Source organism: Anguilla rostrata, chromosome 16 (assembly GCF_018555375.3).
Source record: "Anguilla rostrata isolate EN2019 chromosome 16, ASM1855537v3, whole genome shotgun sequence".
NCBI classification, from domain to species: domain Eukaryota; kingdom Metazoa; phylum Chordata; class Actinopteri; order Anguilliformes; family Anguillidae; genus Anguilla; species Anguilla rostrata.
In genome coordinates, this window is record NC_057948.1 from 25,571,215 (window position 1) to 25,681,493 (window position 110,279).

General features: G+C 41.4%; 2 protein-coding genes across 7 annotated transcripts; one reads left to right on the top strand and one right to left on the bottom strand.

Moving 5' to 3' along the window:
• Positions 1-21,225: 21,225 nt before the first annotated feature.
• Positions 21,226-27,102, bottom strand: ubl7a (ubiquitin-like 7a (bone marrow stromal cell-derived)). Of its 6 annotated transcripts, none has more exons than XM_064314029.1 (12): positions 26,606-27,102; positions 25,774-25,865; positions 25,295-25,482; positions 24,954-25,073; positions 24,683-24,765; positions 24,182-24,266; positions 23,739-23,796; positions 23,439-23,572; positions 23,296-23,345; positions 22,937-23,113; positions 22,403-22,593; positions 21,226-21,656 (listed from the first exon to the last, which is right to left on the bottom strand). In XM_064314029.1, exons 3-12 carry the CDS (start codon positions 25,476-25,478, stop codon positions 21,596-21,598), a joined length of 1,143 nt encoding a protein of 380 aa, XP_064170099.1. In that variant the 5' UTR covers positions 25,479-25,482; positions 25,774-25,865; positions 26,606-27,102; the 3' UTR covers positions 21,226-21,595. The 6 variants fall into 6 exon arrangements, with proteins under 6 accessions (XP_064170099.1, XP_064170098.1, XP_064170097.1 ...); XM_064314028.1 differs by having other exon boundaries at positions 25,758-25,865; XM_064314027.1 differs by having other exon boundaries at positions 26,408-27,102.
• Positions 27,103-29,202: 2,100 nt separating this feature from the next.
• cd276 (CD276 molecule) lies at positions 29,203-81,634 on the top strand. The gene is made up of 8 exons (XM_064314031.1): positions 29,203-29,476; positions 34,725-34,802; positions 41,330-41,680; positions 43,070-43,366; positions 60,560-60,691; positions 66,061-66,099; positions 72,916-72,947; positions 80,779-81,634. Exons 2-7 carry the CDS (start codon positions 34,751-34,753, stop codon positions 72,936-72,938), a joined length of 894 nt encoding a protein of 297 aa, XP_064170101.1. The 5' UTR covers positions 29,203-29,476; positions 34,725-34,750; the 3' UTR covers positions 72,939-72,947; positions 80,779-81,634.
• The last annotated feature ends 28,645 nt before the right edge of the window (positions 81,635-110,279 follow it).

A 110,279-nucleotide genomic window follows, 5' to 3' on the forward strand; every position in this document is an offset into this window, starting at 1 on the left:
TGCACCCACGGCCATTTTCCCCAGAATTATCCTTTCAGAAACCTGAGACTGACTGCTGGGGATGTGTCAGATCAAGACTGCTGTCACACTTCAGTGTGCCAGTGTACTGGGTTACAATAGGGCACTGGCAATCTTGAGGCTACTATACAAGTGTGCATGCAAATATGCATGCCTATGTACAAAATTACACTAAATACGTCTCTTTAGACTGGGAGCCAATGTTTTTGAGAAACCTGTGATTGTGAGCATGCAGTAGCCCGTGCAGTCTAATGTATCTCTCTGCGTCAATATAAATTAAGCCTCTGCTTCCCACTGCTCGGAATTGCATTCTAACCATTGGTACCTATGCAAGAATTTTGTAACCTGGATACCCATAAGGCTATGCTCTCGATGACATCAGCGTTTCTGGTTATTGATGGTTTGTGCACGCTGGCCCTGGGGCATCTGTTGTCTGACCCCGGCAGTACTGACAGGGAGAGGGCAGAGGAGTCCAGCATTCCCGAATCCTCTTTGGAAAGGCTTTGGGAAAAACGTCTGACATTACAGGTTTGACATAAGACATCAGACCACACACCAAGGATGGGTAAAACCTGTATCTACAGAACTACCATTTCATTTGTCCCTATGTACCCTATATGGACGCAGCTCTTAATAGAGGAAGATTTATTCATGCGTTACCCTTCAGGTGTAATCAAAGACAGAAAATTTCAAACTGAAATGAAGGGTAATCTTATTGCCTCTTTCATGCTTGGCTTCACATGTCAAAATCGACCCGGTATGAAAATGGCAACATTGCACAAAGTGTAAACACCCTCTTTATCGCATTGTGAATATGCACAATGGATGCACAAGCTCATCATTTGTACTTGCATTTACTGTCCTTAAAAATAGCTATTTATTTTCCAAGATTCCATCTGGCAGATGTTCCTGCTATGTCCCTACAGAAGAAGAGAGTGGGAGGAAAAATCTGCTCTTCTCGTCAAAAGCTGCCATTGCTGCTCATGGTATAATGCTGCATTCACTCCCTGCACTAAAAACTTGGTGTCCTCAAATGGCTTAGCTGTGCATGTGTGCATCTGTGAACAAGCTTAAGGAGAAGATTAGGGGGTTCCCAAGACAATGAGAGGGAGGGAGAGACAGGGGCAGAGAGAAAGAGAGAGGGCGAGAGGGGATTCAGATGACAGCAAGCTCCATGTGTGCTCTGAATGGCTGTTGTTGCTGCCGTAGAGGATGCTGTCCTCGATGACACCATTTGGGCAAGCCAGAGCACTCACCTGCAGCTCCGTGGGGGATGGGGTGTTCTAAGGACAGAGGGGAGGAGTGTCGAGCGCTTTGTCCCCGACAGGTGGTGTGCTGCTTTCTCAAGGGAAATCCTGTTGTCACTACCTGCCTGCGAAGGGGCTGGAATGGGAGGTGTTTGTACAGTTACCTAGGGGTATAGGGTTCTCACATCACGTTGCCAGGGCAACAGATTGCCCTGCCTCCAACACACGCACAAACGCATTTCTTTCCTACCACCTCCCTGCCAGCCTGATTGATGGGCTGACAGAATACCAGCTCAACAAAAAGTCAATTTAATTACCGTCTGTGTGTGTGCATTTAATCAGTTAGTCAGTTATCCCATTACGCTCACCCCAACTTAACCCCTTTCAGGTAAACTGACATGCTTGCACACACGGACTAGCAGACACACATCAACACACAGAGAAACATATACAACCTTCACAATGACCTTGGCTACAGCCTACAGTCAAAATGTATGAACAGCTTCTATTTCGACTGACTCTTCAATCCTCTTTTGCTCTGGGCATTATAAATGGCTCCATGATCTATTACTGACAAAGATGAGACAATCTTCCGAGCCAAGCAAGCAGTTACTCACTGTCAGAGAACGTGGGCTCTTCCACTGTGCTGCTGAAGGGGGCACCCTGCTGCCCATGGGACTGCACCCCCATAGCGGGTTAAGGGCTTTAGCGTCCCCAACAGGATTTCCTGAGCAGAGCTGCAAAGCCTATTCAGAAGTGGAAACAGCTAGTTACACACTGAAAATGAATACATGCCCTTATGTCCATATCTTTCCCATAACTGATCTCATTGTTTGCACACACATACTCACAGTGATTGTATTTTGATGTGACGCAGCCTCTGCAGCATTGGAGAGGGACACCTGCAGTAGGAGCTGATGAGGGAGCACCACAGGGCAGTGCGGCACGCAGGGCAGTCGGCCACGCACCCAGCAGAAGAGAAGTCCAGTCGCTCCCTGTGCAGCCAGAGGGAAGTGAAGCTGCTGGCTGAGGCAGAGCCATGACTCAGGGCCGGAGGGGGCCAGACACCATGGGGAACTGGGGGTGGCACAGCCGTACTAAAAATCAATACCCCTAGCCTGCCGTACACACCATTCAAAGTGATTTCAGCGGTGACCTCTGACCTCACCCAGTGACGGGGCTCTATCAGTTATTTTCCGTGTAGTCATCACTCTAATTTTAGCTCCTCCCCTTCATCTCGTACAGACAGTCACGGGCTGACAGCCACGCATACGACAGATGCACAGGAAAGAGAGACGCTGGGTTGGCACGCACAAGCAGAAGCATGTGAAGTAGAGCACGGTTCCAGCAACATCATACATTAAGAGCTCCAACACTGCAGCTACACAGCCAGTAAAGCACTGCTGTACATCACTAACGTGGATATTGGAAGTCACGTAAAGCACACTCTTGGAATTCTCTACTGTATATTAATTCCAGCTCAATTCATCAACACAATCACACAAACAATCTATGAGGATAAAAAAGAAAACTTAGCCTAAAAGCCTGTGAAACTTTAAATACAATAAAAACTAAATTTCCCTCAAGAGGCTAATGGACACACAGGCAGGTGGAACAGAGATTATTAAAACACCCGTTTATCTATCTTTCTCTAAGCAGGATAACTGAAAATGGTATAGGCTGATTTAGATGAAATAACAAGGTGAAATTACAATCTTGGGGAAAATTTAGTTTAGGAGTGCTATGACAGCTGTTATGAAAGGAGGCAAAGTATGCAATTTATCTAGTGCCACTCAAGTGGAATGACTGACCGGATTTCTTTGTCCTACTCATTTAAACCTAGACTGCAGAAGAAGCTACTTACCAAGATCATTGATTTTGTAATGTTGAATTCTCTTCCGCAGCTTGATAGGATGGATCTACAAGCCCCCCTCTTTCTAACTGTCATCATCGGTTAGTTCCTAAAGATCCACTTCCTGACAGCACAGCTCGTACCCAGAGACCCGTAAGACGTTGGCCAATGGCTGCCATGCAATATAGGTCATATGGCAGCCATAGGTTGACTCTCTACTCTCAGTTCAGTGGGAGTAAAGACAACTGAGGAAGGCAAAGAGGAAAAAAAAAGTCCTGGGATACATATAATAAAAGAGAATATACATTATTGATCCAGAGGGGATAACCTGCATCTGAACCCTGCCCCCCATGCGCAGCATAATCACCAATTTGAGACTCCTGGCCACAGCTGACATTGATATGATCCCGATTCGATACGGACAGTAAAGCACATCACCGCCTGGATGAGATGGGCCACTTGAGACGTTAATGAAAAGCATTTTATTATTACTACTGCTGCTGATACTGGTCCGAGGACCAAGCCCCCGCCTGCCTGCTAGTAGTGCACAGGAAGAAGCCAACGGCCTGGTGCTCTGGGGGAGGTGAGGCAGGCAAGACGCTGCTGGAGGCATAGGCCAAGACAGAGAGCAGGCAAGCTGGGCTGGGAAGCCCCTCCCTCACGAGGACGCGCAGGTTGGCGGAGGCACAGGCCAGGTAATAACCAGTATCATTTCAGCCATTCCGGTGAGCAGGACCTCTGAGCAGTGGGTTTTGACTGGGCCATTGGAAAGCACTGGCTGCCATTTTTGAGCCTGAGCAGTGCTTGGCATGTCTCCCCGGGGCTGCTGCATAAAACGTATGTGGCGCACCCCCAAGACAAGAGATCCACCTCTGGGGGATGGAGGTTCACTGGTTGGACTGTAGGGGGTAAGGGGGTTTTGGTGGTGGTGGTGGTGGTGGGGGGGGGTTTGAGTGAAGCAGGAGGGATCTTATTAAAATCAGTGCGCCACAAGGTTCGTCATTTCATTCAGTCCCAACCAATCCCAGCCAGACTGATGGAGAGGAACAGATGCAGGAGTGACAAGGTAAACTCTGAGGAAAATTGCCTTCCTTCTCTATCTGTCCACTCACTACTGGTCCAGTCCACCAGTCCAGAAAATTCCTCCTGTCATGCCAGTTACCAAAAATAATCATCTTATATCAAGGCGGATTAGGATGTTTATATCACGAATGGCTCTAATGAAACAGATGGTGAAGGTGACCTGATGGAACTTTTATGAACTACATTTCATGCAGCCAAAAAGACATTCAGAATGCATGTGCACAAGAGCAAACACCACATACAGACTCATGCACATATGCGCATGTACACACATATACACAGCTACACATATGCAAATTATATTAGCTTACATTACAGTGCTGTCAATCGGAATGACTTACAATGCAAACACGTGCAAAAACCAGGGATGAACACGAAGCAGTTCCCTACACACACACACACTCGGGTTTATTGGCATGGGCGATATAGACGCTGGCATGATGGGGACGCGTGTCCTGGATCGGCAGGTTCGTATCCATGACAACCACGTCTGGGCCGATGAGCTTTCCATCTGCGATGCGGAAGCGGGGCGCGGCACAGAAGCACAGAACACATTAGGTTCAGACGCTGGCCCACGGGGCACATGCCAAATTCATACGCCACGCTTTCGGAACACTATAAACCATTCCCGAATGCACTCCCCGGATGGATGAGTCTCAATTTGGGGGAGGGGCCCTGTCTGAGCTTCCTGTTTTGCTCAGAACATTACTTGGGTGTGGAGTGGGGGGGGATGCAAAGCAGACAGGGAGAGGGCCTCTTTCAGCCTCACTAACCAAAGGTACTCCACTGCATGATCTCTTTCCCTTAATTTCTGCTGATGTCCCTTCATCACCACGTGCTAGGAAAAGAAAAGCCATCAGGCAGCATGTGCTACATCGTTGCTCTGCAGAGGTGAGGTGGGGGGGGGGGAGTTGGGGGGTCACAGAGGTTAGACCACAACCAAACACAACCAGATGCTTGCCACTTTTAGAGACGGACACTCCGTTTTATTTATCTCCTTTTCCCAGTGTGTCTCCTCAGCTTTCTGCAGCCAGCTTTGGCATCTGACCCTCAAAACCTTATAAAATGGTGATTGGTGGAGCTGAGAGGGGAAGGGTCCATAAACAGGCCAGAGACAGAGTGTAAAAGAGTGGGCTGTGCCTCTGGGCCTCCAGCAGTGAGCCCGGGCCTCTGGAAATAACCTGGGGCTTCTGGAAATGACTCCTTCATATTTTCATCATCCAAGGTAATGCTGACAAAGACATCAAGAAAGCTATGGTGGGCCAGGGGGGCATCCAGGCCAAGAATAGCTAAATAAATAAAATAATATCTCTGACATGACATTGCAGCTGTGAACAGCCTTTCTGACACAAGATTTCACAGACCTAGTACTTGGGGGCTTTATTAACTGTACTGCACAACCAATTATCAACACAGTTCAGCAAAAAAAAAAAAAATGTCTTTGAATATTGACAAAGTATAATGAAGTGCATGCAGGAACAAGGCGCATTGACACCCTATATATTGTGTAGACACATCACCCAGTTATTAAAATGGACTAGGAGTCCACTTCCTAATGTGCAAAGTCAGTGGGAAAAAAATTCTGCTGAACAAGGCAAAATATGGGTTAAAAAATGTGTATCAAGCACAACACCCAATATTTTGTGCGCAAATCCAGGACACACTGTCTGCCAGTCTGGGTACCCTGGAGACCCAGTCTGTTCCTGCATGACTCACATGGTAAATGTGACTTCACAGTGCCATCTAGTGTACTGTAGCTAAGAGGGCAAGAGGGGCAATATGAAAGGGAACGGCTTTAGAAGAACAGAACCATACTATCTGGCTGTGATTACACAGAGTTCACATTAAAAGGGTATTTAACAGAGGAAATTCACTTTGCATAACCAGTTTACAGACATAAAAGTAAATAGTGGAGTCATATCTGACATTCCCTAGAGCTTCGATACGGAGATCAGTCTGAGCCATCTGTATAAATATGAAGGGATAATACCGGATGAAGTGAGTGACAGCTGGCCATTAAGGCGATATGCAGAGACATGCAAGACTGGTTATCACTATGGAGACAGCACATTCTCCATTCCTTCCTGGTCAGACTAAAGACGTTGGCTGTTTTTCAAATCAATAAACTAAGGAGCCCAAGGGACAGAAATGTTCGTTTGGTTCAATAATGCAGACGCAGTAATGCTAAAGTACCGAGAAAGCAAGCTTGGCTGGTACTTGCTTCAGTACCTCTGGTTAGGCCTGCATGCCATCTGGAAGGAAAGACTGTGTAAAACACAGAAATAGTGGATAAAGACTGCAGTCCACAGTTGGAGATGAAATATAAAACCTGTAACTGCGACAGTTGGAGGGAAGACGAGGGGACTCACCCTGCTGGCTTCAGGATACAAGCCGTTGGGGCTCCCCCTATGCCACGCACTGCATAACAGTGGGACATCCCAATACCACGGTAGTGTTCTTAAGGGGGGACCACAATCATCAACAGCTAGTTGTTTGCATGGGATGGCCCGGCAAAAACAAATAGACCTCATATAGTTCACCTTCCCACATAACATCAGAACCACAAAGAGGTGAGAAAATACTGGTGAATGATCTCAGACACCATTCTCGAACAGTAGGGTTCTGAGCCCAGCTTAAAGATGTCATGTCTCTCTCATGCAGTGAATCAATCAGCAAGAATCAATCAGCAGTTAATATATGCAAGTTTCACTTAGATTTATGGTAAAGTGTATCAAAAGCCATTGAGCATTGTTGGGCAAATGATTCAATTAACTAAAAATGACTATCTACTTTTGTTGAGGGAAGGTGAACAGTGCAATAACATACAAGGTGAATCCCTGTCCTGTTTCCCCCAGTGTCTCCTGAGGCCAGATGGATTTATTCCCTGCAGAGGTATCTCCATAACTTACATTATGGTAATGAGCTATATGAAAGCATGCTTTCTGGGATACAGTAAGCATCTTATAAATTAATAATTGAGATCACATTAGCTGGTGCTTGAATATGCGGGAGGGCCGTATTTGGGTCAGTCAGCCTTCTCTCTGAAGTCTGGGTATGCTTGCCAAGAGTGCACACGTACATGCGTGCACACATGTGTCTGTACAAATAATACACTTGCACAAATACGCTTGGGATGCAACTAATCATGGACAAAACAGGGATTTAAGTATTAGGCACCGATAATTGTGCTCCGTTTCAAAACTCGCAAAAAAAATGTTGCCTGTTGGCATAGTTACAGGGAGTCGAGGGACCGTGAGTCCTCCTCACAAGCCCACCTCACACTGCCATCCTGTAACTGTCCGGCACAGGCGTGAGGGAGGTCAGTGTCCGGGTCATTCATCACTCTGGAATACTGGAACAGGGAGGCAGTGACTGGGACACTGGGCCTCAGCTGCGAGCCATCACAGAACCCATCTCCCATGTGATGAGCTACAGCCAACAGATGAGCTCACCTACAGACCCATGTATCCGATTGGACAGTACTTACACTGCACACTACTTGCATTTGCACATATTTCATCACTATGGAATGATGAAAGTCCATGTACAGTACCAGGCACACTCAACAGCTAGATCAGCAACAATTGCAACAATTACTGATCACAATGTGATTCTGGCATTTCAAAAGGACAAATAAGTCCTGCATGCTGATATCCCCAATTCAAAGTACAGAGAAAACTGAGAAGTAAATAGTCTGCCTGTCTGAATAAGGTGTAGAGTTGTACAAGAGTGAGAGATAAAATGAAAGATTGCATCATACAAAGGATACAGGGTTAAGGGATGCCAAGAGAGTAATATTTTCGATTGATTTTCTGCGAGAGAACACTGCCTGTGCACCCTGGAGCCGCCCCCTGTAGCAGAGATTCTGACTGACTGACCAGAGCCATTCAGCGTTTCCAAAGCCTTTAAAAAGCCCTGCCACCCATTGGTCTTTCATAACTGAACAGGACAATATAAATAATCCACAAGGAAGAACCCTTTAACACACATACACACAAAACACTGAGAGAAAAGATCAGGTCAGGATAAATCCTCGCTATTATTCCTGGATACAGGCTGGGAAGAAAAATGGACAGAGCCTTTAACTGTGCTCTCTACCCAAGAGACTGAAATCAGGCAGAGGCACGGTCAGGCCATTATGAGGCTGTAATGTATACAGGGGTGGATGGGGATTCTGTCCTCCATTACTCAGTCCACACTGGGGCAGAGGTGCTCGTTAAGCCTCCCCGTCTCCACACACTAACGAGGGGAGTCACAGCAGGGATCAGAGGGGGAACAAGCAGAGAGCAGACTGTTGATTGGACAGGCAGTCGCCTCTCTGCGGGCAGCGATAACCACACAACATCGCTGCTCTGAGAGCCACGGCTTGTGTCAGTCATAAAGAGGAAAGTTCAGTTTTGACACGGTGCCGTTTCATGTGTAGTGGGCCATCTATAAGAACTGCCCCTTCCCATTTAATGATGAGATGAGCAAGTCACTGTCCCCAAGTGCCCTCTGTTCCCCCTATGTCTGGTGTGGCAGAGGCAATTATGGGCACTAAGTTATGGGCATTTCTCAAAAAACTCTGTGGCAGAGATGTGTTCTGTGGACAGGTTAAGGGTTTTAGTGGGAGGAAATCTACGCAGACATGGGGAGAACATGCAGACTCCACATAGAAAGGCGCTGGAAGAAAGTCAAACCCAGAACCTCCTTGCGGTGAGGTCAACAGATAGAGAAGGGATCACAGCTCAGAAGGTGACATGGCTGGGAATGAAACCTCACCCATGGGGGGCACGGGCAGATATATATATATATATATGTATATATACACACACTTTTTTAATGTATAATCATCTATACAGCTGAAAACTGACATTTAAAGCAATTCAGATATTGACAATGGCAGCACCAGAACAGGATCAGACCCACAACCTCAGAGTTACAAGCCTGGATTCCAGGCATAAAACTCCACTGCCGTCCACGATAGAGAAAAAGGTATGCACTTTGTTTAGGGAGCACGGTGAGCCTGGTTTCAGCGCATGATCACAATTTCCTTGTGAAATAAGGCTGACTAAGCACTGCCAGTTTTTTTAGCCAAGCATCCATCATAATTGTCAAAACATTTAATCTTGAGCTAATAAAATGTGTTTTTGCCAGTGGAGAGCTCCTGGAGAGGAGTACATTGTTTTATTAGATCTACGCTGCATAAAAAATGGCTCCTGTCAACCAATTTGTGAAGGTGAGAAGCACACATTTTTCTTACTTGTAGGGGCTTTTTTATATCTAGCATATTTACAACAAACCTTCCTGGCAAGGGTTACATACATAGGCTACTGCTTGAACACATTCTAGGTCTTAAACATGGATACATTTTCTTTTTTCTTGCCTCCAGTCATGGTCCTGTGACTCTAATGCCCAGAGTACTCCATAATGAATCATATAGTGTACAGGAAGGAAAGACATTTAAGAGATTGTCTACACTGATACTACAGTACCTAACCCAAGTCTTGAAAGAGAAGGAAGACCTGCATGGTGGTATTATGGAATAACCTACTTAACATTTACAATGCAAGAATAGCTTGTGCAATATTTGACCGTGACTATAAAGGTGACAGCATTTTTGTCAAACTACTCCACTGTTTACACTTGAAAATAAATAATTATGCATGCAACAATATCATCATTGCTTTAGAATATTATGATAATATGATGTACAATAATCCTGTGAGAGATGGGCTGTTTGATGGTAGGCCGTTTGTTCATTCATTCGTTCATACCCACACAAAGTCAAAACACCCGCAATGCACACACTTTCTGCGCAAAACATCAGTGGAAATTCACACTTTACAGAACAGCACCTTACAAAGAAAATGTGAATTGAGTTACGGGTAAGGTGTTGCAGATGCATGATCAGCATAAAATGTTGTTATTCTAAATCAAAATGTACGCAAAATTCTTTAGTCAGCATCCATAGCAACCACCATGTAAAAACAAGTGAATGTTTTTCTATATTCTCTCTATTGCCAATCTGCATTTGACAAACAAATCACATATTGTTGGCTTCTTACATCGCATTTGCTTCTATAAAATTGATGTTTGCTTTAGAAGCTCATCCCATCAAGACATACCAACAAGCATCCCACAGAGTGGTGCCTGTGGGTATTAGTTTTTGGCCAATTAAGCAAAATGGGATTTTGACTCATCCAAAAGAAATCATTCCATGTAATGCAAGGAGCTTAAGAAACCAGTCAGATCTTCCAGAGTACTAATAGGCCTCTCATCACCAAAGGAGCCCACAAAGGGAAGATTTTACAATGCCTTAGGGGTGATGCGATGGGTGTATATCAGTATAAACTATAAAATTAAATATCACAATCAACCACAAGAAATCCCATCACACCGCACTTGTGAGGTGTCATGTGACTTAGTTCATTTTGGAGCTCATTAAAAGACCATCTTGCTGATTCAGAGGGATGGTTACAATTCAGAAATGCATCTGAACCACACAGTGGCTAATTGGCAGCACAGTTAGTGGCAATAAACGTCTGTCATCTCTACAATTTAAAATACACACAATTTCCATAGTTTTTGGGAGGGATCCAGACAACCTCCAAAGTGAAGCCAGAGGACACATCTCAGTTCTCACTAACACAACCAACACAAAAGGCCCAAACAGCTCACAATACAAACTGCTTTTAAATGCTTCCTTATGAATAAACTATTACCACTTTACTGTTAGATCATCTTTACATTTTAAATGTGGTAACTGAATGTCTTTTGTAATCTGATTTATTCAATCAAAAGTAAATTTACTTTGCTTCATTAACAAGTATGAAATATCAGCATGTCAGCAATGATAGTCATCATAGCTCCTACCCTATGGCCTCATAATTATCTACTGCACCCTGTGACCAGAAATTCAAAGAGCTTTCTCTTCACACCATCAAGAGAGACCATCTGCTGATGTGTGAAGATGTCACAGAGTCACAGACATCTCATATACTATCTTTGGCTGTGGTGCGGAAATTGATCAAACTGACAAGATGTTTCTCTTGAGGCTATAAAAAAATACAGATCTAGATTCCACATCAGAGGTTTTCTGTAGAGACACTAACATCATGGCAATCACAGAATCTCCACAACTAAAAAATACATGAAGTAAATTTAGCCATCAAAGACTTTCCAACTTCTGTAATTAAATATTCCCACAGCATCACTTATGAGGGACACACGCACACACACACATCCACACGCACACAAAGTAGCACTAGACATTCTTCAGCCCAACTTGTCTAGAAGGACATCCTTAACCAAGAAAATGTATAATCTGGGCATATCTCTGTGAAAAACTCTTTACTCAAAAGAAGCTCTCACAATCGCGGGGAAGTGCGCGTTCATGCACTGTGGTGAAAAAAAGTCCAACGGTACATCAAGACCAGTCCCTCACACAAAAAAACACAGCCAGTAAAAACAATCCCCCCCAACCACATGGGAATACAGCTGAGGAGGGTATTTAACACAATAATGACAGAGCGACAAAGAAACGGTGTTCTTGCCACACAGAGTTCAGATAACACTAATGAGATTTTAGCCAAGAGCATGTTTTTGTAATACAATTAACATAATTGCAGCATTTACACAACAACTCCTTGAAGAGAAAAGCAATTAACTTTATGAATAATCCATTAAGTAGGACGTGTTCAGGAGTATCCACCACAGAGAAGGCTGCACAGTCAATGACACTAGCATCAGTAAGGACTCAGCAAAGGGAACACCCAACTTACACATACCACACAAGTACAATTGTCTTGATCATGGATGACACAAAATTTCTTCTAAAAATCCAGCATGATGGTCAGGTAGATTTAGAACTCAGTGGTAGGAAATATTTGTGGATTGTGCCTTGGGGTACACTAAGGGTTCATTCCAATTGCTTATTTTCTCTCCTTGCATCTCTTTGTCACACCCTTTCCTTGGTCCTTAGCTCCACTCAATGGAGGACGCGAGGAAGAGATGCAAGGATGAGATAGGAGGATGGAGGAATCGAGCCAACATGTATTAGGCGAATGTACGTCCTTGCTCAGTCAAGCATCCGTTTTAAATGACATCAATTACAAAAGATGTGGAGAGGTGAATCCGCAGGTGGAACATTTATATATCATATTTATATACATTTACATGTCAAGATTTCCACAAAGGTTGTACTTGTGTATCCTCGCTGAAGCATCCTTCAGGAGCCTCCTCGCTGCTTCAAGGCGCATTAATGAATTGGATTGTCCTTAAAGGTGGTGGACTTCTATTGATTTCCTGGTCACGCAAGGACAAAGGAGACAAGGACAGATAAAATAAGCAATTAGAATGAACGAGGTTTGCATCCCCTCTCCTTCTTGGCAGCCACCCACAAGCACAATGAAAACATTCACCACTGAAGGCAAGGGGCTGGGACTAAGACAGACAGATCCCATAACCATCCTGGATACGGCTTCCTGGAGATGCTGCAGAACAGGACAGGCTAGCTACTGGAACCACATTGGGTATATTGTACAGTAGCCAGTGCAGTATCCTTTCCCTCTAGTTTCACCTTTTTTCTCCTTTTAAAAGTAACAAGGCACATGCTGACTTGGAAAGTAAAACATACAATTTTTCCTGACCAGGGCTTCTTGATCCATACTGTTGGAGGTTGAGTATATTTAAATATACTCATAAACAATCAATAAACATGTTTCAAGTAATTTTCCTATAGCAGTCAGTCATGCAAACAGAGTAAAAGTAGGCAGGAACCCCCCAGGTAAAGTATTTTTGCATCCCAGTACCACACTCAATAGAGTGTAGTGGGCTGCACATATAGCCCATAATTCGCTGCAAGCAAACTAATTATTTTCGGATGCCATTAAGAAATGATCCTCCCGATTCTGTGATTTACTATTTCACCAGCAACCCTCTTGGCCGTCACTTCCACTACACACTACAGATTAGTATTTGCTATATTGGACAGAGCTGTAACAAATCACTCCGTCTCACCGGCATGTTGTGGTCAAATGTTAAGTGTGTTCAGCGGCGGCACACATATATACTCAATCAAATCCCGATTTAGCTGTCTGTTGGGGTCGCCTGAAACGCTGCCAACAGCCCTCTTTTATCGTCGCCGAGTTCCATACTGGTGCTACCGACAAGAGCAACAAAGCCAACGGGACTTGTTTTCATCTGCATCACGGTGGCACACCACACTGATGAAACAAAGCTCTGCCGGCCGGTTTGTACTGGGAGCAGTTGAACGAATACACGTTGAGATGGAAACATCAAATGGGCAAGCATTCCTGAGTATGAGGTGGGTTTTCATAAATATATTTTAAGATACATTGATTGATGAAAATGCACAAGCTGTCACATGCATTGAATGTTATAATATGTATCACCACCAACTGCAAATTCCACTGAAAGTCCATTAATGTAAAACTGTTCATTCTTTGTAACAAGAATTTTGTGACACTCTTCATGAGTGATCATTTTCACTGACAACTAAACATCGTCTTCAGTGTAATTTTTGGATAGTATTATTTACATGGGACCAGAAACCAATGCCCCCAGAGGAGCGATGGAAACACGGTTTTCTTGTGCAGGAAAAAGAACAACAACAGAAAATATGTCACTGTCCAGATACTTGTGCACTGCATGTAATACAGTTTATAGGGCTCTGTGTTTTGCTTTTGGTTTTGGTGTTTGGAACCAGATCAAAGGAATTCTTGTCACTAAGCTTTCACAATTCTTAACAATAGAACCAAAAAAACAAGAGGGATGAATGGAACAGTGATTGACAGGGCTATTACAAACACCCACTTACACACACACACCCAGCATCACTCAAAGTGACCAATTAGGATGGGAAAGTTGACAGGCATGTCTCTCTCCTCGTAGTGTGCTTGGCAAAGAGCACTGGAAAGTTTGTGGTTTCTGGATGATTAAGTATTAATTTTAGGGTCTATAGTCAGGGTCGGGAAGGGGACCTGTCCTCTTCTCCAGTACAGATGACTAATGGAGACAGATCTAAACCTCGTTTTCATTGGCTGTCTGAGCTGACCTCTTAAACCTGTCAGTAAGATAAGTGGTTCCTTGAGCTTTATTAGCAGTGCTTAGCTGATGTAAAGCAAAAAGTGTCTGTCTGCAACCCCAATTCCCTCTTCACTTCCTTTGACAAGCTCTATGAAGTGCATCTTGTATTGTTTCACCTTGCACGTCACTGGCCAGAGAGCTAGAAAGTATATTTAAGTTGTACAGACTACCAGAGGCAGTGTATCACCATCAAATGTCCATCAAACAAAGTGTGCTTTGGCTGACAGTGCCACATTGCATGTCAGCTGAACAGCACCTAGTGCCTTTGAGATTTCAGGGTTTATAATCATATGAACTGAGTTGTATGAACAGAACAATACTTTTATTATGACAAAGAACATAAGCATAGCTAAGCAAGCTTTCTTGAGTTCTCTCATTTCTTTCTCAACTCTGATGATGACTTTTCCAACAGATTTGGTTTTTCGGAGAAACTACATGGAAAGCCTTTGGAGCAACTGCCATCAACAGCTTTTCCCACACTTTTTTTTTTTGTAACATAAAACGAGCCCTTTCCAACACGTTGTGCTCAGCTCAAACAGATGCTGTTTAAGGAAAAAGCCTGCCGCCCTGATTCAGTTTGTGGCCTGCGTTTGCCCATATTAATTGGGAGTGTTTTGCCCTGCCTATCTGTTCCTCCATTCCCTTCCAGTGGAGCAGTGCCAGACGGATGTTTGGTGCGTAAGAAATGGTCTCCATGGAAACCAAGACTTGGGAGTGACACATCAACAGATGGGGTAGTTGGGCAAGAGGCTGGCTACAGTGGCACAAAACTGCGAATGCACACTAGCATTGTTTCAGGATTTGGGAGAGTGCCAAGAGAAAAAGTGGGTAGCAGGAGGTCATATTTATAAAAGTTTCAATTACACAACCATAGCAAGGAATAAAGAGGATCAAGACAGCCATAGATGGGGGTGCTTGAAAAGGTCACGGCAAGCAGTATGGGCACTGGGGAGAGTGGTGGGGCAGGGGCTAATCTTTTATCTGATTCCTCTATGTTGGATTCCCAGCAGAGCAGCTCCTTGTGTGACACACTGCAATTCTTCTTCAAATAACACTGTAACTGGATGAGGGCTATTTGCATCGAGATTTTTAAGAAGTGTATATTTCCAGCTGTTCAAATACTACAAACATTTTAGTGTAAAAGTACATCAAAAGTACATTCGTAATGTATAGAAACTTTATACGTTTAGAATGTATATGGAAATTAGAAATATACTAGTATTTGTACATCATTAAGGCAAGTATGCAAATCTTATTCTTTATCTATAACTGAGCTACTGGGGGGAGGGGCAAAAGAAAGAGACTCTTATAGTCTCTATAACCATGAAAGAACAACTGCTTATCAATTAGCTTAAAAGTAGATTTTAAATCCTGCTAAAATGTCTCAGTTGTGTGAAGGGAGAGGTTCAGTATGCATTGGTACCATGTTTCCTTGAGTGTCCTGTCAATAGGACCCTTGTAAGGCAGGGAGAGACGTAGCCCCCAGCAACCCCCTCTTGTCTACATTTTGGCTTTCCACTGAAGAGCTGTGTCATTAATGCTGGCATTAACAGGGCTACGGAGTGCCTGACAGCCTGTCTGCACTGAATATTCATGAGGAGCTGTAAGGAGGGTGTGTGTGTTTAAGAGTGAGAGAGATGTGGGGATGATAGGAGGGGAAAAGGAGAGAAAGAGAGAGCGAGCCTGGGCAGCCCAAATGCAAGTATGAACAAAAAAAGAAACATCCATTACTGCACACTGAAATCAAATGAATTTTCTGAAGACACCTTTCACCTCCTGCAAATGAAAAAGATTCTGACTGAACGTGATGTCTGAAATGCTGTACACATCTGTTTTCTTTCTTATTTCTGTACAAAGCCAACAGTTGTGAGGCAGTTGCATCTGACAGCATCAGACACCTCAATCAAGGTACCCTTCCAGTAAGCTTTATTTCTTTAATTCTTAAAAAAAATAAAAATAAAAAATAAATAACTGCTTGATTAATGCATTTTGCTGTGAATATTGAGTAGGCTAAGACAGGCTATCATTCCTCACCCAGTTTGCTAATTAAATGTTCCATGTCGCAGAAGATTTAGTGCAATTCACAGCAGCAATACTCGAGAGGACAGAAAAGAAAATGTTTTTTTTTTTTTCTTCACCAGTGAATGACGGAATGTGATGGGTCTACTCACAAAGAGGAAGGCAGTGGATTGCGCAGCAGGAGCTACAGCATGACTGGCTGATCAGAGAGCCACATGAGTAACGAGTCCTCTTTGCCCGTTGTGTGTGACATGAATCGACAGGCACCCACTTATTAAAGTGTGCCGTGGATTTTGACATACCTATTTATTCCATGCCGAATATTGAATTGCTAAGAAGTGGTTCCATTGCTTGGTGTATTCATATTGCCAATGAAATAGCTATTCAACACCTGACGTGTCATGAATCTTGTAAACATTGCAACAAAAAGAGGATGACTTGTTTGACAGCCTGTGGCTAGACAGCTTTCATTTCAGGACTGACACATGTTTAAATCATGACAAAATATTAAAAAGGATATGCATACAAAATCATTCTTTTATCTTTGCAAAAGGAAATTCTTTCCAGTTTCCAGACACCTAGCTTTGCTCTGGTGTCTGTTGTGGTGTAGACTCCCTTTAAAAAGTTTTGGGGACATGGAGACGATACTCCTTCTTGGTAGTCTGGGTGAGTGGCACCCAATGTCTTAGCTGCTTAAAAATGTGCAATTGTCCTAATGATGTACCCTCTGTCCATCCCTGAGGCTGAAGGATCGTGTCCATATTCTGAAAGACAAGGAGGCACCTGGCTAGATATCAGTACTGGAACAAGGGTGGCTAGAATCACACAAGTTAGAGAAATCTTATGCAGAGAACGCTGTATCCACTGAGAATGTACACTAATGACAGCCTGAAATCAGCTATCTGTGTCCTGTACACACCGGAAGCTCCCATCAGCCATATCTGTGGGCTTTAAGCTGGCAGAATGGCCTGAGCGAGCAGCATCGGCACTCAAAGATGAGCAGTGAATCTGAGCAGCCACACGGTCTTCTGTACAGAGGGATGAGGCTAAAGTGTTTCAGAACAGAAGGGTTAATCTGCAAAGACGATGGCTCCACCGTAAACCTCAGACCAAAGAGAGGAAATCACTGGGGAAAGAGAGTGCAGTGTACGCGGCAAACATTAAAGACTTTTTTTTCTCCATTTAAAGCAAAAGGAACTGAGGTAGGCTTATGATTGAGGAGCCCTGCTGAGGACCGCAAGGGATGGGGGAGGATAATTTTAGGGACATGAAAGACTCGTCTTTCCCCCTCTGACTCCTGTTGGGTCACTGGAGTCTTACAGGTCACATGCTGCCTGTCAGGTCTAACTCTGTAAAGCTGAACAGCAGCCGAAAATCAGGGTCCATCAACTGGAGGAGCCAAGGAGGTATAACAGGAAAAGCTTTCCCAGGCAGCTAGTGGGTCCAGGGGCCCCTAGAGGTGTGTGTGTGTGTGTACATGCGAGGAGAGGGCAAAGGGTGCTTTTTCATTTTTTATTTCCTTGCAAAAATTATTTCTAGATCAGTCCCTACTCTGGGCCTGACAAGATCTATGTAGCCTCCCCCTTAAGGGCTTTACATGGCCTGTAAAACACTTTGGGTTCCCCTCAGATATGGAGTTCATCACGCAGAGGAATGTGCTGCTTAAAACACTGCATCTCAAGCTGCTCGGGGCTGCTTCCCAAAGACTTTGGAAATTTGACTATCATAAGGGCAAGTAGGGCTTTTGAAATATGAGCCGTATAACCCCCATCAGGATTTTTATTCACTAATCCAAACTGACATTTAACATTAAAATGTTTCTGCTGAGATTTTTCTCATTTTTAAAAAGTGATAGATTATTTCATGTTGAATAAAAGCATCAGAATTATTCAGATTTCACTCACAGTGGATTTAACGGTTAAAGTGGGGGAAAAAAATATGTATGATTGTAAATGGATTTAAAAAAAATATTTATGTAAAACATACATACAAACCTACATATGAACATTTACAGCTGTGCTTGAGGCACACCATGGTGATTAATCCAGCTCAGCTTCTTCTGCATGATAATGATACTAAGCCATACAATGCAAACTCAAAAGGTGTTGCGCACCCATGAAAGTACCACTGAATGAATAGTAACCGTTCTGTTTCCTCCACTGTGGTAAGTGGAGACGGAGTGTGGCACAGTGGGTAAGGAACTGCGCTTGTAACCGAAAGGTCGCAGGTTCGATTCCCGGGTAAGGACACTGCCGTTGTACCCTTGAGCAAGGTACTTAACCTGCATTGCTTCAGTATATATCCTGCTGTATAAATGGATACAATGTAAAGTGCTATGTAAAAAGTTGTGTAAGTCGCTCTGGATAAGAGCGTCTGCTAAATGCCTGTAATGTAATGTAATGTAAGTGACAATAGAGTGACAGGGACAGAGTGAATGCTGTGCTCACCTCCAGTAGGGCGCGCTGTGGCAGCATCTCAGGAGCCGCCATTCCCCAGACCAGCGCATTATCCATGGCTGTCACACACACTCCTTGCTCACTGACTGCATCACACCCACTCCTGTGGGAGGGAGAAAAAGAACATGGACAGATTCTGCTCTCAACTATAACCTCAGGCGCAAAGAATCCATTAACCCCGCTCCCCATTCCCCAATGCGTTTTCCTGTAGAGCCTATTTATTTTACCGGTTCAAGATTATAAGTGATTGACAGTGTAGCTTTGTCAATGCAGCTCCGCCCCTTTATGGAGTTCACACAACACTCTTCAATCAGTACCCACTTCCTGTTCAAATTCCACAAGGTAAAAATTCATTAATTAACTGCTAACAAGAATACAATCAATCTGGCACCAACAGATGCTGGTTCTTGATTAATGGCATGTTATTAAGAGTGGGTGTATTGCAATTGTTCCCCAGCCCTACATAAACTCATAATCCAGCTTGTATTGATTTATAACATAAACCACTTGACTTCTGACTTGTAATTATTTCCTATTTAAGAACTGTAACTGCAGAGGAATTGGACCACTCAGTGATTGCGCACTTTCACCTTAATGCCTGAGAAAATCACCACAAAGAGTCAGATCAGATCATAGCACAATATATCAACTGACTGGATAACTGCATTTCACTCATTGCCACACACACACACACACACACACACACACACACACACATGTGCGCACACATACATGCACGCACCACCCCTCACAGATTTGATGTCCTTAAAAAGCCCTGGATAGACACATGGGGGACAAAAAAGTAAAATAAAAATAAGAAAAGGTGAGAATGTGTATCTGTGCATGTGTGAGTTCTTGGACATCTTCACATTTGTTTCGGTTCGTAAAGATTTGCCTCAAAGCTCCAAAATGGACAGCAGATGTAGAGGTCATGGCATTACCATCACAAATTCCAAAGGATATCTTGTCCTTCAGATGGTGGAGGGCAGGGAAGAAAAAGGGGGGTGTCGAGGTGGTGGTGTTGGGGGGTGGTGGTTTATCACTCCTTCTTTTCCTCAATGCCAGTCTACACAGGGCTTGGTAATCTGAAAACCATGCTCCTGACCTTTTCACATCAAATTTGCTCCACACTCTGTAACCACTAAATATGATGGGTGATTTCAAAGCACTCACCTGACAGCCCCTCAACTTAATACTCTCACATACACTTGCAGGCATTGGAAAAGCAGAGCAATGTTTAAAGGTAGAACACAGCACCCTCTAGTGCCACAAAAACAAATCAACAACTCCCCCATGATCCTTAAAGGGATAGTTCACTTTCTGGGGTTTTGTGGTACTATTCAGTGCATGTTTTAGACTGGCCGAACAGTGTTTGTGTACAATGAAGAATATGTTAGATATCAAGCGAAGCCTCCGACCACTTGCCGGCTTTTCAATGGGAGGTACAGGGCATTCTCTGTAGCCATAACACTGCAGTACGAGCTGCTTTGGTGGTCCATTAAGAGAGCATTCTTTCTTTAGTCCATGAAACCCCAAATGCCCTGTATATGTCCTTGTAACCCAGGTAGTTCATTACAGACTTATCAGAATATCTGAAGTACAGTCATTGCACACAAACACTGCTGGACAATAGAAAACACACATCACAGAAAACCCCAGCAAGTGAAGCCCTAGGCAAATCCCCAAAACAGCATCTCACAACCTGAAAAAGTGATCATACAATTTATCAATTGCCAGAATGCCTTCAAGAATCCCATGCAAACCCATATGGTTTCCTTGGGTTACTGTACATTGCGAATTTTATTTTATTTTTTTTAAGTTTACCTGAACAAATATTGAAAAAAGAGATTTTTTGTTCTGCAAGAGTACACTACAGAGCTTTAACTTTAGAGCACAAAATTGCAGGTGCAAATAAAATTACAGTTCAGCAATGTTTCAACTACTGCTTTTCAGCCTGTGGCAGATTCACCTCGGTTGTCCAGAAGAATGTGACCCTAGTCACACAGATCCACTGCACCATTATCCACAATGCAGTGAAGGCATCTAAAAAATGAGTAAATACTGCATCATGATAATTCTATGTTATACATACTGAAGCGCAGGGCTGCAGCATAACATTGCTGGAATGACTGCAACCTGCTGTGCTTTTCTACATTTTTACATTTACCTTTTACTTTTATGGGTTTTTCTGATAATCAGAGTGGCATTTTAAAAATGGATATTGCCAGCATATATCGCAGTCAATGACTAAACTCCTTACTGCTCATGACGGATGTTAAAATAATTATTTATGCTGTACTCAAACATTTACATATATGACTCCTGTCAAAGAAAAGATGTTCCCAAATACTCCTTTAAAATCAAGTGAACTGGGTGCATATTGACATGCTATCATTCATAAAGTAACTTATAGAAAATAACTAAATTTTGTGCAGTTAAAAAAATCTGAAGAAATAAGTAATCATGTCTATTTTCCAAGTTTATTCATTACTGTCTATTTTTTGTACATAGAAACAAAAGTTTAAAAAAAAAGAATTAAAAAAAAAGTGGACACATCACATCACAACATTTTTTTGTTTCTTCAGAGACTGAGCAATTTTCAGAGGGCTCCTAAAGTCCAGTTCTTGTTGGGAGGGGAGCACTGGAACCATTGTTGCTAGGTTTAGGATCAAACAAATCACTGCTGTTTCAAGTGTCCAGTACAACATACAGCATAAGCCTTTGGACCTCCCGCATCCCAGAATACCCTTCTGCCTAAGGCGCACCCCCAGCAAAGATGAGCTCCAGCGCTGCCTGGATGTCTCCACCTGTGGCCTGCAGCGCCCGCAGGATCAGGTCTTCGTCTCGAATGCCCATGTCCCGTAGCTGCTGCAGCTGAGACTGCCACTGGGTCTGCCACAGACAGGACCACAAGCGTTAGGCCTCCCACCTCACTGCTTAGCTCGTATTCACCACTAATGCTACAAGTGTTGCTACAGTGGAGCAGACGGCAGCCAACAGAGTTATTCAATTACATCAAAAGCGTACGGTCACTTCTCCATTGCTTTGTATAGTCTTTCATGAAAATCTATCCATTAACCCAGTCTTAACGACCACTTGTATTTTTATTTATTTTTATTTTTCCATAGATTGCGTTGTTGCCGTTCTCGTTGTTAGTGTTAATCAGTTTAACCACCAGGGTCCAAGTTGAACTATGCGGTTGTTCCCTGTACTTGGACCGGTACTTCTCTCTAGGGGTTTCGTCATACTTGTTCCTGGTTATGGTTATACACTTTGTTGTACGTCGCTCTGGATAAGAGCGTCTGCCAAATGCCTGTAATGTAATGTAATGTAATGTAATTAACCACATATGAATGCAAAGCAAAGCATCCAGAGCAGTGTTCCCCAACAATTTTTGCAATGGTCCACTGTCAATAATCAAAAAATTCCATGGCACACCACTACCCCTTTAACCACTAAAACATCACTAAAAGTCACACATGTTCATTTGGTGGTGGAATTTTACATTTTTCAGTGGCACACCAGGTAAGCTATGGCGGCACACCAGTGGATATACACTGCTCTAGAGGACTCTGTTCTCACAGCATTGCAACCACAGAGCCCTTTTGGCCATGGACCCCTTCCCACCACCCCCTCACCTGTAGAGAGGACATGCTGGACACCTGCAGGGCCTGCTGTAGGGCCTGGTTGAAGATATCGTTGGTGATGGGTGTCCCCGCAGGCACAGGGGACACCCCTGAGGAGGCCCCCTGCCAGACACAGGACACCGGACACCGGACATGAGAACCAGAACATGGGGGGATGTAAACCTGTTCTGCACTTCCAACAACTTTGAAAGAGAAATACATGCAAATACTTCCAAAGAACAAAATACATCTGCAGACTTTAATACAATACTTTAATACAAACCTTCAGAGAATGATAAATGTAATATGCTGCTTGATGAGACAGCACTCCAAATATTCAGACAAAATCACACTTGATAATGTAGGCAAGAACAACCCCACTACAGCGTTATATGAAAAGTACATGAACAATGCCCCTGGAATCGAGTCTTTTAAGGAGACCATAAGAGAACACCCAATACTCATTCAATGACAGCTGGTACGGAAAACAACCGGGACAAAGCCAGAGAAGAAGACCTTACAGGGCCAATCGGAGCTGCAGTTTACCTGGTTTCCTGTCGTTGGAGTGACAGCGCTGCTCTCGGGAGTGCTGGCTAGGGCGAGGGCAGTGGCCAGCTCACTCTGAGTGATTGGGCGTGGTCCCACGGCACCGCTGTAGCCCAGGGTGGCTGGCCGTGTCCCCGCTGTACCCCCAGCACCGGAGGATGGCCCAGCGCGGTTCCCCTGCTCAGAGGAACAGCAGGGCATCACATGACACAAGAGATTTTTTTCCAGAAAACATAAACGTGATGAATACTTATATTACCAAATGAACATGTATAAGCTAAGTACAAAGCTGTCAAGCCTGTCAAGTACAAAGCTGCATGGACAGACTCGAAAACACGGTTCGCATTGGACTGGCTTACCGACTGGAAATCCTCCTCGTCATCAGACATGCCCTCGAAAAGGAAACCACCTGTAGAAGAGACGGGGAGAATGCTGGTTACCAAGGCGATTCCGAGCCCAGCCCAATCAGAGCAGTTAGACTGCACCTGCCACTGCAGCTCACCTGGCATGTCGCTATAGGAGCTGGAGGAAACGTTACGAGAGGAGCTGGCGCTTTGCTGGCTGGGTACGCTGCCAGCGACTGAGTGCAGGACCAGGACGATAGCATTGACCAGAGCTGGGTGAGAGCTTATCAACCTGCAGGTGGTGGGCAAACGGAGGAGTTAGCTTAAAAGCAGTGCATAGGTAGCATCTGTGGATGAAACTCCAGAAACTAAAGAGAGTATCTGTATTATTATTATTAATAATAATAATAATAACAATAATAATAACATACACTGAGAAACATACACCATTAACTTACATATCCAGCATGTTGGGGTCTGTAAAATGAACAAAAAGATCTTTGTCTTGGAGTACACCTGAGAAATAAAACAAAGATTGCTGTGAAACTCATCTTTACAAGCCGCTGCTTATTTTCACTGTCATAGTGTCGGTGGACAACACTTTAAGGAGAGTTTGGAAAGACAGACTGCAGATGTCCAATCAACCAGATTTGCCACCCTTGCACAATGATACGGTATGCCCCCTGCCACGCACCCTCCTAGGGCAACACTATACCTTGTACCTCATCCCATGGAACTCCTGGTCAGTCATCAGTGATATGGTCAAGAGTGTATTCTTTATATTTTTATATTTTTACTGAACCCTCAAAAGACATATATTTCACTCAAAAGAAAATCTTCGCCAGTTGGGTCCGAGATCAAGCACAACTGGTGTCAACAGAAGTGTTCTTGCTGTACTTACCTAATGCTACTGGGTCACTGCTCAGTCCTGGTGTGGCCACTATTATCTGGTCCAAAGACTCCTTATTGTTCAGCATCTTGAATACCTGGGGATTAACAGGATAAAGGGTGATAATTATATCTGCACATTTGTTGTTCACTCTACAAATGGTTTGATAATGTTATGTCAAAGAACTGTAGGGGGCTTCCTTCACTCACAAGCCAATTTCAGCTCTAAAACTGGCCCATGACCTCAATGACCTCAACAGGAACACGTCTATTATATCCATTTACTTGGTAATACTGTTTTGGGTAATAAAAAGGCTTACAACACTGCAATACCATACATGTACCCCATGACCACAGTGACATTATATCCTTATGATAAAGATATGACATTAAACTTTATTTCTAATGGTGAGAGTTTCAAAATTTTCTTCATATAAGCTCAGGCCTCTGGTTTTGTGATGCATGGACCTCTGCGCAGTGAGGACCATATGAAAACCCAGGTCTGTCTGCTTACCGAGTCTCTGTAAGCCGTGCTGGTGTGAAGGGCAGCCTGCAGCACACGGAACTCCCTGGCTGCAGTTGTCCGGTCAACTGACTCTGCAAAGATAGGAGAGTGAGTACGAGAGGCACACACAAGTGAGACCGGCTTCATTTCAGATCACAGTTTTTCAATCAAAGATGGTTTTATTTATTCCCCTCCAGTGAAGATGCTGACCATGCATCCATTCAGGTTGACAGACTAATATGGAAGGACCCATGCACACCAAGAATGCTAGTCCACACACCTGGCTTGACCTCTGGTTCTGGCCAGTACTTCTTTAAGATGTGAACAGTGGAACCTGGCTGGATGCCGTAGGAGTCTAGAGTCAGGTCGTCCTTCAGCTTACGACCACAGTACACCAGTTCTGAAACACACACAACAGTGGCTACAACTCAAAAAGAATGAGACTCACGGGAATATCCAAGGAATTTGTCATTAAGAGGTACTCCAACTATATTTAACTTAAGATGAAATGTGGCAACAAAAAAAAAACAAAACAAAAAAAAAACAAGCGTTCTTGACAGATCTATCTGAAGCAGTAATCGACACCACATAATGCGCATTAACGGTTTAAGGGCTTCTGACCTATAAAGTCTGGGTCTGGCACCGAATCGGGTAACTGGGCCGCAACCAGCTGTTTCAAAGTGGCAACTCGGTAACCCCCAGGGGTTACATCGCCAGGCTCGGTCTCAGGGAAATGCAACACCGTCTTAGGAAGGGACGGGTGATCCATGAGCTTTAAGGATAAGCGCCATTCCGGAATTGCCATCTTCCTGAAACAGCAGCAAGAAAAGGGCAACGTTAGCTTGGGTTTATCGAACACGTATCTTGTGTCTAGCCCCTCCAGACATTACTAGGCTACTTCTATTTTGATTACATTATCTAGCACGCTAGCTACATAGCTGAACTAATCGCGTTTCTAATCAGATGGGTTGCAGTAATTTTAGTTGCAAATTCGAATAATACATGACAAAATATACACACGGGCATTTAAGAACAATTAAAACAAAATGACATAAATATGAACGCCATCAACCACAAAACTCACCGAAACGTCTGTTTACCTTGTTAGCGTTACACTGCTCAGTCACAGGAATACGGAAATAGACTGGTAGTTGTAGTCTTCATAGAGCCTCATAGAACTCCAATACCCATGCTATCGGTAGAGAAGCGGAAGTACAGTTATATTATAATCTGCTTGAAATAGTAATCGATATCGTAACTTAATTCATTGAGAAAGGGGCACGCATCAAAAGATTACCAACAAAAATGTACCGCAGAGGTGGGGGACGAAGTTGTGCTGTATTTGGCTGCACTAATAGCCAAAAGAAACTAAGTATTTGGCGAAGGGAGACATGTGAGTTGCACTCTCCCTTGTTGCACAACGGCTGTCCGTGCTTGGAGCCGTTCTCGTTTTATAACTTTCCCCGGGATAAAGACAAACGGCGTGCATGGTTAGAAGCGGTCGGAAAGAAGTCTGACTACAACGCAAGTAAATCATCCGTGGTGTGCTCCATACACTTTCTTTACGGGTCCCCGACTTCTGAGCACCCTATTCCCTTGCTAAACATGAAGCGACAAGCACGGAAAAGTAGCAAAACAGTAACGAGCGACAATGGAGACGGCAGCAACGGGGATGCTGCGGATACAAGTGCAATAAAAGGACTTTTACCTAATCTCAAAAGAAAAAGGGCTTACAAAATTATGCTGGAAGAGGAGGCGATTTTGGGAGAAACTTTGGAGGGAAGCTCGCAGTCCGAGAAAAGGAAATTAGACATTGAAGGACGGTATCCGCAGGGATCATGGGAGCAAGCAACTGTGGAAGCTATCATGAATCTGAGGACATTTGACACGACCACCACCACGTCGCAAATAGCTCAGACGATAATTGCCAACCTTAAAGACGAGAACGATTTCCTTCGGGCCCAAAACATCAAGCTTCAATGGGAGCTGAAGTCCATGCAAGATAAGCATTCAGCTGATTTACAAGCCACTAAAGAAGAGCTACTGGCCTTGAAACACAGGTGTACATGCACTGATGAACATTCTAAGACCCTTCCAGCTGTGACTATAGTACCGGAGGCAGAAGTTGTAGAAGCTATAGAGATTGTACACACAGGGATATCGGAACTAAAGTCTGAAACGGGGCGGCCATACTCTGTTGGGCTGCTTCCTGCGGAACAGTCGGAGGTTAGGACTCTGCTAATAGTCGACCATGCTGCTCCAAGTGAAATAATGTGCACTGGCGCAAACACAAAGACAAAAGGCAACTCAGAATCTGAAGTTTAATTGTCATCATTTGACATAAGAGACTCCTGTGGTGTCACTAGTGCATATCTTGATGTGTGTTATACAATATTTGCAAAACAATTTAAGTCTACTATTATGAATTAATGAATAATAAGATATTGCATTATTTCTTTAGATTCAACTTCCCTTTATTTTTCAGTATTTGCTAGAACAATTCAAATGAAGTACATTGATCAAGGGTATAGTGCAGCCACCTACAGTTATTTACCAGCTCTGAAATTGCTCTGCACAATGTTGCTTTGTGTTAGATGCTACGCTACTACATGCACTGTCTCACTGTGTGGATCTGTATGTGTGTACGCATACTGTGAGATGGCATGAGCATAGTGCAAATAAAGTGAAACATCCATGTATAGCATGCCAATGTTCAATTTTGTTTGCAACTAAACAATACTTCTGGACAATGATAAAATTAGATGCATCTGTAGATACCTTTGTGACAATGCTTTACTGTGTTTGTAATATGTTGCACTCAATTCACTACAAATGCGGCTAACACCTCTGGGTGTAGTCCTTCAGTTGTCACAGGAAAAAATGCTGGAAATGGAGGTTGGGAAATATGCAATATGTTTATCAGCAGCCACACTTTCTAAACCTAAAATTTGAACAAGCTAGTCCATATTACTCCAGGTTCCTCCATGCTAATTTCCACACAAGACAGATATTCTACAGGAGTAGGTCAGTGTGTACCATACCTGGAAAAATACTGAAAAGTAATTATTCTGAACATGCTACATGTTTTCTTGTTATTATACTGTTACCCCTTGTTTTTTTTCCTCAACCATCTGTCAATAATCACCGTATAATTTTAGATGCATTGACTATGGAGGGAAGGTTTTAGTAAGCCGGTTATTTCCCTCAGGCAACAGTGGTGCCTCTTGTTGACTGAGTGTCTTTGGCCATAGTCTGCCTGCACTAGCTTTGCAAGAGGTACAGTCATCCTATGGACTAGTGTGTAAACTTGTGTTCAGGGAAAATAAGCTGTGGTATGTGCCCTTCTTAGAACATTTAGTATTTGTCTGCTTTGCTGAATTGACAAAAAACATTGTAGTAGCTGGTTAGGTGTAAAATATGGCTGGGGAAAATAAATAAATTGCACAAGTACATAAAGAACAGTTCTAAACACATAGAAGGGATTGCAGTCACAACAATGTGATTGTTAGTGTGTTATTTCTCTGTTGCTGATTCTGAGAGAATGGTGAGTAGATGCAGAACATCGCAAGTGTTTTATTTGTATTATGTTTGTACAACTCTGGATGCCAGGCACATGTTCTACCACAGCAATCTATGGTAGTTTCCCAGTTTGGCCAGGGGAGGACGCCTTGTGCTTTGTGGATGCCTCTGTTGGCCCCTCACTCCCCCTGCTGCTCCGCCACCTCTATTGCTCTCGCCTATTTGCAGAACAAATGGCCCACTGAAATAGCCCAAAAGTCTTCTAATGTTTTTCTGTTCCTTTCATTTTTCATGGGGCAGGCAAATGTCATTGTGAGTGGTGTATATATTTTTAAAAAATCACAGTCCAACCATGGTTGATTGTTTGTATAATACTGTAGATAAACATTATGTTTATATCATTTGGACATTACATAGGCACAATACAAATGTTCTATGTCAGAGGTCTTATATGGAGACTTTTTGGTCAGGTTTCACTGCAATTTGTCCTCTTTATTATTACCCTTTTCTGTAAACTATTCCACATATACAGTAAACTGAATTATATACACCAAGGATAAAACGGAGGTTAACATCACAAAAGACGTCTGATTAAATGAAAACCCATTCTGACAACTGTATTCCAGGAGATATTGCTCTGCTGGATGCAAAGCCTACCTTACACAAGATAACATGGATGCACGTATTACAGACGTTGGCAACAGAGAATAACAGATTATTAGCATCTGTTAACATATATAAAGTTTACATACGGTTGTGGTTTGTAAATCAATTGATTCCCACATCATTTTTGTAAGTAGCCTATTGATGAAGTGATTCCTTATGTATTTACGATAACGAGTTTTATAGATTAACTGCACTACTCACGTAAGTATTGCGCTAGGATGTGTCACACAGAGGGATAACATGGCTGCACTGTAAGCAGTATTTTGAGTTACAGGCGGTGACTAACACGCAGCAAATGGTTAATGCTATTCGTACGGGAAACTCAGACGAGGTCCCTGCCCCAATCCATGACATCATACTGGACAAAGCAGCGAAAGAAGGAGGGGTTCTATCTAGCGCGGGGCTAATCGTCCCCAATGGACGATTTCAGGATCTGTGCATATTAGTACTCAGAACACAAGGAAACACACATTTCCTGCATTCCGGGGACCCTAAAAAGGAATGTAGGCTATATCACAACGTGAAGGCTTCTGTATGACGCTTTGTTCTCCAGATCACTACTCCTGGGTGATCCGTGGTTTGTGGATATTATAGGCTACATTCGGTTTTCTTGGCATGGTAAGTTTTTACACCAAGTTTTTTTTTTCAGATAGTCCGTGGTGATCAGTTTATGCTTATAAGTAAATCAACAAGTTCCGACTCCGTTATGTTAGCTGTATGTCTAAAAGAAAAGTGCTGTCTATTTGTGTTAATAGTAAACCTCTAGATTTATAGCGGGAATATACACACTCGACTGCAGAATAGTCTGGTTACTGTTACACGGTCCAAGTTAGAAGTTTTAACTGAAGTTGTGGTCATTTGGGAGACACCGTTCACCATGAGACAAAAACGTCACGTGACTAGACTGAAGCAAGCCCCCGAATATTGCGTGGACCACAGGGGTTGCATCCTTCCATATTTAAAGGGTTTGGGTCATATTTATTCTCTACTCACATGATCTATGGCATTACTTTTTTGGATTGTGGTATTGTCCATGTTCTTGCCTTTGTCTGTCATCCTTATGGGGACACGCCTAACTTTACCATGTCTGGTGAAGCCAGATGCCCTTACTTCTGTGTTTATGGAAACCAAAATAGCTCTCTTATGAGATTGGGGTGGGGTGAGTCAGTAAAATTACACTAGCAGGCTTGCCTGAAAGATCACTACCTCAAAATCGAGACCTCTTTATGAGTTAATATGCAGATCCTAAGCATCTACGGCACTAGATGTGGATGTTCATGCTACCTTTCTACCTATATAGTTGTGTGTCCTTGTTGCACTAATCTGCAAATAACTGTATACTTGCTGTGCTCCTCATCTGATACCCTTAATACCAATGAGCTGCACATTCCTAGGGCCCAAACCGCATAGTGGGGCAGTAGGCCAATATGGGTTTACCACTAGCCACAAACACCCTACCAAACTATTACAATGACTCGGTTTCGATGAACAGTGAACGTGTAACTACATTTATTGGCTATACTCATAAAACCGAGGACAATACATAATGGGGAATGGAGTTTCATTAATCCTGTAATGGGTGGGTCTTAAATTACCTGTCAATCACTAAATTGTTACACCCATCAGAATGTTAATGTTTATTACCAAGTTATTGCCATTGACCTGGGAATAGAATAGAATAGTCCGTGGTGTCAACCACTGATGTCCAGAGTTATTATGGTCAGCCAATACCCAATTATAGTTCGGACTTCGCACAGTGGGTGCAATGGACTTTGGATACAGTGCACTGGATGAAAACTGTGTTATGCTGAACTGTGTGTCATTCCATAGCACCTGTATTATTTTGCAAACAGGGATTTAATGTAGTTATGTTGGAAAATATGTTGTTATATAGGGCAGAGTTAATGTACTCAGAAATAGAGAAATGTATTAAATTAATTAAGGTGTTCTCTCTCCATTATAAGTGTGTAGTTAACTTGTTGGTCACATATTTTCTTATAAAACGTCTAGACATAACATGCTGTCTGTCTGGACATTTTATGGACAAATATTTTGTAAAGGCACTCATGTTTTTGGCCTTCTTAAAGGGCAGGCTGTAGGCTACCATCATTTTTAAAGTAATTTTTATGCGTATTTTGTTAACCGAGAAAAAAAAAAAAAATTTCACCAGGCTATAGTGAGCATAATAAGTAAAACTATAGCCTACTACTATTGTGGGCCTATGCTGCCTGAAATGTATAAAAGAAGGAAAGGCCAATTTGCTTTGATCTTTGATTGAATGACTTCTCAGGTCAGCAGTTCTGTGGTGAGATGGAAAGGAACATTGCTGATGGAAAAAAAAAATTAAAGGGACTTTCATGACTTACAGTGAGAATGTTATTAAAACTGCACCAAAACACATGAGTCTGTTAATAGGGCTGGTGTGTGTGTGTGTTTGTGTGTGCGGGTGTGTGTCTGTGTGTGTGTGCGTGCCTGTGTATGTGCGTTGTATTGTAGGCTAAATGATGAAAGTGGTAGTTAGAATAGCGCTGGGTAGATATGATAGCTTTGGCTGTGCTTTCAGCTGTATCATAAAAAACCTTGGTGTATTTCTCTCTTTCCTTACCTACCATAGAGGTTGGTTCCACATTATGCTATAAAAACTGGTCTGTAATGTAAAAGGATATAAATGTCTAAGGAAGAAATTGCCTCTAGTCTAAGTTTGCACATTCTGTTCAGATTAGGCCTCACGCTTTATTTTGTTCAAGTGCTGACTCGTTTCAAAGGCCCATGCTCCATTTCAGTTGGAGTGCACCTGTGATAATACAATTTCTATCTTACATTTTGACATTTATTCAGAGCATGTGGAAATGTAATGCAGGGTTGATAGAAATGAAGTACAATGTAGCATAACCAGGCCTGAACAGATTTATTTACAAACTCATCCTTGCACAGTCTCAAAAAGTCCAAATGGAATATCCAAAACCTCAACAAGATTGATTCTGGGTTGTAACAAAGCGATAAGTGATAGAGCTACACCCATCGTTTTAAACAGGTACATTTTCAGATACTGTCCATGTTTCAGAAATCTCTAATCTAATGCTAGCCTAGTTCAAAGTTGTAAGCCTAATACATTTTCAAACAGCAATAAAGGTTTACAGCGATAATGAAACAACAAGGAGGGGGTCTCTTCAGGTCTCTGGTTAAGCCGATTAGTCATCTGGCATCATGAAGTATCAGAAGGTAATGGGAGGCGGTGAATTACTATGTCATCTTGATTAGGGTAGGTATCATTCCTGGGGGGGGGGGGGGGGTCAGGCTAGAAATGACTGGCTCTTTGATGAACAGCCCAAGGTGGAGAGATGCAGTCAGACCACCTGACCTGGGTTCCATATAAAACCCATAGTGTACATGGATAAGGCCCTGTAGGAAGAGAAATGTAGCAACAAACACAATGGATTTTCTCAATAAAAGTTTGTAAATTGAATAACAGTCATCTGAGTACAGACTGAACCCCTAGGAGCTGCTGCTGTCGGAAGCTCTTTACATAAGCCAGGTACATGATGAGACAGTGTACTTTTAGCACAGATGTTTTAACTTGTCAGCAACTGAATCATGGTTGGTAGGTGCTCTTAAGACTCATAGTTTTTAACTTGATAATGGCCAATTTATTTTCAAAATGTGATCATTTCTGTGTAATTTACATCAAAATATTATGTGCCTGCTTCAGCAATTAGACCAAAATGTATGCTTGATACTCAGTCACTGCCGTAGGATCAATTAAAATTTAGTCAACCCTATTCGTAAAGCAGAATGTGGATATTAATATTCATGCCAGATTCTTACTGCTGAGCTCATATTCAGATCTATTATGCAGAGTCATGGAAAGTTATGTATTCAAGCCAACTGACTGTATTTCTTTCACATAGCTTTCCATTTGTAAATGTCTCATTCAGCAAAATGAAGGCTAAGTTTCAATTGCTGGAAGCTGACGGTGATGATTTCATTTCAGCTTTTTAAAATAATTTACATTTCTTCAGCACTCTGCACTGAGAACTTTGTAAGTTGTTATTTTATAATAATTTCAACTGATGGGTGACTGCAGCTACTCACTTTGATTTAACTCTGCAGCAGCAAAGAAACACTGAAGGGCTGTAGAAGTAGAGAGGTGGTAGTTTTGGTTGTGGTAGAGTCTCTGAAATGATGTGTAATTTGGGAATGGCCTCAGTTCAGGTTTGATGAGCCATTGTAGCAGCCATTTTGGAAACTCTTTTTGTTTATGAACAGGGAAATTCCCCTAGGACTCTGCCCTTCTGGCCACCCCACTGTCTGACTCCCAGGACTGGCCATAAAGGGGACCGTAGCTGGAAGGGACAGGGAGGGGAAACAGTTAAGGAAGGCTGGAAGATGACAATTAGGACAGGCAAAAAAAGATTATTTTTTTTAAACCTGCAGACCTGTCTAAGCAATGTCTACTGTGTTGGATATGCTCTATATTGCATACTGTGTCATGTTACAGTTATGAATTTATTGCATTTTATTCAATACTGTGATTGGTACCTGGTGGTCACTGTAATGAAAACTGGTTCACACTTGACCCCAACTGGTTAAATAAAGGCTAAATAATAATAAAAAAATAAAAGAATACAGACGTGGAAAGAAGGACTGGATAATTCGCAAAAGGAGATTGGGGAAAAGGCTCCTATTTGATTGTGCTCTGTTCTGGGGTGACATTTAGCTCTTTGGTTTATGAGCCAGCCCAGTGCGTCAGTAACGGGGAAGAGCAAGTCAGTTGTGTCTCTGTATCCTGCACAGCTTGAGCAGAGCTTAAGGATACCTTATGACTTTCAGTAACCAGTAATATCTGCCCATTCATGAGTCTCTTTTTGGAAGGATTTGCATCAGATTGTTAAATAAATAGCAGAGTGTATGCTGGGAGAACTGTTGGAGAATAGAGCATCATAATCACATCTGATCTTGTCTCAGCATAATCTTTAAATCTGAGAAATCTTTACTAAAATATTTCTGTACAAGACTGAGTGACAGTGGAGTCTGTGGAGATCCTCTACTAATTAAATAGGTGTTTCCCTGCAATTAGAGGTAAGAAAAATACATATCACATATTCTCCGTCAGTGCTTTGGAATGGGTTTTTACTTAACGTGTTGGAGGATTGTGAAATTTGTGAACTCCCTGCATCTTCGTATGTTCATTTTTCTGCTGCCCACCCTCTCTCCTATCAAGATAATTTTTTTTTGATATAGCAGAAAACTGACAGGTTATAAGAGCCATCAGTCTTCTGAAACTGAGCCTGAAACCACACCGCCCTCTGTTGTGTACTTTTTGATGAAAGACAGTGACAGGGAGCTGTGTATTCTTGTTCAGGGACTTTAGAGAGGGGCAGTGTTCTCTGGCAGAGGAAAGATTATGTCCAATGTGTTTCCTGCTGTGGGTATCCTGCGTCTCGCCAGAGAATGACCAGTCTGTTTCAATATCCTGCCACACACAGACAGGCGTGCGTGCACACACACACACACCACTGGTGAAAGTGTATGTTACAATAAATCCAGGTGAACAGAAGTTTATCCAACTTCTACACAGTGTAAAGTTAAACAGGACACCGTTCTGGAAATTGTAATGCATGATTGCGGTTAAAAATGTTTTTTTTTTTTTTACAGATTCAAAATTATAAACCAAATTGAACATGGCACATGCACGTTTTGGATCCATCAAAGTTCAGCGCTGAGCGTGTGTGTGTGTGTGTGTGTGTGTGTGTGTACACATATATGTACTAGTACTAGTTAGTATGTTCTGACACTGTAATTCTGATTATATGCACTTGCTACTTCACTGGTTTCCTAACATCTTTCTGTATTTCTCGTCCTGTAGAGCAGATACTGAGGTGCATCTTCAGCATGGCAATACTGGCTCTCCTGGTTCCGACTCTTCTGGTTGTGAGAGTGCATGGTGAGTTCTCCAGCGTCCTTCTCTTTTCTCCAGCATTCTATTTGAGGAACAAAGCATCAAAGACAAGCACACGCAGGACAAAGCAGTTTCTTACTTTATAATGGTAACAAGACCAGCCTTCAAAGTCACACCCTGGAAAACCCTCATCCCCCAAGCTATTTACTGTGTAATGATGGTGGGGGCGGCTGTCTGATTTTATGTCCTGAGGCTACGAGGAGCTTTGACTCAGGCCAAGTTTTTCCAGTGAGTCAGACAGTGCGGTGTAGTCTCTCTCTCTCATGTTCTCCACGGTCAGAGTTTGGTGGCACAGGGCGGAGGGTGTGGTTTAATAGCTGACTGAGAGTCGTCAAGGCAATCTGCTGCTCTCAGCAGGGGCTTTACACAAAGCTGAACACGGGCAATCAAGTTTACTGCCAAGCGCAGGACAGTGGCCTGTCTTTATTAGGGCCAGGGTGGCCAAGCTTAATGTGCTATTTGGATTGGTCATTATTGCCTCTGTGGTGGCGGCTTGACTTTTCATTGGGTGCAGGCTCCGGGGAAAATGTTCGCTAGGCCAGGGCTTTAGAAATCTTAAAGTTTCACTTAATCGGTGCCTGGATCTTGTAATATACTGATCATTATTGGCAGAAGTTGCTAATAAAAAGTTAATACCCCTATATAACATAGTTGTTTCATTTGTGTGTGTCTGTCTGTTTGTTGTGTATACAATAGTTATGTGTGTATTTTTATTTTATATACATCTGCCTACAAACACACACAGTATATTTATATTTGTGTGTGTACTGCATGTATGTTATGGGGCATAGGCTATTTATTGCCATACTTGGTGATCCGTGTAGGAATTACAGCCCTTTTTTATACATAGTCACACCATTTTAGGGGAGCAAATGTAATTGGGCAATTGGCTGCTCAACTGTTTCTTGGCCACAAGGATGTATGTGGGTAGAGAGGAGACAGAGAGACAGAAAGGGTGGTGGGAGGGATATGTTAAACTTACATGGTTTTGCTGAGCTCTGGACCCTGACAAGGATTACAGGTCTAAATCCCTCGGCACTCAGTGGCCTCACCCCCGTGCCACATGATTAATACTCATATCTTCTGGCGAAACTAGCCGCTTTTGCTCACCATGCAGTTTTCACTTCTCAAATATCTCCATTAATAGCAGGGCCGCGTCCCAGGCGAATGACGTAACCGTACGGCCATACGGAACCAAATGGGTGGTTTTCCTACTTTTGTCACGCCACTGGATATGCTGGTACTTTAAAAAAAAAAAGTATGTTTTAAAAAAAATGTGTAATAACATGAGGAACTCTTCAATAAGGTTATGCATTGTATCAGCTTTCTTGTGACTCTTCTGCCTTCACCACTGCTACAGACTGGCTCTACAGGCCTTGTGCAGCTCTAACATTAGGCCCATGTTCTAATGTCAGACGACTCATTTGTGAAGACCTGAAGAATAAAAATGTCCATGTGTACCCTGTGGGGGTTGTTAACTAGGAATGCCCAGCCGTACTGTCCCCTTTTCTCTCACACCAATTGATTATGTGGAGGACGAATGTTTCTCTCTGTACAGAAATTCAATTTGGGGTTATTACCTCGTATCACTGATGTTCTGGCTAATTTGATTGTGGCCTGTGAAGTATTGTTTTAAAAATAATCGAGGGCGGGCTTGACAAAGATTGCTTTTGCCGTGCTTCCATGTGGAATACGAATTCTTCCATCTTTACCACGGAGTAGGCGCAGACTCTTGCTCCCTGTACCTTTTGAGATGAAGTGCTTTACCGACAGTGCCTCATGATTATTTCAACAGGTCCTAAAAAGCAATCTTGCAGAGTCCTTAAAAATTCATGGTAGTAATGTGCAGAGACAGCGGTTCTGTACCAGAATGTTCTTGGGACATATGTGGGTTTACATTTTGGTCACTGTTGTAAAGTTAATGGGGTATACGGTGTTTGATCCATGCTGGGAGAATCATGTTGTCGTCTGGGTGGTGTCTGTTGGAGATTCCCATTATCTGAATAAGTTGGGCTTTGAATCAGTAGCACAGGAGGAGAGAAAGCTGGCTTGGCCCACCCCACTCTTGCATCTGGCAATTGATTTCATCCCGGTGCTTATACAATAGCCTACATACACCTGCATTTAGTATCTAGCCCTCAGTGAATCTTTGCATATAAAGTGAGTCGAGTTCAAGTTTTTGGTCTTATTGCCAGAAAAGTTCTGTGAAATCTGTATCTGTTTAAATAAACTAAAACAAAGCCTTTACAGAAATGTTTTTTTTTTTTGCGGTTGCAGTTTGTGAATGTTTACTTTCAATTCCAGCCGCAGTTGGTGGTGTTCTAGCAATGTCAGATCCAGTCTCCTTCCTCTATCAGACTTTATTCCTTTTCCTTCTCCCTCACTATTTTCACCCAAAGTTTTTTCCCTGGGTTCAGAACTGCAGCTGTCTTATCGCCAGGCTTTTCCCCACCTTGCTCCTTATCGGTCCGCTGGAGTCCATTAGCAGGCTATTGACAGGATATGAGACAAGCCTCATCCGATAAGGTCTGCTCATGCTGAGGGAGAGTGACGGGGAGAGAGAGGGAGAGAGAGAGTGTGGGTGAGAGAGAGAGAGAGAGAGAGTGAGAGGCTGGCACCAAACATCATCAAGTATTGTAAACCTTGAAACAATTTCAAGCTATTTTTGTCTACTAGCTGTATCTTGTCTGTGCTTTTCCGCGATGAGCAGCTCCTGTGAAGTGAATCACTGTGATACGTGCATCTGGCTGTGGTAGGGTCCATTGAAAATGACCAGAGGTAATAAATGAGTTGTAGATGTCAACTCTTAATGTGTTATGCCAATCGTGTGATTAAAAAAAACAATATGTAAAGATTATATTCCCCAAAATGAGCTGTAGTGATATGGAGCGTCCAGATGGGGGCAGTATTGTCACAGTATTTTTTTGCTGACGAACAGTATGGCACAGCTATGCATTATGCAGTTGTTTACCTTGCCGAGCCAATGCTGCCATCCAGGAATTTACTCTCTAGTGTGTTTCAGCTTTAGTGTAAGTGTGTGTTTGTGTGTGTGTGTGTGTGTGGGTAGTATATGTGCGTGTGAAATACTGTGGCTCTGTGTACATCTCTGTGTGCAGTTATATGTCCGCTCCAGCACTGCGGCATTGCTTTGAAGTGTGAGGCTGCGTGTGGAAGAGCCCGCTTTGTGAGCGGGTGACCCGTGTCACAGAGCTCCGTGTTTCCGTCTGCCGCCAGAGTCCCAGCATCTTCCTGCGAGAGGCCCATGGCGATTCTGAGCTGTCAGGAGACTTCGTGCCGAATGGTAATGGCTGGAGGTTTGGCTGACACCGGTACAGGAGTAAGGCATTATCGCCGGTTTGTCCAAGGGATTGTCAGAGGAGTTTGTTTACCAGCAGCCACGTGTCACCGCAAATCTGATCCCCATCTGCTCCCCCTGTCTTTCTCTCTATCAGAACGCATTAACATCTCTGTATGCATTCTGCATCTCAGATTTACTGAAGGGAGACTTCAATCCTACTGATATGTTGGTTTCTCTTTAACTGTGACTCGCTCATTTGAACCAGCGTAGTGTTTTATGTACTGTCACACTATGTTTTGGATAATTGTAGCGACCTCTGAACTTTGAAGTCATTTTTACCAAAAAAAATAATTTTTTTGGCTAAGTCGTATTGGCCCACCCATCCCTGAAACACCCTCCATTAATTTTGACATCACAATATATGTAATGACAATATGTGTAATGGTGCTTTTAGTGATAATTGGTGGTCCCCCAAGTTAGAAAGTGAGAAAATGTCAGCAGCAGTGTACCTACTTGGTAGTCCTACAAAGAACCTCAAATTTAACTTGTTGGAACTGTAGCATTTTAAGGGCTAATGAAAAATGGCAGCAGCGCAGAGCACTTTAACGGATGTGCCGAGAAGCTGTTCAGTCAGCCATGTGCTGTTTCAGTTCCTCCAGATTTTCTCTTCCATCAGGACTAATTTGCCTTCCTCCACACTACAGTGCTTAGCAGTTCCAAGGGGGCTCTCCTCCACCGTGCCTCGCACAGCGATAACCCGCCTCTCCAAATGTATTCTTAATTCTCTGTGACCTCACACCACTCCTGACGAGCTGCGTGCCCGTGAATGACATCTCTCCACTCCGAGCCCTTCAGCGTGGCCCAGAACCAGGGAGTCAGAAGGAGTCAAAGGGAGTCAGTTTCCGCTGATCCTCAGTGAAGCCTTGCCTTTGTGTGGGAGGCACCACGGGGTTGTGCTCTTATGGCTTATGTTATGATATTATTATTTGTGTAAGTCTCTGCTCAAAACTGCTGTCTTGCGTTTGTATGCAGTGAGTCATAGGCCACGTTCCTCAGGATGATCCAATGTCTCTGTTCTTCAGGCTCCCAGCCACGCTCCTTCACATCACAGACTGTGCCACGCACTGCTGAGGTTGCTCAAATTGCTCATTTGGTCATACAGCACACAAATACAGAAGTACAGAAAAAAAAGGGCAGCTAAGATCATTAATCTCCAGGTCTGATGACCAGTGGGCATAATGACTGGAACTGTCAGCTGTGATGTACTGTAGCTCTGTGTGTGCGTGCTGATATAGCAGTGGAAATCAGATGCAGCTGAGCGTGCTGGTGGAAATGCCGGACCATTATTCCCGTTTCTCGCTCGGCACGTCGATAGCGTGAACGAGCTATTCTATTGCAGGTCTCCATAGCAACGCAGGAGCTGGGGGCAAAAGCCTTCTCCGCAGGCCAAGAAGAGTGAAGTGGTGCTGGCAGATGCCTGTCTCCTCCGAGGGGTCTTGAGCACAGTGGCTGAATGGCTGTTCATGCTTCCCGGAATACACTAGTGGAGTGAAGTGGATGAACTGCACTCTCACTGCAGTGCGTTTTCTCTTCCGTCTTTAATGCCAGAGAACAATTGGGACACTTACCGCAGAACCAGTTGTGGTGGGGGTGAGGGAATGCCCTCCCATTCCATTCACAGTTTCCTGGGGGTCGCCATGTGAGGAGTTTCCTTCAGTGGGAGTTTCTCATTGGCCTGTGATTTTACCCCCTCACCAATAGGTGGCAGTGTGTGGGTGCTCAGAGCACACTGAACTGGCATTAATGGTAAAATGAGCAGTGATGAAGACAGCCAGAAAGTTTATTGGGCTGTGATACATTATTCTGTTAATGTTGAGGAGATAGGATGCAGCCAAAAACATATTTCACATTACAAATTACATTGCTTAATTTGCTTGGGTTTGGAACGTGTTGTTATTTCTGGAAGGGGAGGTCATGAGCACAAGTATGCGATCAGAACACCACAGAATGTTAAAATGTGAAAGTGTTTTTGCTACTGCCGATACGCAGAAATATCTGTCTCAAGTGATAACGATATTAAATGTATAGAGTGACTGACCCTTCTTGACAGGGTGGCAGGGCCAATTGAGAGCTGGATCCGCCCGCAGCGGATATAGCACGATTGTGGGTGGCTGCGTCTGCACACTAACTCAGAGACTGAAAATGAACTTCGCCCATGTTTGGAATGAGAGCTGCAGATGGCAAGTCGCCTGAATTAGCACTTAGAATGCCAGCCTGACGCAGGCCAAGCCGAAGCTTACATTAGGCTTCTTTGCCATGCCACCATCTTCAGCAGTTGCCTCTGCCAACCGCCACCTGTTCAAAAAGTGCTCATTTGCATCTAGAAGTCGCCCTGTCTGCGTTTTGCTCGTTTCACACCGGGACCATTTCAGTGACTCACCACTGCTCCCTTGTGGCAGAGGTCATGTCACATCTCTCCCTTGTCTTGAAGACATATTCTTCACGTTAGCGCTGATCTGTGTTTGCTCTTTCCCTGTGTGATTCACAGTGACAGGTGCCCTGCCAGTCTCTGAGGCTCTAGATCAGACCAACATTACGAGCCGGCATGGGCGTCAGTGTACACAACATGGCATAAGCAGCAGAGTGGGATTGGCGTGTGACACACACTGACGATTTGAATTCTTTGAGGGATTTTGGTTTCTGTTTGCTCCAGCTTGCCATGCCTTAGCAGTTTTGACCTCGTTATGCATTTCCCGTCAACGTCCTGATCTCTCTCTCCTTGCCCTGTCACAATTACCTGACACAGGCATTTGGAAACTAATTTTCATGTGTTCATCAATAATTGTTCATAATCCACATGTTCAGTGATCTAGCTTGGATACATGGGTGTGCAGATCTGATTTATATAGACTAGGAACACTTTCTCTTGTGAACCTCAGATAAGCATCTTTAGCAGTGCTCCCCAGAATAATTTATGCTTTTTTCAGTTGCAAGTTATACCAAGGAAATTAAAAAGGCACCTAATATACAGTTACTCAAATGATCCTTCGCTTCTTATGTTGCACAGATTTAGCAATGGCAATGCAATGTAAATAAGAGTAAACAGTCTTGCTATGTACTATGCTATGTACTTTTTATCATTACATCTGCCTGCAGCAACAGCCTTGCATTCTAATCTCCCTCCCTCCCCGTTTCCTTTTTTACATTTCTTCAGCGGTCTTTGAAGTGCAGGTCCCAGAGCTGCCAGTGGTGGCGCTGTATGGGAAAGACATTGTCCTGAACTGCACCTTCCCCCCGGGCACCCCCTTCAACCTGTCCCGGCTCAGCATCTTCTGGCAGCTGACGGACACCAGGCAAAACGTCCACGCCTTCTGGGGCGAGAGGGACCAGCTGGTGGACCAGGGCGAGAGCTTCGCCAACCGCACCAGCCTCTTCCACTCCAAGCTGGACGCCGGCGATGCCTCCCTCCTGCTGCGCAGGGTGCAGATCGCCGACGAAGGCAGCTTCACCTGCTTCGTGAGTGTGGAGGAGTACAATAGCGCTGCACTGCTGGTACAAGTCGCAGGTGAGTGTTTGTGGACTAAAGACCGGAAAATCTGGGTTTTCATTCAGGCTTCACAGTATACTGTAGAAAATGTCTTCTCTCCTATATAAACTGAGAGCATGCTCACTATTTTGTTGCTGCTGCAGATCTTCTTCAAGACCCCACTTTCACCCTCAGCTGCAGCTGTGCATGTATAAACACACCCTTATGTGAATGGATAGGTGCTGCACAAGCCACTGCCCAGAGCCGTGCAGACATTGTCATGAGCCACTTATTCCCATCAGGATCGGTCGATGATGAAGTCGATCGATCGGCACTGATTGCAGTCTCCACCCGGGGTCAATCGTCTACGGGATTGATTATTATTTGTTCATGTGCTTGATTGACCTTTACAAGGAGGAATAAAAATATGCTCTTGCCATATTCCTGTCATTACAGCTGAGTGCTTTTGGGAAGCTTTTATGCACAATAATTCATGAAATCAATTAGTCCCTTTGTAAGCCGCATGTAGTTAAATTGCAGTCTTCCGCTTTTAAGATATACCAAATTTAGAGATGTTAATATATTAGGACCTTTGAACATCCTGTTTTTTTTTTTCCATTTGCCCAGATGGAGAAAAATGATTACAAATTGGCCTTTTCAATTTGCTAGATTTATTATGTTTTGGCTGTCGTTTACCATTAACATCGTGGGCCATCTCCCTGCATTGCATTCAGAAATTGGAACCTGCCTCGGTGGAAATCTTTCTGTCGGTCAAATTGATAACAGGGAGCTGTTCCCCCAAAGTGGCATCAGTCTTCGTCAAGAGCATCCGCATTTCAAACAGAACTGAAATGAACTTGTTTTATCCCCTGTCACACCCCCCCCCTTCCCCCATCGTTTGCCGCGATGTGATTGGGTAGGGGGGGCGAGAAGGTAGCTTCGGCACTTTCGTCTCTTCGGTTACATTATAACCTCGAGAGACCGGTGAACTGAGATATCATCTGAGATAGAAGATTCACCTCTCACCCCAGTGAAACTTCTGCCAGAACCTGATCAATCCAAACAGTGCAGAGAAGTAGATTTCCCAGAAGACCCGTAGACTCTACGCTCTTCCTGTCTCAGCTGGCCTAGAGCAGTTTATCACTCATGCGCCGCTGCCGAGAAAAGAAAAAAAAAAACGCTAGGACGGTGCGCTACTGTATAAGTCTGTTTCTGCATTCAGCCAGTGTTCTGGGCTCTGTTAGTCCATTGGCAGCCCTCTGGCTGCCCATTTCAGTTTCAACCTTCCTTTCATCCGCTAAATTTATTTTCACATATCGCAGGAACATTTGATCATTCTTCGGCTGTAAAGTGCCCGAGGTGGTCTGTGAAGCCACTCTTGTTAATTGTTTTTTCTTCTTTTCTTTTTTTTTTCGGCCATCTTCCCAGCTCCTTACTCCAAACCCGAGGTCACCGGGGAGGTGGACGCGAACCTGCGCCCGGGCGACGAGGCGTCCCTGGCCTGCGAGGCGTTCGGCGGGTACCCGCAGGCCAGCGTGGTGTGGCGGGACGGGCGCGGGCACAACCTGACGGAAAACGTGACTACCTCCGCGGTTGCCAACAAGGAGGGGCTGTATAGAGTGTACAGTGTCCTGAGGGTGGCAGTGGAGCCCAACAGCACCTACAGCTGCTGGCTGGTGAACCCCCTGCTGGGAGAGGAGGGTCATGCCTCTGTCACCATCACAGGTGAGTCACGCACAGGTACCTCCGTAGATATATGCCACTGCCACAGAGGCTTAAGTTAGACATAGGAGGCTTTGACTGCGCAGAACACTTTTAGCAATAATTCATGGGGTTAGCTTACAGAGTATTTTCCAGAGTTTTGCATGATTCATCTTGAAATTTGGTATGGCCACTTTTAAATTATACATAGGCTTAACATTGCAAAACTTTGACTGTGTCAAATGCCCATTTACCCTTGGGAGCACCTATGTTCAGTGATAAAACTTCTGCCAGACCGGAACATTTCTGTAGCAACTGGAACTGGTTTCTAGTTTCAGTAGCCAAAGACTTCTACCTGCCAATAAAAAATGCTCGTTCAAAAATGTAATATACCAGCAGCCGTTTCCAGAAATCTGTACAAACAGCAACACAGAGGAAGCCAGAATGCCAAAAGACGAAAAAGAGGAGCACAACAGGAGCTGGATGAAAGGGCCAAGGAAAAAACACACGTTGTCTAAAAGCAGGAGATTAGGAGCTTAATGTTCTGTGGCAAGAACAAATGTGTTTATTCGATCCACTGTTTATTTGGGTGGTACCTGATGGCTTGGAAATCTTAGCTGTGTTCTGACTCACACTGATTCCCCCATTTTAGATGGTGAGTAGTATTTCAAATGGAATGCAAATCGGTTGGTGCCCTAAAAGCTGAAATAAGAAGTGCAGTCAATTTATATTTAAAATGTATGCTGCCTTTTGAATTAGCAAAAACATACTCATTAATAGTCTAAAAACAGCATCTGATTGTCAGTTCCCCTTTATATACCTTATTTCCCAGTGGTGAGGGTATATGAGGTTTCCTTTAGCATATAACATGATTTTCACCGTGTTTTCAATGTATTATTATGAAAAATGTATCATTATGAGTGTAGGCGTTCTGAAGGGTGCCATTCCTGACTCAAGGAATTCAGTGAACTTCAGAGACTTCCACTAAAAGAAACTGTTCCCACCAAACATTTTTCAAACACACTGGCTTGCAATAAGCACATTGAAGTTGGGCTAGATGATATGTGGTTCATATCCAAAATGAAAGTTTCATTTTATGTACAATGTGGATATATTTGCTTGGGCCAAACGAATCAAATGCTGGTACTGTAGCTTTAGTGTCAGAATGCACTATTCTGTGCATATTCTATTTAATATGAACTATTTAATCGGTTCTGCTTGTGTGCTGCAGGTGTTATGCAGCACACAAATGAGAATATTATTGCCAAATTATTTAGATTTAATTGGCTAGCTTGATGTAAAAATCAAATAATTAATTGAATAGAAATGTCAATTAAAGTACTTTCTCCCAGGTATTGAAAAGATTAAAGATTCTTAGTCCATATCGTCCTCCCTTAAATGAAGATATTGGAGGCTTAGCAGTCCGTGTTCCTGTCTGTGCCAGGAATGAGTGAGCGTGCTCCACGCTGGTGGTCTGCGTATTAGACCGCCTCTGAGACCCCTCTGAAGGGAGCGGGGACAGCGCACGCGTGTGAATAAAACGGAGATTTACTCCTTGGGCTGTGTTCGAGAGAGCCAGAGCTGTAACTCCAGGGTCCTGCTCCGTCCCTCCCACACCTGCCCCTAATGGGCGCAGCTCCCTGTGAAATGGGCAATAAATAAGCCCAGGCGCTCGCGCCCGCGCCCGCTTTCTCTGATGGAGTGGTACGCGAAGGTCGCAGGGGCGGGGTCCCCTCCCGTGGCTCCGACCCCGCGGTCCTGGCGCTGCTCCGGTGGTCTGGGAAATGACAGCGCTGGCCGCTAACGGGCCCGCTAGGCGGTTTGCGACCGGGCCGGGCCGGAGGGAGGTGGGCGTCGGGTGGAGGGTGGGGCGGTTGGGGGCAGGGGATTTGTCCTCACGTTGCAGCCAAAAACAGGCCTGCAGGTAGAGAAACTGACAGCCGCTGACAGCTTGCAGGGCTTGGGCCCGGTGACAAGGTATTCACGCTTTTGGAATTTATCGCATTACCCGTATGTGCGGCTGTGTAAACTGCTGTAAATGGTGCCCCGGACTGTGAACAATAAAGATGAGACAGGGCCTGTGAAAGCAGAATGATCCTGCGGAGCATCAGGAGCAGGCAGGGAACAAATGCAATAGCATATAAAATCCATTTCAGCTTTGTAGGGCTTCGATCTTCTTCAGCTAATGCGCCTCTGTGTGCTCGTGCACGGCAGGCCTTTGTTCACAATGGAAGAAAGTTATTTTGGGCCAAACGGCGGAACTCTTGCAGCCTTTGAAGGATGATCTTTTTTTGTGTCCGGAAATAAATGCATTGTGGGCTTTGAAGTTATCCTGGAGAAACAAAAAGCCGGCGATTATAACCAGAATGGCCCTGATCTTAACGGTTGGGCTGAGGATCGGCGGGTCTGTCTTCTCCTCTCTGAACAGATGGAGCGTGCGTTGGCCTAGTGTGTCAGCAAGCAAGCATCGGGTTTATGTCTATGTGCTCTGGGATAAAAGAGACTTGTCTGTTATTGAAATTTGCTCGTGTTTGTTTACAGTAGCCGCTGTGTGCTGAATGGTTTGGTGTGAATACTGAGTACTGGTGAGCATGAGCAAAGCACTGCGCCATTCCCCAATCAGAGCAGTCTGTTATATATCAGTTTCTGGTTTTCATGCCAAATGCTGGCCTTAATTACTTAAATAGCCCCGACATTTACCCCATTTGACATTTTAGCCACATTTCTTCATAAGTGCATGAATGACAGCCAGAGACTTCTGTGTTCCTACATAGAACATTTTGCTGTGATCAAATCTACAGGTAGACCAGTGTTATACTCAGCTAATTAGTTCACTTAGCCAGGGTAATTGGTGGAAACAAAAACCTGCATACACACCAGTTCTCCAGGACCAGAATCGCCCACCTCTGACATATACAGTGCATCCCATGGTGGACTGAACCCATGATGAATCTGACTCTAAATTTCACCATTTGCAAATCCATGAGGGGTAGTGAGTAAAAAAAAAAAAAAAATGCATTTGGATTTCATGTGTTTCATAAACCCTTACTGCAATGGTAGTTATCAGATCTATCACACCAGTGCATGAGGCCATGTTAATTTTAACAGGAAGCTATGTTTGCGGCTGTTTTTAACCGTGCTGCTTTTAATGGAACGGATGACATGTCGGTGATATAGTGTTTCATGTCTGTGGGTTGCTCTGACCACTACGCCCTATTGGCACGCCCACGCCAGGATGACCTCAGCCAATCAGATGCACATCACTTCCCCAGACAGGACGCTGGGCTGACGGGAAGGTGGGAGTGCTTTAGTCATCCCTGTATTTCAGTGTGAAGTCATGCTCTAAATAGGCAGCTTGCTATGACTGCTGATAGAGGAGCTGCTGTCTGCTTTGTGTGTGTGTGTGTGGGTGCTGGAGGAATGCAATAGAGAGAGAGCTAATCATCTCAGAGGGGAAGGAGGAAGGAGGGAGGAGGGACGGGGGCAGTGAGGAGGGGTGGGGGGCATAGGCTTCTGCCCTCACATGAACCAGAATGAATTGAGGCTGCCCCAGTGAGTGACCACAGATGTGCTCTTCCACCGAGAGCTGCACCGGGTTAAAGTGATGATTTTGCCTTTTAGCAGACTGACAAAAAAAATCACACCAATAAGGTCTCTTTTACACCAGCCTCTATTCCCTTCTTCTATACCACACTTATTCGCCAGAGCTGTGGCTGCCGAGATTACTTTCGTCAATCATGGTTAAGACCCCTCCCTCACACCTCAGCTCCCCAGTCCTCCGGGTCCCAGAATGCTTTGGGGTGGGGGTGGGGGGGGGTGTGCGGAGCTTGGGGGATGAGGATCAGCGAGGCAGTGAGGCAGAATTGATGACAGAGACACAGATTGAGATGAGAGCTGTGAGTGTTTGTTCAGCTGAGAGACGTGTAGGCCTGAGACTGACAGCAGGGAGATGGAGACTCTGACACAGAGGGTGCAGCGGGCAGATTTGTGAGGCTTTTGTTGAGCTGGGCAGGTCTTTCTTTTACTCTTAGGTGGATTTCCAGGCTGTGTATGCTTTGCTGACAAACACACACACACACAAACACACACACAAATGCGTGCACACACACACACACACACACACACACACACACACACACACACACGCACACTATGGCTCTACCATCCTGTTGCTACAATCCCTCTTTTTCTTTTCCCCTTGTCTCTGTATTTATCTCCGTGGCTTCCTGTGTCTGGAACATGTAGTGACGTAAATTGGTACCTGCCAATGCTCACCATAGCCTAGCAGGGAGGGGGGTAGGCAAGGGAAGATGATAGCAAAGCACTGCATTACTCCTTGTTGTGCGCACAACTTCTTCACAGACCTCATTTAAATGCAATTAATGAACCCTTTGGAGAGGCAGAAAACGGCAGTGTAAATGAATGTGTTGTCAGCAAAGCAGCAACTGGCCTGCTCCCCTGATGAAACTCTGTATTAATTAGTGTCCAAAGCAGAACAGCAGCACAAACAATCCCTCTGCAGTGAATGTGTGCCTCCTTTTAACGCGTCAAGACTCAGGTTCTCGGGCAATAGAATAAGCACCCAAACCGCAGCGTAATTTCTGGCGTATAAACCAATGTATGTAAGCCACACAAGCTTGCTGATTGCAAACATTTTTGAGATCTTTCAAGGCAGATAATGTTTCGCCATAGTGTTGTGGAGGGTATTTTTCATCCCTGGTAGGTTCTTTCCTGAACTGTGGAATATGGTTTCATGTGTAATTTCAACACTGCAGTTAGTATAGAAGAAAATACCTGGCTTATTTAGCACTTAGTACATGTAGCATTGCTCAGGAGCATGCTTACCACACTGGCATGTGAATAAAATGTGGCCTATTTCATGCTTGATCCAGCATCCTTGTGCAGTTATGTAACATTTTTTTTTCTACAGAGAAATTTTTGAATTGGTTCATCCAAGCCAAATGATTGACAGGGCACTGTAGTCCATTCCGTAATTAGGTTCATGAGAGCTCATTCTTCTGTCACTACTTGGGAAATAATCACTGTCGCACACTCTCCGGGGTATGAGACAACCTTTATTTTATGTCCTGGACTGTAGTGTTGTGTTATGTTTACTGTGGCAGTAAAAAGCTGTGGCTCTCTTAAATCATTGATCAGCTTCCTTTTCATTTTTTTCTCTCCCTGTGTGGACTATCAATGGGAACGCGAGCTCAGTGGTGTACGGTTTAAAGAGCGACCGCTAAATCCTGTCAGCGAGACGGGTTCCGGAAGAGCTGCTGTCAACTGCTGTCAGCTCTCGCTTTGCAATACGAAATCATATTAGCTGCAGAAACAGTGGGTATGAAATAGCCGTTGAGAACACTTGGCTGTACCTTCAAAGGATGTTCGGTTTCGTTATCTGCATTCGTTCATGTTATTCTATCCCGGCGCACGATAAGGCCCGTGAATTATTGTTCCGCGAAGGATGTTTGTAACCTTTGTAAATTGCTTTTTGTTTTGGAAAATCGATGACTTCCCATTCATAAACGAGCATTGTCTGGCAACGTAATGTATTTTCAATTAGAATGCCCTTGGAGATTTGGCCTTTTCCTGAGGTAAGGGGTTCTGTCTTCCAGTGACTCAGGAGACCAGTAATTGATTGCAAAGTGTGAAATGAAATTTAATCAGGGGACCACCATCACCGTTTTCCAGCAGAAGCAAGTTTAACAGAGACTCAGGACTTGATTTTTGAAGGCAAGCGTTTGTGTGACTCCACTTGCTGGCGTGCAAGACAAAATGTCCACACATTTTGTTCAGTGTTCCACTCTTGGCCATGTATGGCCATGTATGGATGTGGCTTCATCAGCTTGATGACAGGGGTGTTCACTACATTCCTATATGATCCAATACTAGTGTTTTGGATCAGATTCCAATGTCTCAGCATATTGCCTACATTAGGAAAATGGAATATCTTGTTGGCAGTGTTTATATAACATATAGAAAATTAAAAAAAGAAATATACATATAAGTCATTTAAGCGTGGAGGCTAAAACTGGCATGAAGATTTAGAAAAAGAAAATCTGAATTATGCAGCTTCCTACACGGATCTCTCTACTTTTTCATTATTATGTGAGCCTGAATGATTCAAGGATAATACACTGAGGACAACACATTTTCCGCTTGCTGCTTTCACGAGTGAAATATGTCATTCTGTTGTAATTATTCTGTTCTGTCTAGACTTTCCAAAATTTCACCGCAGGTGTACAGATTAATTAGAGAGGGACTGGCAATCAGTGGCAGTTCAGGAATATTAGTCAGTTCATCATTCGTGATGACAGCAGTTTTTGCTCACAGATGAACATATCTTTGAATTTATTCTAAAATGTTTGGATCTTTTAGCCACATCATTATCTACATATATCCTACTCGGTAGTTTTGACCTATACTCATGCAGGCAGTTATATTTCATGGTTTTTTCCAGTTGAGTTTTTCTTAACCTGTCTCTCTCGAAATGCATTCTCATGTTTTTCCACCAGGTGTCTCTATAGCAACCACATTAGGATTAACAGGTCCTAATTAAACCCTGTACCATGTAATTTGTTAGAAGATTAATAATGAGAATGATATTGATTCTATCTGCTCAAATGGTGCCCCTTAAGCAGAGAATGGTTAGCTGAGGAACAGATGCTCCCTCCTGAGTGATAATGAGTCCATTTAACTTGATATTAACTGTACCCAAAAGGAACACTTTTTAAAAAATAGAATAAATTGTAGTATTTTCAGTATAAATTAACAGTTTACTGCATTACCAAGATAGCTGTAGCCATTGCAAGATATGGAATGCCATTTGTGCATTTAAAACAAAAATGTGGAAGATAAAGGAAACAGTACACAGTGCGTCCACTAATGGTTGTCTGAAACAATTTGCTATAATCTTATCATAATCACATCATAATCTTATGCATTTTTTACATACTAGGCTACTCTCTCCTTGCTTGATGACTGCATCTCACAAGCAGGCTTTATGTGTTGTTATGGACTCAGTAACAGATGTAGAAGAAGTCTATTTTCGTATTGACTAGATTTTAATGACCAATGCATGTACAATTCACTTTCAAAGATAAAATCTAATGGCAGAATATAACAATAATTGAATTATTATTATTATTATTATTATTACTCACACCCACTATATGTGAGTTGTGAAAAACCTGATGTTACTATATTATTAATTATTATTATTGACTTAAAATAAATGAGAATTACTCATTATATTTGATGCATTTTATACAGCTTAATGTGTTCTCAAGTAATTTATATTTATTGCTCAAGGGTGCTGCATCCTTCTTGGGATTCAAACCTAGGGAAATTCTGATTCAGTCCAGTTTACTCGATGCCTAACTGAAGTATCCACACAGTGGTACTCTGTGCTGTTGTAACTCAGGTCAGAATGTTTGTAGTGCGATTTTCTAAACATCTGCAGCTTTTTGCAGCTGTAAAAATGACCGTGTTTCCCACACTGAGGGATAATTTAATGAGACGAGGCCTGCTGGTGTTGTAGAGGGTTGAAGGGAAGTGAATCTGAATCTATTTATGTACGAGAGGGTAATTGAGGTTCCAAGGTGGCAATTTAGACATGGCTGGTAAAATGCAGCTGGAACTTCAAAAGAGGGATTGCCATTATCTTTAATTCAAGGGTCGGGTAATGTATTAAGTGTTGTGCTCTGAATGAAGATGGAATATGTGGCCAGAGAAGCTGACTGCTCGCGTTTGCCGTAGGATCAGGTAAGTGCACCCAGTCACAGTGTCACACATCACGCCCCTTTATAAAAATATTTTGTGTGTGTGTGGATAACAAAGACTGGTGATGCCTTGAAAATTAGCAGCCAATTGGTTGAAAAGAGACATACTACAAAACCTATAGGCTCCATTGTGTGCAAGATAATGCCTCCCAAGTACACTGAGTGTCCCCATCACTCTTAACAGCCAGAGATTGCCAAATAAGAAAATAATACTTTTTTAATATAATGAACGCCTTAGGCGGAGATCCGTATCTATTTAGAAAATACTGTCATGATATAAATGTCCAGGGAGTGTGGGTATAGAGAAGGGTATGGCACATTCAAGGGATAACATCTGCTATTAACGACTTCAGTGTGATGCAAAGAAAGATTTTTTTTTTGAAGATGTGAATCTTTAACCTCACTCTAGATTTAACGGAAACTATGCCAGTGATAGCTTTGGTCTGGAGTTCTACAGGGTGATGCAGTAAAGGACATTTATCAGGGTAGAAAGGTTTCAAAAAGTTTCAGCCAGGATGTTCCAGGATGTTCATCATTTCATCATGTAGTAGTGTCAACTTGATCAGGCATCTTATGTATTGCCCTTTGAGAGTGGTTTAAGCATCGGTAACTAAATCAATCAGGAAGGAGCTAGCGATGACTTGCCAATGAGCAGTTTGCATCTTTCGGTTTATTCTTTAATCTCCTATGTGTTGGCACGTGGTTACGTTGGTATGTTGTCGTACTGTTACTGCAGCAACTACGGCTCTTTCAATTCACAAGTTACAGTGTGTATCTATTTTAAAAACACTTAAGGACACTCTGCTGCAAAATGACACTCAGGTAGAGTGTTTGATTTGATGTAGTGAGCATCTATAAATCAGTAAAGTAAAATTGCTGCGATGCTTAGCATGTTGAAATATACAGTATCCTCATCCCAAGGTTTAATTTTTCAAAACGAACTTCCTTTCATTAGAATATTCACATTTATTTCAAGCGCAAGTGTTGGATGATGGTCAGGTAAACTATTGATAGAGTAATTTACAGTGCGAGTGGGAGTGTCTCAGCAGGGTCAGTCTAATGTAAACATGCTATAATAGGGTCTGTTTTGACACAAGGTTCTGGTCTTGGCTCACATTGTTAATGTCAGTCACAGTGGCTGGACATGTAATCCAAAGGGGGGGGAGTGGTCTTTTACCTTCTTCGCTCGACACAGCAGGGTGCTGCCAAATCTCTGGCAGCCCACCCGATAGCTTTCAGCGGTGATTACCACCTACAGGCCTTCAGCCGCTCACGGGCCGCTCGCCTGCTTTAAAAGGCAATTAAAAATGTAGAGAAGGAGACGTTTCGAGCTGGTTATGGTGGCTGAAATGGCGGTTGGAGGAAAGGAAAACGGCGGAGGAGGAAAAATCGATGGTGTTCTCGGCTTCAGACGGCAGTGCGGCCGCCTCCTGGGGAGGGAGGTACGAGAGAGCGATGGAGTCTCTGTTTTCGGGGAGACTTCTGATGAGCCTCTATCAACAGCACCTGTGAGAGAGACCTGTGCTGGCGGAATGCTTAAGTGGAGCAGGCAGGTATGGGGCGTGGTCGCACTGCACGTCATTCCTTCTCTCCACCACCGCGGCTCCTCATCCCCACCCCCACCCCCCACCTCAGAGATGTTGACTTACATTAAAACCAGGATGGGTGATACTCAGCCAACATCCTCAGTCTGTTCGCCTTGAATAGTGTACACACTTAATTAGACATCCTGCAAGGGTTTTTTTTGTGAAAGAAAAGAAAATCCCATTAACACCAGGAAAAAAAGAAAAATCCACTGGAACGAAAATCAAATAAATGACTGTGACATCCCCCAAGATTGGCTTGTTCTCTCGCCTTCCACTATATCACCTTTTTGTTGCAAAACCTTCTTTGTATTTTAGTGTGCATAACACTACTGCTAAAACTGTAATATTAGTGAATTACCTTCAGGTTTAATTCATATCATACTGTCCCTGTGTACATATCATATCATTGTGATGTTGAAGAGCATAAAACTAATATATTATTTGTATTTTTGACATTACTTATGTATGATCTTGCCTTTCACTGAACAGTCCTCTCCATGATGTCTTACAGAGATTAAATATAGGATGCAGATATACAGGTTGATATTTACTGCTGTAGTTCAGGTACCTTGCTCAAGGTGTCTCCACCAAGAGACACTGTTGTGCACCACCTCCTGCTACACTGTTGGTTAGTAGATTCAGATTGATAGTAGGAGTTGTGTATTTAGAGAAGCAGTGCACTGACCTAGCCTGGGAGTCTTGAGTATGCGTTCTCTTACCATAGCATTTTACCATAGCATTTTCCAGCTAGTTCAACATAGCAATCCAAAATTCTTAAGCCGTTACCATCTCACTAGGGGTACAGCTAAGCTTCTTGGCACCGAGCTGTCTTTGCCCAGTCAGTCCATGGGATGAGTGTAGTGCTGTTGAAAGTGTTCTTTATTCAGAGAGCAGCAGGCAGTGCCAGCTAACTGACTAATTAAACCAGCAGGATGAGAATCAAAGGAGGAAAGGGGAAAAAAGGTTGAGAGACAGCATGGCAGAAGGTCTTGGAGGCAGGATGGGATTAGCCATGTGATCCAAATGCAGGATTCAGTTAAAATCCTCACCCAGCTGAAGCCTCACATCCAGACCTGACACTGTGCTCTTTCCAGAGAAGACCCAAGAGTCTCTTTGCATGAGCAAAAAGATATCTCTGGCTTATGGGTTAGTAACATAGGGCAAATCATAGGATTATTTATTCCAACTGAATGTGCTTTTCTTACTCACAGAGTCAACTGTCTGGCATCCCAGTGAGCAGAAGCTGGAATTTAGACATCTAGATGGGTGGAAATCTAGGTTAACCCCAATTTAGCTCAGGTTTTTATTTATTTTTTATATTGTTTTATTAAATACACAAGCTCAGTGTGTATGAGTGTACGCTGTCTTTTCTGTCTGCCACAGACATTAAAGGAAACTGATGATGGTGTTTTTTTCCCCCTTCTTTAACACAATGATACGAACGGATGTAAGCAGATGCATTCAAAAGACAGGGATGCAGTTCACTATAAAGCAGTGGAAAAAGAAAACCCTGTGCTGACATTACAAAAACCTCACCCACCCATCTCTGTTCACTAAATTTTTCTTGTCCCTGGAAACTCCCTCCTCGGCCATTCTCAGTGATGTGCATGAAAACATAGAAAGCTTGAATTGAAGACAGCAGTTCCTCCGGTGCAACCAGCAAAAAAAAGAGACAAAATTTACATCAACAGCCGCATTATGATCACCTTTCTCGTCCTTGATAAAATGGGGTCACCGTAATCCTGAGATGAATCCAAAGCAATTTGCTCAATGCAAATTCCCACAAAACAAAAATAATTGCTTATCCCTGTCTTGTGTTTTCCCAGGCCCAAAATAATCTCTGCCGTCTCCCAATTCTTGCGAGCAAGTTCTATTATTATTGTTATTACTATTTAAATAGGCTCTGAGCACTCCCAGCTGGTATGTAGATGACAGAAATAATGAGATTTATGTAATGCTGTGGCAAAAGTGCAATGTGGGGATGACATGTAGCAAAGATGGAGGTTGTGGTGCACATTCGTAACAAGTTATTACCAGCTCTTGTGCATGTGCATTGGTTTCTACACAGGTATAAAAGTCAAAGCCCTAATAATATGAATAGCGTGGAGACATGATATCTCATTATATTCAGTTTGCACCATAAAATATAGGTATTGTGTTGTCATACTATTCATATTATTACTTGGGCCACAGCAATCAATCACATATTTACCATTGGGGGTGCCCTGTCTTATCAGGGCAGGTGTGGGTGCAGGCTTTTGTTCTAGCTCAGCACTATGACAGTGATTCAGTTAATGAACTAATCACGGTCTTCAAGCAAGACCTTAATTAGCTGAATCATGCGTTTTAGTGCTGGGCTAGAATAAAAACCTCCAACCATTCTGGCCCTGTTTGGATAACACGGGGGACCTCTGGTTTAGAGACTTGCACCTTTGTGCAAAAAGCACTTCAAATTGTTCTTAATTGTATAATTAGTTGCTTTCCTTTGACTGAATATCACTGTTTACTGCAGTTCGAGTGTCTACAGTGGTGCCCTGAACAATTTAAATACAAGTAAATAGTTTACTCTGGAGGAAAAGGAAAAACTCATTGTCCTGATTATCATCCTGATTATTGTACATCGTCAATGTCATACATTAAATATGCAAAACATGGAATTCTCAAGAACGTTTTTTTTGGGCGGTTTTGACAGTACATAGATACAAGATGCATTGTTGTCACATGATGATAAAAGATAAGTTGCTTTGAGTCTGTATTATTTTTACAGGGAGAATGGGCACTGTACCCCCTGGTTCTCCATCATACTAGTCATTGATTATATGAGGCCTGTTTCAATCTTTATCACTATGATAATTGTTGTTTCAATAAAGACCTGAGGTCAGAGCCAATAGATAAATATCTGACATAATTTAAATCACTGTCCAGGGATTTGTTGGATATTTTAATTGGCTCCTGATTTACCATTTTTGTTCAACAGGTCAGTTGTTCCTCAGGTTGTGTGACAATGTTTTAATATTACATTGTCACACTGTATGTAGGCTTATTGCAAATGTTTTATGCAATGCTGTGCTGTTAATACCTCTTCAAAAATGTCCGGACCGAATAGATTGCACTACCAGTAATGTCCAGAGTGCCTCTTCTGCACGACTTTATCCATTTGAACAGCAGTCTTCACTGCCAAGTTTCTAGGAACCAACTTTATTTGGTGCTAATGAATTTACCTCTCATCCTTGTGTATTGTTTCATTGTAAATAGTGACTCACAGAAGAATGGTGCATTCACTCACACCTTGCGACAGGAAGATGAATAATATCCATTATTTGGATATTATAATAACATCTGTTATTCTATACTGGGATCTTCAGCATGCCTTCCTGAACATTGCTGAGAAAAATTGAGATAAAATAAAAATCCTTTCAACACTTAAGTGTTAATTTACAAGTATGATAACTGACCCAAGTGATCCAGTTTTTCTCAGACATGGTGTTGAAACATGCTTGTTGGCTTTGTCTGTTGTATGACGGAAGCATGTCTTCTGAAGGATAACTATAAAGATGCTGTATTTACTCTTCAGTGGATTTTACCTGAGCAAGTAAAACTCACCGACTATTTAAAAGTGGAGCAGCTATGTTTCACCCGGCTCTGCTCAGCAGCTGAGGTGGCAGTCTGCAGGCTTCTCTTATTGCCCCTAAAGTGCAGAAATGTAAATACATCACTTGGAGCACCTGTACATAATTCACTGTGTACCTGACACCTGCTTTATGTGGAAAAAGCCCAGGTCATCACCAGGTGTTGTGATACAGGCTACGCTCAACAGTGTGAAAGAGGAAAACAGTGCTGGAAAATGATATCCCCTGTGGTTGTGTTAGCCTTTAAGGTCTTGACTTTGAATGTTTGGCTGGACCATTTATTTTTACCTGCCTTGCCTGGTTCTTACCTTTGTGGAACATTGACAATACTTTTGTTAGTTTGATTCCTCTGACATGCTCAGTTCATTTAGAATACTGTTTTAGAGGAGAATGTTACATAGGGTGACTTTTTGGCTTTTATTTTGGATTTTTTTTACAATGAAAAGAAGCATGTTTTACTCCATCAAAACTATATAATTCCTACTAGGTGTGTATAGCAAGATAATTGATGATAAAAAAGGCTATCTGCACACTGCAACAGAGACACAGAAGTCTAAAAAAAAAAACTTTATAAATCAACTAGTCCTCAGGTAACTCCGTGTATAAAAATCTAAAGACACCCTTTTTTAGCAGCTGCCTTTCATCAGTGCCATTGCTACAACAGGTCCTATATAGTCTTAATGAAATTTGTATCAGGTGAGTACATTAATTGGTTAACAGACAATTAGTAAAATGTCAACCAAGTTCATCAAGTTAACCACAAGCAATTAGTGGGTAGATTCTTGTAAAAAACAGACCTAAGCACTCGGAGAGCAGAAGGGACACAGCACACAGAATTACACAACTGACAGATCTAACAGATCCAAGCAGTTAGTTAATAGTCAGTGCATGCCAAAGACAGACCTAGATGGTTTAGAAAGGCTGCCAATTGCAATGTAAAAACAATTATACAATGTGTATGAAAGGAAGTTTCCATAAAGAAAGCACAATAATACATTGTATAATCAAATTAATTCCTATATTTGATAATTATTTAATAAATAACTGACAAAATGTTATACCTAAAAAAAAATAAAGAAAACAACTCAAACAGAAATTCATTCATCCAAACTGGAGAAACCTTTGGAACGTAGACATTAAATGCTATTTATACAGCTGGTTGTGTACTAGCTAGGTCAGGGATTCTCAACACTGATTCTGGGAGACCTGTTTGCTAGGTTTTGTTTTTTTACCATAAAATCCACAGCCAGTTTAGATCCTAGAAACCAGGTGAGGTGTATTAGTAGTATGTTCATCTGCTTTAATTGATACAGCAATTGCGGATTAAGGTCCTAACATACACATAAAACTCAGGATGTCTGCACGGCGTAGTCACTAACCTATACGCTAGTGCCATCGCAAGACACACAGTTGTATCCTTGCTGGCTACACGAGGCATGTCCACATGTACCAAGATAGACTGCAATTCATATAAAGCTGCACTGCTGGCAGAAATAAGCTATAGCCCATTTGCAGTCTCCCTGCAATGTTTTCCATCACCACTCCGATACTTCTGCTATTTGGTGTATCTGAGGGGATTCTACACTGTACAATCCCATTCAATCAATGAATTATTAAAAACAGCTTCTGAAACAGTGAAGATATTTAAAATGTTAGCATAGTTGTTGAGTCTGTTGTGTCTTATAAGGTGTGCTTTGTTATGTTTTTTAGTGGTCAGGAATAGTTTAGTGCTACCTCTGGGAAGTGAGGTACAGTGATGTGAAGAAGTATTTGCCCCCTTCCTGATTTCCTCTATATTTGGCACACTAAATAGTTTCAATTCATGAAAGAACATCCAAAGAACTGCAGGCTTTTCTAGCCTCAGCTAAGGTCAATGTTCATGACTCCACAATAAGAAAGAGACTGGGAAAAAATGGGATTCATGCGGGAGTAGCAAGGAGCAACCACACTAATATTACATTTTGTCTAAAGATTTGAAACATTCAGTGTGGAAAATATGCAATAATAGAGGAAATCAGGAAGGGAGAAAATACTTTTTCACAGCACTGTACCTCTGCCTTGGAGAGGCAGATAGAGAACCTGACAGGTGGACAGGCTGGGAGGTGGAGTTCCAGGTTTGTCCAGTGAGCTGGAGTAATACTCGATGGACAAGTGCATACCGAGTTCAAAGCTTTTTGAAGCAAATGCTGAAAACCCAGTCTTTTCACACCCTCAGCTAACAGAAAGGGGGAGAAGCAGAGAGACATGAAGTGAGAGAAAGAAATTGATGGGTTGTTCGTGTGTGTGTGATGGGGGGGGGGGCAGGGGGGTTGGGTGGGTTTGGTTCTCTAAGAAAAACACAAGGGGAGGGCACTTGTGGAGGGAACCATTAGAGACAAATCTATTTTTGAAAAAAAGAAAGAAAATCACATCTTCAAACAAGAGAAAAAGAAAAATTTGATCTTGTTTTCCTTCAGGGCCCTAGTGACAGCTGGCAGTAGCATTTGTCTTTATCAACCTATTGGGGGGAGGGAGGGAGGGAGAGAGAGAGAGAGAGAGGTGGCAGCACTCAGGAGAGAGAGAGAACCGATTACTAGCATTATTATGATTATTATTATATTAGTGCTGTTGCTGTTTTCATTTTTATTATGTCTATATGTTTAAGAGTACAGTTTTCGAGAGACTTAGAGAGAGAGCTGTTTGCTAAATGGCATTTCATTACTCATTATGTACAACACGTTTTAAAGGGTGCTCCTGCGAACCCAGATTGTGGAGTGACAGCTGTGTCACCTGTACAGAAGTTCTGACCATGTGAGGGCAGACCTGGGTCTGCCCGACAGACATGGCAGTCTTGAACACAGTTGCGGCTGAATGTGAATTAACCATACCTGAGGGACACCTGAGATTGAATAACAATGACCTTACGCTAACAACTGCTGCATTCCAAAAGGATGGTATCATAGGTAATTTGTGACATAAGCATGTCTGCATAGTTTTAATCACATTATACATATATACTATAGAGCCTACACATTTATATTCAGTAGAATGTTATTTTATGCACATGTATTTTTCTGGAGCAACTGGACATGAGTTTTGTTTAATGGCAGTGTACTTAGGGAATGAAGTTCATAATTGTAAGGTTGCTGCTTTCTCACTTGAAACTGCAGAAACTCACTTTCTGCAGTAAAGCATTGAAGGATTATGTATAAAATAGAAAGACTGTAGATCTGACAAGGGCACCTCCTTATCAACTGGATTCTGCGATAGCATGATAATCAATCTGAAACAGGTTGGCAGTTTGCATTTTCTGCTGTTGATGAGTACCTCCATAGAATGTCACTTTGTGGAAGCTGCAGACCCTGTTGTTTAGTGAGAATTTCCATCCAACTGCGAAGTCCTACCCACAGTTGTTTTCATGTTTCATTCCACATTGCAAAAAAACACAGGTGTCTACCTTTCTGAAAGGGAAATAAGCATTGTATTTCTCTCAAATAAGAAGGCACACCTGAAGCTTGACCCCATCCAGCCAAAAATACTGTTTCATCCTCCCTAGAGCTTGTGGCAAGTTCCTACTGATGCCCTGTCATTTTTCCAAAACAAGTCCATATTACACTTCTTTTTTCAATTATGTTCTCAAAATGGGTTGTGTGATGGAGGTCTGTTTGTGGCAGCCTTGCAGCTATTTAGTGGGTGTGTAGTTTCTTTTACTGTTACTTCACAGTGCCCAGGGGAAATCTGGAGAAGTTGGCAATGTCCTTGTCTCGCCTTACCAGTTTGCTTTGCTGGTTTCATTGTGCCAAACTGTTGACAGCCTCCAGGTTTAATTGTTTCTGGAGTGAAATATGGCCCTGCAACATGATAATCTGTTATCTTCTTTACAAAGTAAAAAATGGCTTGCTTTATTTTTCCATAACCAAGGAAAGTTGCAACAGTGTTGCTTTGATGAAATTGTGTAGAATTGGTAGTGTGATATTCACAGTACTGTGACTTCTTCAGTAAGTACTGAGGAGGCCAGAGGGGAAATAAGATCACCTGGAAGCAAGATGATGATGATGATTGTTATAGTGATATGAAGACAAAATGGTGAACAATAATGGTGACAATTATGATAAAAATATGTATGATGGTGAGGGGTAGGATTATGATGATGATGATGATGATGATGGTGGTGGTGATGGTGATGGGAGTAGTACAGACTCTCTTGACTAATGATCTTTTCCTCCATTCTCTGCTTGGCAGCTCAGAATGCAGGATTCCCCCCAGTGGCTCTGTGGGTGACTGTGGGCCTGGCTGTATGTCTGCTGGGTCTGCTTATCGCCTTGGCTGTTGTCTGCCACCGGAAGATCAAGGAGAGTGAGGAAGCAGAAGCTGGTGAGTCCTCTGATGAGATCACGACTGAGAGTAGGACAAGGCTGCGCTTCTGCTGGTTGACCGTGTAGGCAGTGCTTCATATTGTACTGTATTTTTAATGTGACAATGACTCTGATCTTTGTATGCCAGTGACCATATGGCAATTGGAGCAATGTCTTGACAGTTTTCATTTTTAGTCATTCCTCAGATTTACCGGTGGCCAGGATGACTGATTAATCTTCTTCACTGCAGAAATTCCTTATATTGCTTGGAAAATTCCCTTTTTTTCTCTTTGGAGAGAACAGCTTGGATAAAGCAGGGAGGAACACCTTTTCCAGCTGGGATCAAACCACTCCAGGCTATTTCACCTGCAATAATCAATTAGGAGGTCAATTTGAATTGAACATACAGAGGTCATCAAATCAAATCAGAATGTATTTATATAGTGCATTTCACAAACAATTGGCATGGTACGCTTCTCAGACAACTCTGACCTAAACCCCCACGGGAGCCAGTCTTAGGCAACAGTAGCAAGGAAAAACTCCCTGTAACAGGTAGGAAGAAATCTCGGAAGGAACCAGAATAAAAGGGGGAACCCATCCTCCTCTGGTCGGCTCAGGGTGTAGCTTTATGACCAACACGACGAGTCAATCAGTCAATGATGCAATAGTTAAATTGTGATAGGCTTTAATTAATAGCCAGAGGGTCCACTGATATAAGACTGGCTCAACATAAATTGACATTAATTGCAAGCAGGGAGGTTCACCTTGACCCTCGGAGGACTTGCTGAAATTTCTACGTGCAGCACATCTCTCTGATCTTTATGATGCGTTCTATTGTTCTGCTCCATCCTTTGATAATTGCCTGGGGAGGACCTCCCCTGTGATCGTTGTCCGCTTGATGACGGTGTAAAATTCCCTCTCCGAGTGCCGTGTCCCCACGGGGCATCCTCTCTGTCGCAGCGCATTGGCTCTGGAATGTCCATGTGACCGGGCACACCACCGAGCTCATTGACACCCACTTCCCATAAACTCTCCCCTGAGTCCGGCTCCCTCTCCACATCCCGCTGAACCCGCTCTCTCTGCAGCGGCAACGAATGCGGCCTCCCGTGGCTGGGCGGCGTGATGGAAAATACGAACAAGCGCAAACATCGGGTCCTAGCTGTGAAGCCATTTTTATTACATGGTGGTTCTTAATTTGAACTCGCTGTGGGTTGACGGAGAAAAAAAGCGGGAACCTTAAGTAATGGATGATGCCCTGCGCGGCTGTTTGACCAAATCAGAGACCAGTGCTTGTGTGATTTGTCAAGTATTATCCTTTAAACTGGCAGCTGACAGGGCTGTAATGAAAAGCTGTGACGTAGATGCAGAAATCATGTGACATTCTCAGCAGCTGAGATCCCATTACCTCTGACAGGATGTTAACGGGTGGAGAATGCGTGTCTGTGTGGAATGCTGTACCCAGGCCATGTGTTTCTGGAATTTGGTTTTTCTACAGGAAGTTCATTTAACAAGGTCTGGTAATTAACTGTAGAATAGCAGGGGTCTGTAGAGTAGTACTGAGAAAACTTCAGAAAATAGGTGGATTTTGAGCATTCACCATCCCAGTAGTAATGAGATCAGCTCAGTGCAGAGAAATTTAAATAAAGGTCACATTCTAGCTGCCATAAGCCCAGCGGTTTTAAAATTAAATGTGAAACTGACAGAAATTCTTAGAAGTGTAAATAGATTATATGGGCATGTGCAAGATTAAATGAAATGAAATGAAATGCTGAGCTCTTTCAATGAGAATGCCATTTCTCAGATGCCTGCTCCTCACTGGTCCAGTATTGGACATCCATCAGTTCCAATCCACCTGCAGTGAAATTCATTTCCTTTTCTTCCTGTGTGACTCCACCCACAGAGAAATGTACTCCCATCTCCGTCTGATTGCTCTGCCTTCAGTGCAATTCTCTTACCACGTGTCCTGTGTTACTCTACCCTCTAAATGCACTTCCCACCCTGCCTGTCATATTCTGCACATGATTAGATAATGTGAGTTGAATCAGACGCTTCTTTTGTATTGGCAAACAGTAACAAACAGACACCCTCTCAAACACACACATAAACACAGACTGCTGGAAACCATGGTCATAGTTTCTCATCAACCTGAATTTTAAGAAACACGAAACAATAGCACCTATCCAATGTAAGATGTAATAAAATTGTTCTGTGAGAACAGGACATTTTGGAAATTGATTAGGAACCTGGGAAGTTTCCATTTCAGGAAAATGCTCACCTGAGAATATATGTTTGATTTAGTCTCAATTTGCTGTTGTATTATTTTCCGAATTTGATTGGTCATTCAAAATGGGGAGGGGGAAAAATAGGGAGAAAATGTTAATAGGTACGTTCACAAATCCTCACCAGTGCTATGCAATTCAACTTCACCATTCTGACACCTAGATTTTTTAGTATCCATTAATTATGGGGAATTTTAGATTTACCATCTGCTGTGCAAAATTGCACTTTGTTGAATGTTCTTTTTAAATGTATGATTTGCTGCTTTATTGGGCGTGTCTGGGAGCATGTGTTCCTTGGCCGTAAATTAACCCTTCTGGGACCAGATGTGGCCCCTGTGCCTCCAATCTGCTTTGTACTGCAGTACATGGTGAAACGGGCCAGCTGTGAGTGTGCAGGTGTAATTAGGATGGCACTTGGGGCAAAGTGTCGGATCTTGGTATGTTACATGCTACATGCTTAATGATGTTGTTTATTTTCTTCCTCTAAGATTATCTGGCTTTCAGAGTAGGTTCCTCTGACCCTTTTGCAGGAAGGAATACTGTTAATGAATTTATTTGCCGTGTCCTTGGTATGATCGCAAAATAGACTAATCTTGTCGACTATGAGCTGACAGGCCACAGAAAACTTAAAACCAAAGCTTAACTGTCTTTTCTTTATTTCTCTGCCATTTTAAAGCTGGCTGAAAATGCTTCAGATGCAGTTGTGGAACAGTTATGTTCCCCTGTTTTGTTTGCATGGCTATTTTAATAACCTGCCTATCACTTTCCTTATATTTGTTCACATCAAGGTTGATAGACTAGTTAGAGATAATATAAATTAACCAGAATGAAACAAAATAATGCATCTGGAGTTTTGCTTTTCACTGTGGACCTCTCATGTGCCATTCACACTACACAAATGTGTGAAAAGTCTTGTGGCTGGTTGAAACACAGATCACTGTATCAGTGGGGAACATGGGACTGCCAGTCCTCCTAAATGGGTGGTTTCAGGGTCTTAAATGTTTTGTTAGAAGGCACCTTGGTTTGACCCCAAAATAAAAGCTCCTTACATGACTCTCTGAAGCTGACATACAAGTCCTTTTCTCCTTGGGCTGTATCGCTGATGCAGAATCATTTTTTAGCAGCTAGTTGCGACTGACTTCACTGCAGTCAGCTTGGACTGGTTTCAAGTGCTCTTGTGTGAAGAGAGTATCAGATAGCTCTTTGTGTTCTCTGGCACTATTACCACGTATAATTGCAGCTACAGTACTTTCATGTCCGAAATAGATCTATCAACTCTTTACCACAATACCATTGAGAATCCTACTGCAAATCATATTTGTCCTGATGTGAAGTACACACATTTTTGTAATGTCCTGGAGGTAGCGCATTCCGATATGTTTTCTTTTTCATGTTGAACTAGTGTCATTTCCTCTGTAAGAGTGGGAGAAATACAACAGCAGTCTATAGTGGCATTTTGTAATGTCTTTCTTATATGAGGCTCTAGGTGCCAAGCTGACATGCATGTCTGCCGCAGTGGAAGAACTTCACTTAAATACACATAATCACACCTTATTCAGTTTTGTCGGAGTCAACTATTTTTTCAGCTGAAATGTCTGGGTTCCATTTATGTTGCATAACCAGCTTAGTCTATATATCTAATTTCTGTGTGCAAAAATGACTTCATCCTGAATTAATCAGTAAGAAACGCTTGTGAATTAACCTCATTACTCCCCCATCAACTCTTTGCCTGACAGTGTCTTTCTTCCCTCTTTTCTACTTTGATTTGAGTGCAGTTTTAATTCACAGGGCATTGTGTTCATTATTCCGTCTTTGGAGAAAAGCCGAGCACTGCAGTGCTGGTAGGAGATTACCAACAGCAAAGTTAACCGGCTCCACTCTCCCTTTTTTCAATTGTCACCTGAGGCGATTACATAGGGCAAGGTGAGACAGAGGGAGATGAGCTCTGAGAATGTGGAATGGAGATGTGGCAAACAAGTCCTGCCGTATCCGGTTGTGTCCTTTTGCAGCATGATATTCTTTTGATAAAATTCAGAATGGGGTCTTATTGCAGCTAAACCTACTTCCTGGCATTAGCTTTCAGATGGAGTCCTTGGTTCCAATCCATTACCCCTCTCCAATGTATCAAAAAAAAAATAATTCCCCTGGAAGATTCTGTGGGGGTAGACAGAAATAGTGAGGTGTGTTATGAAAAGATATAAGCAGAAGGCAGACTTGAACACTCAGATGAATTGCACTGAAAAAAACCGCAATCTGTCTGCATACGGTGTATGACGGTGCAAAATAATAACGATGGATAGATCGGAAAACCCAGTAGTTTGGGGAGTTGGCGGATGGAACAATTCATCCATTTCTCACATGGACACTTATTTGAAAAACCACACTGGAAACATGTATACATTTGTATTGCTGGCTTTTTCTGGGACTTTCTGTTTTGCACTCCCACATACCTGTCAATCACATCTCTAAACACCATGAAAATAGATGTGAAAAAAAATATTTTCTGCCTTTTAGCAGTGGTGTCCTATTGATTTTCATCTCAGCATGCCTGGACTGCCAGGCATCAACAAAAGGAGTTGTAAGGTCACTTGGAAATTTAGTGAGAAGTCTAAGGCTGTGCTATTCACGCTGTGAATGCTGCATGAAAAGGGGGTTCTCTGCGGTGCGTTTTTGATAATGCTTTTAGGCTCCTGATTGGAGCCCATTGGCATGGTCATTTTTGTCCTGCTGCTCGGGTCAGCCTGCAGAAACACAGTGTAACGCCCACGGCGTTGGTGTTATAAGCCATTCAGCCCCGCTATACTTCCTGTTTTTTTTTTGCTTTGGTGTGGAATGATACAGCCTGACGGTGGTAGGCCCGACGGTGGTACACTTGACAGTGCGTTTTCAGAAGGCCATTGTCCGTGTGGTAATGTGGTTATTGTCTTGCCACTTTGGGGGGCCGCTGTGGCATAGTGCCACTCAATCGCCTGAGTTAGGAGGGATGACCAAAGTATCCTGTAATGAACTGTCCACTGCCAGGCCCATTCTTTGGCTGCTGTGGTGCCTGGTTTTTGCTCTGGTGTCTCACTTTTTTTGTTATGTCTCTTGTCTTTTTGTCTTTTTGCAGCTGAAGGCAAAGAAAATGAAGAGGACGAATCAAAGACAGGTCAGTCACAATGCCATTTTTCACTTGTTTTTTGAATTTTTATTTAATGTATTTTTAAATTTATATTTTAATAGCTGGCTTACATGTTCAGAACAAAATTCTGTCTTTTTACTGGGTCAGTCCCTATGGCACATGACTCTGAATTAATGATTTGAATTAATTTAATCAAACTGAGCAGGTTTCCACCTCGGGTCAAGGCCATGTATAGCTACCTGTAAATCTGGGTTTATGTAATTACATATATCCCTTTGACTTCACTATGTACATATTAAGGTTCCCTGGAAATTGTAGTATTAATGCAAGGTGATTGCAATGAGTCAGTGGTAAAACATGGCTCATAAATGTATCAGCATTTCCCCACTGGCCTGAGGCACTGTGGGTCAGATGTCCAACACAGGGCAGGAGCTGACGAGTGAAGCAGAGATGGTAACGCAATATGCTGCTTAAATCCAGGAGTCTGTTTGCATCCAGAGGTTTGTCATTTTCCTCTCTGCCTCCCCCCCCCCTCACCAATGACTGTCACGCCCGTGCAGGGAGAGTGACGGGGAATGATGCGCTGCTATTTTCCGGTCCTCAAAGAGGCCTCTTTAAGCACTCCAGACAGCGGCTTTGTTTTGCCATCTGGCTCCAATTGTGCTTACAAAAGAGGAGGCTCCCGCCCAAAAACAAAGGAGGTGAAATGAACTCCACTTCAATCAATCCGGCGTGACAGGGGGGAGATGCATTTCAGTGCTATCTTAATGAGCTGGCTGGGGAAGCACAGGTCTCCCTCTTGAAAGCAGAGCTGATTGTCACAATACTCGATGATAACTTGGAGACTGGGCTCATGAATTTAGAAGTGCTGTGTTTTTCTATTCTATGGCCTATTCATCTGGCAGTCAGCAGAGTTATGAGAGCCCAGTTCTGTAAACAAGATCCCTGAAATCAGTCAGTTGCAGCTGTCAGAACCAACCAATCCCCAAGCACCTCCCCCCCCCCACCCACCCCAACTTCCAGGACTCATCCTCTCTGAATCGAGTTCTGTTATTGCAGTACAGTGCGCTGGATGGAGCTGCATATTTTGCGCACTGGCCCACTCTCTCATGTGTGTCCCAAAGAGGGGATGTGACCTAGCAGTGCAGAGGTCCTCGTAATTGACACCATGACCGTGGTTTTTCATAAGCCAAGGAGACAAACACTTCCATATAAAAAAAGAGGCGAGAGAGAGAGACAGTATTTTTTGTGAATTAACAAATCAAGCTCAGTCTCTTCTTGCTTTGAAGCAAGCTCTCATCAAGTGGGGTAGTAACCCTTTGTTGGGCTTCTGTTGTAGGGACCGATGGCATTTAGTGAATGAATATCTCTGGCATCAAGGCCAGTGTAGCATGTAGCAGAGTGGAGAGGAACTGCCAGGATGGTGTTGTAATACATTATGTCTATAACTTGTGATTTATTTTAAGGGGCTATGCTGTAACTGATGTCAAATTGTATAAATCACTATTTCTCAGCCACCATCTCTCCCTGCGTGCTTTGCTGCTCTTCTCTGGACTAAGTCATTCAACTTCACAAATGTGTTGCATGGCATTTACATGACCATAATATTCATTCAGAATGCAGTCGGGCACTACCTGCTGTCTGTTTCCAAGTCTGCACACCTGTTTATGTATGTCTTTTTATTTCTAAATTGCACGCATTGGCATAGCTGCCAATAGAAATAGGCACACGTTTTTAACATTGTACTGGAATACACTGAATCAAATCTCTCCGAATGAATTTTATGTTGTTTATAGATGTCACAATAGTATATAATGCCAGAAGTGGGTGTTTAAAATGTGGTTATTCAAGATAAACATTCATATTGTGAAAGCATCTGGGCCTCATTTCACAAAACGATATGCGACTATTTTTGCTTTCGAATCAGAAATTATTGTCAAAACGAAGTTAAAAAAATTTTGTTGCTAGAAATTCACAAATAAATCTACAACCACTTCTGGATTATCACAAACCCATCTTCCTCTTGCAGCTGGCATTCATGTTCTTAATACAGAGAAGGAGAAGCAACTAAATGGCTTATCATTGTTCACCTTTGATGAGTGTTATTCTTCTTCTTAATCTTTTTATGTGTCAGTAAGAGCACACTTAACTCAGTACATTATGACACAGTAATTGCTGTGCTTCTCTTTAGGGTACTAAGATATAGCACCCACAGCCAAATACTTTTTTGTATTACTTATTTTGATATTTAACCAGGCCAATTTAACCAATGACTGAATTTTCTTTTGCAGTGAGCGGATTTGGGGATTCAAATTGGGTGGGGAATGCAAGGGGCTGCATAACCAATCAGATGCCCTGCTTTTTCAAAAAATGCCATGGGTTGTTTAATGACCATAGTGAGTCAGGACCTTGATTTAATGTCTTTTCTGAAGGATGACACTTTCCAGAGAACAGTATTCCGGTCTCTGTGTCATGGTTTTGGATTTTGTTTGGTCCAAGCAGCCCCTGTTGTACCAGCAACACCTTTTCTTGCAGGAATCTTTCTTGCTTTCTCAGGCCTCACAACCAAGTACTAACTAAATTCAAAACTGCTTAGTCTCAGCAGTTTGCCATGAGAAGGGTCCAGCATGGTGTGGCTGATGGTTGCTATAAATTTAGCACAATGGCTGCTTACCCTTAACATATACTATAAACCTCATGACACACAGTGGAAAAATATGGTGTCATTTCCTTTGAAATATTTACTTATATGGATAGTCATTATTGACATTATTTATTATTGCATTGTTTTGTTTACAGCATAGGCCTTTTTCACCTATTAGGACCTTTTCTCCATGATCAGAATGTTTTGCGTGTTCAAAATGTCAACTAGCCCAGGTAATGGCACAAAAAGCAAGGCATGCAGGGAAATAACAGCTGCATAAAGGCCAATTTCTAACAAGCTCCATGCACACACATCACAGGCTGTGAAATGCTTTTCCTTACGTGACAAAAATATATTTTCCCATATATAGAAATGCAGTATATTTGCTTTCATTTGCCATACAGTATTTTGTGATATGCAAGGCAGTTCGGGTGATATTTTAAGCTTTTAACTGCAAATGCCTATGCTATTATTAAGGCATAACACTGACTTATTTGGGAAATGAGAAACGGTTACTTGGAATGTATTGTATGTATATACAATATATTGTAATTAATATTGAGAAGTGTATTGAGTAATATATAGAAATATAATACATTGCAGCCGATCCTTGTTGTGTTTGACAAAAATTACAATGGATAGGCATGCATGTCTTGAGTTTTTACTGAATAAATTCTGGTTAGATAAATACTGTGCACAAGGCTGCAAGAGCTGTGTTACTTTTGGGAATTTTATTGTCCAACACACTAGTTGTCCAGCTCCTTTAATGCTACTCGATTGCGTTTCCTCAATAGTAGAAGGGTGAGTGGTTAAACCACAGACCCTTAAACCACAGATCCTTGAGCTGAGACTATTCCTGAGAGATATTCCCTTTTTTCATTAAACTGGCTTCTGGTTGTTAGAAGTATCCTATTTGGGAAGTTATTTGGCACTACAACATTTTGAAGTGTTCTTTTGTTCTCTTAAAGATTTAAGCTTATTCCTGCTATGAAGACATATATGTGAACGATAAATGTAAATAATTCATAAAGCCAATGTGATGATATGTATGAATTAAGTCTTGGGGCTGTGAACCTGTCCTCCTCATTGGTGACAGACTTTTCTATCGGATAAAAAATAACTGTGCATATTAGCATTTTCCAAGTGATGTACCCAGAACAGAAGAACCAAATCCCTTTCGATAAATCTCAGATGCCCTCCTGCATTTCAGCGCCATGTCCTCCCTCACAGTGACATCATCAATCAAACTAATAGGACTGTGGAACGTGCCCTGGTCTGGCCCACTTGGGTTACTTGGCACAGAGGCGGAGCTTGCCCGTGCTCCTCTGTTTATTTTTAATCACCCCGCTCTCTTTGAAGTTCAAATTAAGCCTGCAGTTTGTGTGCTGTCCTTGCTGCCCGACATGTGTGATTAATAGATGCCTGAATCCCTGAATGCCCATAGACCCCTCGTACAAAGAAGAAAAAATAGAGACTCTAAATAAAACCCCTTGGGACAAAATGACGATGACCTTTCTGCATTTGCAGTAACTTCTCTCTACATTCTTTAGGAGTTATTTCAGATGGATTGACCCATCTCCTAGCAATGTGTATTCATAGACATAGATCTTTTGTTTACTGCTACTTTATTAATATTTCTGAGCATCTACTAAAGAAATCCTGCTTAAGTAAAAATAATACTGTGCCCAAGGCTGCAACAGCAGTTTTCCTGTTGCAAATTTTAATGCTTGACAGGCTGAAGTCCAGTCCAGCTTCTTCCATGCTACTTAATTGCTACTCCAAGTGTGTTGTAGAAGTAGGGTGGTGCAGGCACTTAAATCAGAGAATCTTGAGCTGAGTGAGGGTATTTCTGCCTTCCTTGTGAGATCTCCCACCCCCGTAAACACCCTACAAGTGCACTTAGTACTTTTGATTGTCTCCCCAAAGAGTAATAGTTTTTTATGGCATCTTCAAGGAGTGCTGACAAATTAAAATGCTTTTGACCATGGAAAGGCGAGGGTTGTCAGCATATCATCCTGCTTTTCTATCAAAATCCACTGCTCTGTTCTGACCGCACGGTGCTGAATTTGTGTTGCCTTTACTTGGATGTCGTGCTGCAGTGTTTTCAGCTCCCCTGGAAGGCTATCTTCCAGCTTTAAATAGAGAGAAAGCAAAATCACAGAAAACATTGGGGAGCATTGTACAGCCATATATATGTGAATTTAGGGAATCATATTGTAAATAGAAAAAGAGAGCAAACCTCACAAATGTACGAATCGTGAAGCAGGTCTCAGTTGTGCATTATGAAACATGAACAACAACCTTGTTTTCGTGCTACGTCAACACAACAAAGTATACAAAATAAAAACAATACACCAATATGTAATGGAATTCAGAGACATGTGCTTGCACATGACTGTCCACTGCAGAAGGTGATATTATGCTTCAGTAAGAGTATGAACAGTTAGTTCCCTTATCTACTGAGCTTTTGTGTTCAGCTAGGCAAGCTGTCCATATCTCTGCTTGTGCAGGACTGCTAACAAGGATGTTGATTCAGAATTAGCAGTGGGCCTACCCCCATTACCAATACGTATTTGCATCCATAAAGAAACATACTCTCCCAGCATCAATGAAAGTGAAAGTTCATTACACACATGAAGTACTCATTGTTAACAATCAATCCCGATACAACAAATTAAAAGAAGAATTAGGACAATGTAATATGTTGTCTTTATTGTGATATTTGATTCATTTAATTATTTTGTTGTTTATTTTTGTAGGTTAACAGTTGGGATAAATGATTTTTGGCTTGTTTCTCTAATTCTTGATGTGGAGAGTCTTTTAAAGGAAGTTCCTCAAATGTGTTGTGGATGGCCTTCACAAACCTGTTTGCCAAATGTTATCATGTTGTGTATAATTCTGGGTAGCTCAGGCCAGTGGCTTATACCAGTTTCTGTGGTATAAATCTAATATCTTTGTACAAATACAATCCAGAATGAAATCCATTCTGTGTAATTTTGATTGCTTGGCAGAACTCACATGAGACATTTTGAAATTCTGTGCTATAATGATGCACAAATAGTACCTTAGTGGTGCTTTTTCTTTGTCAGCCTTGGAGGCAAAACATTACTGAAGGTTTCATTGCCTTTATTATGCTATTATTTTTTAGAAAAAATGAAGAATCAACAAATAAAAATGAAAAGAAAATCAGCTTACATATGTAGCTTATGTGCTGGGATATGCAATTGCCTGCGTGCGATTCAGTGTGGACATCATCCTTCACCCCTCCCCCCTTCCCCCCCACCCCCCTTCCCAAGGCCCCTCGTATGACCGGGGGCAGCTCATCACATGCGATCGGGATTCCTGCAGCTCAGTGGCCCCACAGGGAAACAGATCTGTCTCGCTTCCTTGCCTCGCTTCCCCCATTGTGTTCCAGAGCCCAGCTTCACATCAGCACTCAGCAAAAAGTCAGTAATTGAGCAATCTACTTCATGTTCTCCGTGTTGCCATGTAGGAGTGCGGAAGCAGAGAGGGACAGACAGAGAGTTTAATTGAAAATTAATTAATTGATTTTGGGTTAGGACCATTAAGATCCATTACTTGTGTCTAAAGGGTGTGGCCAAGTTTATTTTTCTTGAGCATCTTCTGAAACCTGGATGTGATCCATGACTTGTTCCAGGTGGGATTCTGTACATGATCTCTCTGCAGACTCTGACAATACTGATATTCTCAGCTGTAAAGGATTGTCCACAATGTGGATACGCATAGAGCTTGGACCTGTGGCCGTGTTCGCTTGTTTGGTCTCATTGAAACGTTGCGCAATGATTGTGCTGTTGGCTGCGGGATAGCTCATCTTGCTACAGTGTTTGAGTGTATGAATGGTCTCCACAAATCTAAATCTGTACCTGTAGCATTGTCTGGAAAAGGAGGCTTCACTTGGTGGGACATCCATGTTTTATGCCTCTGGTCAACTGGGTAACCACAGTAACCACAAGCCGCCTGCACACGTTACAAATAAAGTTTCCTCCTCTGACTCGAATGATGCTGACCTTGACTGGAGGAGAGTGCATGTTCGTCTGCACAATCCAGAATTGAGGCAGTTGAATACACATGAATTGGGCATTCTGTATTGGGATGGGTGTGAATTAAAATGAAGAGTCTTCTATACTTTGCCATAATTGGAGCAGTGCTTGGCTAAAACTCTCGTCTCTGTTTTACAGCCATGACACCACTGAAGAGCTAAGGGGTACAGGTAAGCTCAGTTTTAATTATAATTCAATTTTTAACAAAGCCTTTCTATACCATTGATCTTTGTGTTTTGCTGCTAGCTCCTCTTTACTTACTGTGATTGCTTTGATATTTTTGAGACAGGACTTGTATAAAAACCACAGGGTGCCTTGTTGCCATGGCAAACATCTTTTTTCTTTTGTGAGACCATGCTTAAATATCTTTTTAAATGCAGAGGCAAGAAAATTCAGTTAGTGCTGGAAAATTCAACTAAAACTAGCTGACAGTGGCCCTGCCCTCAGTCAGGCGAGAATGATACACTGTCCTCTCTGTTTGTCGAACATTACTTCAGTGGAATAGCATGCTAGGCTCCATCTCTTTTCTTTCACTTCGATAGAATTCACACCATTTAAAAACCCAGCTCAGTTATGGCAAAGAGGAGTCCATGCATCACTGCAGATCTTTGTTGTGGTCTACAGGAATGTACATTATTTCCAGATTAACTATTACTATTCTCCACCATCGCTGCTCGCACCTCTTGGTATATTGACTTCAACATAATCAAGGCAAGACATATCTATGGAAAACCTGTAAGGATTTTCTTTGGCAGAAAATATATTTGTTGCTTTTATTTGGCTCAGATACAAATTTGAATTCAGTACACATAACAGACTTCTTTTCTGTTGCTGAATAGCAGTCATTAATCTATGAAGAAAAAGACAGAGTGATGCAAATATAGCTGAACGCCATAAATTGCCTTCGTAACATACATTTTAATATAGACTATTTGTTATCTTTTCCATTTATCATAAAAATAGATATTCTGGTAAAGAGTTTCATATTTTGGGTAATTCTGCTGAAAAGGGCCCACAATCTGATGAAAAGGGCTCTCAGTAAATTGAATCTTAATATGAAATATGGGAATTAAATAATCAGAAGAACTGACATAATGTAGTGGTATGTTTTGAAACCAAGCACAGCCTTGTAAGTACAGTCTATATTTCTATGCCCCCCTGAGACCTGTTTAAGGAATCTCAAATTCAGCTGCAGTAGAGTCAGTATGAGCTGAAGTTTTCATTGGACAAAAACAACAGCAACAGCTGCAAGTTTGTTTTATTGTGTATTTCTGTGTTCATGGAAATAGTGCTATTGCAAAATGAAAATGACAGACTACAAAGAGGACTTCATACTCTTGTTTTTGTTGTGATGAGAAGCCCACCAATATGGCTTTCATTCTGATTCTGAGGCCAGTTTGCAAAGTTCTGCTCGCATGCTCTTTTAAGAAACCATCCTAAGATACAGACCCTGCAACACGGTTGGCAGTTGTCATCAATGAGAGAAGTAGTTCTCCAAAATCGACGCTAGTTCCTGTTGCATGCCATAGGGCTGGTAGCGGGAAATACAGTCACTGGCTCATGAGTGAATGTATGAGTGCAGTGCACATCCTCAGCTGACATGGGGGAGATGTGGGTGAAAAGATGATTTTGTGAACATGTAATTGGTGACTCCAAAAGCCCCCCGCCCACAAAAAAGATCATTAAATAAATAAAAGTGACCCAGTCTGCTTCCAGCTGTTAGCAACTGCACTAATGATAGAATCTGCCAAATTAGTCACAGCTTCTAAATATTCTTTGTATTTTACATAAGATATATTAGGTATAAAATTCATCTTTCTCTTCAGGAAAAAAATATGTTCTCCCTTGCCTGTCCCATAGAAACAAGATTTTTCATACCGACTACTTAAATCAACATTCCAAAGGATTGTAAAAATGTTTAATGATCTAGCTTTTTTCCCCAAAATTTATTTCTATCTAAAGCTGGAGTATAAGTACACGAACTTGGTCATTTTTAATAACTATTAAAACCCTGGATAGTTTGTTTCATCATTCAGGAGAAAACTTTCACCATAAAACTCTTCTGTATTTGTTAGTGGAGAGCATTGAATAGTGTATTTTTAGCTTTTTTCTTTTTTCCAATTATCCCACAGTGAGCCCGTAGCCCTTATAGCATGGGATTGTGCTTTATTCCTCAGGACAGCCTTTCCGTCCACTTCACTGACTTTAGATATACTCAGCCAGGGGAACTCATTTGGGGGAAAAGATGCATTAAATAACCACACAGTGCAGTTGCAGTAAGGCAAAGTTGTTATAGTTTCCAGGCAATATTGTCCTAGTTAACATTGTAAGAGTAAGTAATTAAAGAGCAGGTACATTTGTAATGTGTGTTCCGCCGAACATTTTCAGAATGCTGGATGAAATGTTTTACAGAAAGCAGCATTAGTAATTGAGCAACTGGCATTTGCATTAATGAAATAAATATCCCACGGCACTTTCATGGCAAAATATATCAACCGATCCGCGTCAGACTGGCAATGAACAATGTGGCGTGCTTGACAAATCTCAGGTGTTAGACAGCCGACATTTCAGCTTAACAAAGGACCGAACAAAGAATACTGGTCACCCAAATACTGGTGAAACCCAGGAGAGGAGGCAGACCTTTGCATTGTATACCTGTACAACCACATGCACAGCTTACACTTAAACACAGTGCTGCTACTGTACCGTGTATCTCTTTTGTCATAGATCAATCAGTCTATCAATAGTGACAATATAAGCAATTTGACGATAGTGCTGTGCATTTCACATTTTTGTGATGTATAGCCAAGTGCGTCACGCTGAGACACAGAGATGCATAATGTAATGTAAGTTGACATACTGTGTGTAGACTCCCTCTATAAATGATCGCCGTTTGGTGCGGCTATGAATTTATTTGTCATTACAATGTCCTGACCTTCACTTAAAGTGCAAGTGTTGGCAGATGCACTGTAGTCTGTATTCCTCTGCTGAATCACAGCAGATCAATGCTTTTAATATTTTTATGGTGGCCTATGTATTGATCGCCTAATTTATGCAGTATACAGCATATCTGATGGCATACCCACTGTCTGTGCCTCTAATTACCACAGGATAATTTCATTATAAATTTTTTTGTGCCCCCAAATGTGGAATTGTTCATTTTATATCTTTTTATTATATTACATTTGTTTTATTTTATCGAACATACAGTGTGTATGTATATATATATATATATATATATATATATATGTATATGTAAAGTACTATGTTTCTACTTTTTTGCGTGGAAGATTGAAGTTACCTTTTATTTGTCATTAGATGCATCATTTGTAAATTGATTTGTGGTGGTTTGTTCTACATACATTATTGGGCTCTATTTAGCTGTTTTAATAATATATAACACATATTCTGCAGAGAGATTAATTATATGTGAATTATTTGTATTTGCCTGAGAGTTTATGGGCTATATGTTAATGATCTAAGCGCACGGTCTAAAGCGCATGGCACAAGTGCATTTAGGGCGTGGCCAAATCCACTTTTGCTAGTTTAATGGCGGATAATCTGAACGCAAAGTAAGGCGCATGGTTCAAAGGGGTTGTACTTAATCTCTTAATTAATCATTGGTGTGTTTTGGGCGTAACATGAAATAAACCAATCAGAGTGTCATCTCCCATTCCCTTTAAAAGCCAGGTGTGCTTGCACCTTGGCGGATTGCTATTATAATGGCAGATTTACTAATTCTGATAAATATTATGACTAACCATTATTAAAAATATTGCGCGTTGTGCACCCGCCTATGTAGGCGCATATTACTGTCTTAATAATGCGCCCTTAAAACAGTAAAATACTGCGTCATTGACTTAAGACCAGGTTTTTGTTAGTCAATCGTGCAATCGCTTTCTGCTGCCTCAAGATAGCAACACGCAAACAATGCGCCTGACCACACCTCATTTTAAGACCAACATGCCCATGGGCGCTCAGATGGGCGCAAGTACATTTGCTATTTAAACAACGTGGGCGCTGGACGCGAAAATGACAACTGCGTCGGTCTGAAACTAGCAAAGACACTTGCGTTGCGCTGCTTTGCGCCAGGTGTAAAATAGAGCCCTATGTCTCTGGGTGCCATACTGTGAAGGCCATATCTCAGAGAAAAAAAATTACCAAGCAAAATAAATAAATAAATAAAAATAAAATAATAAATACATACACCAATCAGACTGTAAATGGGAAGCTAAAGCTCATTCTATCTTGGGGAGCCCTTGAGGAACCTGTCAATCATTGTGGAGGACACTTGCCTGCCATCCCAGTGTGCAGTGACTTGACATGTAAATAACAGCTTTGTGTCTCAAAAGCCGTTCAGAAACCTAGGATGGCTGGAGGTGTGATTTAATAATCAGTAATGGGGAATTATGAAAATCAGACTGTGTGATGTGATATATCATGCATAAATAACGCAACAAAGAGTGATATGAGTGTAAAAAACATGTACTTGGACAACAGGGGCACCCAGAGCAACACTTCAGGAGAAATGTTCAGTGGATGGTTCACGTGGGCTGGGATTATTTTGTTTGATTACATTACAAATTTCAACCCTATCTCCAAAAGGATTTAGCCATGTCTGGGAATGTACCTGTCTCCTGGTAAATAATCAAGCAAAAGGGAGATCAGTAGAGAAGGCACACCCAGGTAGGGGAGAGGCCTTGTGTTCACGGGAGTTTTAATCCATTTTCAGAGATAGAGAACAGGACCCTGAATAATTACCATGAAACAGTTTACATATTTGATCATTAAAAAACAACAACTATACCATTACACGGTTTACAGAGTAGCCTGCCATGTCCTTTTCAGGTCAAATAAAGCTGTGAATTACCCATGCCCTTATTTCACACGCTGCTTTACGGATACGCAAATGAACTACACTTACAGCAGCAGGAAAATAATGAAGGACATTTTTAGTGATAGAAAAGAATAGTCAGGGAGTAGTTATCTTTAAATGGGCCCTAGGTTGACTCCCTTTCCACCACCAGAGATGATATTAATACTGCTCAATTGACAGGTCCTGCAGGTACAATTACACATAATCCCCCCCCCCAAATTTGAGCAGAGAATTCAAATAACTTTAATTGAATCTGCCCGATCCCACACCTTGCATAACTCTACTGCCACAGTCAAAATATTTCCCTCATTGCACTGTTAGTCCATGTCTGTTTTGGCCGAGAGGCTTACTTTGTGGTTTTGCTGAGAAGGGTCTCAGAGGAGAAACAGTTTAAAAATGAGAAAGACGGCAAAAAAGAGGGACACTGAGAACTATTCAGGCACTGTCTATATTGAGAAAGCAGTGATAGATTTTATCCTGTATCAGTGTGCTTGTAATGTGAGGAACACTGAGGCTATATGAATGGGTGAATGTACAGGTCTGACCCCTGGCTTGGCGCTCGCCCTGTAGCTGTCGATGCAGTGAATGCCACTCCAGGTCGATAGCACAGCGATGACGTCTCGCCTCATTGTGGAGTACAGTCAGATTCCATTTCTAACACTTTTCTGCATTATTTCATTGTATGTGTACTAACGTTCCTGCTACAGCACATTTAAAAAAGTGTGGGGGTGGGTAAAGATGATATCTGACAGAAGGGCCTCTCGCCGGGGATTCACGGCAGGAGACGGAGGGAAAGGGAACCGTCGATCGATTGGGACTAATGAACTCTGAGGGTCCTCTGTTCCGTTGGCCTTTTCACAGGCAAGCATGGGTCCAGTCCAGGGAGGAGGCCTCTGGCCACATTGACTTCTCCTCTCATAGTCCGTAAATGACAAAACAAAGCAAACAAAACAACAGCACGCTGTACAGAAATCAACGGCCCCAGGGCTCAATTAAGTAGCGTAGATTAAGCGTAATGCGGCTGAATCTGCTCAACGGGACGCGTGGCGAGGTCTCCTCAGGGGCCCTGAGGTTCTGGGCAGTGTGATGGGCCGCATCGGGGGCACGTTTTGGGCTTCTTTCGGGTGATGTACGAGCCCTGAAAGATGCTTATTGCTCCATCATTCTGACATTGACTCCATCGCGTACAGTGAATACAGGCCCCAGCCCTTTGGTGCTGTCCGTCACTGCCATTTAATATTCAGGCCCTGGCTCCTCTGGATGTCTTGAGTGCCGAATGAGTCAGCCGAATGGCAAATTGATGGAGACAAGGTCCTCCTGCAAATCCATTACTTCCCAGATGGAATGCTCGGTTGTCTCTCTTATCAGATATTTAATATCTGAATTTATTGTTGGGAGCAGTTGGTTCATGGGGTCTCTTAGCGACGCTTTTTCTGTGTTTGAAATATGAGCAGATGCAAATAAGAGCCCCATCTTCTCCCTCATCTGGAGCCTTTTGTGAATATTTACCCAACATCTCACTGTAAATATGAGAACGGATATGTTCATATGCTCCAAGTCACCCTCATTCAAAGCAGTGCTGTGTCGTTTGATTTGCCAGCCTAATATCCCATGCTCTGTGTATGCCCATCAGAGAAGAGTAGTAATTCAGTTTGTATGCGTGCGTGCACAGGCGTGTGTATGTGAGTGTGCAGCATGTGTGCATTTCATTTATCCAGTTGTAAATGCCTGAGGAGGACGCATGCTGCTGCACTGAGGCCTTCTCTGAAATATGTTCAGCCATCCAGCTGCTGCTTCTGTACACTCTGCTCTGTGCAGGATGACTGCAAATGTGATGCAGCCACATGGCATGGGCTGGATTCTATTCTACCATAGGCAAGCAGCAAGCTCTAGCTGGTTTCCCCTGAGACGTATGGTCAGGGTCAGGGTAAACAAGGACAAGCAGGACATCTGCCTTGACTGGGTCACCTGACACAGGAATCCATGCTGGATGCTTCTCCTGCTTGTGGATCACCTTGCCTTTGGGGTACACCCCTCATTTAAACAAGATTTTGTGAAAGAGAGGAGAATCAAGATTGATTCTCTCTCTCTGGTTGTGTCTATCATTTTACAAAAAGTAGGAGCGGGAGAATGAATTTTGACACTTCCATTTCAATGGAAATGAGGGAAGAAATTAATATATTGTTGATTTGCAGTTTGAACATAAAGTTGTTTTTGTGGAAAGGATAGTCATGTTTGCTCTCAATCACCAGGTTTGGATTGGAAATGGATTGGCGATACTGGATTTAAATGCATGTGTCCCATATTTTTCTGATTTAGAAAAATGCCACATCAACAGAGGCAAAGAGCCAAAATAATCAGACAAGTGATGAACAGTGTTAAAAATTATTATGCACAAGAGTACAATATCTTCCTAGTCTTTGCAACTAGTGGCGAGGTATTATCTCAAGAAAAGAGACTCCAAGCAAAACCGAGGTACACATGATTGCCCCTAATTATCTATCCAAACTTCTAAGCTCATACGCAGCAATATTGCTTTTTACGTCTTAAATTTAGAGGGGCTTCATGTGTGACATAATTAACTTCCATTTCAAGTTAATTCTCCAACAAGTTTAATGATGCAGGGAGAACTATTTCCTCTGCTGTGTTAGCACTTGTGTAAAGTAGCCTTTGGGGACCTGTTGTTTAAGTATATAAACTGCATTAAAAGTTTTGAAAGTTACCTCCTAATGAAAATAAAATGGAACGAAATTGAAAGTAAGGCACTCAATAGATGGTCTACAAACAAGTGCTTTTGACAACATGTTAAAAAATAATAGCAAGAAAACAAAAACAAAAAGCAGTGTAGCGTCATGTGTTCAGATCTCATTGAACATGGCAGAGACATAATTTGCTTCTTAAAATTCATCCTGTGGAGCTTGCGGAAGGATTGGCGGCAGGTATTCTTATGGGCAGTGTTTGTTTCTTTTGTCTCCCCTTGTGTTTCACTTGCCTGTCAATGTCAATTTCCTAGGCCTGCGGTGAAAGCAGATCTGTCACAAACTGAAAGATGCCAGGGTTCTGCTCTGGGCTTTGTGTATCTTCCTTTCACATTTCAGTTTTTTTTTTTTTTGTCTCTGTTGCAGATGTGAAGGTCTCACTGTGAGCACCACATGCCGTGACGCAAAGAAAAACACCCTGTCTTTTCCCTGTAAGACGCTGAGCACTGACTAATGAAGATGAGGAAGACAGTTTTTTTGCAAGTGTGTCATATCCAGCTCAGCAAAAAAGGCCTTGCAGAATGCACACCCTTTACCCCGACAAAGTGAAGGAATGCGAAGTGCACCCGATGGAAGCAGCAGCCCTTTGGATCCGCACTACCACCTGTCACACATGACTTTGCCCAGCAATGGAGGTCTAAAGAACTCTCTGCATGTCCATGTATCTCTGCTCATCTGTCTTCACTCGCTCGAGGGACCTGGAACTGGGGTAGATGTTACGCTAAAATGACATGCATGGGAGGAAACCAAAAACTGCTCAGTTGCTTTTACAGTGTTATAATATTAAATAGCAAGGATAGAAATGTTAGATTTATGAACCGTGTGGGCGGAGCTACCGGGTGCTGTCAGTCACTGACCCTTTTCACCAATCGAAACCACTGCTCTCTACTGCAGGATATTATGCTTTTAAACAGTGTACCATCAACAGCACGTGCTAGCTCAGCCCATTTTTGAGGCACTTTAAACCTCAATCTCTCACTGATATTTTAAATGTCTTTTAATGAATTCAGAATACATCAGTTTTAATGCTTTCTTTGAGATTCATACAGGTACTGCACTATATTCTGGCACAAAAAATGCAAAATCTGCACAGAAGTACAGTTCACTGCCAGGTCTTGTTTGAATGTGTCTAGATCTGGAAAGTGCTTGTGCCAAATGTCAGAGCCAACCATGAAATAATCCTGTGCATATTTACATTAAAATCCATTCAAAAACCCTTTGATCCATGATAATCACCTCACTCTGTCCTACAGCTCCACTCTGCATGCATGAATAACTGATTAGGTTTGGTGGATATATCTGCTACAAAACCCATTATATAAGCAATATTCAAATTCACACTTCATATAGACACGTCCATTTTGACCTTTGTGTTGGGGATAATAACAAATGGTTAATAGTTATACAAATATACAGAGAATCAGAAGAGCTTCACTGTGCTTAATGATATTCATTATAGGTACAGTGACATAGATGATCCTTTGATTCAGATTGCAATTTTTGGCATTGGTTAGAAAAAAAAAATTCATTCATGGCTGACTTTTATCCTTAATTGACTTTTACTGTTGCACAAACATTGCATCCCATCATTAATCAGAGGTGATTGGGTGCAGTTGGTGAGGCTGTTGGTGAATGCTAAGCCTGGTGAAAAGAAGAACACCAAAGCCATGTTTGTTCCACTTATTTAGGGAACTGCATTTTTTGCCATCAGGATAGTGCTGGCAGGAATAAGCCAGGACCCTGTCACTGACTGCGTGGGCAATTGAGAGCCAGGAGTGTATAACCTGGAAAGACATTGCAGTCAAACCCTGTCCATCAGCGATAGCCTGTCATCTAGAAGACCACAAGTCACAACAGCTCACCAAGATCAAAGACATTGTGCTTCATTAATGCTCAGTTAATTGAACCGATGCCAAAAACAAAAAACTAATCAATATTCAAAAAGTTTGTATACTTTAATGTCTTTAAAATATTCATGCATACATTGTGATACTTTTACTTTGATAAGAATATGCTGAGGTAAGAATACTGTATAAAGCATGAAGTAAGTGTTTGGAAGTTCACAGTTACTGTGTAAGCATCAGGTTTCAGGAACTGGGCCTTTTGTTTTTCACTCTTTAGTCCTTTTCAAACACCACGTTTGCTTTAAAAACCTCCCAGTCTCTTTGAGTAATAAACCCTGCCCGCATAGCTCCGTGTTACTATTTTGGAGGAAAAACTATTTGGCATTTGGCTGGAGCTTATCAGACTGAGCCGCGTACATTATGCCCTTTGATCATTCACAACAGGAAGGACACGGTCATATTGAGCTTTATCGACCACAGGATTATCCCCACAAATGTGTCTGTACAATGTGTTCAACATGTGAAAGGACAACGGCGGTGTTAAAACAGTGCCTGATGAAATGTTCGACCGTTCACATCATTGATAGACAGGTTTTCTCCAAAGCATTGCTTAATTAGCTACATCAAATGAATTAGACCGAGGATTGAGGTTTCCCCACAAGAGGCCTGCCTTATTGTTCACTGTATATATCTGGTATTGTTGCCAGGCGGCACCTCGAAAATTGAAAAAATCAATCGACCAACAAAAGAGGACCACATACTGGACTTCATAATTGGGAAGCCTGTCATACACAGTCTTGTCATTTCAAACTGAAGTCTCTCCAGCCCTGTAGTCTGTAGCATCTCGCAGCAATCAAAATGTCTTGTTAACCTTAGAGCAGAAGGAGGCCTGCTCACAGATTAAGAATCGCAGACGTTCAGTGTTGCACATCACACAAAAGGAAGGCCTCCACGCTCACTCTCAGGCTGGGTTAAGATGTCCAACCCGAAGGTGTCTTGTGAAAAAATAGCACAGATTCAGACTCTCTGCTCCTCGTAACGTTATCCAACAGCGTGGACGCTGTGTTCTGCGAGAAGAAAACAAGCGATCGATAAATTCAGCTTTCATTTCCTAGGGAGGAGGGTTATGCCTGTGAAAGTGCTGGCCATGGCAGTGTGAAGTGCAATGTGCTCAATGATGGATGATGAACCACAGTCTAGGCACGCTTCAGAGTTTACACAAAATTCTGAAAAAAAATGAATGGTGAAAGGTTGCAGAAAGGGTTCTGGTGAGTCAATTCCTTGCAGAGGGCTGATCGAGTGAGAGTTGATCTTATAGAGTTGTGGGAGAAATGGGGGAGAAGTAGGGTATTTCATTGCTTGTCAGATGGCCTGCCTTTGTTACATTTCATTTTCATTATTTAATCTAAAATGGCCTTGCGGTTGTAGCAGGTCTTGCTAGCCTGATTGGTGTGCGTAGATTGAAATCACCCCAGTATGTTGAAAGGAAAGAAATTGGAACCCACCTTTATTGTGGACCCCAATGGTGTGTTCTTTGGTAAACAGAACTATGGACTTGAAGATGGAAGATTTGAATTGCAGATGACCAGGTACTACATGAGTTTCCTTAGTCACAATGTAAACAAATGGAAGTCAAGCTTGATCTGAGGGTCGCACAGCGATCTTGACAGGCCACAGTGTCTGCTGTTTTTTTTTTTTTTTTTAATTCTGCAACCATTTTATACTGAGGATACCAGGTGAGACACTTTAACAGTGTAATCATCTGTCAGCTTTAATTTAAGTAATATTGATTCTTAGGGACCAGGGCTGGCCTCTCTTGTGGTAGATGAATGGTTATACTATGTAAAGAATGTTATCGCTATCAACTGACATGAAACTTGGTCATGTATTTTTGGTTTTTGTGATTGTGTCTGAGAGTAAATAACATTTCAGGGAAGTTTAGTTGATTTTCTCTTAGAGGAGGAAATATCTTCAATTATGTGTCCATCATATGACACCATTTTGCAGGTAATTTTTTACTTACTAAGAGGTGGCTTAACTCCACTTTCACCAGAAAATGAATACCTGCTATGCCTTCCCTCTCTTTCAAGGCATATACATTTTATATTCAGCCTCAATCAGCTCTCACAAGTACATCACCATTGTACATCCTTTTTAAATAATTTGGAAAATTCTCTGCTGTGCCTTTTTTTGGAATCTACTGAGACAACTGCAGAAGCCGCACAGTGACCTTTCTCAGATATGCAGCTATAAGACAACATCTTTTCCTATTGGTCTTTGTGGCTGCTTTGTGAATGCATTCATGGTTTGATGTAACTGCATTGTGAGATACTCTCCCGGGGAATTCCCTTGAACTGATTTTAAATGTCAGTCATGTTCCAAGGTCTGCAGGCAGTGCTCATTGCGATAATAATGCTTCTCATTCTCCGTGCCTCTTGGCAACTGAAACTATGCATCTTGCATGCACATGTGCTCTGCGTGTTTCCCTGCATATGACTGCTTTCTTCTTCTGCGACTATCATCACTCATTCTGTTCTCCGCTTCATCCGCTACCTCCTCTTGCTTGTTCAATAGCCGTCCGCCACACAGAGAATTTACGTGCGTCTCATGCCTTACAGTGTAGGAGCTTCTCTTTATCAACATAAATTATCCAGTACTGCTGACGGCTGTGTAACATTAATCTATTTGCGGGACTCGGTTTCCTAATCACATTCACGCACACGTGTGTGTGTGCATATATATTTATGCAGTTGTGGGAAAATAGCACAAAATGAAGTATGATGGATTTGGGCCAGTTTCCTCTCTGATGGTGTGTGTTCTGTTTGTTTCCACCTACCTTGTAAATAATAATAATAATGACAACAACACTATTATTATTATTATTATTATTAATAATTATTATTATTCATATTATCAATATTATTAATATTATTATTATTATTATTATTATTAATAATAAAATGAAGATGAAGAAGGAGAAGATGAATCAATTGCACACCAGCGTTTGGCTCACTGGGGTGCAGTGCATTGAAAACCCCAGAATGACTTCCTGCTGCCCTGTCCACTGGCCTGTTCTCTCTGAACAAATGTCAAGATCGAAATGCACAGAGGGAAACTGTTTGTTTGGCCATTCACGCTGTGCTGTTGTTGCTAAGTTTTAATGTCATTGTTGAACTTGTGCAGAATATTAGTTCAGGCCTACGTGTGTTTATGCCATCAGGAAAATGTTAAAATGCATTTTTATTTTCCCCAGAAACACTCCAAGTCCCTTTTCCTTGGTTGAAACAGAGTTAACTGTATGCCTCTTAAGAGAGTCATGACAGTGTAATACAATCTGCTCAGTGTCCAGGAAAACAGTGAGCTTTTATTACCATTGACTCCCTTTGTAGTATTTCAGGGAATGAGCTTTTGGCCTGGAGTGCACCTCACATATTTCACAAAATGAGAAATAAGTGTGGAGATAAGAATCCAATTTCAAAGCGGTTTAATGTTTTGTGAAGAAAGAAAATGCATAAGGTCACAAAGAAGGCTGGGCCAGCAAGTTGGTCACGGCTCTATTGTTGACTGAGGCTAAGCTCATACTACCAAAACTGGCACGCAGTGCAACTGGACTAAGATGGCTTATATGCATAAGGCAAAGCACGCAACTGGTAACCTACTTGCGCTGAGAAAGAAGGCCAGAAAATGGCTGACAATGATTCCATTAGAGACGGCACAGAATAAAGCAGTTTGGTGAGAGTATCAGATAAGAGAAAATTGTAGGGTTAATTTCACTGTGTTTATTTCCCCTCTCCCACAATTAAAGTGTTCCGCTCCATTGTACCGCAAACTGGTCCAAAAAAGAAGAAGCCGAAAAGTTTTCATTTCCACCATCTAGCACATCCGGCACAATTACTTGTGTTTACAGTGCAGTCCAGTCTGACTCATACTTATTGAACACATAACCCATATGTAATTTAGAGGACATTGTCCGCTCTCCTAAATGCAGGTGAATTATTTGTCATATGTCAAGAGCAGAGGAAGGTCAAAGATTATGGAAAATGACACAGATGAAATACCACAGAGCTGTCAAACCTCAAAACCACTTTCTATAAAGCCACCATCCAACTCCAAACCTGTTGTTTTCATTCTCTTCTTTCTTTTTAAAGAGAAAGCACTAATATAATCTGACATGACTTGAGTTGAAATAACTTTTTTTTTTTAGGAAAAGGAGTTATCCTTTATCAGAGATAGATGGATTCCTGTGTATTTCTATAGCATAACTGAGCAAAAGTACTGATGAATGGAGAAATGCTCATTTTTTATTGCTAGAATGATCACTGTTCTCTCTCTCAGTAGTAACACCTGATATCCGGTGGACTTCATGTTTGAATGAATTGTAGTCCTGCAGGGATGGAATATGCTGCTTGTTGAGTTTATTTTAATAAATGGTGCCATTCATATTCATATTATGACGCATCACTGGAGCCTGTAGTTAAGCATTTAGCTGGATTATTTTGCGCAAGACTAAAAGGCTAAAGTGCAGAATTTTATTACATTACATTTTTTGCTGCGTCAGTGCTTCTTACTTCTATTAAGCGCACTGGAAATAACCAGCAAACAAAGGCAAAATTCATGTTCAGCATGAATGCCCATATGCAAAGGAGCCTTTTCCTGTTTTGCACAGAGGAGAGAAAAAAATAAATGGCTTCCTGAATACATCTACTAACATTCTTATCTGTCTGAATCAGATTATTGCATTCTGATGGCCATTTGTCATCCCAGCCTTTTATTAAAAAGAATGCATCCATGTTTCTTTCCTTGAAATATTGATTATCATATTTGCAGCCCATGATATGATTTGTGTTGTGATGTATCAATATGTGATTCACACTTTCGACAGAATCATAATTTTATATCAAGAGCATTCAGACATATTGCTTTTTCATTAAAATTTCCTATTATTGCCAATAGTATTGGAATCCATCATGTCCACTGAAGCAACAGCACACATTATAATGAAGGGGATAAAATTATTAGAAAGGTCCAAAAATGCTCTTGTTATTTATTAGTTAATCAACTGTTCTGTTTTTGTGTTCACACTGACTTTCATCATTTTCTTGAACAAAACTTATCTGGTCACATTAATGTAGGTTCATATTTTACATGCGACTACTTTGAAAGTCAGTATTGTGGCTTTAAATCATAAGTAAATGGGGTGTACAGTGTTCTACTGAATAACTTGCATATGTTGAATATTAGCTTTAATGTGTAGAAAATATGCTCCCCTTATTCAACCATATGATTTATCATTCACACAGACACACACACAAACATACACTCCATCCATCCATCCATCCATTATCTAACCCGCTTATTCCCTGGACAGTTTGCCAGTCCATCGCAGGGAAAACACACTATTCACTCACACGCATACCTCGGGGAAATTTAGACTGTCCAATTAACCTAACCTGCATGTCTTTGGACTGTGGGAGGAAACTGATGTACTCGGAGGAAACCCACGTGGACACAGAGAGAAGATGCTCCACACAGAAAAACTCCACACCGAGCTGCCAACATATATACAATACACATTAATATTTAATCATTACATATTTAATAATTTATTTTGTAAATGCTGGTGAGTGTTTGTTTGAGAAAATAACCATTGGCTAAGCACCTTTTAAACCACCTGGAGGCGATGAGCAGCTATCTCTCAAGTGCTTTTGAAATGAGCCTTTGGCCCCAGTCTTTCAGGAAATAAAGCAAGGTCTCCTCAGATGGTCACCGAAAATGGCAGCACTAATTGCAGCCAGGGGTCATGGAGGATGACACTAGCAGAGTCCACACTTACCCGATGGGTGAGGGGGTTGTGGGTCACAGCTGAAGTATTTTTTATAGTCAACAGTCACACAGCCAGTAACACATATTTTGTCACTGAGCTGAAGGAGACACTCGTCCATTATAGAAAAAACCATCAATGTGTAACAGATTGTAGCAGATGGCAACAAGTGCTTATGTTGCCAAAATATTGAACGTTTTATTTTTTTGACTGTCAAGGAATGGGTGAAATGTTGACATTTTAGACTATGTGTAATGGGAAGTAACCGCATAGCTGTGTCATTTTACGTGCTGCAGAGACATTTTACCAGTGCAATATACATGCCTCGCATATTACATGCTGTCCATTTTCACAGCTCAATATTTTACTGAAGCAATTTTTGTTAAGAGCCATTTCTTAAGGGTGCAACAGCTGTGCCTCGCCAGGGAATTTCACCAGGGGCCTTATCATTTCCAAGCTGCTCCACCACACTGCTGCATCCCGCCCGTTAAAATCAAAGCCAACTTCCCACCGCTTCACTTTTAGAAGGTTCAGCGTAGTCTCAACCTGGCCAATGCGGTTGTGCTTTCTCTTCTCTAGTTTTGGAAGTGTGGAAAATGGAAATCTGTGCCTGTCTCCACTGTGTACAGCTTCGGTATAAGGAACACACTGAAAAACAAGTACACATATGAATATATGCCTCTCTCTCTCTTCCACACACACACACACACACACAAACAGATGCTTATCGCAATTATTTTTTGATTCTGTGGCTACTTGAAAACATATCTCCGTGAAATACACTCAGCTACTGAACATTGCAAGTGCAGCATATATAACTAGATCCATTACACAATTAAACCCTTCTCCCATAACTCCACTTAAGACTGTGCTGCAAAAACCCAATGGAAATTTTTACGTTTTTAAGTGCCAGCAAACTGCAGCAATAAGCTTGGAACACAATTTCTTCCCAAGAAGGCCCCTGCTATGGATCATGACTTCTGATGCATTACGAAAACTTTCTAAATGGAACCCGGCTCTTTGCTGAAAACCTTGACATGATCTCATTCTTCCCTCTCACCACCCTCTATTTCATTTTTTTATTTTACATTTAGATTAATTTTTGGCTCATACTGTGGTCCTTAAATATTTGATAAGCATTTCACTTTGCCAGGCTCCTTTATATGCATTTTTTTAGTTGTATCATTTTCCAAAGAGAGTAAAAAGTAAAATACAGTTTATACATAAATTCTATCAAAATTCAGTCCTGGGCTTTGGAAGATTCATTTTTGGTATGTATAGTAATAAAGCATAGTGAACTTATTAAACAATTAAAAACAGTATGGATGTTGGGTTTTTTTTTTTTTTGATGTGGCTCTGTTCTCCCACTTTTTGCAGAGTCCCTTTAGTCACCCCAGGCAAAATAAATATTTCAACGTGGAAATTTGTGCGCCTAGTTTTTCAATCCATACCCTCGGTTCTAAGAATCTGTGCACTCACTTTTGCAATCTGTGTGCACGGTTTTTAAAATAGGAGTTAGCCAGCCTTCAGTTATATAGCTAAAAAGCAAATGTACGGCAGGTTGTATGTAGCCAGTTAAAGTTAGATTCAAACAAAAAATGATCATTGCTTAATGAATTCAGTAGAATGACACACCATGCAATCTATTAAAACATTTTTATTGTTGTTGTTGTGTTGTCTTCCTTCGGTGAATTATTAAAATGCATATATATACCGTTTTACACCGTATATACACCGTAGGCCAAGGCAGACCTCTACAGTTGATGACTGAAGAATTTTCACCATAATGAAGAAAAAACCCCAAGCACCTCTCCAACGTATCCCCTGATGAAAGCAGTTACTGCCGATATGCATGGGTTGGCCCAAAATAATAAAGGCTTTTTAAATTGCTAATCTGGAGATTGAGTGCCATGAGATTTTTTCTCTCTTTCTTAGATCTGAAACACTCTTTAGGAGGCAGAAGTGAATGTGTCAGTGACTACTGTCTGCAGAAGTCTTGGCAAACAAAAGTGCAGAGGCTACACCACTAGATGCAAACTACTGATTAGCTACAAAAACCGAATGGCCAGGTCACAGCTTCACAGGTCACAGTTCTTTAAAAAGGTCTGGAAGACAAATGGGACCAAGATTCACTTGTATCAGAGTGATGGCAAGACCCCTCATGGTGGCGGGGGGTGTTATGGTTTCAGCATGAATGGCTGTCACAGATACTGGCTCACTTATCTTCACTGATGATGTAATTGCTGATAGCAGCAGCAGAATTAATTCTGATCTGCTCAGTTTCAACCAAATGCCTCTAAACTCCATTGGAGTTTAGAGGCAAACATACCGCTAAAGCAACAAAGTTTTCAAAACCAAAAATGGGCAGATTTTTGACTGGCAGAGTCATTTACCCATTCTGACATTTTAACAGGCATTTCATATGCAGAAGAGTAAACTTAAGGCAACTAGCCCCCAAAGCAAGCAGGAGCTAAAGATGGCTGCAGTGCAGGCCTGGAAAAGCATTAACCCAGAAGATACTTTTCACCTGGTGATGTTTATGGGTCACAGACTTAGAGCAGTCCTAAACATGCAAAGTGATTAACATGACAACTTTCAATTTACATGACATTAATACGTCCCAAACATTACAACATAACAATTTTCTGATAAAAGCATAAATAAATAAATAAATAAATAAATAAATAAATAAATAATGCTCTCTCTTTCCATGATGGATCACAGCAATTAAATGCAACAACCTATCAATGCATTTTACTGGTAGGCTATTTGTTACTAGCGGCAACTGCCCACATATTATTTTTTGAAACTTCAAGCAATTTAAAATGGCTGTTTCTAGAGTTGCACATGGTATTTCAGTAATTTCTCACAGTTGAACATGAGGTCACCATAATGAAGAAAAACCCCTGAGGGCCTGTCCTATTCATGCTGATGCTGCACTCAGATCATCAAGGAAGACAGTTGAACCAGCACATGCTGCAGCCATACATGCTCAAATAATAACACCGCCACCACCGTGTCTCATCTGTCCACAACTCCGGAACTCTGCTGACTCCTTTAGATACTTCTTAGCAAACTGTGACCTGGCCATCCTGTTTTTGAGGCGAACTAATGTTTTGCATCTTGCAGTGCAGCCCCAGTAGTTCTGTTCATTAAGTCTTCTGCAGACAGTAGTCAGTGACACACCCACACCTGCCTCCTGAAAAGTATTTCTGATACAAAACACAATTTTACAGTCACTGGGCTCTATGCTGTGTCTGAAGCTGATCCAAGCAATTCCGCGTCTGTTTATTTAGTGAAATACCTTATTTATGTATCAGGAACATAGGATATGGGAGTCATTGTTAACTTTACTTACAAACCTTACAGTAACTTTCAGAGCATTCAGTTAAAGGTGTTCATCTACATAAAACCCTTGGGATGCACACCCAGCCGACACCAATACATCACACTTCAACTATAAAATAACATTACTTTATTAACTTATTTATTTTCCTACAACAAAATTATTTCCTATTACATGCTGTGAACACTGGGGGGAAAATGGTGCATTTAGGACAGACAACAGCTTCTTAAAAAGGTCTTAATATAGCATGTACGATATTTATATTATTTGGAGGTCGTGAAAAATGACTACAATTAAAATAAAAAACAACAGGCATGGAAAGCACTAACAAGCCATGTACCCGCCATGTATCCAGCTTCCGTAATCATGTGCAATAACTGGCTTGTACATAATGAAAAGGTCTATCACCTAGTTATTTAATTACCTACTGTGGCGTCATTATTATGAGCGATGGCAGTTCAATTAGCTCATTATACTGTGCTTTATTTGCTTATAATGTGACTTGCCAAGAGATGCCATTTAACTAGTTGTTTGTGCAATGTCCCTCGTACTCCCTCCTGGTAGTGGACCCCAATGTCCGCTAATGGTAATTACCTGATAATAATTGGTCTCTTTGTGGGCCTGTAATGTTCACTTCGCTTAAAAAAAGAAAAAAGAAAAAAGAAAAACCCTGAAAAATGGTCCTTTGTACACATGGAATACCGGCTCTCCTTCACTGCTATATAACTTGACTTTGACTTTTTAAGAGATGCCCCAATAGTCGACCATTTCTCATACTGTACAAGTAGCTGAATAGTCATCACTTCAGACTTGACTAACTTTTACACTACACTGCTCTGCAGGGCTATCCCCAATCTAGAATGACTTTCATGTAACACTTGTATCTTGATCTTCTAGCATGTTGCACTTGTATCTTCATCTCAATAAATAAATGCATATCTGTTATTTAATTTATTTCTGTGCATATTTTTCTTGCATCTATTTATTTATTTATTTTTCATTTTGGTCCTCCAGACAATTGCACCTTGTCTGACTTGTGCTCTGTAGTTGTTCAAACAACATTGCTTTGGATAAATAAAATGTAATAAAATAAAGAGGAAGATCAAGTTGTAAAATGTGTATAAGTCAGTTGTCATTCTATTAGCCTGCCTATGACGGCTGGACTAGACGCTTAAATAACTTCAGTTTTCCTCCTGTGAGACCCGTGACCTCCATCTGTGTTTTTAGTAATCACAAATTTGTGCCAAAGCATTTATTTTATTTTGTTCAGTCAAATTGAACGCTGGCTTTTACAAAAGGCCTGTCGAAGGAAAAGAGCAACATTTGGGCTGATTACTAATCAACCCCAGCTGTGCATGCATGTACCTGAGCCTGAAACTGTCATGGTTCTGATGATCTCTCAGACAACTGGATTGTGCAGAAAGCAGGGGCGGCCCACTCGGCTGCCATATCTCCACCCAACATTGAAAAATGCTGTAAATTGACACAGAAGGAATGTACTGCTTAGAGTATACAGCAGAAATGGCTTTTCAGCCGGCACTCAAAGTCCGATTATGCTGTTGGGGTCTTTGGAGCTTTCTAGGTGGAAATGGCTGGGAGCACATTTCTGACCCCCATAGCCCATATGCTGCTACAATATCAAAGGATCTTCTCTGTCCCTTAAGGTGAACTGAATGCCTCAGGGAAATCAATACACTTGCCAGACTGCAGTAAGAACATTTTGTGTCAGCCACAGGCTGTGGGTTTGGGATGACTCAACAGCCACATATAAATAACCACAGACTCAAACCTGGGAGGTAGGGTATTGGTCAGCAAGGTATCCTCCCACCTCATGGTTCACTAGCAACTAGTGTGAGGTTTGTCACCTGCTCTGTATCTGCATCAGCTACTTATACCTCTGGCATAGTACCCGCTGCAGCTCTGTTAGTGAATTGTAGTAAGCTCTGAATGCCTAGGAAATGTTTAGAATCTCAGTGCAATTTCCTTCCATGCTGCAGTGCGTACTTCCAGGTCAGGAGGCTAGCACCGCAGCCCCCTCTGACTCAACATCATCCCTGCCAGCCATCAAATGTGACGTCACAGCTTGCCCTCAGCACCCCTCTGTCCAATGATGATGACTGTTAGTGACGAGCGACAGTCATGTGACCCCAAACACCCTGTGTAATTAATGGATGAGGCCAAAAGGGTAGGGGGAGGGGGGAGATATGCTCCAATTTCTGATGAGAAAATTTGTCACAAGAACCATGGTGAGAGAGGACACATGAATTTGTTATCAGACACCTTATTAAACTAGGCATGCAATATATCCATGCTCCATGCACAGGTAAATTACCTCTTACATGCAGAAAAAAATAATGAATACCCACTGAAGTGACATGATGTCTTTCTCTTGCAGTTTAATGTTACTGAACAAAGACTGTTACCCAATAATAATATAATAATACTAATTTAGCTTTAAAAGTTAACACAAAATAAGGCAATTCAATATAAATCCATGTATAATATAAATTTGTATAATACAAACAGTATTTCATTTATTTATTAGTTACATTTATGTTTTTCGAGGCCTACATATATCGGTGACAATCTATCACAAGACTATGCAGTCAATGTCACGTCACCACATAGCCTAAAGTTAAAGTTTAGTTAAATATATGTACGAAGATCCGGTCTGAGTTGAACAAATCCCATCAATTGGTTAATTAACAGCCTACTGGCAACAGACTAACAACCCCGTGCGTAATCCTGCAGGGGGGGGTGTCTGCATTTTTGCCTGGCTAGAAATCCCGGCAAGCTAGCATGCTTTATCAAAACCATCTGTTAGCCACTAAAAAACGGTTTACAGTAGCATACATTTGGATTCCATATCATACACACACAATACAGAAGCCGAATAACACTACCAGTAAAAGAATTTGCTTGCATATAGCTAAAACAGATTATTGGCAATCTCTCCCGAAATATTTACTGAACTCTCTCACCGTTCGTTGGAAACAAAGAGATGGTAATTCTGCATGTTTAACCTGAAAAACATCATTCAAGCTAGATGCATCTACCTAAAAATCTGTGTTACATTTTAGGTTTTTTTCTGTTCTCCCCTACAGTAAATATAGAGTTTGCATTGTGCTGCAATCAAAATTACAGGCCATAAGTTATATGGTATGTTAGAAAAATATTCAGTGATGAAAGTGTGTAGAGTACTAACTACAAGGTCAGAACATTGGGTGAGGTTAATGAACAACTGTACTTGCTATATCTGTGGTTTAATATGTTACTTATGGAAGCTACACTGAATGCAAACACAGACCTGATGCATGCTTAATGGAGCCAGTTAGGCATCCTGCAGAATAACCAAGGATCTGTGCTGTTGTTTTGAATCAGACAAAAGCAGACTTTTAGAAAATACCATTCTCTAAATGACACACTTCCGGTATTTTCAAAATGCAGGAAACAATGGAAGATAAGAAGACAATGGCCTATTTTCCACCAGGCCACGTTATAGGACCTAATTAAGAGTGCATTTTTTAGAACCTGGTAATGCTGAACAGATAAGGTTACCTTTAATTGCATTCCTGATGACTGAGTGTTCTGGAAAATGGCAGGAAAGCATTAGGCCAAATAGGTTATGTTAATTAACAGGAATCTTTATTACACAGGCAGAAATTGCTCCCTGCTGACTCACGATGGATAAATATTTAATCGTTCCTCACAATAACAATTGTAAAACAACAAGCCAAAATCGGGTACATGGGAAAAAGCATACGTCTTAACTATGTCATTTAACCTCTTACTATTAGACGTACTAGGAGAATTTTCCAGAATTTCTTGGATGGAGATATTTTCTCTCTCTCGGTCTGTGTGTGTCTTAATTAATGTGTTCCATTAATCAGTGCTCGGTTAATACGTACCCTGCTCTTTTTTACTATTTCAATTTGCATTTTGAGAGCAGAGCCTAGTCTTACGCATTCCGTTTTCTGTCTTCCAACACCCATTAGTGGATCAAATCAAAAGGAGAACAACAGCGAAACCTGAAGCCAGTTAGTACGTTTTCTAGAGCAGTCCATTGTATAGTAAAAGCACACGTGGGTATGGCAATTCTCTGAAGCACTTTTGACATTCCCATTGTGGAAATCTCTCACACTCAAGTGGACAGGGTTACAGAAATGACAAAGACGAGATGTGCACTGTTATGTAAACACATTTGTCAAGCTGCAGTGTCCTCCCCCTACTAGCTGTTGGAAATCCCAGTTCAATTTCCATCCTCACTGCTTTAACCCACGCGGGGACCAGAGGAGACGCTGATCAATAGGCACATTCCAACATCATTATCAAGACGAATATACTCTTGGTTCAGTGGCCATTAAATCAAAGCCCAGTTCCTTCTGCCCCGTATTTCACGAGAGAGTCAAAATTATTCAGGATCCGATTAAGTGTCATTTAACATCACCCGCCTTAATTACTGGTGAGTTTAGGGGCATTTGACCTTGACATGGCCGGTGCCCATTTCAGTGCACAATGTTTGCCACAGGCTTTATTCCATTAACTCTTCCCTATCAAGTTTGATTTACACAGTATCAAGTTACATACAATAGCAGTGGATAGCACATATTGAAATGCAAAGGGCATCCATGATTAGGTGAAGTCTGAACCTTGTGATGGATATATCCTCCTTAAGGACACTTTTAGCTTAAAGACTGTCATCCTCCGAACACTGTTCCAAAGGTAAGATAACGGTGCTTTTTATGGCCCATCAGCGATTCTGGAATTGCACCCAGATTACTCCCAGTATCAGGACAATTTGTATCATGAGAAAATACAATTCAGTTTAATGGAAAGATTTTGGCTAACAAGTTGTCGCAACAAAGGTACCCTGAAGTGACTTGAGACATATTACAGTAGAGCTCCTCATTATCTCCTTGCAGAGTTTTTGCAGTACACGTGAAACCCGAATAATATCTTTGCATAGCAGCTAAAGTGAGACTCTTAATGTATTGCATAATAACCAGATTAGCAATATGTCACACTAAGCCCTTAGCAAAAGGCAGGGGAATTGGAAAGATTCTTGGCTCCCTCGGAAATTAGCATGCTATTAATAGAAACCATGGGGCTGAATTCATCTCGTTCTTAAAATATTTTAAGAAAAATAAGCCCAGCAGTCTTGACATTTAATTTACCTCATTCACAATTTAAAAAAAATTAGAATATTGTGCTCTCTGAACACATACTGTACATGGTGTGAAACTCATACAAAGTATACTATATTTACATTATATTTGGAATCATAATGTGGCCATATTTTAATTAAAAGCAATAAGTATAGGTCATGCTAGTGGGTAATATTTGCTGAACCAGACTGATGCTTCAAATCAAGATTAGCAATCAATAAACACCTATCAGATGGTGCACGCAAAATGACATAAACCAGCAGTAGCATAGGCATTTTGTGCCCTTTTGTATGTTCACTTCAGTTTCAAGCTTGCTTCGACAAGGGAGGAAAAAACTATCTATAAATAACATTTTCACATTTTTCATTCGCACTAACATTTATTTCACACACAATTAACATCTGTCAGGCGGAGGCATTTTACAACATTACACTTCTAGAATAAGATCCAGGCTCTGCAGTATCCGTGGAAAAATGCAAATTACCATTTATTTGAACAGCTCTAATCTAACATGGGTCAAGTATAAATTGAACTCAACAATGTTTATATCAACAGCTTCAGTGTAGAACTTAAAATTACTCACATAGAAAGCATACGTTCTATACAGCGGGGAAAAAAAATCTCTAGATATCCTGAGAAAAAAAAATTCTATGTGAGATGTGAAATTTTCACAGATGTTTCACAGAAACTAAACAAAACGTTCCAAAACAATAAAATCCACGTTTATTTACGTTACTTGGCTCTCTCTTTCTTCAAAGTGATCTTTCTGGGTGTAATCAATGTGTGTGGGCTTTGCTAGTTTCAGCAAAAAATCAAACTTGTTTATAACATTAATTCAAATAAACATGAAATTTTGAATTGAGATGTTCTTTTGAACTGTAACATAGTATCAGAGTAGAAAGTCCAGGGATCAGAATGTGCTGTGTGCTCCTTCCACCCATGGACTCAGCCAGCTGATTTCACTAATTAGTTCCACCTCCTGGCAGAAGAATTGTGCTAATTAGAAAAACCAGGTGATTAGAACAATATATTGCTTTCTGAACCTGGATTTTCAATTGCTGCATAGTATTGTAATAAAAACAAACAGTCATTCTTCTTATCTTCAGTAAACTACATGTTTCCAGAAAAGCAACACAAAGTGCACGTTGCTATGCCGCTAACCTCTGTGTCCAGGGAGAGAAAACTTTTTCCCTTGTTTTGTGTCCTGGTTGAAACCATTCACTGTAGTCTAGTCTACAAGTGAAAAAGTTTTGGCAAAGAACACATTATCTTATTACCCATCCGAGTCAGTAATTGGTGGAAACAAAACCTTGATACACTTCAGCCCTCCAGGAAAGGAAATGTCCACCACTGGATTAGTTAGCTACACAAGTTTTTTTTTTCCCCCCAAGTGAATAACCAGAGGCTAGCTGGCTATCTGTTCAGCTGTTTTAAAGAAACATTTAGGGCCCCAGTTCCTTTCCCTTTAATAACAGTGCATTAACACCATAGCAACAGGCAGTTTCATTAGGACTAAAACTTGTCCAGAAGATGCTAATTTATGGCAGCTCAAACAAGCTTCCAGGAAAGTATGTTGTCAGGGCAGCTGCTGAACTAGAGGAGTAAGACATGACACACCTGTGGCAGGGTATCAAGTGGTGCCACTGGCAGTGATTGAACAAGAACACACACACAAGGAAAAAAAAAAAAAAAAACAGAAAGCGATGGCCTTGTGTTGTTCCATTCACAACACCAACAAACAAACATACGACCAAAAAAACAAACTATTCTCTCAAACCACTCAGGCTACAAGATTGTGCTTAACAAGGGTCTAGTGAGAGTCACATCCTGCTCTGCACAATAACCACATTCCACAGTCTACTTCAGCATCAGCACAGGAGGGTGGGCCCTTTAAACAGGCTTTAATAAAGGCAATGGGCAACACCTGGACTGATGGCTGATCAGCTTCAGGTGAGACTCTGTGTGAGTCTGCTGCTGTTTAAAGGAATACATGTTAAATAAAAATAAAAAAAAACATTGAATACACATTGAAATGTATCAACTCTTGCACACGTTTGTCAATTAAAATTTATTTTATTGAGGAGATTACATGCTGGAAAAACGTGTAAAATTAAATAAATTATGACACAAGCACCACTCACACAGGTAGTGCCAGGCACAATTTTGTACAGCTATACATATTTTACCAGAACCCTCACAGTGGGCATTTGTCAAAATGGCTGCCCTACAGTTCCATTGAGTTAATTCACTGGACTGTAAATTCATCTCAATGTTAATCTCAGACAGCTATTTCAATAAATGTAAAGATAGCCTTAGATATAACTTGTTTAGATTCTTGTGATAACATACATCCATTTTTTATTTCTGCTGTTGGCATTTGGATTTTTCCTGAACATTATCTATATCTACTATATATATTTGACAACACAGACCTGCAGCATCAATAGTTGTAACGTAGGCACTTAGTCATCACCAATGAAACAAAGCATTTGGGAATGTTTCGCTGCTATCAAATTATGCCTTTCTTTGTTCATTAATATTCCAATTAATATATATATTTTTTCCAGGCTAAGTTGAAATAAATGCATTCTTTTTTTGCTTGCTGGGAAGCTCAATTCCTGTACTATCAAGAGGAAAATACTCACACAACAGAAACATAACTAATTGCAAATACTAACCCTTTGAAACCTGATTAATCTTTTTTAGCACATGCAACAAGTGCAAGCCCCCAACCCCCATATTCTCTATGTACTTGAGTTATAACAGTATGTGTTGCTAATGCATTCCATGCATCCCTGAATAACATTATTCTAATGGGTATCTGGTTTACTCTGTTTCTTTTGTATATTTATTCACAAGTGAGCACAGAGAAAAATTTCTTGTTTTGAACATCAAATCAAATTCTCATCCACGGGATAACACAGGAGCATTACAACGGCAGGAAAAGCCTTGACATATACACTCCTTTAGAATGATTCCCCTTTTCTACATTTCTTAACATCTCCTTTAACCCTTTGAAGAGTACATTTCTTGGAATAATTCTTCAGCGTTCTAGAACTCCATTGCTTTCAATTACCAATAGTGATTGTTACATCAACACGAGAATGTTCAGTTAAGAACATTCCAATCACATAACTATTTGTGATCTTCTATCTTAAAAGGAAGCATCAGGGCAGTAGAGATGGGTGGCGATAATGCAAACAGACAGCAGGGAAACTAATAATAACATTAAAAGATTTGAGTTTACATTCTGCATTCTCTGTCTTCATAAGAGCAATATAAATTATCCCTTAGTACAGGGAAACCAAAAGAGGGTAATTGATTTGAAGGCTCATCTGCATATCTGAGGCTGAATTTTGAAGAGGAAAAAAACTGAATTTCTGTGCAGTGATGCCAGTGCTCCAGAATTTTAAGAAAATGGAAATAATTTTAATAACATTAACCCAATATATTTCTTCTTGTTTTAACCTAATCTCAAAACAAATAATTTATCTCATCTTGTCCATTTAACAGCAGTCAAAAATATTTCTGGTCCTACTCTTTCAACTCCACTAAACAACTATCAACTTAGCCATATTTGACCTTGGACATGTACTTTTGTATAAGTACGAGGGGTGTGTGTACGGGTGTGCTGGGGTGGGCATTGCCCACCCAGAGATAAGCCTTGCCCACCCAGAGGAATCATCTGCCCATCTAATGAAAACTCTGAAAAAATCACTGTTACAGCTATTTTTTAGCGTCCATAGTTTTCTGTAATTTTGTCATTGGTCATCAAAAAATGCACTGCTTTCCTATTGGCCATTTTGAAGGTGTGGGTGTGCTTAGTCAGTGCTGCTCCTTTACATTATCGCCAAACCACGCCACTTCTTCACACATGCGGTACAAACATGGTTTGTTGAACTGCAAAACCTGTTTGTAGCTAGCTGCTCTCAGCAATCCAATTAAAACAGTTAATACCTTTGATTCTTGTTCATTCTTTTCTCTGATTCTTATAAGTTATATTAGTAGTCTTGTATCGTTAAACAGTTGAGTTTGCACATTTTTCAAGCTGCGTGTTTCTTTTAAGTTACCTCACTTGGTGGCCATTGGTTTAGTGATTAGCCAGCTAACTTGCCAGCATTTTTGTATAGCCGTTTCCATGGATAAAATCACATTTATAATTGTTATTTTCTGTTAAAACATTGAATTCATATTCAGGGAGATCGCCAACTACTCGCAAGTTAGATGACACGTGTAGCCGTTTACTAATACCATCGTGCCGTTTCAGGCTGGAAAATAACCCGTTAAACCAGAGAAATTGCTGAGTTGTCTTAGAATCTTTATCGCCGCAGAATGCAGCAGGGCTGGGAGCGTCAGCATAGGAACAGACGCCGCAACGAAACTTCAAGCACGTCACAACTTGTACAACAGCTGTTTTAGAATGTCATTGAATTGTTTTTGCAGCCCGGATCAAAATCGGCGTGACAATACCAAATGAGACATTTGTTTAGTGTTACAGAGTTTAATTATTTTTTTCTTTTCACTGGGTAATGGCCCCGGACCCCCCTACAAAAAGTGGATGCTGTAATTGTAATCCTTTTGTGTCCCCCCCCCTTCTCAAAATTAAACTACGGTCTTGTTTACATACACTATAGGAAAAGCAACATTTTTGTTGTTGCTCACTTAACTTGAAATAAACAATAGCTTAACTTCAGATATGAACCATTGTTGTCCTCTTGGAAAAAAAGCAAAGGCCAGGCTGTATAAATGAAAGATGCACGTAGGTAAAAAAAAAGTGTCTAACTTATTACAGAAATTTGAGTTAAGCATGTGCATCTCAAGCCAGGATCAGGCCCATACTGTTGGAAGCAGACGAACTAACAGACTGAATGACTGCGAGCAGCTGCAACTAAACATTCGTTAAACACTAGAATAACTGGAGGATGAAAATGCCACAGGATTAGATTATTATGCAGCAGTCAAATGTTTTTCCATTATGCCTTTTTGCATAAGCATCAGGCATCACACTTTAATATCCAACAAGAAACAGCTAGCCTTCACCATCTTGCCTTCACAAGTCTATCATTGTCCAATCACCATCAAACAGAACAACCATCAACCCATAAAAGATGAAATACCCCATTCACATTTCTTATTTATGTAGTGAATGGTCTACTCTTTGACAGAAAAACAGGCTTAGGTTTGAATGCAAATGAGGCTGGCATATGGGTCTATTTACCCATATCTCTTGCAGCAGGCTCTTGAATAAGAAAGTAGTCGTTTCTTTGTTGCTTTTGTTTAGCCTAAACTATTTAAATGTATCTAAATGTATCTTAAGCAAAGGATTCCTTCATACATGTAGATATCGAGTTAAGTGAAGCTTGCTGGATGCCTAAAGCATGTAAGAAAGTTTACTGCAGGCACTAGTGAAGGATGAGGTATACCCTATGGACACCACACAAGGAGTAGCATACAATATGAACAGTGCTTTCAAATTCGCTATGTTTGATTTTTCTGAGTGATGGCTATATGTAGCTGAATTGAGATGAGGTTTCACTGAGCGCTAGTCATGGCTCTTGAAATTAGACTCTAGAGTTTGTAGGCTGCCAACAACAGAGACATGAGACAAGACCTTCATCCTTCATTTATGCAGAAAATGTGTTTTGCACAGAACTTACGTTCCATCTCCTGCCTACTGCCAGGCAGACATTCACCTATAGCAAAACGTTACATGATATTTATTTTTTGCTGAAGCCATATTCTGTAAAACTGTGTAATGATGCTGTTCAAATGTTTTACATTGCACCCTACCTTACACCACCTCAGTGAAAGTTCAAGACTCAACTCAGCTCAAGACTCAGCTTCTTCATTTTGAACAGGGAAGTTGGTAGAGTACAGTATATCAACTTGATTAGTGTAAGGAAGGGTTATACCCCAGATCGTGAGGAGATTTCCTTGATGAGACCAGTGAGTGTTTGAATGAATCTGAACTCTGACTTGAGTCGGTAAAAACTGAAAAATGGGATGCAGGGGACTGTACTATAAAACATACATTTACCTTCAAATATTTACCCTCTTTGAAAGCAAAGATGTTGCCTATGCCCATTGACCACGGACTGAGCAGAGGGGTAGGCTTGAGTCTGTCACGCATGTGTGGGGACAATATCAAACAAATGGCGAGTGGGAATTGCTCTCTCTCAAGTACCGATTGCACTGATGCATCCAATGAGATGGACTGTCTCCTGGTGAGGAAACATCTGCTACTGCCCTGTCCTGGACTCATTCCAGAAACAAACCGCTCCAACAAGTCTGCTACAGTCTATGTCAATAACAAAGTGGACCTTAGTCTGAAGTTATATTTAAAGGAAAAAAAAGGCTTTCTGGAGTTGCATTTGTATGAAATGTATACACAATGAAAGAGCTCATAGCCTAGAAAAAATTGATTGAAACAGCTTTGATAGCATATACTTGAGCTAAATTGTCTCTTGAATATTGGCTTCAAGGAAATACATTGGCAGTCGGGTCGTTTTACTGATAGTGCCTCTGAGAATAGTCCAAATCAGAGTTACACTTTTCCTTTACAATGGACAGCCAGACTAATACTTTCCCTGAGATATCAGATACCATTATTTGCTCAAACCTCCCACCAGCTGTTTTGAAAATTAGTAAGATAAATAAACAATGAATACTTCTTTCAATATCCAAGGCAACAAAGGAGTTTTATTTTTCTACAGGAAACAAAGCCAGTCATGCAAAAAAGGCAGCATGTGCAGGGGTCTTATGAACATGAACGTGGATGAATTTAAATGAAAATGAAATAACAATTTAAATGAAATATAGACAATCTTCGTTAACAGTTTGTCATTCTTTGGACACTTTTATTACTTCCTCTGAATATATCCTTGCTGTGGTGAATCCCTTGATTATTGCCCAAAGGAGCAACATTCCTCATATTCTATGTTCCTTGTCATTCATTACCTTGACACTATTCCATAATAATGTGCAGTTATCCTTGTTCACTTTTCCTGTTCAGAGCAGCTGTCAACTCAGAATTGTGTCATGTAAAACTCCTTAAAAAAGTGTCTATTGTTATTCTCAACAAACAATCAATTAACCATATCAAATATTGGAGCTGATTTTAATGCAGATGCAAAAAATACATTAATAGAAATTCCAAATGAAATTACAGCATTTATACTGTTATCACAGTCACACAGAAGAGTTAAAGTTCAATTGAGTATTAGATTTGGAACTTCAAAACCACAAAGGGCTCATTTTTGGTGTCACTGGTAACATGAGTTGGTACAACATAGTTTACTTACAAACAATTAATTAGTAATATTGTGGTTTAATTAATACACATTTTTAATGAAGGGGAAAATGTGACAACAAGATTTCTTTAGAATATGGAGACCCATTAAGGGCATAGAAAGCTGAAACAGAATACATTGGTTTCTTCCTTGTGGAGGTCTTGCTTGTGTCTGCCCCCAATTTTACCATGACACACACTGTCGCAGTAGCCTTGATGTAATTATTACCCTGGAGTTGCCCCCGGCCAACTCCTGATTCTGTATTCATGAACCGCTTGGGGTCTTGCTTGTTTGCATCATTATTCAAATTCAGTCATTCCAGAAAATATCTCCTGTTGACAGTCATTGGCCTTCAAGGCGAGGAAGGGCACAGACATTCAGAAGTGAGATTACCATTAACTTTGAGCGCTACTTCCAGATCACATGAATGAAGTTATTTAACGTATTGTTTCGTGGCTCAGATAATTAGCATCACAAGCGTAGCAATAAAAAGCAGTTAAATTGTAGAAAATTTCGCCTGCTAAATTAACTCAAATAGCAATACAAAAAGAATAAGAAATAATTTTTAAAAGCAATGCATGAGTAATAAAGCTATATTTTAGACTGATATGTTGAAAACACAAGATACAGTAAAAACACACAATCCAAACAACTAAAGTGTTCTCTGCCACAGCCAGGGAAACCTACAGGACCTTAATTCTGGATTGGTATATAGAAATGGCAGACAAAAAATGGTTTCACAGCAACTGCATTACATGTTAAACTGATAATTAGCATTGCTGCAGTAGTTCTGTGTTCACACACACACACACATGCAGAGATAATTTCAGGAAGAATACAGAAGGCTGGAAATGAGGAATCTATTCTTAGATGTTTAAATGGAGTTCACCAGAGTGAAGCTTTTGGGCCAGTGGTATACATATCATCACAAGGTAAGAAAAACAATTACAGTGAAACAAGGAGATTAACAAGATGATTATTACTTCAAAGTCCTGGCTGAATAAAGAACATCGTTGTGAGTTCATGAGTTTTGTATTCATTACATAGAATTGATTAATTAAAGCTATGCTAGAGAAAACACAAGCATATTATGTAGTTACATGAGCATAGTGTTTGTCTCATTTTAGTACTCCAAGCAAACAGTATTCTCACTGGATCACACTTGCACATTCAGATAACTCATTCATCCTTACAAATTTTTAACCTCATAATGCTTTCAATTCAATATTTACTAGGTGCAGCAGGTGACCATGCAAGTCAAAATGAATTTTGACTGCACTATGTTAATTCAATCTATATCTGAAAATACACTCGAAATGACACAATCATGCAAAAATGAACAGCTGACGTCCCATTTACTTTTGATGGAAGCACGTTTACACTGCCAGGTAAAAAGGGACCCAATTCCGATTTTTTTCTTCTCACGTGGCACAGATATGTACTGCACGTGTAAAAGTGTAAACAGGAAAAAAGCACATGGAATCAGATGTTTGCAGATCCATTTTGGGCCACATTCATATGTGGAAATAAATCCGATAGGAATTGGATATCTGCTAATGCGACTGTCATTGAAACGCACAGTTCAAAATTTCCCGGTCATTGCGATTCACACGTAATTCAAAATGTGATACTCTCATACTTTTTTCACATTTGAATTACTCATACCGTATATTAAATGCGCAACCTCTCTCCGTTGGTAACAGTGAATGTTAAAAAAGTTAAATTAAGGATGAAGGCTCGGTCCAGTGGCGAATATTGAGGTTACGTGCCTTTTAAGTATGTGGTACGAAGAGTTGGTATAGGCCAAAACACGGGATGTTCGTTGCGGATCGAAGATGCTTCGAAAAGCAATAGCTTGAATAATTATTTCTGTCTCATTTGTGTCCATTGCAGATGGCGATATGGCCGTGGTGATGTTTACTTTCGGTAACCTAACCCTCGTGTACACACGTATGTTGTTTCAAGTATAAAACATGTGAGCACAGGTATTGGATATGGGTCACTTTTTAAAGTAAGTGTAAACAGACGGCCAAAAAAATAGGATATACACAAAAAAAAAAAAAATGAACTGGGCATCAAGACCTGCGGTGAAAACGTAGCGTAAGGGAACAGTGCTGTTGAGGTCTAAGGTGCTGTGCAGTGGGATCTCACAGTGAAGATGAAGCTGGTTTGTGTTGGTATGATTAACAGCTTTGTCCATGGCTTCATTGTTAAGCTTCAGGTAGCCTCTAAGATTTACCTTGTACTCCTTGGGATCCTGAATCACTTTAATCAAATCCTTATAAGATTTTAGCTTTTGTCTTAGACCCCATAAAATGTGATTCATTCGGAATTCTAAAAAGAAGACCTAAATGCATTTTACTGATTGGGTTAAAAAGGCAAATGCAATTAGCCAGTAGGTACTGATAATGCTAAATAAATAAATAAATAAATAAATAAATAAATAAATAGCACCAGTCATGTTATGCTGGCCCCACACTAGAGGATAATTGGGCCGATTGTGTGCCTGATTCGCTCTTCCCGACAATCGCGGGGGCGTTCCCGATTCGAGGCTGGTCTGAACCGATTATCTGCCCAAATGATCCTGTGGTGTGAGGGGTTTACAGACATCATCTTAATGTTACCGACTGGATCGGAGTCAAACATGTTTGATATTTACGACTTGAAATCCTGTAGTATGAAAGGAACAGCGATTGAATATTTAGCAGAAACCTGCAACAGCCAATGAGAGCGAGCTGACCGGGAAGCGTCACCAACCAAACCAAAACCGAAGAAGTTCTCTGCGGACGAAATTGTTTTATACTCGATGCGGTTAGGCAACTGCACGTAGCAACAAAAGTATCAATATTATTGTATTATGTATATATGTAATTATTGTAACGTTGCCGGCAGTGTGGTCTCCACGGAGATGGGGAATCAGCTTGCGGAAATAAAAAAAAAGTCCCTGGAATCGCCACTCTGAAATCGTTTAGTATAAACGCCAAGTGTGTGTTCCTGCATCTTGACTGAATCGTCTGGTGTGTCCGTTCTTACGATTAGAATATTAAAAATCGGTTAAATCTGTCGTTATGTCTGTGGTCTCCCACGTTTTTAAAATTGGTTAAGATCTGAAAATCCTCTAGTGTGCACCAGGCTTAATGGATGAAAATTCAGACTGTTAAATAAAATGGAGATTAAAATAGTTATCTGGTCATTCAAAGGAGTGGAACGCATGGAATGCACAAAGCAAGTTCTGTCTGGAAACTCAGTACTCTGACCTAACCTTTCTTAGTCAAACTAGGAGGCATGACTAGCTACAATATCAAGATAATGATACATAGTACAATACGTGCTGGATGGCGGTACAGCTCTTCTATGGTAATGTGCCACCAGTGAGCACCTCCATAACGTGCAAAAAAAAAAACGTTTTTTAGTCCTAAATGAAAACGTATCAATGGTTCCGGGACTTCCAGTGTACCCCATGTTTGTGTTATACATTTTCTTGCAGATTTGTATCACCATTAAAACAATTCCTTTCCCAATTTTTCGGTTCTTAATTCTATTCAATCATTTCATTATTTATTCAATGCATGTTCTACTATACAAATGGCATCCTAAGTGCTGGACTGTATTGAAATACTTGCTGGCTGATTGCAAGATAGCATGCATATAGGAAATGAAATTTGGGCACTTTGTGCAACACACCACTGGATAGAGAAAGCTTTTTATGTCAAAGGTGTACTAGAAATGACAATGATGTGCAGTACAGGGGACAGAGGTAACAAACAGATTTTCCATTAGAATTTCCAGCTGATTTTTATTGTCTGGTTAAATGGGAGGAACACTGGTTTTAATCACTGGGCCCTGTTTTTACTTTGTAGTTTGTGTTTGTGTTGTTGAGTAGCGTGCAATCAGAACGTATTGATTTTGTAAACATAAACTAGGAAACATCCTTACGTTGATTACACTGGCTGACCCTGACTGTACAGAGTTTCGGAATACATTTTCTTCTAACTGAAGCCACTATCCTAAGATATGGCTTTGATGCAACTTTTATCATAAAAAAGTTAAATTAAATTATTGGACAGTTATATGAGTGAATGTATAACTAGAGAGAGGTTTTTCAGATTTATGTAGGGTCAAATGAGTCTAGTTCATATGGATTTAAGAACTCACTCCACTACACATACATGTCTTGTGTAAAGCTGGGTGTATACTTGCTGCGGATCGAACTTCGGCTAGATTGTACGAACTAACTTATATAAAATGACGCGTTTGCAGAAAACTCCAGTGTACACATTCCTCCTGGCCGAACTAGCACTACATTGTTATTATTATATAAAATTGCATATTTAATAAAGCTGTGTCTGAATCGAAGGGCAAAGTTGTAAAATAGAACAAGTGGGCATAATATTATGATTTTGCTATTGTAGAAAAAAATAACATCATGGTAATTGAAACACAAGGTGTTGGGGGACAGGAAGCCTCAACAGTGTTAAATGGAAAAAGTTAAATAACAGAAAAACCTGTTGACACCATTTCTCAGTGATGGGTACATTTTCATCCTTGAAACCAGACTAGGAGCTTTTTAGAGACCCTTGAGTAAGGGTAAGGATCTGTGTGAAGGCCAGCTGCAATGACAATGTGGTAGACCTTCCAGATCTAGCTTCTGTGCAACCAGGGCATCCAGAAGGTTGCAATACACAAACTGAGATATGTAATTAACAAGGAAGCAAAACTCCCATTCCATATTGAGGGGAAGGAGCCGGGCTGTTTGTCCTGGGATTTGAGAAGATGATTGCCCCAAACAGCCTTGAAATGAGAAACAGGACATAGGATGTCCTTGAAATGCTTGGCCTGACCATGCTCCTGAAAATCCAGCTACGCAAGTTGGCCTTCATATGGGCACATCAAACTGCTGCAGCTTGGATTCCTAATGTGTGAAGGGAAAGGGGAGGAAGCATTGGAGGACTGTGTACCTAATGAAATATTCATACGGCCTAATGAAATATTCTATCAGGAGTGAGTATGCTCTGCTCTGAGACAGTTGGATTAGTTTTGAGAAGAAAGACCCCCTGTGTTGCTGGGATTGCAAGTGTCTTCAGCTGGTTCTCATTGGAATCCCTCTTCTCTATAATTTTGTTTTTTTTTTCTTCTTAAAATGTACAGACGTGCTCAACATTCTTTGATGATTTTCTCGAATCATAGCATGCAGTATGTTCCACTACTGCCTTCATAAGTGGTGTGAAGATATGTCTTTTTCTGTCGGGGGAAAAAAATCTCTTCAACACTTCCTCTGATGTACAATAAATTAGGTTTCTCCTGATAGACCATGCACAAAAGTAAAAAAAAAACATCATGCAAGTTCAATAACGTTGGCATTGTAGTTACCAATTCTCAGCTTCACTGATAAAATATTCAAAGGTCCCTCACCAATTTTCCTATTTAAATATTTTCCAAGCATACTGCAAAATAACTATTTTTAATGAGATTCATCATTATATTTTCATCTATTATATTTTGGAATCTTATAAAAAGCAAGCATTTATACTGATACATGGGCTACTAGATATTAAAAACACAGTTCTGTAAGTTACTATTGATAGCAATTTTCACAGAACAGATTTTTAATTAGCAGGAAAATTTTAATTGATGCCCCATCAAAATCAATACAGTTTGAGGTACATTATTTTCCAAGAGTTATATTGATTGATATTAATGACATTAATGACACATTAATGATATTAATCCAGCTTTCCTAATTAAAGGATTAATAAGTATAAGAAATGAGCAGAGAGAAAGCAACTGAGTGTAAAATTGGTTGGACAATGTGCTGGTGTAATTAAGCAGAACAGCTTTGTAGACCCCGAGGTTGTATTGTAGATATGTGTGCATTTCATTATAACGCTGTGTTCATACATTTATGGAAATTTAGCATCATGATATCCTCTCAGATGAATCTGTAGCTAGAATTACCTGACAATCATACAACCACCAAGTAGAGGCATGGATTTTAAATGGCAAAATCTATCTTGAGACAAAGCTAAAAGCTATATATTTGTCTATCCATGATTATGGAGATTTATATTCAATTAAAGAGTTTTTCATGATGTTACACAGTTTCTATTTACTGTTTAATTTGTTGTGTTCCCTCATCGTCATCCAAAACGTCAGGCTCTTTTTGAGAGATGACCATCTAGGAATAATGTGTCTCCTACTTTGACTAATAGGGTGCATTGATTTTCACATAAGGGGCGAAGCACTGTGAAGTATCAGGATTTAGTACGATTCAAAATAAATAATAATTTGTGTTTTATCTCCTTTGCTATGATTCACTTGTAGAACATGGATGGGTTTAAGGTCAAACTTACAGTGAGTATTAATTTTTGGATGTGGAAGTTTCACTGTACAACAACAACAACA

What these genes read in the sequence shown, in the direction of transcription:
- cd276 (XM_064314031.1), top strand. Translation starts at nt 34,751, where the DNA reads ATGGCAATACTGGCTCTCCTGGTTCCGACTCTTCTGGTTGTGAGAGTG. An exon ending in GAGTGAGGAAGCAGAAGCTG is followed by an intron (nt 60,692 to 66,060) that starts GTGAGTCCTCTG and finishes GTCTTTTTGCAG; the next exon opens with CTGAAGGCAAAGAAAATGAA. An exon ending in AGAGGACGAATCAAAGACAG is followed by an intron (nt 66,100 to 72,915) that starts GTCAGTCACAAT and finishes TCTGTTTTACAG; the next exon opens with CCATGACACCACTGAAGAGC.
- ubl7a (XM_064314029.1), bottom strand. Translation starts at nt 25,478, where the DNA reads ATGGCAATTCCGGAATGGCGCTTATCCTTAAAGCTCATGGATCACCCG. An exon ending in CTCCAACGACAGGAAACCAG is followed by an intron (nt 22,594 to 22,936) that starts GTAAACTGCAGC and finishes TCTCTTTCAAAG; the next exon opens with TTGTTGGAAGTGCAGAACAG. An exon ending in CCAGCATGTCCTCTCTACAG is followed by an intron (nt 21,657 to 22,402) that starts GTGAGGGGGTGG and finishes TGTCTGTGGCAG; the next exon opens with ACCCAGTGGCAGTCTCAGCT.